This window comes from Tauraco erythrolophus, chromosome W (genome assembly GCF_009769465.1).
Source record: "Tauraco erythrolophus isolate bTauEry1 chromosome W, bTauEry1.pri, whole genome shotgun sequence".
NCBI classification, from domain to species: Eukaryota; Metazoa; Chordata; class Aves; order Musophagiformes; family Musophagidae; genus Tauraco; species Tauraco erythrolophus.
This window is the reverse complement of record NC_141497.1, coordinates 13080210-13213264: the sequence shown is the minus strand read 5'-3', so window position 1 is coordinate 13213264 and position 133055 is coordinate 13080210. Positions and strand designations below refer to the sequence as shown.

At 45.2% G+C, this 133055-nt stretch overlaps 1 protein-coding gene and 1 pseudogene across 1 annotated transcript; one reads left to right on the top strand and one right to left on the bottom strand.

The window, feature by feature from the left end:
* The first annotated feature begins 17067 nt into the window (after positions 1–17067).
* LOC147526221 (netrin receptor DCC-like) lies at positions 17068–73296 on the top strand. Its single transcript, XM_086630101.1, has 4 exons — positions 17068–17095; positions 17471–17683; positions 71415–71557; positions 73207–73296. The coding sequence occupies exons 1-4, from the start codon at positions 17068–17070 to the stop codon at positions 73294–73296; spliced, it is 474 nt and encodes a 157-aa protein (XP_086486227.1).
* On the bottom strand, positions 42296–44916 carry LOC147526222 (uncharacterized; annotated as a pseudogene).
* Positions 73297–133055: the final 59759 nt, after the last annotated feature.

The window sequence follows — 133055 nt, the reverse complement described above, 5'->3', positions numbered from 1 at the left end:
CTCAGGATCCGCCTCAGGCTCCTCCTTGACACGCCTCCTGGTGGTCGTGGGCAGGGGTCTTTGGGATGAAGGCTGTAGGTCTTCCTCGCTGTGTGTTTTCACTTCTTCCCTAAAACTCTAATACTCTTGTTTTGTCTGGGCCTGTAGAGCCAAACCGTTTCCCTGGCCTTGAGTGGACACCTGGCTGTCTCCTACTTGTTATTGCTTGAAGACAAATGTTAGTTCTCGTTAGTCCTTATCTCTCCTCTTTGTCTGTTTTTCTCCCTATGGGTCACGAGTTACAACCTTGCCATCATTTATTTTGTCTCTCTTACCGACCTTCTTTTCGGGTAGTTAGTGTTTCAAAGCAGGGATTAGTATTTGATAACTTCTAGCAATTCACAGAGCTATTTCACAGAGCTATGTATTTCCCAGAGTCTTATGCAGTCTTATGCCTATTCTTATACCTATCCATAGAAATAATAGCTAATATAGTCTTATGTAGTCTTATGCCTACTCCTATACCTATCCCCGTATCAGTCCCCCCTTTTCTATTAAATCAAGTAAATTCTTTTACTTGCCTAAGTGTCCCGATTGATATAACGCTTTGTGCATTGAAGATACCCTTCGAAAAACACACCATATCCATACGTACAGCAGTGTTAGTAACAGCATCAAGGCAGCTGTAGCTATTAACAGTATTATAACAGGATGTATTAGATGATTGAAAAATCCTGATCATCCAAAAAGTGCTTCCCACCATTTATGTTCTCCATCCTTCTCTACTCTCTTTTTACAATTTTCTTTATCTTGTTTGCATCATAATGAACTGTCACCAGAGTTTTCTGTCCGCTCTTTCTAATTTGCCCAGTATTTGCATTAAACCAGGATGCTGTAGCAATTTCTTTAGCAAAGTTAGATTTGTTCCTATAGGTGTGGGTATTAACTCGTAGATCAATGTATAGCCTGATTTTAGAATGTGATGGGACGTGACGGGAGCAGAATAGTGGAAGTCGCATCCCGTGATTCGAGTGAAATTACAGATGCAGAAGTTTGAATGATTTTTAGTGCCTACTTCCGTTTCTTCTACAAATATGGAGCTACATTTTGTTCGTAGACATGCACAGCCTTTCCCTGCATATATTATGATTGTCTTTGAGCCAACATCAGGGCGAATTTCAAAATGACACACCTTTTGATCAGTATCAAGACAGATATCTTGTGCTCATATGGTATTACTTTCACTTAGAAATCCTTGTTGTTCTCACACAATGCAGGATTTTAGGGCTACTGTTTGTCATCTGTCTCTTACCCTTTGGGCCCATGTTCTATGTTCGAAAGGATAAAGCAGGGTTCTGTCATGGTATATCCCTAAAGCTATAATGGGATGGATCACAGTTATTAGAACATTACAAATGGTTAGTACAAAGGCTGTAACTGTGTGCGTGGTGGGGTTACAAGTAAAATTTGCCATATTCCACCAGGATTGAAGCTCTCTTTCTTTACTTGTGGCACCATCCCAGACTACCTTTCAGATTTTAGTGGGAAATATCCCTTCTTCTCCTTCTCTTATAATAGGGGCGATACTATAGTATCTGATTGCATTCATAGTTGGGCCTGAACACAACTCAGGGCTAGTGAGATATTGGCTCGTAGCCCGTCGATCACATCTACAATTATATTGTGGTCTCTTATGTTTGTTTGTTCCCAATCTGGTCAGATTTGTGATGCTAACCACTGGTGAGCTCCTAAAGTCAGTAGCGAGGATTGTAAGGGCCATTGCAGTTTTGACAGATCTGTAGTGACAGCGGCCAGCTTGTTCATTATTACTTCTGAGTCTATGGTATTCAGAACTCCCAACCCTGTTCCTAATAGCCTCGTCAGGTCTCTTGGTTTTTGTCTTTGAGAAATACCTTTCCTCTTTCTTAGCCAAGTAGCCCATCCTTCATAAGAGGTTTGTAAAAAAGGAGAACACAATGGTTGGATTTCTGATACATTAATCTGCATTGATAACTCAACCCTTTTGAGAGACCATTCTGGGTTGAATAACACTTGCTGCTGTCCTGTGTTTCTTATTACATATGGACCAATTTCATAAATTTTGGGTTCTAGCTTAGGTACTGGCGTAGGTCGTGTGGTAGACATATCTCTTTACGATGTGTAACTATCGCAGCGGGCATTGTTGTAACTGGCCCAGCGTTTATTTTAAATTTAAATGAAAGTCCAATAGCACTATTGGCTCAGAGACAAGCCACTTCAGTGGTTTTGCACTAGTGTGAAATTATGCCAACAATCTAATTCTTTCGAAGCACATTATTTGTGGGAGTAATTGAGATAGTAATTTTAGTAATTTGGGATGCCTTTTTATGGGTGGGGCAATTAATAATTTGGCATCCCACTTTGATTTTTTTCTTTCCCTACATTTCCCTGAAGTTGGTGAATTCCCTTTGAATCCTTACTCCATTCTTGTTTTAAATATTCTTGATTTCCATACATAACCACAGTAGATAGATTTAAACCTTCTCGAGCAGAGTATTTCCCCATGGATCCAATATACCTACCAAGGCCACTCAGTATCATTCTGGCTATAAGTGCTTTCCCACCCCTGACTTATAGTTATGACTGTGAGAAAAGTAATTTCCCTGGTTGGACTTGCGTGACCTTCCATGGAGATCTATGGACTTTTTACTCTGGTGTGATGAATCCAGGCATTCTGCTCCTTGATCTTGATTGCTGTGTAGGAGGTGAGGAGTACTTGGAATGGTCCTTCCCACTGTGGTTCCAAAGTTCTTCCTGCAAGAGACTTGACATATACAAAATCTCCAGGTTGTATATTATGTACAGGTCCATCTAGACCTCTACTCCGAGTTCCAAATATATGTTTTTCAATTTCTCTGAGTTGTTTGCTTAATGCCACCAGATAGGAAGTCATAATTTCTTCACCAATTTGTGAAGACACCCCCTTTTGTACTCCATAAGGCCACCCATATAAAATCTCAAATGGGCTCAGCCCTTCTTTTGCTCTAGGTTTGGTTCGTATTCATAAAATTGCCAGAGGCAGAGATTGGGGTCAAGCCAAATTAGTTTCCTGTCCCAATTTAACAATTTGTTGTTTAATCAAATGATTCATTTTCTCTACTTGGCCACTCAATTGTGGCCGATATGGAGTATGTAATTGCCAATCTATTCCTAGATGGTGACTAATTTGTTGCACTACCTTAGAGATGAAGTGTGGTTCCTCTGTCTGAGGATATTACTGCTGGGACTCCAAACCTGGGTATTATTTCTTGGAGTAATGCTTTGGTTATTTCTCGAGCTTTAGCTGTTCTACACGGAAAGGTTTCTGGCCAGCCTGAAAAGGTATCAGTTAGTACAAGCAAATATTGATACCCCCCTTTTCTAGGAAGTTCCGAGAAATCAATTTGCCAATGTTGTCCTGGAGCATTCCCTTTCCCAACTTGGCCTATTTCTGGCTGTGCAATGGTCTTTGGACTAGTCTGGAGGCAGAGATCACATTGCTGAGTTACTTGTCTGACAGCGGTTGTTATGGTTTGAAGTGGGGGGGGAGGTCCGGGTGGCAGAAGCTGCCCATCACACCGGACTCCCGTCCCCCTCGGGGCTTGAGCCAATCGGCGCCTCTGCGAATTGCCCTATTTACGTCGGACAAAGGAACCGGAAAGGTGTGCCTTTGCCCAGGAGCAAGGAGACGGGAGGGGGGCACGGCCCCCACTCCCGGCTCCCGGCCGGGCCGGCGGCCCGGGCCGGGCCCAATGCCCGCCCCGTCGAGGATGGCGGCGGCGGAGCCGCTTGGGGAACTCGGGGAGAGCCCCGCTCCTGGGGCGCCCACCTGGCCGAGTTCACCCAGACAGGACTGAAATCTAAGAGAAGCGGCCACACAGATAAGAGGTCAGTGAAGATGGAACGGAACAACGTGTGCCGCGGCTGAGTCCCCCTTGCGAGCGGCCCCTTGTAACAAGTCCTCGGTGGAGCAAGCAGAGACCCACTCGCAACCAGTGGATGACCCACGTCGGGAAGAGATGCCTGAGCCTGAGACTATTGTGAATCATGGGCACAGGTAGAGACACATTTACGCATTTCACGTTTACGCATTTATGCATTTAAAGTCTGTACGGAGACGCATTTAAGGTCGGTATGACGACCCACGCCAGAGCACATTTAAAGTTTGTTGATGACCCACGCCAGAGCGAGTGGCTACAGCTCCTTAAAAGCCCAGGACTGGTAAAGCCCGCACTGGGGCAAATCCGATAGGGTAAGGATTTGCCCCCCAGCGGGTAGGATTCACGCTTTCGCCGTGAGTAGGGGATCCGCTGGAGCAAGGGACAATGGTGTAAGAACTCCTTTTCCTTTAAGAGAAGCGGCAGTAACAACTTGGAATGAACTGACCTGCACACCCCCATTCCCTGCCCCCCTGCGCCGGTGGGGGGAGGAGGTAGAGCCGGGAAGAAGAGGCAAGGGGAGGGGGGGAGTAGTGTCGTTTTTAAGACCTGGCCGTGTTTTCTTGTTATTCTCTCAAGTAACCGTTTTTGTGTGCTTTTCTCTTTTGTAGGTAGCTGTTAATAAATAGTTTTGCTTTAAGAAAACAGCCTCTTTTGCCCGGGACCGTGGTTGGTGGGTGCTCCTCTGTTCCTGTCTCAATCATCAGCTCTTTTATTACATTTTTCTCTCCTCTCCATTTTACTGGACTAGGAGAGCTTCGTGGGTTTAGTTGCCGGATCAGCCTAACCCACGACAGCGGTATACAGATTTTGAGCCACTATACTTTTGATAAGATATATGTATAATGCTTCCACCCCACAATGGCCTTTCTTGTGTTCTTCTCGGGCTAATGGCCAAACCATATAAGAAGGAACTGTAAGTTTTTGTGTGGTGTCATGGCCCACCCATCCTCATTATATGATCCTTCTAGATCTGTAATGAGTTTACGGTCATCTTTTGTATATTCTGGCTTACCTTCTAAAGATATGCATCCATTGGGGATTAGTGCCCCTTCTACCTGTATCTCTTTTCTAGCAGCCTGTTTTGCCTCTCTATCCACCAGTTCATTCCCTCTTTCCAATTCTGTGCTCACCTTCTGGTGTGCCGATGTGCATAATTGCCACTTTTTCAGGAAGTTGTACTGCATTAAAAGTTTTAAAGTCTCTCTGCATGCTTGATAGCTTTTCCTTCAGCTCTTTCTAGAGATCGAGTCAGGGTTATGATTTCAGCTTTCTGTGCCAAGGTGTCAGTTGGTAATGGTCACATTCCACTCATAACATAACTGCTTCCGTCTGTGAACCAGTGTTCTACCCCCTTCATGGGGGCATCTTTGGAGTCAGCGCGGCTGGAGTGCGTCGCCTCAATTGTTTCGAGAAAGTCAGGATTCACTCGTTCTCCAGTGTTCCCACTGAGAAATCAAGCTGGGTTAACAATGTTAATAGTCATAATTTCAACATCATCCTGTTCGGTCACGATGGCTCGATACCTCAGGAACCTCTGCGGGAGAGCCAATGTCCCCCTTTTGCTTCAAGGACTGTGGACACCGTGTGGGACACGAAAACAGTCATTTTCTGGCCTAAGGTAAACTTCTGTACCTCTTGAATATTCAGGATGACTGCTGCCACTGCCCTCAGGCAACTGGGCCATCCTTTTGCGGCAACATCCAGTTGTTTGGAAAAGTACGCCACAGCTCGTCTGCATGGTCCCAGGTCCCATGCCAGTATCCCTAATGCTATTCTCTGAGAAAAAATGGTTTACTCACATCAGGAAGTCCCAATGCTGGTGCTGACATCAGGGCCTTTTTCAGCTGGTGGAATGCTTCGTATCCCATTGGAGGTATTTTTGGCTGGATGTTACTAAAGAATACAGCGGTTTAACAAGCAAGCCATAGTTGTATATCCAGAGCCGACACCACCCCATCATTCCTAAGAAAGTTCGTAGCTCTTTCACAGTCTGTGGTTGGGGGGTCTGGCATATGGCTTCTTTCCAGGCTTGACCCAGGAAATGCTGACCAGCACTGATTTCATACCCAAGATATGTAACTTGTTGCAATGTTACTTGTGCCTTTCTCTGAGAAACCCGGTACCCCTGGAGCCCAAGAAAATTTAGTAAACTTACAGTCCAGATGACACAGGATTCTCTGGTCTTAGTCGCGGTAAGGAGGTTGTCGACATATTGTAATACTTTTCTTTCTTCTTGTGGTGGTTCCCATGACTCTAGGTCTTTTGCTGGCTGGTTTCTGAAGATCGTAGGGCTGTTCTTAAAACCTTGTGGCAACACTGTCCAGGTGAGCTGGGTCTTTCGACCACTCTTGGGATTTTCCCATTCAAAAGTAAAGATTTTCTGACTGGCTTCATGGAGAGGGAGGCAAAAGAAGGCATCTTTTAAATCTAAAACTGTAAACCAAGTCAAATCAGGAGTCAGAGTGGTTAACAGGGTATATGGATTAGCAACCACAGGGTATTGATCCTCTGTTATTTTGTTTCTATGATTGGACGAATCCCTTCCCTATCTTCCTTTTTACTGGGTATTGTTTAATTCTTACCACTCTGTGTTCGCTTTTCAAATTTATTACCACTGGCTGGGCATTTGTGGCACATCCTGGAACATCAGTTGCCCAAACTCCTGGATACACCCGGTCAATGATTTCCATGTCGATTTTTCCTTCTGTGGGAATATTAACTAAAAGCAAGCTCGTTATTTGTACATACTGATGATCATTTACCTCCAGAGTAATTTCACCCTTCTTGAATTTTATCGTGGCTCCCAATTGTTCTAATAGATCTCTTCCCAAAAGGGCTTTTGGGGAGTTTGGCATATACAAGAATTTATGAATGCCTACTTGCTTACCCAGTTTATATTTTAAAAATTCAAAAAGTAAGCCTTTTCACTCTGGCCAGTTGCTCCTTTTACTACAATGTAATAATTTCCTAAAGGCATTAAGGCTTGATTAAAAACGGAATATGTTGCCACCGTATCTAGTAGAAATTCCATTTCCTTTTGTTCCTCCCCTAGCCTCATAGTGATCTTTTGCAGGATCCTCGGCAGCTTTTATGACTAATTGTTTCTTTGTCTCAGTTAACATTCTAGCAATAATTGCATATCATTCCAATTAGGGTTGTGCTGCTTTATTATGAATCTAAGATTTTGGGTGGTGCTTACTGTATCGTTGCGATATTCCTGAGCAGCTGTCTTCCATTCCCTTAAATCATTATAGGAAAATGGTACCTTAATTCTTATTGTCCCACTATCCGGTCCTACTACTTCCCGGAGGGGTGCCTGCAGAATTGTTGCTGTTGGCTGCTCTGCTGCTGCCGGCCGTTTTTTCTTAGTGCGGGAGGATATCGGGCTGTCTGGAGGAATAGAGGTCTCGTTTGAGTCCTCATTTTGCTCCTGAGACTGAGGGGAAGGCTTGAAAATATCAGTTAGATCTTGTTCTGTGCCCTGGCGGGTTTTACTTATTCTAGTACACCTTTGTCCAATGCTGCAGGCTGAGCAGCAGCTTTTTAATTTATTTTTGTTCTCCCTGTTTTCTTTTTCTAATGCGAGGACTATAGGATCTCGTGGAGGCATTAGTCCGCAATCTCTCTGTCATTCAGGGTTATTTCGGAGAACAAAGAGCATATCTGCGTATTTAACTTTATCCCATTTTTCTTCCCTTCTTAGGAACAACACATTAATTGTAAAAGCGTGTCATAGTTTAGTGTTCCACCCTCACTGGGCCATTTAGCTTCATTTTCTAGCTTATAAAGCAGCCACCATTGGTTACAATATTTGATTAGTTTCTTTGTATTCTCCGTGCCTCCTTGTCCCACTATATCTTTCCAGTGTGTTAATATACAACCCAAAGGGGATTTTTCATAAGGTTTACTTTTTCCTCCCCCCATTTCACTTACTTTCCCTTTACTCCATTCCTCCCTTTTAACTGCACCTTAATATTCTGTCTGATGCTCGTGTGAATAATAATACAATTTTTAGTTTGTCACTCGCTTTGTCCGTCTCCGGCTGTTTCCCTCGTGGGAGAACTGAACCGCGGATTCAGACTCCGCACTCGCTTCATGCGCAATTACACGTCTCACCCACTCACACGTACGCTTTTACGGTATCACACGCTTCACTCGTCTCCGGCCGCTCTCCTCACGGAGAACACGGGACCATGGATCAGAATGCCACACTTGCTCCGCAGCCAGGCTGCGTCTCACTCGCTTAAACACTCACTCAGTGATTAATCACACAATCACACATTTCAGGGCTACCCCAGCAAACTTATACAAACATTAAAAGGCCTTATCACATGCGCTGATGTTAGATGATATAAACTTTGAATGGTATAAACTTTACGAAATACAGGGTACCAGATTTTGCAATAGATAACAGTATATAGAGATTTCAAATCGTCCCCATTGCTCTCTGACACCTCTCACCCTTTTCAGGGTATAGGGCCAGGTGTGGCTGGAACGAAATGTCTTCTCTTGTTACTTACACAAAACGCAGAACGACAGGAACAAGAGAACATATAACAGAGCAGATAACAGACAATTACCAATCCAGCTATTACCCCTCCTGCAGCTGCTAATATTCCATAAGCCATATGACTGTGAGGTTGCGCTACTTACCCACCCCTCTGTGTCAGACTCAGTGTTCGGGCACCCAAGTGAAATGCCAAAACGGCGCCTCGCCCTTCAGGGAAGTAGCGGCAGCCTCTGAGTTTGCTCGATCTGCTCGCAAGATCGCTAGCGGCCTGCCAGTCCCTGGTTCTTGCTGGCCCAGTCTCCGGATCTGGATTCCAGCTCACCAGTCCCTGGTCTCAGTCTCTGGTTCTTGCTGGCACACATTCCAGCTCACCAGTCTCTGTTTTCAGTCTCTGGTTCTTGCTGGCACGGATTCCAGCTCACCAGTCTCTGGTTTCAGTCTCTGGTTCTTGCTGGCACGGATTCCAGCTCACCAGTCTCTGGTTTCAGTCTCTGGTTCTTGCTGGCACAGATTCCAGCTCACCAGTCTCTGATCCTCTAAGGCAGCAAACTCCCCAGGGCCCTCCTTACCGCAGGGCATCCTGCCCTGCCCGGGGACAATGCTGCACGCCGGACGTCTCCGCGCGATTTACCAGCAGCCCCATACGCCGGACGTCTCCGGCCACTCTTACCTGAACATACCGTTTGTCCGCGGCTCAGGAAGTCCTTGTCTGCCTCTGGGTAATCGGCTGAGGAGAGAAGGCTCCTCCGAGGAAAGTTCTCGGGGCGCGCCTAGGGGCGTCCGCTCCGCAGTCGGTTCCACAGTCGAGCAGAGAGTCTCCTGGCTGGCTCGCCAAAACTGAGGTGCGGAAACAGACTCCACAACTTGGAAAGTTGTAAAGTAGGTATGTTTATTGCAGCGCTGGGTGCACGGGGGATCTCTCCACCACAAACGTGCACACCTGCCGTAGCAGTTTTTCTTGTATTTATACAGACATACTCATCACCCCCTCCCCCAAAAGGGCAGTCTCTTCCAGGAGATCATTTCCATAGCCCCCGCCTCAGGATCCGCCTCAGGATCCGCCTCAGGCTCCTCCTTGACACGCCTCCTGGTGGTCGTGGGCAGGGGTCTTTGGGATGAAGGCTGTAGGTCTTCCTCGCTGTGTGTTTTCACTTCTTCCCTAAAACTCTAAAACTCTTGTTTTGGCTGGGCCTGTAGAGCCAAACCGTTTCCCTGGCCTTGAGTGGACACCTGGTTGTCTCCTACTTGTTATTGCTTGAAGACAAATGTTAGTTCTCGTTAGTCCTTATCTCTCCTCTTTGTCTGTTTTTCTCCCTATGGGTCACGAGTTACAACCTTGCCATCATTTATTTTGTCTCTCTTACCGGCCTTCTTTTCGGGTAGTTAGTGTTTCAAAGCAGGGATTAGTATTTGATAACTTCTAGCAATTCACAGAGCTATTTCACAGAGCTATGTATTTCCCAGAGTCTTATGCCTATTCTTATACCTATCCATAGAAATAATAGCTAATATAGTCTTATATAGTCTTATGCCTACTCCTATACCTATCCCCGTATCATTAGGAATTAAAGCTACCTTTCCTAGGGATGCAATGGGGTTGAAATCCCAACTTAAGTGCTTCTATACCAACGCACGCAGTATGGGCAATAAACAAGAGGAACTGGAAGCCCTCGTTAACCGGGGAAGCTATGACATAGTTGCCATCACAGAAACATGGTGGGATGACTCGTATGATTGGAGCACTACCATGGATGGCTACAAGCTCTTCAGGAGGGGTAGGAGAGGTAGGAGAGGTGGCAGGGTTGCCCTTTATGTAAGGGAAGGTCTGGAATGCTTCGAGTTTAATGTTGGGGATGACTTGGTGGAGTGTCTGTGGGTAAAAATCAAAGGGGAGCCTATGAAGGCGGATATTGTAGTGGGAATCTGCTACAGGCCACCCTATCAGGAGAGTGAGGCTGACAAACTACTTTTTAAACAACTGGGGGAAGTCTCGCGCTCACTAGCCCTTGTCCTTGTGGGTGGCTTTAACCTACCGGATGTCTGCTGGATGTATAACACAGCAGTTAGAAAACAGTCTAGGCGATTCCTGGAGTGTGTGGAGGACAACTTCCTATCACAACTGGTCAGTGAACCGACTAGAGAAGGTGCTCCCCTAGACCTGCTGTTTGTGAACAGAGAAGGTCTTGTGGGAGATGTGATGGTTGCAGGACGCCTGGGGCATAGTGACCATGAGATAATAGAATTTTCAATTCTAGGGGAAGTTAGAAAGAGGAGCACTAAAACGGCCAAACTGGACCTTGGGAGAGCTGACTTTGGGCTGTTTAGAAGTCTGGTTGATAGAGTACAGTGGGAGACAGCTCTCAAGGGTAAAGGAGCGCAGGAGGGCTGGTTACTCCTCAAAAAGGAAATTCTGGAGGCACAGGAGCGAGCTGTCCCTGTGTGCTGGAAATCGAGTCGCCGGGGTAGAAAACCAGCTTGGATGACCAAGGAGATTTGGGAACATCTCAAAAGAAAAAGGGATGTCTATAAGTTTTGGAAGAATGGGCAGGTGTCCGGGGAGGATTACAGGGAGGTAGTTAGGGCATGTAGGGAGATAATCAGGGGGGGCAAAAGCCCAATTGGAACTTAGACTAGCCTGCTCCATAAAGGACAACAAAAAGTCCTTCTATAAATACATTAATAACAAAAGGAGGGCTAAAGATTGCCTCCAGCCCCTACTGGACACAGGGGGTACGTTAGTCACTAGGGATGAGGACAAGGCTGAGGTCCTTAATGCCTTCTTTGCCTCAGTCTTTAATAATGTTAGTAGTTTCCAGGTGAGCCGGCCTATGGTGTCTGAGGGCAGGGAGGGAGAGCAGATCGAAGCTCCTGTGATCCAAGAGGAACGGGTCAAGGATCTGCTTCGCCAGCTGGATGCCCACAAGTCTATGGGGCCTGATGGTATCCACCCGAGGGTCCTGAGAGAGCTGGTGGATGTCATTGCCAAACCCCTGTCCATTATCTTTGGGCAGTCTTGGCTCACTGGGGAAGTTCCGCTGGACTGGAGGCTGGCGGATGTTACCCCCATTTACAAAAAAAGGGCAGAAGGAGGATCCGGGGAACTACAGGCCTGCCAGTCTGACCTCGGTGACGGGCAAAGTCATGGAACAGGTTATCTTGAGTGCTATTAATGAGCACATACAGGTTAACCGGGTGATCAGGCCCAGTCAACATGGGTTTATGAAAGGCAGGTCTTGCCAATCAAACCTGATCACCTTCTATGATGGGGTGACCCGCCTGGTTGACAAGGGAACGGCTGTGGATGTAGTTTTCCTTGACCTTAGAAAAGCCTTTGATACAGTCTCTCATAGTGTTCTGGTTGCGAAACTGATAACTGCTGGCCTGGATAGACACACCCTCCTTTGGGTTAAAAACTGGCTGGATGGCCAGGCCCAAAGAGTGGTGGTAAATAGGGCTAAATCATAGAATCATAGAATCATAGAATGGTTAGGGTTGGAAGGGACTTCAAAGATCATCTAGTTCCAACCCCCCTGCCATGGGCAGGGAAATCCTCCACTACACCAGGTTGCCCAAAGCCTCATCCAACCTGGCCTTGAACACCTCCAGGGATGGGGCATCCACAACTTCTCTGGGCAACCTGTTCCAGTACCTCACCACCCTCAATGTAAAGAATTTCTTTCTTATATCTAACCTAAATCTGCCCTCTTTCAGTTTAAATCCATTGCCCCTTGTTCTATGACTACACACCCTTGTAAAATGTCCCTCTCCAGCTTTCCTGTAGGCTCCCTTTAGGTACTGGAAAGCTTCTATAAGATCACCCTGGAGCCTTCTCTTCTCCAGGCTGAACAGCTCCAACTCTCTCAGCCTGTCTTCAGAGGAGAGGTGCTCCAGCCCTCTGATCATCTTCGTGGCCCTCCTCTGGAGTTGTTCCAGTGCTCCACGTCCTTCTTGTGTTGGGGACTCCAGAGCTGAACACAGTATTCCAGGTGGGGTCTCACGAGAGCTGAGTAGAGGGGCAGAATCACTTCCCTCGACCTGCTGGCCACGCTCCTTTTGATACAGCCCAGGATACGGTTGGCTTTCTGGGCTGCCAACGCACATTGCCGGCTCATGTTGAGCTTCTCATCCACCAGCACTCCCAAGTCCTTTTCCTCAGGGCTGCTCTCAATCGATTCTCCGCCCAGCCTGTATATGTGCATGGGATTGCTTCTACCCACGTGCAGGACCTTGCACTTGGCCTTGTTGAACTTCATTAGGTCCCAGTATCGACCCCTGAGGAACACCACTCGTCACTGGCCTCCACGTGAACATTGAACCGTTGACCACAACTCTTTGAGTGTGACCATCCAGCCAATTCCTTATCCACCGAGTGGTCCATCCATCAAAATCATGTCTTTCCAGTTTAGAGACAAGGATGTGGTGTGGGACAGTGTCAAATGCTTTGGATAAGTCCAGGTAGATGATGTCAGTTGCTCTTTCCCTATCCGTCAATGCCATAACCTCATCATAGAAGGCCACCAAATTAGTCAGGCAGGATTTGCCCTTAGTGAAGCCATGTTGGCTGTCACCAATCACCTCCTTGCTTTCTATGTGCCTTAGCATAGTCGCCAGGAGGATCTGCTCCATGATCTTGCCGAGCACAGAGGTGAGACTGACTGGCCTGTAGTTCCCTGGGTCTTCTTTTTTCCCCTTTTTCAAGATGGGGGCTATGTTTCCCTTTTTCCAGTCATTGGGAACTTCACCAGATTGCCATGACTTCTGAAATATGATGGATAGTGGCTTAGCAACTTCATCTGCCAGTTCCCTCAGGACCCGTGGATGCACCTCATCTGGTCCCATGGACTTGTCCGCCTTCAGGTTCTTTAGATGGTCTCGAACCTGATCTTCTCCTACAGTGGGTGGTTCTTCATTCTCCCAGTCCCTGCCTTTGCCTTCCGTGACTTGGGCCATGCCGCTAGAGCTCTTGCCAGTGAAGACTGAGGCAAAGAAGTCATTGAGAACCTCAGCCTTCTCCATATCCTGGGTGGCCAGGTCCCCCGTTTCCTTCCGGAGAGCGCCTACATTTTCCCTAGATCTCTTTTTATCACTGACATATCTATAGAAGCCTTTCTTGTTGCCCTTGATGTCCCTGGCCAGATTTAACTCTATCAGGGCTTTAACTTTCCTAACCTGATCTCTGGTTACTCGGACAATTGCTCTGTATTCTTCCCAGGCTACCTGTCCTTGCTTCCACCCCCTATAGGCTTTCTTTTTGTGTTCGAGTTGGTCCAGGAGATCCTTATTCATCCATGCGGGCCTCCTGGTGTTCCTACCTGACTTTCTCTTTGTTGGGATGCACCACTCCTGAGCTTAGAGGAGGTGATCCTTAAATATTAACCAGCTTTCTTGTGCCTCTCTTCCCTCCAGGGCCTCATCCCATTGTACTCTAGCGAGGAGATCCTTGAAGAGGCCAAAGTCTGCTTTCCTGAAATCCAGGGTAGTGAGCCTGCTATGCACCCTCCTTGCTTCTCTAAGTATCTTAAATTCTACCATTTCATGATCGCTGAAGCCAAGGCTGTCCTTGAGCGTCACGTTCCCCACCAGTCCTTCATTGTTAGTGAAAACAAGGTCCAGCAAAGCACCTCTCCTCGTTGGTTCCTCTACCACTTGGAGAAGGAAGTTATCATCCATGCATTCCAGGAACCTCCTGGATTGCCTGCGCCCTGCTGTGTTGTCCTTCCAACAGATATCAGGGTGGTTCAAGTCCCCCATGAGGACCAGGGCTCGTGAACGTGAGGCAGCTCCTATCTGTCTGTAGAGGGCCTCATCCACCCAGTCCTCCTGGTCAGGTGGTCTGTAGCAGACCCCTACTACTACGTCCCCTGTCCCTGCTCTGCCTTTAATCCTAACCCATAAGCTCTCAGTCGGGACCTCATCCGTCCCCAGGTGCAGCTCCATGCACTCTAGCTGGTCCTTGACATAGAGGGCAACCCCTCCTCCTCTTCTCCCCTGTCTATCCTTCCTAAAGAGCCTATACCCTTCTATTCTGACACTCCAGTCATAGGATTCATCCCACCACGTCTCCATGATGCCAATAAGATCATATCCCAACAGGCGCGCACACACTTCTAACTCCTCTTGCTTATTCCCCATGCTGCGCGCATTGGCATAAAGGCATTTAACTTGGGCCCCAGGTGAATCTGACTTCCTGGCTGGAGCGGCTGGAATTCCCTTCTTCTGTTCCACAGGTACTTCCAGCATATCTTTATCATTCTTGATATTCCCCCCCTTCCCACTTCAAATCTAGTTTAAAGCCCTGTCAATGAGCCCTGCTAGCTTTTGCGCTAAGACCCTGGTTCCCCTCTGAGAAAGGCAAGTCCCATCCGGTGCCATCAGACCTGGTTCAGGGAAAGCCTCCCCATGATTAAAGAAACCAAATTTCCGTCGGTGGCACCAGTCTCTGAGCCATCTGTTAATCAAGTCTGTTTTTCTGTTCCTTTCTATATTCTTTCCTGCCACTAAAGGGATTGAAGAAAACACTACCTGGGCTCCTGACCCTTCGACCAATCGCCCCAATGCCCTAAAGTCCCTTTTGATGGCCTTTGGACTTCTCTCTGTTACCTCATCAGTACCGACCTGCATTACCAGTAATGGATAATAATCAGAGGGCTGTACCAGACCAGGGAGTTTCCTAGTGATGTCCCTGATGCAGGCCCCAGGGAGGCAGCAGACTTCCCTGTGGGTTGGGTCCGGCTGGAGGCCGGACACCAGTGGGGTTCCCCAGGGCTCAGTGCTGAGTCCGGTTCTGTTTAACATCTTTATCAATGACCTGGATGAGGGGATTGAATGTACCCTCAGTAAGTTTGCGGACGACACCAAGCTGGGAGGCTATGTCTATCTGCTCGAGGGTAGGGAGGCCCTTCAGAGGGATTTGAACAGACTGGATCGTTGGGCTGAGGCCAATGGCATGAGCTTTAATAAGGCCAAGTGCAGAGTCCTTCACTTGGGGTGTAAAAACCCCAAGCATCGCTATAGGCTCGGGGAGGAGTGGTTGGAGAGCTGCCTGGCGGAGAAGGACCTGGGGGTGTTGGTTGACTACCGGCTTGATATGAGCCAGCAGTGTGCCCAGGTGGCCAAAAAGGCCAATGGGATACTGGCGTGTATCAAGAATAGCGTGACCAGCAGGAATAGGGAAGTGATCCTGCCCCAGTACTCGGCACTGGTGAGGCCGCACCTGGAATATTGTGTCTAGTTTTGGGCCTCTCGCTTTAAGAGAGATATTGAGTTCCTGGAGCGGGTCCAAAGAAGGGCGACTAAACTGGTCAAGGGGCTGGAAAATAAAACTTATGAGGAGCGGCTGAGGGAATTGGGGCTGTTTAGCCTAGAGAAGAGGAGGCTGAGGGGAGACCTGATTACGGCCTACAAATACTTGAGAAGGGATGGTGGGGAAGTGGGGGAAGGGCTCTTTACATTAGTTGTGGGTGATAGGACAAGAGGAAATGGGTATAAGCTTAGTCAGGGGAGATTCAGGTTGGATGTTAGAAAGAATTTCTTCTCTGAAAGGGTTGTCAGCCACTGGAATAGGCTGCCCAGGGAGGTGGTTGAGTCCCCATCCCTGGATGTGTTTAAGAATAAAGGGTGGATGAACTGCTTAGGGACATGGTTTAATGGGGGATTAGGGACGGTTGGACTGGATGATCTCTAAGGTCTTTTCCAACCTAGAAATTCTATGATTCTATGATTCTATGATTAGCTGTCGGGCTGTGAGCCATCGTGGCTGGCATAGATGCTGTGGAGACACTGGACAACACCAACACGCTCAAATTAATTATTTTCTTACACTTCTTAAAGTCTGCACAGTGCTGTACAGTGTTGCCTCCTGGTATAAGCAGCAGCAGGTGAGTTTCTTCTCATGACCGACAGTCGGTATTAGGGAAAGAGCAGTGCTGTAAATCTGGGCAACGCCATCAGGACATGCGAGCGTGCATCCCACCTCCTATTGTCTTCTGTCCTTCCTCCTACACAACATCTCCTTCCTTGGCCACACTCCAGAGAAGACAACTCTCATTTTAGGCTACACAATTAGAAGGTTTTGCATTTAATAGGTTTCGAGAGAACTCAACTCATAACTCATAAATCACTTTTTTCTACCTTCACGGTACTGGTGATGTTTAGACAACACTGTGGACCATCCACCTCCTGAAAATTCCTGTACAGCCATAATCATATTGTCATTTGTAGTTTGGGTAGGACATGGGTTTCTAGAGGGCTGTAGAAATAAAGGACTTTCCTCTTTGTCTCAACCTTTGTTTCCGTTAATACTTCAGCTGTTCGCTTCTCTTTTCTGGCGTGGAGAGTCCATGATTGGTGGATGGACTGTTGATGTTGAAACCTTTTTTTAAGAAACACCGCAGAATGTAGGGAGTCCGTCTTTTAGATCAGAAGGTTGACATGGAATATTTAAATCTCCAAAGAAATTACTTTGAATAGAGGCTAATAAAACAGCAACCTCCTGCTTTGCCACACTCAGTGTTACAGCTGCCTCAAGGAAAAACAATATCGGTGATTGGTTCTATGGAAATTAATTAAGTCCTTTCTTTGTCCCCAGCTTTTCTCCTCTATGACTGGAACGGTGCCGTCATGCTGAACATAATGAGTTTCCGTAGCCGTAGCTTGTTTCGATCTCCACCTGATGGATTTATGTGTTTATTGATTTTTAATATTTAACAGCACATAGAGGGCAAAGGCAAAAAAAAAAGGAGATAAAAATATCAGACTTGGTTTTTAGGGTTTTTTTAAAGGAAGATGTTTCAAGCTTCGAATGGCACACAGCCACTCTGAGGAACATCTGGGTTTTAATTTATCTGCCAATAACGTTTGATGGAACTGTTTACTCATTGCCTGCACCTTCTTGGAGGGTGGAGGATAATGCTGTCCCTTCTGTTGAAAATGACCATAAAAGTAGGAAATGGGATATAAAAAGCACATCAATAACAGTCCTTTGCCTTTTTCTTCTTTTTTTTTTTGGCCTCTTCTCTCGCAGCTGTTAACGAAGGACCAGCACCGCAGCAGCCACCTTTGCTACCACAGACGCAACCTGAGCACTCCAACAACGAGGATGCCCCGAGCAGAATCATCCCCACCGCCTGCGTCCGCCCTACGCACCCTCTCCGTAGCTTTGCCAACCCCTTGCTACCTCCGCCCATGAGTTCAATAGAAACGAAAGTCCCTTACACAACACTTCTGTCTCAAACAGGTAAGAGTGATGGGATGGAGGGGTTGGAAGAGTCTCCAGTACCACTCATCCGAACCACTGACTTTCAATTCAGGGAAAAATAGAGAGCGCAAGACTGTCCCGTACCTTGAAGAAATGTCTGTAAGTGCTGGCAGGATGGAAAGCAGATATATACAGTTTGACGAGTTTCAGCTCTGGGGTCCCTAATAGAAGAAGGACATGGAGCTGTTGGAGCAGGTCCAGAGGAGAACCACGAAGTTGATGAGAGGGCTGAGGCATCTCTCCTCTGAGGACAGGCTGAGAAAGTTGGGATTGTTGAGCCTGGAGAAGAGAAGGCTCCAGGGAGACCTTCTAGCAGCCTTCCAGTACCTAAAAGGGGCTACAAGAAAGCTGGAGAGGGACTTTGGACAAGAGCGTGTAATGATAGGACAGGGGGTAATGGCTTTAAGCTGAAAGAGGGGAGATTTAGATTAGATCTAAAGAACTTCTTGACTCTGAGGGTGTTCAGACAGTGGACCAGGTTGCCCAGAGAAGTTGTGGATGCCCCATCCCTGGAGATGTTCCAGGCCAGGTTGGATGAGGCTTTGAGCAACCTGGTCTAGTGGAGGTTGTCCCTGCCCATGGCAGGGCATGGTTGGAACTAGATGATCTTGAAAGTCCCTTCCAACCCAAACCATTCCATGATTCTATGATAATAATCCAGTATTTCATTCTGACAATCTGGAATAAAAAATTCAGGACAAGGCAAGAACTTAAAATCAAGAGTTACCAAGTTAGTGATAAAAATGGATTAAATGAGCTGCCAAATGAATCACTTGGTCTTGTTTCCAGTCTCCTGTTAATGCTACAGCAACTTGAACCGGTGCTAAATGCTTGACTCTTGTTTCAAGGCTTGTGTTTTCTATAATGAAAGGACTATTTATGTGTGCTGGAAAAAAAAAAAAACTTGACTGCAATCCACTCCAGTGTGCAGACTCCTTAAAAATTAAATATCAGGTGTGCAAGGAACAGAAAGAGAATTATTATCTATTTTAAAAATAAATGAAAATAAGACTTTAGAATAGCGCTACTGTTGAATGAAGCTGTGGGCTGGTTTCAGGGTTACTTTAAATGACTGTAGTGAAAGTCTCGTTCATGTGTGGGGGACTTGGAAGAGCAAGAGGGAACGGTGCATCTCCAGCTTGTTTCTGGGTTTGTTTCCAGAGTAGCACCGTTTCTAGAGAGCCGTTTTGAAAATTCCTCCTTGGATCAGATGAGAATGTTTGGGTGATATATCTGGTATCTGCTTCGTTCGTAAAGTAGACCCAGTGCTAGAATTGTTTTTCACAATGAACCGGTATACCTTGAATAATGCTATTTGCCTCCATAACCCTACTAGAGCTATTAAAGAGGGGAAAAACATTAAAACATCTCATTTGAACTCCTTACCCTACTCCTTTAGGTTGGATAATCTCCAGTTTGGCTCAGACAACCTTTGAGATTTCAGCTTTACTCTTTTCCTAGTCTGATACTGTTTTCCCAGCGGAGCTTTCGCGCCATACAGAATATGTTAGGTCGATGGTTGCAACAAGCAGGTGACCAAAACATCTCCGTATTTTTACTGGAAGCACCTGCTATCCATCAGCAAGTAATCCACTTTCTGACAGCAGACAGAATTAGATAAATCTTTATTCGTTGGAGAACTGCTTTTTGCCAAATAGCTCTGCGGAATGAGTTGTTAGATATAACAGAGGCCATTTGTTTTTCTGTACTCCTGCATTTTACTTTATGAGCATCCAATTCTACTTGTCTTACTCTAGTGAGTAAGCCTGGTTACCTCGAATGGCCGATTCGTTCACTAAGTCAATCAGAGTTTAAATTTTAACCATTAAAAATTGGGGGATGAGGTAATGAGAGAGGAAGTCGGGACGTGTTACTTGTCTTCATAAAGAATCCTGTCATCCCGAAAAATCAAATTGCCTTTTTTTGAGTGAGTAAGCTGACGTAAGCGGACGCGGTGTTTCCTTCAAACAACGTGTAGAAATTTCTTATGGGGCAAAACTAAGAACTGAGAGTTTCTGGCAATAATCTGCCAGAAAGCAATGGAAATAAATCGAGAAAATGCTAAAGCAATGAAAAAAAATCTGATTTTCTGGACTCTGTCACGTAGACAACAAGACGTTGCGGGGTTATATATGGCATTCAAACTCTTGTATCCACTGTTTTACTGCAAGCACAAGTTTTACTTTTTAGAATTGTGTATAACTTCATTTCTGACCTGCCTCTGGCTATTTTGGGATGTTGTGGGCAATTTATTTCTCTCTACGTGGGATTTCTCTTGCTTTCCTTGATGTACTTGTCCTCAGAGTCATTAGCCAGACTGATGTTGTCTCCTTTACCGATTTCTTGCAGAAGGATTTCCTTTGTTAACTTCTAGTTGTGCCTCAGGGCATCGGGGCATGCAGAACTGATCCTGGTCTTGCATGTGATCCCTCAAAACTAGAATCATAGAATCATAGAAAGGTTTGGGTTGGAAGGGACCTCAAAGATCATCCAGTTCCAACACCCCCCCCGCCCACCCCACCCCACCCCACCCCACCCCCCCCCCCCCCCCCCCACCCCCCCACCCCCCCGTCATGGGCAGGTGTGGCATCCAATTATTATTACCCAGCTGGCTTGAATTGAAACTGAATGTAATTAACTAATTAACCAAGATTGAGACCCTGCCTACAAAAGGCAGGCCATTTCCTCCTGGTTGTGGAAGATGCAATGGCATTCTTGGAGCTGTAGCCTGGGCTTGTGAGCAACATCTGGTGACCCTGGTGTGATATGTCTGAGAGACTCTGAGGACTGTGACTCCCTTGCTGGAGCCAGAGTAGCTGGAGCCAGGGCTGCAGTGAGAGTCCTTTGGTAAAGAAGGTAAAGCTGCAAGCCCTGATGTGATATTCACGGGAGGGAAGCATGCTGGAGTTGGAATGAATGGACTGGGTCTCTGCTCACTGTAAAGCCTTTACCTTGCCTATAAAAGGTGGACCATTTCCTCCTGGCTGTGGAAGATGCAATGGCATGCTTGGAGCCGCAGCCCAGGCTGGTGAGCAACAGGCAGGGACACCCTCCACTACACCAGGTTGCTCAACTAGATTGCTCGTTCAGTACCAGCTCTGGAATCCCACTCTTTTGGAATCTAAGTCTCCCTTCTTTTCACTTAAAATGGGAGCGGAGAGAGAAAGCGTTGCAAAAGAGATGTTGAGAAAGAGTGCTTTGTTCCACCAGCAATTCAGAGTATTTGGTACTACCCATGGAGGAGGCTTTGAGCAACCTGGTGTAGAGGAGGGTGTCCCTGTCCATGGCAGGAGGGTTGGAACTAGATGATCTGTGAGGTCCCTTCCAACCCAAACCATTCTATGATTCTATAATCTCATCCATACTTAGATACCCATGAAATGACAGTTTTGAAGACATCCATGACTTTACAAAGCTTGTGATGTATTTCTCTATTTGAACAAACCTCTTAGAGGACTGACACATCCTTGCACAGTCACTCCTCCCTAGTCATAGGATCATAGAATGGTTGGGGTTGGAAGGGACCTTCAAGATCACAGAATGTTAGGGATGGGGAGGGACCTCAAAGGATCATCTAGTCCAATCCCCCTGCCTGAGCAGGACCACCTAGATTAGATCACACAAGAATGTGTCCAGGTGGGTTTTGAACATCTCCAGAGAAGGAGACTCCACAACCTCTCTGGGAAGCCTGTTCCAGTGTTCGCTTACCCTTACTATGAAGAAGTTCTTCATGTTTAAGTGGAACCTCCTATGTTCCAGCTTATATCCATTTCCCCTTGTCCTATCATTGGATGCCAGTGAGAAGAGCCTGGCTCCATCCTCATGACAGTCACCCTTTACATATTTATAAAGGTTAATGAGGTTCCTCCCTCAGTCTCCTCTTCTCCAAGCTAAAGAGACCCAGCTCCCTCAGCCTTTCCTCATAAGGGAGATGCTCCACTCCCTTCATCATCTTTGTGGCCCTGCGCTGGACTCTCTCAAGCAGTTCCTTGTCCTTCTTGAACTGAGGGGCCCAGAACTGGACACAATATTCCAGATGCGGCCTCACCAGGGCAGAGTAGAGGGGGAGGAGAACCTCTCTTGACCTACTAACCACACTCCTTCTAATACACCCCAGGATGCCATTGGCCTTCTTAGCCACAAGGGCACATTGCTGGCTCATGGTCATCCTGCTGTCCACCAGGACCCCCAGGTCCCTTTCCCCTGTGCTGTTCCCCAACAGTTCAGTCCCCAACTTGTACTGGTACATGGGGTTGTTCTTACCCAAATGCAAGACTCTACACTTGTCCTTGTTGTATTTCATTAAATTTCTCCCTGCTCAACTCTCCAGTCTGTCCAGGTCTCTCTGAATGGCAGCACAGCCTTCAGGTGTGTCAGCCACTCCTCCCAGTTTAGTGTCATCAGCAAACTTGCTGACCATGCACTCTATTCCCTCATCCAAGTCATTGATGAATATGTTGAACAATACTGGTCCCTGTGTTGCAGAGCCCTTCTGTGGACGGCCCAGAGTCATGACCATACACCAATATGGTTAGAAAATCATGCTCCGTTTATTACAAAACAACACACAGGTTATATAGCGGAATGTGGCGTGACACGACTATATTCCACAATTAGCTTGCTTAGCGTAAACACACTCTCGTGGGCTATAGTGATAGGGCAGCGCTAGCAGACCACAGGTAATAAGCTCATCCCTTTAGTCTCCTCATTGCGGTCATCGGAGAGGCATCCAGGAGGTGTGCATCTTGGCAGGCTATCAGTCTACATTTCCTTTTAAGGCCATTGAGATAACTTGGAGGACAAAAGTAATCTAGTTGGTAACCTTGTGCTCTGGGGCCCAAACAGGGATTGTCCATACCCGAGAGAATATTATGGCCAGTCTCGGAAAGGAACTCCTCCACATTTCCCCCTTTTTGTTTTTGGACAATCCATAGCCCTGGCACTGCTTTAAGGAGGACCCGAGAGGCACACTTCAGGAAACACCCTGCTAAGAGAATCATAAACAGCAATGCAACTAAGATCGTTATGCCTTGTATGATTAATCCTTTTATCCAACCTGGTATGTTCCAACTACCGAACCAGTTTGAGAACCGGTTGTCTTGTGTCGTGATATGATGCATGTTACTTTGGAAATTTGCAAGTTGCTTATGAATGCTTTGAGAGTGATCAGATAGGTCCATACAGCACATGCCTCCAAAGTCAGTACAACCATGGCCTTGAGCTAACAATAAAAAATCAATAGCAGCGCAATTTTGCAATACAGCATGCTGGATATCATCTACATCAAGCAATAGAGAAGTGAGAATATTAGAGATAAGATTAAATTGTTTCAATGCCCAACAAGCAAGCTTAGCCAACTGACCATTAGCATTGCCGTCAGAGGCTCCTAGAAGGAAGACAGATAGTGCTGCTATTTCAGCTGGATTCAGCAGCTGCACGTTGTCATTACAAGTGCCGTCAAATTCTTTTAGGCTCCTCTTACCCCGACTTGTTCGGGTTGTTCGTTCAGCTAGAAAATCATGAATGCTAGGGGCAAAGAGAGTTAGGCGACCCAAATAGCCAGGACCACCGATAGCTCCTTGTGGAATTCCGGTCCAGGCACGATCTTCACAGATCAGAAAAATTCCGGGGGCAGGAGCGTATCATGTGTAAATACTTTCCCAATGAGTGCTCCAGTTTTTACATCTCCCCACATCGATGTGCCGGACACATTGAAACGCGGTTTGTCTTGGAAGAAAAAGCTGCGTCCTAATTTAGCCTGATAGGCTTGTTTCAGCGTTTGGAACCAAACCACTCCGGAGCCATTTACAAATGGCATAGGAGGGCGAATGGTTTTACATATGGCGTCGTGACTCATCGACTGGTTCCATAAACCAGAAACATTTTTCCATGTTCCTGGTAAGAGGCTACCTACGAGATCAAGTTCTTGCAGTCCTGTGGGGAATGGTCACATTGAGTGCTCTAATCAAGGTGGCTTGGACTTCCGATCCTACATCAAAAGGCCAATCCCACCCACTGCAGATCTGTCTCATGCCACTGGGTTGTTGGTATGAGAGGGCAGAGGTATCGACAAATCTTTGAAACTCTGTTATGTTAGTGCTATTATTTGGCCAAAGTATTGGCACAACAATAAGGCACGAGCGAAATGGGTCAGAGGCACTTTGCATAGATAAACAGAATTGTGAGACGTTGGTTTTGTTAGTCCAAGTGACCCAACTTATTCAGTGTATTTAACGTCTGTGCCACTTCAACTCCCGGTGCAAATATTGAAGCTGCAATGATTTTAGCTGGTTTCCCAAAGTCTGCTCTGGAATTGCACTAGCTATCATAAGCATGCGTGCTTTGCCTATTCCTGGTGTGTCTATGACTTAGGATCATGGTGGTATGAGGTAAATACATTCCTAAAGTCCCTATAGTACCTAGATCTCCCCTTATATGCGAAGGAATACCCTAAGCTCTACTATAGCCCTACAGAAGCAGTTAACTAGCGTTTTGTTTTGGTACAGCCTTGCAGAAGCAGTTACTAGCATATTGTTTCCCTTTCTGGGAGTCTTACCATCTCGACTATGCCCAAGATTCCGCTGAGCAGGAGGGTGTCAATCAACAGGGTCATCATGGAGAAGGGAGGCAGGCACAGCACCTTCAGGGCGTCCCCTGTTTATCCACAAAGTGTGCTCTGCAGCCTCCTTCAGCTCCACTCTGAGCCATCCCTTTTGCACCCTCAACAGAGTCTATGACAAAGGTACTTACACAGCGTTGCTACACGCGTGGCCAGTGCGTGCAACAAGGCTGCCCAGTATGTGCTCTGCCGGCTAACAGCAGTTTTTGTGAATTGCAACATGTTGTTCAGTAACAATCCTCCTAACTTCCTTTTTCAAAGTTACGTGCTCACAACTAAGTCCAGTTAGTAATTCTTTGTCATTAATTTGGTACCAGTTAATTCTTTTCCTTCCAGTAGCTACGGGTGGTATCCATACACCTTCCGATCGGAGAAAACACACAAAGCATATATACAAGCAACTTTCACACACATAATATACCTAACAATGAGAAACATAAGAACAGTTGATATATTAACATGAAATCTCCTATTACGAGTCTGTCCATTTGAAACATTCTCCTCATTTGGTGTTTCTGTGATCTCTGCTTGCTCTGCTAATTCTTGGATCTCCCTTTCTCTATTTGTAGTTTCAAAAGTCCTGGTTGGCTTTACGTTTCTTGCTGGTAACCAGTATGGACCTGTGGGAAAGAGAACACGAGCATACCCTCTTCCCCATGCAAGCAGAGGCACAGGGCCATCCCATGAGTTGAGTCCAGTTTCTTATAACATGCTGTTGATTTTTCTGCAAAAATGGCACTGGGTTTAAAATTGTGATCCACAGCCGTAGTATGTTGCCTAGAAGCAGACAAATTAAGAAGATTTAAAACATATGTGGCTTTGTCCAAGGATTCTTGCGGGGAAATATGCGGAAGACTCCCCCTTTTTTTTTTATCAAGCATTTGTTTTAACATTAAATGAGTTCGTTCAATAACAGCTTGTCCCGTAGGCAAATGAGGGATACCGGTAGTGTGAGTCACTCCCCAATCCTGTAAAAAGGCACCATACTGGATCACTGTCTGTCCCGATTTTCTTTGGTACTCGCATGGTTTTCTTCAGTGTGAGCAGTAGCAACAACAAAGGCAGAAAACATATCAACAGTTACATGGACATATTTAGATCAAAGAAACGATTGAATATAAGTAATATCAGTCTGCTATAATTCATTGACACATAAACCTTTTGGATTTACTCCTGCTGGAGTATTTGAAGGCACAATACGCTGACGGTCAGGGCAGGCGTTTACAATCTGCTGAGCTTGATCTGCTGTCTGACCTGATGGGAAGTATCATCAACCACCAATTGACAAACTGTAGGACTAATCATCATTCCTTGAGGCAGTACAATCCAATGATATTGTTGCGTGGGTTGTTCATTGTTAAGCACTGGAACTGAAAAGGCAAATCTAGGACAATCGTTAGGGTGTAAATAAATAAAAAAGTAAAAAAGTAAAAAAAAAAAAACCCAGTCTTTTAAATCAATCACCATCAAATGCTAACATTCTGGAATCATAGTAGCATTTGATACACCCGGTTGTAATGCACCCACTGGTGAAATGATTGCATTAATAGCTCTTAAAACTTTTAACGTAAATCTCCATTTTCCTGATTTCTTTGGGTTAACAAATATTGGAGTAATCCATAGGGCAGTGGAGGGAATTATATGTCCTAATTTGAGCTGTTCATCGCCTAATTTTTGAGCCCTCATTCTGACACCCTTTATTAAATCTGCAATTGTTTTTGCCCGATTTCTCATAGGATCAAGAGCTCGCCTGTGCAAAAAGTATTCATTTGATTCATGTCAATATGGGACAATGGATGTGCAAATAGGTTGCGAGGAGTAGGGTGTGCTATTCAAGATAAGTGATTGTCTTAGCTTAAGATCTCTGTGAAATGCAAAAAACGTAAACCTGCGAAATGCCTCATGATGCTGCTAACCACCAGAGTGATACACAGAATGCTCTGTCACTACAGAGCAGAGAACTCTGGTGACAGTTCATCATGATGCAAAACGAAATAAAACGAAATTGTAAAAAGGTAGAAAAGGATGGAGAGCATAGATGCTGGGAAGCACTCTTTAGGTGGTCACCTTCCGCTTCAGGATTTTTCAGCCATTTAAAACATCCTGTTATAACACTGCCAATAGCTACAGCTGCCCCAATATTGTCACCAACACTGCTGTATACATGGGCTTGGCACGTGCTTAAGAGGATATCTTCAATTACTAACTGGAATAGCAAGACATCTGCAGCAGGTGGATTTTCTGTTTGTCTCTGAACTGCTGTTTGCAGCCGATCAAGGAAATGTTCATAAGGTTCCTGTGCTCCCTGCCGAGTGGAAGCAAAGGAAACCTCCCCTGTCCCAAAAATCAGGGACACGTCTTAATGCTCTCATAACCAATTCAGTCAGTTGTTGGAAAACCACTTGCTGTAACCCTGCCTGTGCCTGATTTTGACATGTGTGACATTTTATTCATCCCAAAATGTTTAGCTCTCGATTTAAGAAATTTAACACCTATAACACTTTATCTATTGTTTCATTGGGACATTTCCCTGTCATGCCCCCTTTTTGTTTTAAAAGCATATTCTTCAAAGTGCCATTTGAGTATCCTATGATCGGTTGCCCAGCAAGATTGTAAGGAATACCAGTAACATGCTCAATACCTTATGATGACAAAAATACGTATGTTTGATAAGAAGTGTATGCCAAAGTTCCTGCGAGCGTAAACCACGAGGATTAACACCATTCACTGGTGGCATAATCATATTTTAACAGCTAGTACACAATTGTACGATTGAGCGGGCTTGTTGTCGTGTTAAACCAAATTGTCACCTAATAGCGTCAGTGTTCTGATGGTAGCAGTCATGCAAGATTTTGCCTGCATTAACGAGTTTGGTACCAGAGCTGCACTCGTGAGAGGCTCAGCTCATCTGTTCCCTTCTGCTATAGGCCTTGGAAGCGTGGTGTGCGCTCGCAGATGTACCATGGAATATGCATGTTTACGGTTTTGCAACACTGATATTAACTGTTCAAATTGCTGGAACACAGGAGGATTAGTTATTTGCCGCGATGTCGATCGAGACGATCTAAGTTAAGATGTGCTGTCTCTTGGTAAAACCCGGGCCACGGGCAGCGGCGATGCGGCCGCTCTCCAGGCTCGGCCTGCGGGGGGTGGTGGTGGCGCGGGGGTAGCGGCGGCGGGGGGTCAACCCTGCCTCGCCTCAGCCGGGCGGGGACAACGACCCATCCGCCCGGTGCCGGCCGCCCCGCTTGTTGTTGCTGTTGCTGTTGTTGTTGTCGTTGTCGCGGCTTCGGCCGCTCGTGCTCCGTAACCGCTGCCGACCCCTCCCGCCGAGGACCATCAGCTGCAAAAGAACCGACACGCCAGAGGAGGGCAAAGCAGGGTTAAGTTTTGGGTGACAGGAGGCTCTTCCTTGGCCGGACAACAGCGATGACGAAGCCGTACAGTCACCACCCCCCCGAGTTCCCTTGGGCTGGCACTTCCGCTTTGTGCCCAGTTGGCGCTGGAGGGGCGGTGGGCACTTCCTCTGTTGTCCTTGAGCAGGCTGGGGGCCCCGTAGGCTCTTTAGACTCAGTTTTTTGTTCTGACACAGTTTCTCCCAGCCCCTCGGCTTGTTTCCACACCTCAGTGATAGTAGAACAGGTGGGAGCTCGCATGCCTTTTGTTGGGCGTAAATGTCCGACCCCAAAGAACTGCGCAATACGGGAGGGCGGCGGCTCGTGCAGCTCGCCAGAGGTGTTATCCGGCTGCAGGGCTTCTATGGCCGCAGCAGCAACTTTTCACTCAGCTTTCATGTCCCGCAAGGTGTTAATTACGACACGCCACATCCGTCCCACTTCTTTTGCTGTTTTTTCCTCTTTTCCTCCCGCTAAGGTGGTCTCCCAGAGATGTTCTCCCACTTCACGCCATTCGTCAACATTAAAGAGTAGCGGAGAGGTTTTACAATGTCCATTTGTTTTCACCCACTTAATGAGGCTTTCTATCTCCTTAGGGTTAACCGTTTCTCCTCTCTTAGAGAGTATACTGGTTAACAACTTGATTGCCGCATCCGTTTCGATCACGGTCTTACCTTGCAGGGGTTCGCTCGGCCGCTGCAAAACTACCAGGCTCCGGCGATTCTCTTCGTCCCGTGCCCTTCCCTGCTGCACGTCCACAGGCTCCCAATACCGTATTCATGATGCTATGGAGACTTCCGCATTTAAGCGAGTTTGTCCGCATTTAAGCGAGTTTGTCTGCATTTAAGCGAGGTTTTCCGCATTTAAGCGAGGTTTTCCGCATTTAAGCGAGGTTTTTCCGCATTTAAGCGAGGTTTTCCACATTTAAGCGAGTTTATCCGCATTTAAGCGAGTTCAGGGTCCCTGCTCATGCGCCACTTGTTGCAGAACCCTTCTGTGGACGGCCCAGAGTCATGACCATACACCAATATGGTTAGAAAATCATGCTCCGTTTATTACAAAACAACACACAGGTTATATAGCGGAATGTGGCGTGACACGACTACATTCTACAATTGGCTTGCTTAGCGTAAACACACTCTCGTGGGCTATAGTGATAGGGCAGCGCTAGCAGACCACAGGTAATAAGCTCATCCCTTTAGTCTCCTCATTGCGGTCATCGGAGAGGCATCCAGGAGGCGTGCATCTTGGCAGGCTATCAGTCTACATTTCCTTTTAAGGCCATTGAGATAACTTGGAGGACAAAAGTAATCTAGTTGGTAACCTTGTGCTCTGGGGCCCAAACAGGGATTGTCCATACCCGAGAGAATATTATGGCCAGTCTTGGAAAGGAACTCCTCCACATCCCTGTACCGACCCTTGAGGGACTCCACTGGATACAGGCCTCCAACTGGACTCTGTCCCATTGACCACTACTCTCTGGCTTCTATCCTTCAGCCAGTTCACAATGCACCTCACTACCCGATCATCCAGACCACACTTCCTCAGTTTAGCTGTGAGGATGCCGTGGGAGACTGTGTCAAATGCTTTACTGAAGTCAAGATAGACCACATCCACTGCTCTACCATCATCCACCCACTCGGTGATGTCCTCATAAAAGACTATCAGGTTTATCAAGCACGACTTCCCCTTAGTGAAGCCATGTTGACTGCCCCTAATGACCCTCTTATCCTTGATATGTCCAGAGACAGCACCAAGGAGAAGTTGTTCCATTATCTTTCCAGGGATGGAGGTGAGGCTGACCGGTCTATAGTTACCTGGGTCTTCCTTCTTGCCCTTTTTGAAGACCGGAGTGACATTTGCTTTCCTCCAGTCCTCAGGCACCTCTCCCATTCCCCATGAATTAGCCAAGATGATGGCAAGTGGCCTGGCAATGACATCCACCAGCTCCCTCAGCACCCGTGGGTGCATCCCATCAGGACCCATGGATTTATGGATGGCCAGGTTGCTTAACTGGTCCCTAACCAAGTCCTCATCAACCAGGGTAGACTCCTCCTCTATCCTGACTTCCTCAGGGTTCCGGGGCTCATCAGGATAGCCTCCAGCAGTATAGACTGAGGCAAAGAAGGCATTCAGTAACTCTGCCTTCTTCTTATCCTCTGTCACCAGGGCACCCTCCTCATTCACCAGTGGGCCTACATTGCCTCTAGTGTTAGTTTTATCTGCAATGTATTTGAAGAAGCCCTTTCTGTTGTCCTTGACCTTTCTTGCAAGGTTTAATTCCAAGGAGGTCTTAGCTTTCCTAGTTGCCTCCCCACATCCTCTGACAGCAGACCTATATTCCTGCCAAGTAGCCTGCCCCTCCTTCCATGATCTGTACACTCTCTTTTTCCACTTGAGTTTGCCCAACAGTTCCCCATTTAACCATGCAGGTCTCTTGGTACCCTTTCTTGACTTCCTACCTGTTGGGATGCACCGGTCTTGAGCTCGGAAGAAGAGGTCCTTGAAGGCTAGCCAACTATCTTGGGCCCTTTTACCTTCCAGTACTCTGTCCCATAGGATTTCTCCTAGCAATTGTTTGAAAAGATCGCAGTTGGCCCTCCTCAAGTCCAGGGTTCTAGTTCTGCTAGGTATTCTCTTCCTATCACATGAGATCCTGAACTCCACCATTTCATGGTCACTACAACCAAGACTACCCTTGACCTTCAGCACTTCAACCAGACCCTCCTTATTAGTGAGAATAAGATCCAGCAGCGCTCCTCTCCTAGTAGGCTCATCCACCATTTGCATCAGGAAGTTATCATCAATGCACTGAAGGAACCTCCTGGACTGTGGGTGGCTGGCTGAGTAGGCCTTCCAGCAGATATCAGGATAGTTGAAGTCCCCCATGACAACCAGGGCCTGCATTTGCGAGACCGCTGTCAGCTGCCTGTAGAAGGCCTCATCAACCTCCTCATCCTGATCCGGTGGTCTGTAATAGACACCAATAACAGTATCACACATGCCAGATTGTCCTGTAATTCGCACCCACAAGCTCTCAACTTGCTCCTGATCCACCCCTGGACAGAGCTCAATGCACCCTAGTTGCTCCCTCACGTAAAGAGCAACTCCACCACCTCGCCTTGCTGGCCTGTCTTTCCTGAAGAGGACATAGCCATCCATGACCACATTCCAGTCATTCGAGCTGTCCCACCAAGTCTCAGTAATTGCTACCAGATCATAACCCTCTGATCGAACACAGATTTCTAACTCCTCCTGTTTTTTCCCCATGCTGTGTGCATTGGTGTACAGACATTTCAGAGAGCCAGCTGAGCACACCGATTCCACCCTAGGGGGGTGGGAGGCCTTATTCCCTGCGCCTAGTTTACTGAGCCTAGTTATATCCCCCTCCCCCTTCAAATCTAGTTTAAAGCCCTCTCAATGAGCCCTGCCAGCTCATGAGCAAGAATCCTTTTCCCCTTTTGAGACAGCTAAAATCCATCAGACTTGGTGCTGTGAAAGCCTCCCCATGATCAAAGAAACCAAATTTCTGTCAGTGGCACCAGCCTCTGAGCCATCTGTTAATCAGGTGTGTTTTCCTGTTCCTTTCTGTATTCTTTCCTGCCACTAAAGGGATTGAGGAAAACACTACCTGCACTCCTGATCCTTCAACCAATCGCCCCAATGCCCTGAAGTCCCTTTTGATGGCTTTTGGACCTCTCTCTGTTACCTCATCAGTTCCAACCTGCATGACCAGTACCTGATAATAATCAGAGGGCTATACCAGACCAGGGAGTTTCCTAGTGACATCCCTGATCCGGGCCCCAGGGAGGCAGCAGACTTCCCTGTGGGTTGGGTCCAGTTGACATATTGGCCCCTCTGTTCCCTTCAGAAGGGAATCACCTATGACAATTACCCTCCTTTTTTTTTTTTTTTTTTAACAGAGGCAGTCAGAATGCGTGGGGCAGACTGTCTCACTTTAGATCACCTAGTTCCAACCCCCCTGCCATGGGCAGGGACACCTGCCACTACACCAGGTTGCTCAAAGCCTCATCCAACCTGGCCTTGAATACCTCCAGGGATGGGGCATCCATAGCTTCTCTGGGCAAACTGTGCCAGTGCTTCACCACCCTCACAGTCAAGAAGTTCTTCTTTAGATCTAACCTAAATCTCCCCTCTTTCAGTTTAAAGCCATTGTCCCTTGTCCTGTCACTACATATCCTTGTCAAAATTCCCTCTCCAGCTTTCTTGTAGCCCCTTTAGGTACTGGAAGGCTGCTGGAAGGTCTCCCCGGAGCCTTCTCTTCTCCAGGCTGAACAACCTCAACTCTCTCTGACTTCACCAAGCTCTCTGCAAACCAACTGAGACAATTCCTTTCTGGACCACATCTGCTAATTATACCCAACTTAGGGTCATCTCAGGTTCAAAAGGCTCTTAGCAAATTCCCACATTGGAATAACTGTTACTTCCCTCACCCTGATAGATAGAATGGATTAAGTTTTCATTACATTTTTCTTAAAGACATTTTGGACATGTCCTGTGTAATGAAATAATGGGGCAATAAGTAATGGACTCATCATCACTTGAACCAATTAAACTACTCTTTGCTTTGCTGTCCTGTTTTTTCAATGCATGCCAAGGAGATGTCTTATCCCTTTGGACAGTACCTAACTAATGGAACAATCCTGCAGAATTCAGAAGGGGAGTAAGCAACAGAGGTTGATCCAGAGATTTCCAGCAGGGACTTTAAAAAAGCAGGAACCTGAAGTTCTGTGGACATTGCCCTTGAAATCCCTTCACTGCTGGTTTGCAGACTCTCCTCCCTCCAGCCCTATGAATTTTATATCTCTTTTTAAAGAGTAGCCTGTATGGAAATGCCAGGCGGTGTTGTCCTCTGGTCCTCAACCAGCCCCACCGCCTGCTCCACAGCCAACCCTGTGCTGAAGCTCCAGATGGATTATATATATATTTGGATTATAGACCTGGAGCTGGTGTCTAACACTGGTCCTCATGCTTTATTAAAATTAATTTTTGGATCTTACCTGGAGAATAGATGAGCACAGAGCTTCTTCTTGGCTTTGATTGACCTGATGCTATAAGGAGGTGTCTCCTCTAATATTTTTATCTATTCAGTATATCTCCGTAGTGGCATTATAATTAGCTGTTCAAATCTATGGTATGCTTCATGAAAAAAAAGACATGCAGAGATCATTATTCAATTGGGGGGGGGGGGGGATTTTGCCATTAGTGTATGAATAAATATTTCAAAGATTCTGCTCCTGGTTTTGGGTCATTACATCAGCCTCATCCAGAGCTAAAACTGCCATTTTTCTTCTTCCCCCCCCCCTTTTTTTTTTTGGCTTGAGCCCAGGAAACCTGAATTCTTCACATTAAGCCCTTCCTGTTGATATTTTATAGGAGATCTCACCTTTTCATCACTGCTTTGTGATTGAGCACTTGAGGTTCCTAATACATATTCCAAAGGCGTGAGGATCGTTCCGAGATATTTCCAACAATCCCCACTGTGGCTGCACTTGCTCCTCTTTGCAAATCGTACACATCGGCATAGAAGTGATTTGACTTAGTCCCCTTTCAGGTTAAATAGAAAATGTTTGATGGAGTGTTGAGCTTATTGCATTATAGATCTGTCATAAATTCCACAAATGGACAGGAAAGGTATTATTTTATTTTTTTTTTTACTCTCACAAATGAAAGACCTTGATGATCAGCTGGACTTTAAATGAACCTGAATTAGGAGGTCATTTTTCTTCTGCAGAGGCAAGTGGGAGGTGATAAAACATACTGTCTGTGAAGTGGTGGGGTTTATATTGTGTCTCAGTTCTAAAACTTCAGAATTTTCAGGCTCCTGTATCTTCTGTGAGATTGTAAAAGAACTGCATTTTTTTCTATTGCTACTCCACCAAAAGAAGCGTAGTTGGGAATCCAAGTTGTCGGCTTCTCGGTCTTCCTGGAATCATGGAACCACAGAATGATTTGGGTTGGAAAGGACCTTAAAGATCACCTAGTTCCATCCCCCCTGCCATGAGCAGAGACACCTTCCACTAGATCAGGTTGCTCAAAGCCTCATCCAACCTGGCCTTGAACACTTCCAGGGATGGGGCATCCACAACTTCTCTGGGCAACCTGGTCCAGTGACTCACCAGCCTCATTGTAAAAAATTTCTTCCTTAGATCTAATTGAAATCTCCCCTCTTTCAGTTTAAAGCCGTTGCCCATTGTCCTATCTCTACATGCCCTTGTAAAAAGCCCCTCTCCAGCTTTCTTGTAGCCCCTTTAGGTACTGGAAGGCCGGTAGAAGTTCTCCCTGGAGCCTTCTCTTCTCCAGGCTCAACAGCCCCAACTCTCTCAGCCTGACTCCATAGCAGAGGTGCTCCAGCCCTCGGATCATTTTTGTGGCCCTCCTCCGGACCTGCTCCAACAGCTCCATGTCCTTCTTGTGTTGGGGATCCCAGAGTTGAAGGCAGTACTGCAGGTGGGGACTCAGAAGAGCAGAGTAGAGGGGCAGAATCCCCTCCCTTGACCTGCTGCCCACGCTGCTTTGGATGCAACCCAGGACACGGTTGGCTTTCTGGGCTGCCAGCACACATTGCCGGCTCATGGTGAGCTTCTCCTCACCTAACACCCCCAAGTCCTTCTCCTCAGGGCTGCTCTCAATCCATTTTCCAACCAGCCTGTACTTGTGCTTGGGATTGCCCCGACCCTCATGCAGGACCTTGCACTTGGCCTTGTTGAAATTCATAAGGTTCTCACAGGCCCACCTCTGTTGCAGAGCCCTTCTGTGGACGGCCCAGAGTCATGACCATACACCAATATGGTTAGAAAATCATGCTCCGTTTATTACAAACAACACACAGGTTATATAGCGGAATGTGGCGTGACACGACTACATTCTACAATTGGCTTGCTTAGCATAAACACACTCTCGTGGGCTATAGTGATAGGGCAGCGCTAGCAGACCACAGGTAATAAGCTCATCCCTTTAGTCTCCTCATTGCGGTCATCGGAGAGGCATCCAGGAGGCGTGCATCTTGGCAGGCTATCAGTCTACATTTCCTTTTAAGGCCATTGAGATAACTTGGAGGACAAAAGTAATCTAGTTGGTAACCTTGTGCTCTGGGGCCCAAACAGGGATTGTCCATACCCGAGAGAATATTATGGCCAGTCTCGGAAAGGAACTCCTCCACACACCTCTCCAGCCTGTCAAGGTCCCTCTGGACGGCATCCCTTCCCTCCAGTGTGTCCACAACACCACACAGCTTGGTTTAAAAAGCAGCAACTGATTTGGGTGTTGGAACTAGATGATCTTGAAGGTCCCTTCCAACCCAAACCATTCTATGATATTGTGTAGACATCGGTACAAATCCTTCCCATATACAGGCTGACCCACACACTGGTTTCATTCCTGAATGGGATAAAAAAAAATTATTAGAAAATAAAGTGGATTTTGTACTGCTTTTTTTTTTACTATACCTATTGTAAGAAAAGAACTCAAAAAAAACAAGGTAAGAGTGAAGGTTTGCAAAGCCAGAGTCAAAACCATGAGCTGTGGGTCAAATAATCATCATCATCATCATCATCCTATGGGGACCATTGGTATAAATCACTGTCACACAAGTGTCTTGGATACTGGATCTCTGATGGAGCGTTTAGAGGTGGAAATTCCAAGGATTAAAACTTGTGAGCTGGAAATCAGGTAAATTTTGGAGCCACAGACTTTGAACTCTCTGGTTCTCCATTTAGGTATTTAATTGCTGTCCATTTAATCCCCTCACATGCAAAGTGGGGAGTTAATTCGTGAGGGCATTTATTCTGACCCATCAATTAGCTCTAATTAATTAGCTATACAACCAAAATCTGGGGGGTTGGGTTTGGTTTTTTTTTTTAAGTTTATCGTTCCCAATAAAAAAATCCCAGTGCCAATATAAACTGCAAATAGAAACCTCGTGCTTCTAATTTGAATTCCATCATTGAATTTAAAGGCAGCTAAAAACTCCTTCATTAACAGGATATAAAAATCTTTCTGGCGTAACGGGGTGGGTTTTTTTCTTATTTTAATGATGAGCGTAAATGAGATTATGGACTTGTGTTTGTCACAGACTACAGTAGGCGAAGTCTATAAATTCCCTGAAAATACAGGAATGATTCATTCTTGAACCTTTTCTTTCTGAAATCCGAGCTTGTCGTGCTAGTAACTCCCAGATTCAAAGGAAAATTATTCTTTAATTTCATAAGCCTAATACCTGCCCCCCTGTTCAATTTTGAAATTTATTTTTCTGCCGTATTTTTTTTTTTATGAAAACAAGCTTTCTCTGTTCAACTGGGAGATGTATTGACACAGAAATGTCATGAAAGGCTCAGTCTTGTCTATTAAAGTCTTTTAAAGGTTTATTAAAGTCTATTTAAAGTCTATACCCAGTCCAGTAAAGTTTAATTAGCATGCAGGTAGCTTGAGACACCGGAGTTGTCTCATTAAAATCAACAGGACTACTACAAGGTATAAAGTGATGTCTAGATTTAAGTTCTTGTCTGGAAAAACTGAACTGGTTCCCCTTTGATAGAAAGGACCTATTTCAATCCAAGGCAGCAGTCAAACCCTTCGAAAAATATTTATCTGGCTAATTCTAACCGTAAATCCATAGGAAGATTTAATGATGGGCCATTCTGCCTTTCTGTGTTTCGTAAGCAGAGAAATTTTCCGGATTTCTCCCTATTAATTTGAGACCACATGTGTTATCTCCGAGCAGTTGCAGCCAACGAGTCGCTTTTTATTCCGTGTAATATTCCCAGCAAATAGATTAAAAACACGAAGAGGAGCTGAGAAGACAGAGACCAAATCTCTCTCGTTTTTCCATGTATTTGAGTGGTCTGTGGTGGTGTTGTCTGGAAGCGTCCTTCCCAAACTCACTGTTTCTACACCTGTTTTGAAGCCATAGCACGTAAAAATGTGTGAAGTTCATCAGTGCTATTTCAAAAGCCTTCCCGGTAGGGCAATCCCAGGACCCGCTCAGTTCCATATTCTGGCGAGTGATTAAATGACCTCTTTCTCTTTTGTGTTTTATTTCTCTTTTTATTTTATTTCTCCTGCTAGCCAAGATTTTGGAATGAAACCCTTTCTAGAACAATCTCCCTTGTGGAATTAGCCAAGCCTCTGATTATCACCTCAAAAATCATTTTAGGAACTGAATTTCTCAAAGAAAAACACTTTTTCTGACCTGGTATGTAAAGCAGCTGAGCTGTCTAATATTTTTCATATAGTTACAAGTTCTGTTCCCCTGACTTAAACAGGGGCATCCTGCCACGGAGCTACAAGTAAGCTCCCATCTACGTGTTTGTCGTGGGTTAGGCTGATCCGGCAACCAAACCCCACGCAGCTCTCCTAGTCCAGTAAAATGGAGAGGAGAGAAAAATGTAATAAAAGAGCTGAGGATCGAGACAGGAACAGAGGAGCACCCACCAACCACGGTCCCGGGCAAAAGAGGCTTTTTCTTAATGCAAAACTATTTATTAACAGCTACCTACAAAAGAGAAAAGCACACAAAAACGGTTACTTAAGAGAATAACAAGAAAAACAAGGCCAGGTCTTAACAACACCACTCCCCCCCCCTTTGCTTCTTCCTCCCGGCTCTACCTCCTCCCCTCAGCGGCGCAGGGGGGCAGGGAATGGGGGAGTGCAGGTCAGTTCATTCCAAGTTGTTACTGCCGCTTCTCTTAAAGGAAAAGGAGTCCTTACACCATTGTCCCTTGCTCCAGTGGATCCCCTACTCACGGCGAAAGCGTGAATCCTACCCGCTGGGTGCGGGCTTTACCAGTCCTGGGCTTTTAAGGAGCTGTAGCCACTCGCTCTGGCGTGGGTCATCAACAAACTTTAAATGCGCTCCGGCGTGGGTCATCATACCGACCTTAAATACGTCTCCATAGAGACTTTAAATGCATAAGTGCGTAAAATGCATAAAATGCGTAAAATGCGTCTCGACCTGTGCCCATGATTCACAATAGTCTCAGGCTCAGGCATCCCCTTTAACAAAGCACCTCCCCATCGGCGGGGGTTCATCTCACGGACTCTAGATGCGTACCGTACTCAGGCTCTGGCATCTCTCTTCTCGACGTGGGTCATCCACGGGCTGCGAGTGGGAATCTGCTTGCTCCACCGAGGACTTGTTACAAGGGGCCGCTCGCAAGGGGGACTCAGCCGCGGCACACGTTGTTCCGTTCCATCTTCACTGACCTCTTATCTGTGTGGCCGTTTCTCTTAGATTTCAGTCCTGTCTGGGTGAACTCGGCCCGGTGGGCGCCCCGGCAGCGGGGCTCTCCCCGAGTTCCCCAAGCGGCTCCGCCGCCGCCATCCTCGACGGAGTGGGCCCGGCCCGGCCCGGCCGGGAGCCGGGAGCGGGGGCCGTGCCCCCCTCCCGTCTCCTTGCTCCTGGGCAAAGGCACACCTTTCCGGTTCCTTTGTCCGACGTAAATAGGGCAAATCGCAGAGGCGCCGATTGGCTCAAGCCCCGAGGGGGACGGGAGTCCGGTGTGATGGGCAGCTTCTGCCACCCGGACCTCCCCCCCCACTTCAAACCATAACAGTGTTATTCCCATCTTTTACTTTTCAACTTTTAAGTCATTTAAACTGATGTTGGTTTTAACGGCAGGAAGTGGCGTTTTGTTGGGGTGTGGATTTTTGAAGAGACTGCACGAAGAAAACCCTGTGTGAATAAAGACGGGAGCTGGGAAGTTAGGCCTCAGGGGCGGAATGCCCTTGAAGTTAAGGATAAGAAAACTATGCTGTATGATAAGGGAGTAGTGTTTGCTTAGAGCAGAGCTTCGCTAGGCGGGTGTTTTTTGAAATAGCCTGTTAAACACGACAAGCATATGTATCATCCAATAATGCTGTAGAAAAGGTGTGGTCTCAAGATGACTGACAAAAGTTGTCTATATAAGCAATAAGAACTGCGCAATAAACGAGATTCCTGCAGCTAACTCATATTGAGTCGTCTCTGGGGTCTTCAAATCCCGCTTCCGCAGCGTTTGATCTGTTTGTGATTTTCTGTTGTACTTTTGTGAGACAATTACCTCTTTCTGGTGCAAAATAAGCAAAGCTTTGATTATTTAATAGGGAAAACATCTCGCTTTGCATTGCTAGAAAGTCCTCCATCCCCACCCTTGAAGTTCAGGCTGCCAACCTCCTCCAGAAGCATCTAGGATAGACAAAATTCTTCAATAATTTTCATTTTCCACATCGATTGCTTGGACAATTATGACATATCTCTGCAGGAGCATCCTTGCAGATTCCTCCGTGCTTGGAGCTCTTCATTACTAGAAGCAACTCTAGTTAACGGCGCAGATCGGTTTTGTCTTTGGTCCTGTTGGTTAGAAAAAGTGGTGGAAAAGGTGTGAGATGCAGGGCCAGAAAAGATGATCCTCGTTTATTTACAAGTCTGACATTACCTTCCATTTATTTTGACTTTCATAGTCTCATTCTACAGGGTTCATCTTGGTGCTCTTCATCCTCCAAGGAAGATAAAATTCCATGCAAGTCCTCAGGCTTGTTCAGAGCTTTCCAGATAGGATCTTCCCAATGCTTCGTAAAACAGCATTGCTATTTGCTTTGCTTCTGCCAAAAATTGCTTCCCTCGTACATCCGAAGATTACAGTTGACTTCTCTGGGGCCCGTACCCACTTGTAGGCTTGAAATCAGAAGCATGCAGGCTTCTCTCTTCCCTCATTTCCTTCTCTTAGACCCAGCAGAATTCATGGAAAAACTTCCTGTTCAGCTCCGGGGTCCCCAACACAAGAAGGACATGGAGCTGTTGGAGCAGGTTCAGAGGAGGGCCATGAAGATGATGAGAGGGTTGGAGCACCTCTCCTCTGAAGCCAGGCTGAGAGAGTTGGGGTTGTTGAGCCTGGAGAAGAGAAGGCTCCAGGGAGAACTTCTAGTGGCATTCCAGTACTTCAAGGGTGCCTACAAGAAAGCTGGAGAGGGACTTTTGACAAGGGCATGTAGTGACAGGACAAGGGGCAATGGCTTTGAGCTGAAAGAGGGGAGATTTAGATTAGATTAGATTAGATCTAAGGAAGAACTCCTTCACTCTGAGGGTGGTGAGGCACTGGACCAGGTTGCCCAGAGAAGTTGTGGCTGCCCCATCCCTGGAAGTGTTCAAGGACAGATTGGATGGGGCTTTGAGCAACCTGGTGTAGTGGCAGGTGTCCCTGCCCATGGCAGGGGGGGTTGGAACTGGATGATCTTGACGGTCCCTTCCAACCCAATCCATTCTCTGATTCTATGATTTGATTGCTATCAAGAGGATGGATGTTATATTGGTTTTACTTGGTGTCCATCATGAGAACGTATGGCCTGATATTCACGAACGCGTATAGATTTCAAAAACTGCTTCTTTTTGGCTTGACTCAGGATCGCACCGCAGTGCAGCACTCCTGAAATATCCGAGATGATACTGCAGTGCGTTCAGTATGAGCCTTGGAGAGGTGGCGGTAGCTGGGATTTGCACCTGGTCGCCATCTATTATTGAACTAACGAGCCACCAAAGCATTTAATAACCTAGCTGAGGAAATGAAACTTTCCAACGGTGAATCCATGCTGGGACTCCTCAGAGTCACACCTGATTGGGATTGTCATCTTCCACCTCTCGCAGCCTCAGATCCAAGGTTTCCTCATTTTTAACTCGTGAGGTTCCCGCTGAGTTGGAGACCATTCGAAATCAAAGCGATTCTAATTTAATTAGCTACTCATTTGCATAAATGAGTTTACTTAGCATGTCAATTTTCTGCATCTAGAATTCTCTTTGAGAGTGTGTCGTGGTTTTAGGCTGATCCAGCAACTAAAACTCACACAGTCTCTCCTTCTCCAGTAAAGTAGAGAGGAGAGAAAAAAAAAAAACAAAGGGACTGAGGATTGAGACAAGAACAGAGGGAGCACCCACCAACCATGGTCCTGGGCAAAACAGGCAGAGCTTTTCTCAAAGCAAAACAGTTTATTAATGATTACTTAGAAGGACAAAGGGAAACAAAAACTGATTACTTGAGAGGACAGAAAGAAACAAAACCAGATCTTAAAACCGACACCTTCCCTCCCCCTTTTCCTTTTCCTCCCGGCTCTACCTCCTCCCCCCAGCAGCACAGGGGGCAGGGACTGGGGAAGTGCAGGTCAGTTCATTCCGTGCTGTTACTGCTGCTTCTTTCTTAAAGGAGAAGGAGTCCTTACACCCTTTTCCCCTGCTCCAATGGATCCCCTACCCACGAGGAAAAATCCACAAACTTCTCCAGCGTGAGTCCAGCCCACTGGAAACAATCCTTCCCTACAGATTGCTCCGGTGTGGGCTTTACCACAGTCTCGGGTACTTAGGGAGCTGTAGCCACTCGCTCCGGCGTGGGTCGTCACGCAGACTCCAGATGCCTCTCTGCCTTGTCGTGCACCCCAACACGACCATCCTCAGGCTCAGGCATCTTCTCCCCACGGGCTGCGAGTGGGTCTCTGCTCCACCGAGGCCATCCTGGTTGCAGGGGGGCCGCCTGCTATCTCACCATCAGCTGCAGGGGAAACTCGGCTCCGGCACACCTCCTCCCGCTCCATCCTCACTGACCTGCTGTCGATGCGGCTGTTTCTCTCAGATCTCAGTCCTCTCCAGGTGAACTCAGCCCAGTGGGCATCCCGGGAGTGGGGTGCCCCCGAGTTCCCCAGCTGGCTCCGCCGACGCCATTCTCCGTGGGCGGCGCCGGCCCGACGCAGGCAACTGCCCGGCCGGGAGCCAGGGAGCAGGGGCAGTGCCCTCCTCCCTTCTCTGCTCGATCCTGGGTGAAGCACCTTTTCCGGTTCCTTTGTCCTGACTTAAATAGGGCAATTCGCAGAGGCGCCCTATTGGCTCAATCCTGAGGGGGATGGCAGTCTGATCTGGTGGCCAGAACTAAGCCTAACCCAGTTCCAAAACCGGGGAGGTCGCAGGGAGCAAAACCCCTCTCCTGCCACCAGAACCACCCCCCCTCCACATCAAATCATGACAGAGTGTTGCTCAGTCTTTTTAATGTCGTATTGGTGGGAAGAGGGCTCAACTGTTGTATTAATTATGTACTAGAGGTATTACCTTGGGCAACGGTCACTGCTGTGAACCATTTGCTGAATAACTTGGAATACGCAACTGTGCGTACGGAAAATTTTCTCGGCTTCGTGTTTAGTTACGAGCACGACAATTTGCCTATTGCTTTTGTGAGCTAAAGGGCAAAAAGATGCACAAAGTGATCTTACTAATCATCATTATGGCGTCTCATTACCAATATCCGGGGGGGGAACATCTGTCTCTGTGCAGAAAAGTGGGTGTTTAAGTCCAATTACTACAATTAATGAGTTACGTACGAGAAACATGATTTTTACTACAGGATTTAGAGGATTGCAATCACAGCGTACTCTGTGTTTCACATGAGCTCTTCCCGTCACATCAAGTATTTACTTCTCCACAAGCCCAGGAAAATCAAACAAGGCGCAACGCCAAGTCACTCGTATAATAAAAGCCTATTTGGGTCTGTTATCTTACCAATAAACCGCATGGATGCGATTTTCTGCAGCAGCTGTATCTTATCATTTATTCTTCACGTCACGACGATATCCCAGGACGTGATCCAGATTCGCTGTAAGAGGAATCGGAGAAATCTCTCTTTCGCAGGGCACTTGGAGCGCTACTAGAATAGAAATATAGAATAGAATAGAATAGAATAGAATAGAATAGAATAGAATAGAATAGAATAGAAAAGAAAACCAATAGTGCTGGTTGATGAGAAGCTCACCATGAGCCGGCAATGTGCGCTGGCAGCCCACAGGGGACTCTGTCCCTCTGCTCTGCTCTCCTGAGACTCCCCTTGCAGTGCTGCCTTCAGCTCTGGGGCCCCCAACACAAGAAGGAGATGGGGCAGAATCACCTCCCTCGACCTGCTGGCCACACTTCTTTTGATGCAGCCCAGAATACGGTTGGCTTTCTGGACTGCCAGTGCACATTGCCGGCTCATGTTGAGCTTCTCATCCACCAGCACTCCCAAGTCCTTTTCCTCAGGGCTGCTCTCAATCCATTCTCCGCCCAGCCTGTACTTGTGCTTGGGATTGCCCCGACCCACATGCAGGACCTTGCACTTGGCCTTGTTGAACTTCATGAGGTTCTCACAGGCCCACCTCTCCAGCCTGTCAAGGTCCCTCTGGATGGCATCCCTTTCCTACAGCGTGTCCACAACACACAACTTGGTGTCATCTGCAAACTTGCTGAGGGTGCACTCGATCCCACTGTCCATGTCTCCAACAAAGATGTTAAACAGCACTGACATCTGAGGAACACCACTCATCACAGGCCTCCACGTGGACATTGAACCATTGACCACAACTCTTTGAGTGCGACCATCCAGCCAATTCCTTATCCACTGAGTGGTCCATCCATCAAAACCATGTCTTTCCAGTTTAGAGACAAGGATGTCGTGTGGGACAGTATCAAATGCTTTGGATAGGTCCAGGTAGATGATGTCAGTTGCTCTTCCCCTATCCGTCAATGCCGTAACCTCATCATAGAAGGCCACCAAATTAGTCAGGCAGGATTTGCCCTTAGTGAAGCCATGTTGGCTGTCACCAATCACCTCCTTATTTTCTATGTGCCTTAGCATAGTCGCCAGGAGGATCTGCTCCATGATCTTGCCAGGCACAGAGGTGAGACTGACTGGCCTTCAGTTCCCTGGGTCTTCTTTTTTCCCCTTTTTAAAGATGGGGGCTATGTTTCCCCTTTTCCAGTCACTGGGAACTTCCCCAGATTGCCACGACTTCTGAAATATGATGGATAGTGGCTTAGCAACTTCATCTGCCAGTTCCCTCAGGACCCATGGATGCACCTCGTCTGGTCCCATGGACTTGGCCACATTCAGGTGTGACGGCTGAATGCACGGACTCCGTAGATGTGATAGCAGAGACACCTTTATTATTATTATACAGGCAGCTTTTATAGATTATTACTCTAGTCGTGATGTGTCCACGCGCCCCTCACCCAGCTGTGATTGGTTACAAACAATAGTGCACGCACCTATTTTAACTTTACTATTGGCTATGCCTAAAAAGGAGCTGTTTTCCACCTGCTAAACTAAACATCATTTTCTCACACACTGTATATCATCTTCCCATACTCCCCATGTCAGCTTCTCACACTCCTGCGCTAGCTTCTCACACTCCCTGCACCAGCTGTTCACACTCCCTTTTCTCTTTTACCCTTTTTATCGGTGTTTTCCAGCTTCCTCAATAACACAGGCTTAAATCATCAAGGCCGGGCCCCAACCGTAACTGTGTGTATGATTCCACAATTCCCCTTTTTGTTTTTCTATGACCATTGCTTGATGAACCGTCCTTTGTACCATCCGTTGGAAGCATGACAATAGGCAGGGGATGATTATTACTATGCATAAAAGAACTACTAGCAATATAATGCCTGCTTTTGCTAAAGATTTTAACCAACCTGAAATTCCCCAATTCTTGAACAAGCTACCCAACCAATCCTGATGAACCTGAAATTCATTCACCCGATCTTTCAATTTCTGTATTGTCTCATGAATTGATTCTGAGTGATCAGACAAGTTCATACAACACATTCCTTCTAGTATTTCTCAACCATGCCCCTGCATTAGCAATAAGAAATCTATGGCGGCTCTATTTTGCAGAGTAGCGTGTCTGATAGAACTCACATCAGTTAAGAGCATTGATAAAGCAGAAGCTGTAGCATTAGTTTGTTTCGCAAGCCAACAACCTAATTTATTCAATGTAGTTAACGCCTGTGCCACTCCAACTCCTGGTGCAAGTATTGAAGCTGCAATGATTTTTGCTGGATTCCAAAATTCAGCTCCCGAATTGCACTAGCTACTGAAAGCATGTATACTTCGCTTATTTCGAGTGTGCCTATGACTTAGGATCATGGTGGTATTAGGCAAATACATTCCTAAAGTTCCCATAGTACATGGACCTCCCCTTATATGCGAAGGAATACCTTGCCAAGCTCTATCCTCACATATCAAGAACAATCCTTGTCGCAGGCGTAATGGTGCATTAGCAGATTTGGAGATAGTGCGACTGGTAATATTGCACCATGCAGCCGCACTCCAATACACATCTGTGGTGGCATTTACACTAACTACTCCTGCTTGATCTGGTCCTGTGTACTTAAAGTACAGGCAATAATCCATTTTTACTGATCCCAGGAGCTCTAGCTCTTGCGGCTCTGATCCAAGTAAGGGTAGGTGTTTAACCCATTTATCCCAGTTATTGTGCCATGAAGAACATAACTTGTCGCTTAAGCCGCCTGGCATGGTGTTAATACATAACAACTTTACCTTATCTGTAGGCAGTCCGATCAGGCAAGTGCGGAAAGGGTTACCTGCAGAGGATATTGACAAACAGATAGTGTCCTGACCTATGGCATTAGCCATTGTTACCCATACGTTCCTTCTCTGTGAAACTGAGACCCATACAGCTCCAGCTGTGGAGCATATTTCTAAGACAATTATTCCCGGCAATAGATAATAAACATTCATTGTTGCCTTCAGCCAAGTTCTCTTCTCACTGTATCTTAGTTCTTTCCCAATTAATCTCAAACTCTGTCCCCCAGATCAAACAAGCAACCCAATCTCCCACTCGTCCTTTCAGTCCCAAACTTTCTGGTCCGTGATGTTCCCAGTCCAATGCTGGTGATGCTATGTTCCAGATGATTATTCCGAATCACAGGGTTGTTGGCATCCACTAGATTCTTCTGCATCTATCCTGACATTGTCCGAGGTGGTCTCATCATTGCGGTTCAAGACTGGTCGCACGCACCTCGCAGGGACCCACTTAACGCCGTTATCTGTGGAAACACAAGCATATCCTCGACCCCAGGTTAATAACTCAAAAGGTCCCTCCCATCTCCATGTTAATAATGATTTTACCCATACTTTTGCTCGTTTACCTTCTTCCCCTTTGTTTGGGAGAGAGTGAAAATGCCTTACAATAGGAGGATCTGCATCACGATCGTGCAAATTTAGGTAATTCAAGGTGTATATAGCTTTGTTAAGCCTGTTTTGCGGGGGCTCATCCTGCATGCCCCCTTTTTGTTTTTCTAGCATGGTTTTGAGAATTGTATGAGCACATTCTACTATTGCCTGGCCTTGGGGCAAATGTGGTATTCCAGTAATATGAGTGATTCCCCAACGATGGAAAAATTGACGCACTGTTTGACTTACATAAGCGGGACCATTATCTGTCTTGATTTCCTGCGGCACCCCCAGTGCTGCAAAAGCACTGACAAAATGTCATGTGACATCACGAGATTTCTCTCCTGTACATGCTGTGGCCCATATTGCATGAGAATAGGTATCAATAGAAATGTGTACATATTTTTGTCGGCCAAATTGTGGGACATGGGTAACATCCGCTTGCCAGAGCTGTAACGCATGTAACCCTCTAGGATTAACTCCTGTATGCCTAATGGTAGCAAATGGTTGACAGTCTGGGCACATCTGTAGGATTTGCCGTGCCTCAGACTGTGACAGATGAAATTGGCGTCGCAAGGCCTTTGCTGATTGGTGGTAAAAGGCATGGGAAGTTGTTGCCTGTTGTATTCTGTCAGGCACCGGGGATGACCAAATTGGCAGAGTGAGCCTGTCAGCTCGTGCATTACCTTCTGCAATAAAACCTGGCAAGTTAGCGTGACTCTGTACATGCATGATATAGAAATCATTAATTCTATGGTTGACTTCCCACAACAGTGCCTTAAAGAGAAAAAACAATTGTTCATTATTAACTTCCTTTAACCAAGCATATTCTATACGTTGAACAACCCCACAGACATATTGAGAGTCAGTGATTAAATTGAACGGTGCATCCCTGTCGTGGTTTTTGGACTGAGGGTCGAGACAAGAACCGAGCGGGAGCACCCACCAACCATGGTCTCGGGCAAAACATGACTCAGGCTTTCTTCATAAAAACAAAACAATTTATTAACAGTTACTTAACAGGAGACAAGGGAACGAAACCGGTTACTTGAGAGGAGAAAAGAGAAAACAAGGCCCAATCTTAAAACAACACCTCCCCACCCCCTATTTTCCTTTCGTTCCTGGCTCTGCCTTCCCCCCAGCGGCGCAGGGAGACAGGGAATGGGGGAGTACAGGTCAGTTCATCCATGTTGTTCATTGCCGCTCCTTTCTTAAAGGAGGAGGAGTCTTTACACCATTTTTCCCTTGCTTCGGTGGATCCCCTACTCACAAAGAAAAAGTCCCCAAACTTTTCCAAAGTAAGTCCTGCCCGCAGGATTGCAATCCTTCCCCATGGATCGCACCAGTTCGGGCTTTACCAGTCTCGGCCTCTTAGGGAGCTGCTGCCACTCGCGTCGGCGTGGGTCGTCCCACGGGCTCCAGATGCCTCCACGACCTCGTCGTGCATTCCATGCCCCATTATCAACAGTACCTGTTCGCGCATCCCCTGCTCCACGACCTCTCCTGGGCTCAGGCATCTCCTTCCCGACGTGGGTTTCTCCACGGGCCATGAGTGGGTCGCTGCTCCGCCGAGTACACCCTGGCTGCAGGGGGTCGCCTGCCATCTCACACCGATTTGCAAGGGAAGCCTCAGCTCCAGTACACCTCCTCCTGCTCCATCTTTGCTGACCCGGTCGTTGTGGTTGTCTTCTCTTAGATATTAATCCTCTCCAGGGGAGCTCGGCCCGGCAGGCACCCCGGGAGCAGGGTGCTTCCCGAGCCCCCCATGCGGCTCCCCCGGCGCCATCTTGAGCACATGGCGCCGGCCCGGGCCCGGGCAGCCGCCCGGCCGGGAGCCGGGAGCGAGGGCAGCGCCCTCCTGCTCTCTCCTCGCTCCTGAGCAAAAAGCCCTTTCCCGCCCCTTTGTCCCAACTTAAATAGGGCAATTCGCAGAGGCGCCAATTTGGCTCAACCTCCCCCGGGGGGGATGGGACTCAGATCTGGTGGCACAGGGAGCAAATCCCCTCCCCTGCCACCAGAACACCCCCCCACACATCAAACTATCACAATCCCATTTTTTGAATACTGCAACCACGGCTGATAACTCTACAATTTGTGGTGAACCTTTAACAATTTGCACCTCCTCATGCCAATCGCCATCATCTTTCCATACTGTAGCGGCCTTCCCCGTTTTTCCAGACCCATCTGTAAATACCGTGATTCCGTCAACCGGTGTAGGACGACACTGAGGTCAAAGCTGTAAAGGAAGGTCTTGTAAGATGCTTAACATTTTGTGTGAAAGGTAATGGATAGACACTTGTCCTGTGAATCCCAAAAAAACATTCTGTAGTGCAACACTATTCGCTAGGCACCACTCTAATTGTTCCTGCGTGAGTGGAATTCTGATACAGGCCGGCTCTCTACCTTGTATTTGCACAATTCGTTTTCTGCTTTTACATACAACCATAGCAATCATTTCCGTTCTTGTTACAATGGTTTTTGTTGGCTGATGTGACAGAAATACCCATTCCAGTAGGATCAGAGGATCACTGTGTTGTTCCTCGTCCCACTGTGCTATTATACCTAAAGGTTGTTTCACGTTATTAATGACCATTAATGTAATCTCTAAATTTTCCTTTTGTCTCTGAGCTTGCAGAGATTGAATTGCCAATTCTACCTGGGTTAGAGCTTTCTGCACTTCTGGTGTTAGCTGTCGGGGTGGATTTAAACTAGGCTCTCCCTTCAGCAAATCAAAAAGAGGAGAGAGTTGAGTATTATCAATGCCTAGCAAGGGACGAACCCAATTTATGGTACCCAGCAACCTTTGAAGGTCATTTAGGGTTTGTATTTTTGTATTCAGGGTGATTCGTTGAGGTTGCACAGTTGACATAGAAATTTTCCACCCCAAATATTTCCAAGGTTGCTCCTTTTGAACCTTTTCTGGAGCAATCTGTAGCCCATACGCAGAAAGCACTGCTCTTGTTTCCTCAGTCACCCTAGCCAATAAATCAGGCAACTGACCAGCCAATAGGATATCATCCATGTAATGATAGATCAACATTTGTGGAAATTTAAGCCTGATTCCTGAGAGGGCTCGTGCCACATACATTTGACAGATAGTGGGACTGTTTTTCATACCCTGTGGCAGTACAACCCAATGATATTGTTACCGAAAATCCGGAATAAGAAACTTATCAACACCAATGGGATGTAGATAAGCAGACACTTCTTTATTGCGGCGCCGGGTGCACAGGGGATATCTCCTCCTAACGTGCGCGCCTTGCACCGAAATCAAACTTCTTATATAGAGCTGACACATGCAAATCCATTAGGAAATCATACATAAACATACAAATTCCCGAAAATCATTAGTATATTCTCCTCCCATTTCTGATTCTGTGCCATCAAAGTTAGAATCATCGAGAAATGAGTCTGGGGTGTAATATGGGTAGGTGGTCTGTGAGTCGGTGGTCACGATCTCCCCCTGCCGGAATTACCTTTTGCTTAAGTTCACGGTTTCTGGCAGGTACCCATAGACCATTACGAAACCGTTACGGTTGGCTTTCTTCATCTTCATTAATCTAGACCTTGATAGCTACATGCATTCTTCTAGTTCTATGTAGGTATCATAAATCAGTTTACAAATCAACTTGTGCTTTGTACTACGTATTCTTACTGGATGATTCTGACCGATCCCTTTGGTCCTGGTACAGGGCTATAGGAGTTTCATAGCAGCAGTTTCATAGCAGCAGTTTCATAGCAGCATGTGTTTACTATACGAGCATACTTTTCATTAAAAGATTTCTTATAATTCTATATTATTAAAATCAACTACTAACTAGTTTACAATTAAAGAAACTATTGATTAAACTTTAATTACCAAAAATTCTAAGTATCAGTAACATTTCCCCCCTTTGAAAGTGTTGAAATTGCTATTTCAATACTTTCACCACTTTTACTTTTATTGTTTGATACTCACTTATCATCATGTTCAAAGCTGAGATTTGTTTCAGCATACCTTGGCAATAAACCGTGGTCTGGTGGAATAGTAGGTAACTCTCTCATGATTCTGCGATTAATTGCAAGTTTACTAGCAAACTGTTTCTTTAAACAATTGTATATTAGCATGATCATGAGGAAGACAATTAGCAACAGAAACAGAGTTTTAATCAAAGATTGGATCCAAGAGCTTAGATTCCAGCCTAGTCCTTTGAAAATTTTCCCTATCCAATCTTCTGACATGTCCTCTCGGATTGATTCTGTTTCTTTCTCAACTTTTTCTAGCAAATCCAAGTCATGCTCCACATCCTGTGTAACGTTTGGGATGTGTATACAACAGTGGTCTGATTTATCTTTGAGATATCCACATACTCCATGTTCTTTGAGTAAAAGCGTGTCTAAAGCCATTCTATTTTGAAGTACCATTCGAGATGTTGCCTGCAACTGAATGTTCAATTCTTTGAATCCTTTCTTTGTAACATTTGCTAACTTTTCTACTTGACTTGTTAAATGATACAGCCATTCTCTGTTTCTATATGAGGCTATAGGATTTAAAAGAGACTCAAGAGCCCAGCTAATTTTTAATCCTGTTGATGGTTCGTTCCAAATATCATCTGTCTTGGGCCTTTTAGTTCGTTTTAAATTTAGACTTTCTAGGGGTCCTTTAAATGGTGATTTTTTCCAAATTGGACACAATGTTGGCATGCCTAAGGTAATTTGTTTAACTTTACCATCTAATGGTAAGTGTGTTGTCCAGGTTCCATCATTTAGTGCCCAGACCAGGTGTCCAGGACTCTGGATTGTACTTTTCTTACAGCTTATAAATGTTCCCCTTTTAATTTGATAATCTGCAGTCACTTGAAGATCGTTTTTTGAGTCCTCGACAGAAACACCCATATCTCACTGCAGCTGCTAAAGGGGGAATTTCTTGTATTGTTTTACTTACTGTACTACAATTGTAAACTTTGTCACATTTCCACCAAGATACTGAACTTTCCTCTTCTAGTGACGTAGTTCCTCTATCTGTTATTGTTGACCAAAATCCAGAAATTGACCCTACCCACGCAAAACACCAAGGGGTTTTTGCCATGTATTGAAATTGGGAGAATATAGTCATGGACCAAATTGATTCCCAAGTAATTTGTTCTTTTTGTGAAGTTTGAACGCTTTCTTTGCATTTCCATTCCATTATCATACGGCTCACATTTTTCTTTATTGGTTCATCATAAGAACACCATCCATAACCATATCCTGAATCTAGTCCTGTTCAACCTCCACTGATGTCTACGAAGTTTGAATTCAGTAATTGTGTACATTCATCCTTACTTCCTGGGGACTTCCATTGTTTTCTAATATATTTCACTTGTTCATACCATTGTGTCACTGGCTGTTGTTCACAATGAGTGGTCTCATTTTTATGTTCCTGAGTTATCAAATTCATAGTTAAGATTCCCCATGGAATGGATTCACCTACTGCTCTTGGTATTGGTAAACAAGCAGTAATTTGTGTAACATTCTGTAAATTGGCAAATCCTTTGATTAATCCTAATATCAAATTTTCCTCAGAGGTTTGTTTGGGAATTTTAATCACTTGTTCTGTTTCTAATTGTCTTTTGTTCCTACTCACCAAATCAGTCCATGGTTTTACCAGTACTATCTTCCAGCATAAGATCCAAAGAACAATTACAAACAGATATGAGAAATTAGACATGTTTCAGAGTCAGTTTCAAAGTCTCTGGGTCATGATTCACAATTTTCCAGGGTGCTGGTGCTTTCTTCACTCGAGTGTAATGTATCCAGGCTGTAGATTCTGCAATCTTGACTGCTGTGAAGGTTGTCAGCAGTATCTGGAAAGGTCCTTTCCAGCGCTCCTGCAGAGGTTCAGAAGTCCACATCTTTACGTAGACATAATCTCCTGGTTGGAAATCATGCACCGGAGTGTCTAAAGATAAAGGTCGATTCCAAATCACAGCACTCCGAATTGCAGCTAAGGTTTTCCCTAGAGAAAGCAAATAGTTATATACATCTTGTTTTCCTTTTACATGCATATTTGGATTTGGTTCCGGGGACTCATAAGGTTTTCCGTACAACAATTCATAAGGACTGCTAGAGGTTCCACTCTTTGGCTGTACTCTGATTCGAAGTAATGCCAAAGGTAATGCTTGAGGCCATTTTAAATTTGTTTCTTGACAAATTTTACTTATTTGTCTTTTTAGAGTCTGATTCATTCTTTCTACCTTTCCACTGGATTGTGGCCTCCAAGATGCATGTAAATCCCAGGCAATGCCTAATACTTTGTTAATGCTTTGGACTACTTCAGCAACAAAGTGTGGACCTCTGTCAGATGAAATTCCAATTGGAACTCCAAATCTTGGAATTATTTCTTGTAGTAACCATTTTACTACTTCTTTTGCTTGTGTGGTGCGACAGGGAAGGGCTTCAGGCCATCCTGTAAAAGTATCAACCCCCACCAGGATGTACCGGTACCCATTCTGTCTAGGTAATTCTGAGAAACCTACTTGCCAATAATCTCCAGGTTCTGTGCCAGATTTTAATTTACCCATTTGGACTTTTTCTTGATTACTGGATTAATTTTCAAACATATTTCACATTTTGCAGTTATCATTTTAGCTAATCCTAGCATTTTAACCGATACTACTTGTTTCTCTAAGGAAGTTACTAAAGCTTCTACTCCCCAGTGACATTCCTGATGCTTTGTTTGAATTATTTCTCTCATCAGAATGGGTGGGACCACTACTTGTCCACTAGGGGTTACCCACCATCCAGCTAAGTTTTTCTTAGCATTTAATAACTGGCTTAATTTATCATCTTCCTCCGAATATTTTGGCTTTTCCCTAGGGAGGGCTACTGTTTTGGAGGGAATTAATGCCATTTGGAATGCTTGGTTCTTTGCTACTTTCTTTGCTGTTCTATCAGCTAAATTATTTCCAACAATTTCTTTTGCGTTTCCAATTTGGTGTGCTTTACAGTGCATGATTGCTACTTGTTCTGGTTTCTGAACTGCATGCAAAAATTGTAAAATTTCATTTTGATGCTTAATGTTTGATCCTTGAGAGGATAATAATCCTCTTTCTTTCCACAGAACTCCATGGACATGCATTACTCCAAAGGCATACTTGGAGTCAGTCCAAATGTTCACTTTCTTCTTTTCACTTAATTCTAGGGCTCGAATTAAAGCAATAAGTTCTGCCTTTTGGGCAGATGTGGTGCTTGCCAATGCTCTGGCTTCTATAACTGTGGTGTCTGTTGTTACCGCATATCCAGCGTATCGGACCCCTTGCTCCATAAAGCTGCTGCCATCTGTATACAATTCCCAGTCTGGTTGCTCCAGTGGTACATCTTTCAAATCTTCACGACTGGAATAAACATACTCGATAGTAGCCAAGCAATCATGTTCCAGTTGTCCTTCTTCCTGTGTGGAGCTTAAAAACACTGCAGGATTTACCAGGTTAGTTGTTTTTAGAATCACATCATCCTGTTTGGTTAGTACCACTTGGTACTTTATCATCTGGCTTGGAGATAACCAATGACCCCCCTTTCGTTCTAGAACAGTTATCCCCATGTGTGGGACATAGACCGTTATTGTCCTTCCCAAAGTCAATTTGCGAGCTTCCTCTATCAGCAGCACTGTTGCTGCCACCGCTCGCAGGCAACTTGGCCATCCTTTACTCACTGTGTCCAGTTGTTTGGGGAAGTATCCGACAGGTCGCTTCCAGCTGCCCATCTTCTGGGTCAACACTCCCAAAGCTAGGTGTTGCCTCTCATGGACAAACAACTGAAAGTCCTTAATTAAGTTTGGAAGTCCTAAAGCAGATGCTGACATCAAAGCACGCTTTAATTCAATAAAAGCTTTTCGTTGATCTGGTCCCCACACAAAAGGAGAAATCTTCTGGGCTTCATACAAAGGTTTAGCAATCAGCCTGTAATTCATAATCCAAAGACGACATCACCCGGCCATTCCCAAAAATGCTCTGAGTTCATGAATATTTTCTGGTTCAGGTATATTGCAAATAGCTTCTTTTCGACCTTTTCCCAACTGTCGCTGCCCCTTAGAAATTTCAAAGCCCAGATATATCACAGTCTGGCAAGCTATTTGGGCCTTTTTCTTAGATACTTTGTACCCATTTAGTCCCAGAAAGTTCAAAAGGTCTATTGTTACCTGGATACAGGTCGACTTTTCCTCTGTAGCAATCAGTATATCATCCACATATTGTAGCAGTAGATGTCCAGGTCTTGGTTTCTCTTGTTTCCATATCTCGAGTTCTCTCGCCAACTGATTCCCGAAGATCGTTGGACTGTTTTTGAATCCTTGGGGCAGCCTTGTCCACATTAACTGCATCTTTCGTCCAGTCTGTGGATTTTCCCACTCAAAAGCAAACAGTTTCCTACTTTCCTTTTCCAAGGGTATACAAAAGAAAGCATCTTTCAAATCAAGCACTGTAAACCACTGATAGGTCTCTTTTAACGAGGTTAGTAATGTATACGGGTTTGCTACTACTGGGTAAATATCTTTGACTATTTGATTTACTGCTCTTAAATCCTGTACCAGCCAGTATTCTCCGGATGGTTTTCTGACTGGCAAGATAGGAGTATTATATTCGGATTCACATTTCTCTAAAATCTTATACTTTAAGAATTTGTCAATTAATTTCTTCAATTCCTGTCTGATTTCTGGTTTAATTGGATATTCTTTCAATTTGACCGTTTTTGCTCCTTCTTTTAATTCTACTTTAACAGGCTCTGCCAGTTTTGATTTGCCAGGGATATCCGTTTCCCATACTGTGGGAATCACGGCCAAATCTACATCCGAAGGAATTTCTTGTCCCTCGGTTGTTTCTTGGATCATCAGAATTTCACTTGTTTTTGATTCTGGTATTTTTAAGAGAATCTCTCCTTCTTCAAAACTGATCTGAGCATTTAATTTAGATAATAAATCTCTTCCCAATAAGGGTACTGGACATTCAGGTACATACAAAAATTCATGAGTGATTACCTTTTTCCCAAATTTTAAATCCAGGGGTTTTAGGAATGGTCTGCTTTCCTCTTTCCCAGTGGCCCCTATAATATTTGCCGGTTTTGTTCCAATTTTTCCCTTACAGGTGTTTAATACCAAAAACGTTGCTCCAGTGTCCACTAAAAATTTAACTTCCTTTTCTCCCAGCTTAATTACAACCAGAGGCTCAGCTGGGTTCCCCTCCGGTCCCCTTCAATCATCTAGCATCATGATTTTAGCTATTTCTTGCTGAGCATTTCCCTTTCTGGGGCAGTCTCTTTTCCAATGTCCCTCTTCCTTGCACAAAGCACACTGATTCATTCCTAGGGGAGTGTTAAAATTCCTGCCACCACCGTTCACAAATCCTCCTCTTCCACCGAATCCTGAACCTCTTCCCCTGCCTCGTCCTCTATTCACTGTTCCTGTCATGACTGCTAGCAGCCTGTTTTCCCGAGATTTTCTTTCCTCCTGTTCTCTATTGTTATACACCTTCCAGGCTGCTTCCATCATTTTATTTAAACTCCTAGAGTCTTCTCCCTCTAATTTCTGAAGTTTCTTCCTATGTCTGGTGCTGATTGTCCCATAAAAATCAAAGCCAATTGTATTTGTGCTGCCTCAGTTTCCACCTTTAAATCAGTATATTTTCTGGCAGCTTCCTTCAGTCTTTCTAGAAACACTGAGGGAGATTCATTTTTGTCCTGCCTTACTTCATATAATTTAGACCAATTCAAAGACTTAGGCATGGCATGTTTAATTCCATACAAAATCCATTTTGATACCGTCTCAATCTCTGTCTGTGCTCCACATTATTTGGATCCCACTGCGGATCCCCAGATGGAAAATTCTGTTCCAAAGTTCCAGTCATATTTTCATTCAGAACTGCCGCTTCAGCCTGTGCTCTACCTGCTTCCAACACCATTTGCTTTTCTGTATCATCCAATAAATTATCTAAGACCACCTGCAAATCACTCCAGTCTGGGTCCTGTGTTCTAATTATAGTATCCACCACTCTTCCTACTCTTTCAGGATCCTCTCTGTAAAGTCCGGCTGCCTGTTTCCAAGCCATCAAATCAATAACTGAAAAAGGCACCTTTACATACACCGGCCCATTGCTGCCAACTCCCTGCCGCAGGGGAGCTATTGTGTGTGTCTGCTGTCGGGTTCTCCGAGAAACAGGAGTATGAATTACAATCTCAGAGGGACCCTCCTCGGCATCCTCAATACCACTGCTTTCTGGTTCTTGCATCTGTTCCTGATATTCTCGACCCCGATTTCTTTCTCTCCTAGGAGGAGATATATCTAATTCTGGTCCCTCATCAACTTCAGAAGTAATCCTCTTTTTCAAACAATCCTTCCTAATTTCACACACTGAACAACACTTTTTCTCCTTTTTATTCCCTGTAGCAACAGCCAATATCAAACCATTTCCATCCGCTAGTTTACACTCTTTCTGCCAGTCTTTTCTTTGTCTCAAATAGAAAAACAAATCTACATAAGGTATTTCATCCCATTTCTCTTTCCTTCTACAAAACATCATTAACTGAAAAATAGTATTATAATTTAAAGTACCATTCACAGGCCATACTTCTTGATCTTCTAACGTATACAACGGCCACCACTGATTACAATATTCAATCATTTTGTTCTTTTGCAAATCATCTCCTATATTTCCCCAATGTGCTAATAAGCATCCTAACGGAGAAGTTTTCGGAATTTTGTCATTTGCAGCCAAATTACTCATACTTTTACTTTTAAACAAATGAGTTAACTTAGATGCCATGATATAACTGTTAATACAATATATAATCACTCAAATCTGTCACTCTGTTTTTCTTCGACTGCACCCCTTACAGGATAGCAGAACCACAAATCCGGACCCCGCACTCACTTCGTGCTTAACTGCACGTCTCTCTCTCACGGTCACACTCACACAGTTCTGTAATTTATTACCTTGAGCACAAGTACGTAACACAATAAACACAAACTCGGCACCTTAGTACTCGGTCAAGATAAACGGTTCCACAATATAGCACACAAGAAAACTTCTAACTTACGTTAGAGGCACAACTTATAGAACACTATAGCCAGCATATAGGTTCCAAGTCTCCGCTATGTCCAACCCTGCAATATCTTTCGCTTATGACTTACGGGCAGACGCCCAGGCTTCCACTCCACGAGGATCCTCTGCCCAACCCTGCGCAGCTTTCACCACGACTGACAGGCAGGCTACAGCGAGGGGACTCGAACCCACTCGCAGTGGGACTCGAACCCACTTTCCAGAGGCGGGACTCGAACCTCCTCTATGCGGTGGGACTCGAACCCACTCATTTGAAACAAAAGAAAGAAGTGTCTTACCCAAAATCCAGGGGACGTCGCGAAGAACCTTATGGATCGGGGATCGATGGGTATCCTCAAGAAATCCTCGGTGCCGGCTGGAACCGATCAGGTCCCCGACTCCTCCGGTCTCCTTCAGCGAGGTCCCATCTGGGTCGCCAAAACTGTTACCGAAAATCCGGAATAAGAAACTTATCAACACCAATGGGATGTAGATAAGCAGACACTTCTTTATTGCGGCGCCGGGTGCACGGGGGATATCTCCTCCTAACGTGCGCGCCTTGCACCGAAATCAAACTTCTTATATAGAGCTGACACATGCAAATCCATTAGGAAATCATACATAAACATACAAATTCCCGAAAATCATTAGCATATTCTCCTCCCATTTCTGATTCTGTGCCATCAAAGTTAGAATCATCGAGAAATGAGTCTGGGGTGCAATATAGGTAGGTGGTCTGTGAGTCGGTGGTCACGATCTCCCCCTGCCGGAATTACCTTTTGCTTAAGTTCACGGTTTCTGGCAGGTACCCATAGACCATTACGAAACCGTTACGGTTGGCTTTCTTCATCTTCATTAATCTAGACCTTGATAGCTACATGCATTCTTCTAGTTCTATGTAGGTATCATAAATCAGTTTACAAATCAACTTGTGCTTTGTACTACGTATTCTTACTGGATGATTCTGACCGATCCCTTTGGTCCTGGTACAGGGCTATAGGAGTTTCATAGCAGCAGTTTCATAGCAGCATGTGTTTACTATACGAGCATACTTTTCATTAAAAGATTTCTTATAATTCTATATTATTAAAATCAACTACTAACTAGTTTACAATTAAAGAAACTATTGATTAAACTTTAATTACCAAAAATTCTAAGTATCAGTAACAATATCGCTTCATGGGTTCGCTCTGATTGATTGATGGGATGGAAAAGGCAAATTTTGGCCCATCCTTCTCTGCAAGAGGGATGGTAAAGAAACAATCTTTTAAATCTAGTACAATAATTGGCCAATTAGCTGGAATCATAGTAGGAGAAGGGAGTCCAGGTTGGAGGGCTCCCATAGCTTCCATTACTGCATTTACCTGCCGCAGGTCATGTAACAGTCTCCATTTTCCATTTTTCTTTTTTATCACAAATACAGGTGTGTTCCATGGACTAGTGGTCAGCACAATATGCCCTTGTTGTAGTTCATTAACCAATTCGTGTAGCGCGCGGAGCTTTTCATGTGTAAGGGGCCACTGATCCACCCAGACAGGTTTATCTGTTAGCCATGTAATAGAAACGGTGGGCCGCACTTCAGTGACTCCTATGAAAAATGCTGAACTCCAATGGTGATCCCTCAAGAGGCCAACACATCTCTTCCCTACAGAATGAGCGGAACCCCCACTACATAAGGGCGTATTGTGGAGACCTTGCCCTCGGGGCCCACCACTTGAATCAAGTTGACACTCTGGTATGATGTTGTAGTGCCTCCAATACCCGAAAGGCCAGAGGCCACCGGTCGTATTGTGCGGAGAAGGGATTTGGAGAAGTACTGAGACGAGTCAATATGAGTTAGCTGCAGGAAGTCTCCTTTATTGCGCGGTTCTTATTGCTTATATAGACAGTTTTTGCCAGTAATCCTGAGACCACACCTTTTCTACACCATTATTGGATGATACATATGCTTGTCATATTTAACAGCTTATTTCAAACAGATACCCGCCTAGCGAAGCTCTGCTCTAAGCAAACACTACTCCCTTATCATACAGCATAGTTTTCTTATCCTTAACTTCAAGGGCATTCTGCCCTTGAGGCCTAACTTTCGAGCTCCAGTCTTTATTTACACAGGGTTTTCTTCGTGCAGTCTCTTCAAAGATCTGCACTCCAACAGTATTGGCCACGATGAAGGCCATTTTGCTGAGGAAATAACTGTGATATCAGCACCAGTATCTATCATTCCTGTCATTGTGACAGCAGTAGGTCTGCCCTCAGCATTATGTATGGTACATGTTAATTTAGCTCGCTGTACTGTCTCAAGTTGTGTCCATAGTACCACAGGACCTGTAGATCCAAAACTCCCAGTCCCCCTTGTTCTTTTTTCTATATTTAGGGGCTGACCCTGGAAGGGTATTAATTGGGCTATTCGGGCTCCTGCGGGTATAACAATGGGTGGAGAAGGAGTCCAAACCATAGCCTGAATTTGTCCTACAAAATCTGCATCTATTATTCCAGGTAACACAAATAAACCTTGTACAGTTGTACTTGATCGTCCCAGTAATAGTGTGCTTAATTAGCCACAGGCCCTTTTTGCGTCCACTGGGATCTTATGTACCGTAGTATCCATTATTGTTGTTTCACTGAGGATGGCCACATCCATTCCTGCGCTGCCGGTGGTTCGTGCTCGGAGGTGACTGCATCCACTTGGTAAATGTGTCGGGGCACTTGTGTCTGCACGCGCCCGCGACTCGCGTTCTTTCCGAAGTTTCCCGGAAGCAATCTCCCTTCTAGACTATACTTCGAGTGACATTGTCTGACATAGTGGTGACCCTTCCTACAGTCAGCACCAACGGTCTTTCTGCACGCCTCGGTAGCACGGACGGTAAGTTCTGCGGCCGGGGGGGTAGATTGAGGTGGAAAAAGCGAGTGTCGAGTGAGCTAAAAGCCAGGCATCGCCCGGCGGGAGCCAGGATCTCCTGTGTCCCGGTTCCGGCAGGGCCTACGTGACTGCTGACGCAGGGGGGCGGACCCGGAACAGACGCGGGAGATTTAAAGGTGGTGAGTCAGCACCAACGGTCTTTCTGCACGCCTCGGTAGCACGGACGGTAAGTTCTGCGGCCGGGGGGGTAGATTGAGGTGGAAAAAGCGAGTGTCGAGTGAGCTAAAAGCCAGGCATTGCCTGGCGGGAGCCAGGATCTCTTGTGTTCTGGTTCCGGCAGTGCCTACGTGACTTCTGACGCAGGGGGGCGGACCCGGAACAGACGCGGGAGATTTAAAGGTGGTGAGTCAGCACCAACGGTCTTTCTGCACGCCTCGGTAGCACGGACGGTAAGTTCTGCGGCCGGGGGGTAGATTGAGGTGGAAAAAGCGAGTGTCGAGTGAGCTAAAAGCCAGGCATCGCCCGGCGGGAGCCAGGATCTCCTGTGTCCCGGTTCCGGCAGGGCCTACGTGACTGCTGACGCAGGGGGGCGGACCCGGAACAGACGCGGGAGATTTAAAGGTGGTGAGTCAGCACCAACGGTCTTTCTGCACGCCTCGGTAGCACGGACGGTAAGTTCTGCGGCCGGGGGGGTAGATTGAGGTGGAAAAAGCGAGTGTCGAGTGAGCTAAAAGCCAGGCATCGCCCGGCGGGAGCCAGGATCTCCTGTGTCCCGGTTCCGGCAGGGCCTACGTGACTGCTGACGCAGGGGGGCGGACCCGGAACAGACGCGGGAGATGTAAAGGTGGTGAGTCAGCACCAACGGTCTTTCTGCACGCCTCGGTAGCACGGACGGTAAGTTCTGCGGCCGGGGGGGTAGATTGAGGTGGAAAAAGCGAGTGTCGAGTGAGCTAAAAGCCAGGCATCGCCCGGCGGGAGCCAGGATCTCCTGTGTCCCGGTTCCGGCAGGGCCTACGTGACTGCTGACGCAGGGGGGCGGACCCGGAACAGACGCGGGAGATTTAAAGGTGGTGAGTCAGCACCAACGGTCTTTCTGCACGCCTCGGTAGCACGGACGGTAAGTTCTGCGGCCGGGGGGGTAGATTGAGGTGGAAAAAGCGAGTGTCGAGTGAGCTAAAAGCCAGGCATCGCCCGGCGGGAGCCAGGATCTCCTGTGTCCCGGTTCCGGCAGTGCCTACGTGACTGCTGACGCAGGGGGGCGGACCCGGAACAGACGCGGGAGATTTAAAGGTGGTGAGTCAGCACCAACGGTCTTTCTGCACGCCTCGGTAGCACGGACGGTAAGTTCTGCGGCCGGGGGGGTAGATTGAGGTGGAAAAAGCGAGTGTCGAGTGAGCTAAAAGCCAGGCATCGCCCGGCGGGAGCCAGGATCTCCTGTGTCCCGGTTCCGGCAGGGCCTACGTGACTGCTGACGCAGGGGGGCGGACCCGGAACAGACGCGGGAGATTTAAACTGCCCTGAGGAGCGCAGCGACCCGGAGCGCTGCGAACAGGAGCGGGCAAACAGGGGCGTGGCGCGGCAGAGTGAGGGGCGCGGCAGTTTGCGCGGCAGTTCGCGCAGGCAGGGCGAGCAGACAGAGCAAGCAGGCAGAGCGTTGAGCCCGGTCGGAAGTCCCTGACTGACATGGTGGTCACTAGGCATAAAGCGAAGGCTGCCTCCAGCCCGGTGCCAGCCAGGACCGACGCAGCCTCCCAGACGGACCCCCGCTGGGTGCACGCTGCCACCCAGGTAAGCTGCAGGTCTTGTTCCCCAAGTGTATTGGCTCAGGTTGCCACCGGGGAACTCACTTGTGGGAGCTGTGCCAGGGTGGAGGAACTCCTCCGCCTGGTGACAGAGCTCAGAGAGGAGGTAAGCAGGCTGAGGGCCATCAGGGAGTGCGAGAGGGAGATTGACCAATGGACCAGTACTTTGTGCTCCCGCCCGCAGACCCAACAGGCTACCACAGCTTCTCAGACTGAGGAGCCCCCAACCTCTCCCCACCTGGCCGGGAAGAGGAATCCAGGTGGGAATGAGCAATGGCAGCAGGTCCCTGCCCGGCGCGGCAAGCCTGCCCCCTCTGCTCCTGCAACTACCTCCCAGGTTCCATTACACAACAGATTTGAAGCTCTGCAAGTGGAACCAACACCCAGGGAGGATGATGATACACACACGCTAGTATCCTTCCCTAGGACCACACGTATCATCAAGACAGCCTCAGTTAAGAAGGAAAGGCGGGTGATTGTTTTAGGAGACTCCCTTTTGAGGGGTGTGGAGGGCCAGATTTGTAGACCTGACCCTTTACACAGGGAGGTCTGCTCCCTTCCTGGGGCAACAATTAGGGATGTAACAAAAAAACTCCCATCTATAGTCAGACCCACTGATTACTACCCTCTTCTTCTTTTCCAAGTTGGTATGGATGACATTAGGAAAAGAAACATCCGGACTATTAAGAAAGATCTCAGGGTTTTGGGAAGAATGTTGAAGGGATCGGGGGCCCAAGTAATATTCTCTTCTATCATACCGACTCTAGGACATGACACAAGGATGGAAAACAAAGATCGAGGATTTAAATAATTGGCTACAAAAGTGGTGTGAGGAAAACAACCTAGGCTTCTTTAACCACGGGCTGACCTTAATGCCAGATCTTCTATCTAGGGACGGGGCGGGTTTGTCTCCACAGGGGAAAAGGCTGCTCGCTACAGAACTAGCTGGGATCATCAACAGGGCTTTAAACTAGATGTGAAGGGGGTGGGGGGTATTATCAGACTTAGAGGATTAACAGCCGAGGACGGCCCTCCATTGTCTGATGAAGGGAGTGTAGGCAGGTGCCTTCGGCCTGCTGCCTCAGTGATACTAGGGGGTGATATGTGTAGTCAAGAGCAACACACAAGTTGCCTAGAGGTTAAAGAGAATCCCAAAAATAACAGCTCAGGTAATAAAACTTCCCCCGCTAGGGGTGCCGTGGGGTCGAAAGCCCAACTTACGTGCTTCTATACAAACGCACGTAGTATGGGCAATAAACAAGAGGAACTGGAAGCTCTTGCTATCCGGGGAAACTACGACATAGTTGCCATCACTGAAACATGGTGGGATGACTCGTATAACTGGAGTGCTACCATGGATGGCTACAAACTCTTCAGGAGGGATAGGAGAGGTAGAAGGGGTGGTGGGGTTGCCCTGTATGTAAGGGAAGATCTAAACTGTTTAGAGTTAAATGTTGGGGATGACCTAGTAGAATGTCTGTGGGTGAAAATCAAAGAGGGGCCTATGAAGGCGGATATTGTAGTGGGTATCTGCTATAGGCCACCCTATCAGGACAGTGAGACTGATGAGCTATTCTTTAAACAACTGGGGGAAGTCTCGCGCTCACTAGCCCTTGTCCTTATGGGTGACTTTAACCTGCCTGATGTCTGTTGGAAGTATAACATGGCAGTCAGGAAACAGTCTAGGCGGTTCCTGCAGAGTGTGGAGGACAACTTCCTCTCACAACTGGTTAGTGAACCGACTAGAGAAGGAGCTCCCCTAGACCTGCTGTTTGTGAACAGAGAAGGTCTTGTGGGAGATGTGAAGGTTGGAGGACGCCTGGGGCTTAGTGACCACGAGATAATAGAATTCTCAATTCTAGGGGAAGTTAGGAGAGGGAACACTAAAACGGCCAAGCTGGACTTTGGGCGAGCTGACTTTGGGCTGTTTAGAAGTCTGGTTAACAAAGTCCAATGGGAGACAGCTCTCAAGGGTAAGGGGGCGCAGGAGGGATGGTTACTATTCAAAAAGGAAATTCTGGAGGCACAGGAGCGAGCTGTCCCTGTGTGCCGGAAGTCGAGCCGCCGGGGTAGAAAACCAGCTTGGATAACAAAGGAGATTTGGGAACATCTCAAAAGAAAAAGGGATGTCTACAAGTCTTGGAAGAATGGGCAGGCATCCAGGAATCAATACAGGGAGGAAGTTAGGGCATGTAGGGAGATAATCAGGGAGGCAAAAGCCCAATTGGAACTTAGACTAGCCAGCTCCGTAAGGGACAACAAAAAGTCTTTCTATAAATATATTAATAACAAAAGGAGGGCTAAAGATCACCTCCAGCCCCTACTGGACTCAGGGGGTACGTTAGTCACTAGGGATGAAGACAAGGCTGAGGTCCTTAATGCCTTCTTTGCCTCAGTCTTTAATAATAAGGTCAGCAGTTCCCAGGTGAGCTGGCCTTCGGTGTCTGAGTGCAGGGAGGGAGAGCAGATCGAAGCTCCTGTGATCCAAGAGGAACGGGTCAAGGATCTGCTCCTTCGGCTGGATGCCCACAAGTCTATGGGGCCTGATGGTATCCACCCGAGAGTCCTGAGAGAGCTGGCGGATGTCATTGCCAAACCCCTGTCCATTATCTTTGGGCAGTCTTGGCTCACTGGGGAAGTTCCGCTGGACTGGAGGCTGGCGGATGTTACCCCCATTTACAAAAAAGGGCGGAAGGAGGATCCGGGGAACTACAGGCCTGTCAGTCTGACCTCGGTGACGGGCAAAGTCATGGAACAGGTTATCTTGAGTGCTATTAATGAGCACATACAGGTTAACCGGGTGATCAGGCCCAGTCAACATGGGTTTATGAAAGGCAGGTCTTGCCAATCAAACCTGATCACCTTCTATGACAGGGCGACCCGCCTGGTTGACGAGGGAAGGGCTGTGGATGTAGTTTTCCTGGACCTCAGTAAAGCCTTTGATACAGTTTCTCATAGTGTTCTGGTGGAGAAACTGGTAACTGCTGGCCTGGATAGGCACACCCTCCTTTGGGTTAAAAACTGGCTGGATGGCCGGGCCCAAAGAGTGGTGGTGAATGGGGCTAAATCCGGCTGGAGGCCGGTCACCAGTGGGGTTCCCCAGGGCTCAGTGCTGGGTCCAGTTCTGTTTAACATCTTTATCAATGACCTGGATGAGGGGATTGAATGTACCCTCAGTAAATTTGCGGACGACACCAAGCTGGGAGGCTGTGTCGATCTGCTTGAGGGTAGGGAGGCCCTTCAGAGGGATTTGAACAGACTGGATCGTTGGGCTGAGGCCAATGGCATGAGCTTTAATAAGGCCAAGTGCAGAGTCCTTCACTTGGGGTATAAAAACCCCAAGCATCGCTATAGGCTCGGGGAGGAGTGGCTGGAGAGCTGCCTGGCGGAAAAGGACCTGGGGGTGTTGGTTGACTACCGGCTTGATATGAGCCAGCAGTGTGCCCAGGTGGCCAAAAAGGCCAATGGGATACTGGCGTGTATCAAGAATAGTGTGACCAGCAGGAGCAGGGAGGTGATCCTGCCCCTGTACTCGGCACTGGTGAGGCCGCACCTGGAATATTGTGTCCAGTTTTGGGCCCCTCGCTTTAAGAGAGATATTGAGCTCCTGGAGCGAGTCCAAAGAAGGGCGACTAAACTGATCAAGGGGCTGGAAAATAAAACTTATGAGGAGCGGCTGAGGGAGTTGGGGCTGTTTAGCCTGGAGAAGAGGAGGCTGAGGGGAGACCTGACTACGGCCTATAAATACTTGAGAAAATATGGTGGGGAGTTAGGGGAAGGGCTCTTTACATTAGTGATGGGAGATAGAACAAGAGGAAATGGGCATAAGCTTAGTCAGGGGAGATTCAGGTTGGATGTTAGGAAGTATTTCTTCTCTGAAAGGGTTGTCAGCCACTGGAATAGGCTGCCCAGGGAAGTGGTTGAGTCCCCATCCCTGGATGTGTTTAAGAATAGGGTGGATGAGCTACTTGAGGATATGGTTTAATGGGGATTAGGGATGGTTGGACTCGATGATCTCTAAGGTCTTTTCCAACCTAGAAATCTATGAATCTATGAATCTATGAATCTCAAGCAAACTCCCAGACCTTGAGGAATTTTAGGACAATCACGCTTAAGGTGACCAGGCTGTCCGCACCTATAACAAATGTGATTTACCCTCATAGCTGCAAAAGCAGCTGCCATTGATTCCATTTTATATTGAACTGTCCCCACCTTCTGACAAGCCTCCATCATTTCAACAATATTAGGATTCCTAAGGGGTAATAATACACGTTTGCAATCTTCATTGGCATTTTCTACTGCTAGTTTCATTAATGATGCGTCTCTTGCTGCCTCATTCTCTACTTGCTTTTCTATGGCTTCCTTTAGTTTATCTATAAAAAGCATATACGGTTCATTAGGTCCTTGTCGGATAGATGTAAAGGAATTTACAACTTTTCTCGTATCAGGTGTTTTCAGCATAGCTTGGTATGCTAGCTGATGAGATTGGGCTAGAATAGCTGGATTAAGATGTGCCTGCAACTGCGGAGTATTTATAGGCGCTTCTCCCATCAACTGAGGAATGCCCGCACCCCTCAGTGGGTCATCTTCCTGTCTTTCAAAGTTCTCCAGCGCCTTTATGTCACAGGCAGAACGCCAGTGAGATTCAAACATCACCTTTTGTGTGGGTGTAAATATGAGCGCTGTGATATGTTTGATGTCAAAAGGAGTAAGTTCATAGTTAAACATTACCGATTGCAGCAACCCTTGGGTGTAAGGAGAGGAAAGACCATAATCCAATACACTTTTTCTTAACTCTTTCACTAGCCCAAACTCTAATGCCTTGTAATCAATATGCCCATCAGGAGTTCTGATGACCGGGCAAGCAAGACGCTGTGCCAGGTCATGGTCTCCCTCCTTTTCCGCCTGCTCCTTGAGTTTTCGCCAGTGACGGCAAGGATCTGGACCGTCCGTCTCGGTCTGCGGTACCGCAGCTTTCACCAAGTCTGCGAGGGAGAGAACTATAGAGGTAGAAGGAGTAAGCGCCGTAGCAGAAGAAAGGGGGAGGGCGGGGGGGGCTGTAGAAGCAGAAACAGGGATGAGGGACGCCGATGGTGGTGGTGGTGGTCCGCCCGCTGTAGCGCCTGCCGTACTAGGTGACACGGGATTTACCACTGCAGCCGGCGATACTGGTGACGCGGGATTAGCAGCAACATTCACAGCTGTGGCAGCATTTACGACTGTAGCTGGTGACGCAGAACTAGCAACCTCATTTACGGCTGTGGCTGGCAGCGCAGCATTAACGGCAACATTTACGGCTTCCGCTGGCAACGCGGGATTGGTGGCAACGTTAGCGGCTGCTGCCGACGCAGGATTAGTGATCGCGGTTGTCGCTGGTGACGTGGAATCGGTAACCGCGGCTGTTGCTGGCGGTGCGGAATTAGTGACAGTATTAGCAGCTGCCGCCGGCGCCACAGGATCAGTGACAGTATTTACAGCCGCCGCTGGCGCCGCGGAACCGGCGACGGCGTTTACGGCCGCCGCTGACGCCGCGGGATCGGTAGCGGCATTTACGGCTGCTACTGTGGCGCGGTCCGCTTTAAGCTGTTGTAGCGAGTCCAAGACCGCACGCCAGGTTGGAAATAAGCCGGTCACTGCCAAGTCCCCGTTTGTCGCGGCATCAAACAGTACTTGTCCCGCCTCCCGCCAAGGGTCAATATTAAAAATTTCTGTTGAATCTTTAAACACTCCCTTTCCCTTAAGCCATGTAAGCAGCAAACACAATTGTGTCTCGTCAACAGCTGCACCCCGTCTCTTAAGAATTTTCATAAGGACTTTAACAATTGATTTTTCTTCGGCCGACATAGATGACCTCATTGTCCCTGGCTGCTCACCTGTATCCTTCAGGTGTCACTGGTCCAGACTCCAGCTCTCGTACCCCGCTGTTAATTTCGGTCCGGACCGTTCGGCTCTCCCCGCCGCCTTCCACCGCCGATTCATTCAGCCAGGCGCCGCCGCTGATCGCTCACACACCGCGACTCCAAAGCCCGTCAGTCGACTTGAATATCAGGTCCCTGTTCGGGCGCCATTTGTGACGGCTGAACGCACGGACTCCGTAGATGTGATAGCAGAGACACCTTTATTATTATTATACAGGCAGCTTTTATAGATGATTACTCTAGCCACGATGTGTCCACGCGCCCCTCACCCAGCTGTGATTGGTTACAAACAATAGTGCACGCACCTATTTTAACTTTACTATTGGCTATGCCTAAAAAGGAGCTATTTTCCACCTGCTAAACTAAACATCATTTTCTCACACACTGTATATCATCTTCCCATACTCCCCATGTCAGCTTCTCACACTCCCTGCACCAGCTGTTCACACTCCCTTTTCTCTTTTACCCTTTTTATCGGTGTTTTCCAGCTTCCTCAATAGCACAGGCTTAAATCATCAAGGCCGGGACCCAACCGTAACTGTGTGTATGATTCCACATTCAGGTTCTTTAGATGGTCTCGAACCTGATCTTCTCCTGCAGTGGGCGGTTCTTCATTCTCACAGTCCCTGCCTTTGCCTTCTGCGACTTGGGTTGTGCAGCTGGAGCTCTTGTCAGTGAAGACTGAGGTAAAGAAGTCATCGAGAACCTCAGCCTTCTCCATATCCCGGATAGCCAGGTCCCCCGTTTCCTTCTGGAGAGGGCCTATGTTTTCCCTAGTTCTCTTTTTATCCCTAACATATCTATAGAAGTTTTTCTTGTTGCCCTTGATGTCCCTGGCCAGATTTAACTCTATCAGGGCTTTAGCTTTCCTAACCTGATCTCTGGTTGTTTGGACAATTTCTCTGTATTCTTCCCAGGCTACCTGTCCTTGCTTACGCCCTCTGTAGGCCTTCTTTTTGTGTTCGAGTTGGTCCAGGAGCTCCTTGTTCATCCATGCAGGCCTCCTGGTGTTCCTGCCTGACTTTCTCTTTGTTGGGATGCACCGCTCCTGAGCTTGGAGGAGGTGATCCTTGAATATCATCCAGCTTTCTTGTGCCCCTCTTCCCTCCAGGGCTTCATCCCATTGTACTCTACTGAGGAGATCCCTGAAGAGAAAAGAAAGCTGGAGAGGGACTTTTGACAAGGGCATGTAGTAATAGGACAAGGGGCAATGGCTTTAAACTGAAAGAGGGGAGATTTCAATGAGATCTAAGGAAGAGCTTCTTGACTCCAATGATGGTCAGACACTGGACCAGGTTTCCCAGAGAAGCTGTAGGTGCCCCATCCCTGGAAGTGTTCAAGGCCAGGTTGGATGAGGCTTTGAGCAACCTGATTTAGTGGCAGATGTCCCTGCCCATGGCAGGGGGATTGGAACTAGATGATCTTGAAGGTCCCTTCCAAACCATACCATCCTATGATTCTACGAAATAATGCCACAGCCACCAATTTTAGGAGCCACAGCTGCAATTTACTTCTTTACTAGGTGTAAAGCATTGGGGAAAAAAATATTGAGAAGCTACAGCTGGTGTACCAGGCAGCTGAGAGTTAATTTATGCATGATGTAAATTCTTCACTTTATTTTTTTAGAGTCGGGCTCTTGCATTTCTCAGTGGTCCTACAGTGTGTAACTGCTGGGTGCATGTTTTGAGTGGCAAAGCATCCATTTTCCTCCTCAAACTGACACAGTAATCCATGCTCAGCACCCACAACCGTCCCATCTCTCACGTTTTTGGGTGCTTGTTGGTGACTCTCTCCCTCCCTGTCTCCATCTTACAGCTCTTTATTTAAGATTCATGGAAAGACAGTTTAGCTTTGCATGGAAACTGGGTGTGTTTCTGATGGGAGTCGTGGATTTTGGAGGGAGCCTAAGCACGTCTTATGGATGGAGACATCTCCTGCGCTCCTGGTCCCTGCGTCTCAGCTCCAGAACCACAGGTGTACTTGTACAAACCTGTCCTGTGCCTTGTCATTGGGACACCCCTTCCTCTACACGTTTTGTGTCTCAAGCCCCTATTTAGTGATCTCAGGTGCCAGAGAGGATCTGCTGTTCCCTAGTGGTGAGGCTGGAGGGATTGGACAGTCCTTGGGTAGGTGATGCCCCCTGCCAAGCAAGTATCAGGAAACTTGCCTTAGAGCATGAGTTGGCATCAAAGTGATTTAATGTCATAGAATCATAGAATGGTTTGGATTGGAAGGAAGCTTCAAAGATCATCTAGTTCCAACCCCCCTGCCATGGACAGGGACACCTGCCACTAGATCAGATTGCTCAAAGCCCCATCCAAACTGGCCTTGAACACTTCCAGGGATGGGGCATCCACAACTTCTCTGGGCATCCTGGTCCAGTGCCTCACCACTCTCAGAGTGAAGAAGTTCTTCCTTAGATCTAATCTACATCTCCCCTCTTTCAGTTTAAAGCCATTGCCCCTTGTCCGATCACTACACGCCCTTGTAAAAAGTCCCTCTCCAGCTTTCTTGTAGCCCCTTTAGGTACTGGAAGGCTGCTAGAAGCCTTCTCTCCCCGAAGCCTTCTCTTCTCCAGGCTGAACAACCCCAACTCTCTCAGCCTGTCTTCAGTGGAGAAGTGCTCCAGCCCTCTTATCATCTTCGTGGCCCTCCTCTGGACCCGCTCCAGCAGCTCCATGTCCTTCTCGTGTTGGGGGCCCCAGAGCTGAAGGCAGCACTGCAGGGGGGTCTCAGGAGAGCAGAGGGACAGAATCTCCTCCCTTGACCTGCTGCCTACGCTGCTTTGGATGCAGCCCAGGACATGGTTGGCTTTCTGGGCTGCCAGTGCCCATTGTCGGCTCATGGTGAGCTTCTCATCAACCAACACCAACATGTCAATAGAGAGAAAGTGGAAAAAATAAATTTTGGAGGACCTAGGTGGCTGAGAAGAAGTGCCAAAGACACTCACTGGAATGAGTTTGGCCTTAGGCAGGTCGTAGGGATGTTTACGCCGTAGCTTCAGATGGAGTGGGATTACACCAGCAGCAAGAAAGCTTGAAATTGCCATCTCCATTTTTGACCTTGAATCTATGATGTGTGAGATCTGTGATGTCAGTTTGACTTTGTATGGCAACTTTAATTTTAAAACTATCCCAACGTACTTAATATCACCATCTTGAGTGCTTCTATTTCAATGGACAACCCTTGGGTCTCCAGCCAAGTCTCGTGTAGAGAGGAGGGACCTTGTGCTGAGTGGACGGAGATTGTCCAGGACAGAGGTTTTATTCTTCTATGCTTTAAATGATATTAAAGAGATGAAGTATTTTTAATTTCCTCTAGGAGAGAGCTGAGACATCTCAGCTGATGCCTCTTTAAAGGGCAGTACTTCAAAAAGCAGTACTGTGGTTTCAGCAGAGCTACTTAAAAAGAGAAGTCTCTTTCTTTCAAAAAAATAAATTATTTTGATTTTTTTTTTCCTGTCCTTCCAAGCTGGGATAAAAAGTCAGAAAGAATTTTTTGGGATTTTTTTTTTGGAGCAAGTTGAAATACAATTTTGATTTTAGCTTATTCCGTGACCCACCTGGAGGGCTACTGTCAGCTTGAGGGAGTTAGGAACAAAAATAGAGGAGAACCATGGGAAAAACCACCATTCTCCCAACCTGACCACTGCTCTCTGCTCCTTGGTCTCCCTTTCTCCATCGAACACAACATCAAACTGACCGTTCCCTGCCAGGCAGGGAACATAGAGCTGAGATTTTCGTTATCTCCTTGGAGTACTCAGTTTGTAGGTAGTTTTCCCAGAAAAATTTGAAGTTTCTTGGGAGAACTTGCTGTTTTGGGAAAGAACACACTTGATCAAAAAGTAACATCAACAGAAAAATGCGAACCTGCTGCAGCTGCGAGTCCTCATTTGGGAGCAGAGCGCATGAAATACAGTTGAAGAGTTTTTAGGACATGTTTATGTTGGCTCCGTTGCTCAGTTTACAACTGAAACCGCAACGGTCAAACTCGACTGCATTTTGCCTATAAGCCTAAAAATTCCCTCCTGCCATTCCTTTTTTCCTATCCACAGGTTCTCAATGCGACTTTTTGTTTCTTCTTCCAGGGCCTAACCTCCCCAAGGCTCAGGTTAAAACAGCGTCCCTTGGCTTGGCGGGCAAAGCCAGGTCACCTCTTCTTCCCATCTCTGTGCCCACGGCCCCAGAGGTCGCAAAAGAAGGCCACAAGCAGACGGAGGACTCCGCCAACGTAAGAACCATCTTTCCAATCCAACCTACTCGCAAGCTTCAGCACCTCACCCTAACCCTCACCCATCGCCGTTGAGTTCTATTCTCTAGTCCTTGATCTACACATTGATTTTGTAGATTTTTTCATCCCTCCTTCCTTAAAGTATTAACACGATGCCTGAGAGCTCTTAAAAAGCTCCTAAAAAAATTCCGGCAGCTAGTAAAACTTTCCTCCTGACTTTAATGGACTTTGGGATGTGTGATACAGGGGAGAAGGGAGCACTTAAATTCTGTGTTAATATCATCCGTGGAACAACTCTTTCCTGAGCGCCCTGAGATATCGGGAGAAGAGGAGGAGAGGGGGTGGGAAGTGCGATAAGGGGAGAAAATAATTTCAGCAGGAAAAAATGAGTGTATAGTAATAGCAGATAATGTGGAGAAAAATAACATTGAAGGAGTAGATAAGTGAAACTAAAAAGATGGTGGGATTGGAATAATCTTTTCGCTCCTATTAAGGCTCTCTTAGAGGAAGGTCTCACGTGATGCAGAAAATAATGGAACGTGAAAAAAAAGGAACAAGGGAAAAAAGGAACATATTCAATACATGTTGTATATCGCCCTCTTTTCATCTACTCGTACAGAATTTTTTTGCTAGGCACTGTAGCAGCCCTGCGTGGTAAAAATGGCTGGCATAAGGAGTAATTTACTATGGGACATTTACTAATGCAAAGTGCGAGTTCAGCTCTCAGCACTGTATTTTTCTCACAGTAGCATGATTTAGCTCTCAGGAGAGACACCGCTCAAGCTCCACAGCATGTGGGCAGTTCCCAGCAATAACGGTGCAGGCAATGAGCTCATCGGGTGGTCAGAATTTGTGGAGAAAGGCTAAAATTTGGGGAATAGGGCTTTTTTAAGCTTGACTCTGCAGGTGCTTTTTTAAGCTGCCGGCTCTGTCCCACCTTAGGAGCGTATCCACATCTTTTAACTGGGTAAAACCCACAGAACTCATGTTTGAGGTCCCTCTCGGTGTCTGAAAGCAGAGGATCCCTCCTCTTGCTCTTGCCTTGGTAATTTTGGAGGTCAATGGTTCCCAAGACTAGGTGCGGCGCTGATAGTTTTAGGTTTTGCTGCTGATTCTCAGTTGACCATACCCCCAAAGGATTGCTTTCTTCCAGCTGCGGTTTGGTGCCTCTGGAAACTGTTCCCAGTCCTCTGCTCCCACTAAAAGCAATGGGAGAAGTTCCCAACCACCAGCAAGGGCTGAGAAGTTCAGCAAATTGCTGAACGAGCTGTCGCAGCCCTAGGAGAGGGCATGTTTAGATGATACCTCTCTTGGGTGCTAAAAAATGGTTCCATTGTCTCCCCCAAGCATGGATGGGTGCAACGTAAGGAGGGAACTGGAGAAACATGGACTCAAGGAAGGGTCATTAACGTTTAATAGCGTGGTCACCTCTGGTTTTCAGCTCACATGTTGAGCCCAAAGAGGCTTTGCTATCCAGTCTGTAAGCCTCAGCCCATCCTTGAATGTTCCAGGTCGCTGAGGACCACTCAGGGAAGGTGTCGTGGTGGGGGAGCCCCAACCACGGGCCATGCTCAGGGCTCTGTGCGGAGGTGGGGGGTTCGATTCCCATCCTGCTGCCGACTTATCTATGTGTGTTTGTTCACTCCCAGGTTTATGAGCAGGATGATCTGAGTGAACAGATGGCCAGTTTGGAGGGGCTAATGAAGCAACTCAACACTATCACAGGCTCGGCCTTCTAACAGCTCTTGATGAAGTGATAATTATCCCTTTATCCCGAAGCATTGCAGAATACCAGGATTTCACGCGTACCCCACCCGCATACACCACCCCATAAAATCATCTTGGTCCGGGTACCACTCCTTCAGTGCAAGGAAGATTCCTGCAAAGTCCTCAAAGGAATGAGGAAAAAGAAGGAGGAAAAAAAAAAAGGAAAGAAGAACGGAAATGTTACAGAACTGTCCATCGGGCGTCTCAAGTGATGAAAACGTGGCAAGACAAACGACGTCGTCACCACGGAGTCGTAGCTGATGCCACCGGATTGCTCGTTTTTTATCTACTAGTCTTTGTAGAGCTCAAGTTGTCATGACTAACTCATGTTTTACTCTGTAGAGGTTTGTAGGTCTTTGTGTAGGTCTAGTCTTACCTCATGCAAGTATGTTTTTAAACATAGACCATGCCGTTAATGAGACAGTGTTGTAGGTCACTTGTTTGTTTTATTTTTTTATTATAATAATGCATAATTACTGACTACAAAAACACCCGTAGCAAATAATCACACTGTCACACCAAAAATTTGGAAGTTTTCCCAACAGCACAAAACGCAAAGACAAATTACTCATTCCCTTTTGTCGTTCCTGTCGCTCATCTCGCACAAGTGGTGGGGATTAGCGACTTGCTGTAAAATTCCGCCATTTTAGCAAGTGTTTGTCAATCCTCCCATAGTTCATGTGTTCTGTATGGCAAACAGAGAACCAGGAATGTGAAAAAAAAAGAAGAAAAAATTAAAACCAGAAGTCTGCCAGCATACACTTGCAAAAAGAGGACATAATATGCGATCTTCTCATTATGTGCTAAAGTTTGCAAAAAAACACATCTGTGGATGGGTGGTCCTTGCGATGACATTGGGAAGCGCCGCTGGAGCCATCGCAAGCCGGAGCAGAGAGAAAACCAGAGCTGAAGTTTCCCTGAATCTTTTATATCCACCCTGCAACTCCTGGGACATCTCCGCTCCAAGGATCCGTCCACTTGGGATGACGATGGGTAGAGGGGGCAAAGGGGTGGCAGGCGCTGGGTGCTTCCCACGGGTAGGACATGAGCTTGGGAGAAAGAGGCCGGTATTTACTGCAGAGGCCAGTAAATAACTGATAAATTAATTAGGACGTCTTTTCCGCAAGCGTAATATTTCCTGATTGACATCGGCCAGTGCTCCACGAGAACGGCAAGTGAAGAGTGGAGAGCAGCAGGACACCATGGACCATCTGTAGGGAGTCCCTCTCCCTCTTCTCCGAGTCCTTTAGCTGCGCGTCACGGCATTTCTTGACAGCGATAACTGGTTGAATGGAGTAAATTTTGTGTGCGTATGTTTTATTGGGAAATTTTCAGTTGCGTTCGGCGTTAATCCCTGTTTATGCAGCTGAATCACCAAAAGGGAACTAATTTGCATATTTATCAGTTAGGAGGCTGCAAAACCCAATAAGGGAGTTTCAGATTAATTATTCCATTCAGTTCTGCCTTTGATTTCAAGCTTGAGTGGGTCATAATTTTAAAAGAGCATGGAAAGGATAGGATCTTTACAACCTAATAGCTCCTTTTATTAGGTGAGTAATTATATGTGAATCTCCAATTAAAATATTTGGAGTAAAATGGCACTGCAACAGAAGTAATAATTCAGATTATTTAATTCAGATTATTTTCTACGGCCTCATGCTGGAAAGGAAATCAGATGTCAAGGAGGAATTCAAAGGCTTCATTAGGAGCTCTAGTGTATTTGTGAAAGTGCTCCTTTAAAAAAAATGCCTTGTTATTGGATTTACTAAGATTTTAATGAAATGTTTCTCAAGAGCAAGGAAACTTTGTTTGCATGGGAGGCTGAGCTTTCCAGTGTGGAAAAATTCGTAACCCACAAACCTCCACTAAAAAATTAAAATGCACAAATCTTTCCCGAGGAAGTTGCTTAATGCAGTTTTTGAGTAGTTCCCTGTCCATCTTGGCAGAGATTGACATAGTTGAAATGGAAATGTGAGGTCAAACCTGTCTCTTGCTTATCATTTATGAAATATCTCTTACCTGAGTAAAGAAACTGGCCCCAGGACTTTAAAAAACAGCACTGCAGCCTTTTTAATCGTGGAATATTTATCCAAAACTGAGGATAAACAATTATAACAATTCAAACAATTTCAAATTGTCTAAAATAAGACAAGCCACAAAGAGTTGAATTTTTGCTTTGGTGTCCATCAGCCTCTTGGGTTTTGTTCAGGCATCTCTCTTCGACTTAAACCACTAAAGCCCCTGGAAGGCTGCAGATTGATCCGGAGCTCCCGTTGAGTGCAGTCTTTCTTCCACCGTTTGATGCATATCTGTTTCCAGGTTCAGCCCATTAAAATCGATAACGGTCGCCAAGATCAAGGCCGAGGTCCGCGCCAAGACAAGTCCTCGTGCGCTCTGGAAGGAACAACTCTTAGAGGCTCAGCCCAAGCAAGACACGGCCACTCCCCATCCCCTTTCTAAATAAATTAATAAGACATTTCTGCTCCAATTTATATTCAGCATTTGTCAGTAAAACTAAATTATTCCATATAAATTCTGAGTTTTGAGGTTGGGTTGGTTTGTTTTTCAAATTTTCCTTCACCTTCCCTGAACTACATGACACTAAATTTGGGTGTCATTGTCCTAAAGAGTCTTGGAGACATTCCCAACCTTCGTTTGAGGCTGATTTTAGTATGATTCCTAACTAATTAGTAAGCGGGCATTTCTTTTAAATTAAATTTCACCTTAGGTGTGAACTACAGAACTTGCAAAACTCAAATGTTTTAACAGAAAACTTCCGCATTATGCTTCGCTGATGCTTGATTTATTTGCAGTGAGCTTGGCTGAGAATTTCTTTGGATTTTTGAAAAATTCCTCAACTGTCAGAATATTTATAGCCCATGACTATCATCTCAGCCACGGACACTCCCAGAAAGATGCAACGAGAAATCTGTCAATGTATTCTGGCTTGCAAAGCTCGATGTTGCTGTGGAAGATCATTACCTGATCGATACAACAGGACTGCCATAAACAGATGGCAAAAAAAAATCCAGCAGCCAAAAAACAAAACAGATATTTTTTCTTTTCTTTAATTTTTCTCCTTTTTTTTTCTGCTTAAAGACCTAAAAATGGAGCAATGTCAGTGGTTCAAAAGACTGAGCTCAACGTCTTTGTGGACTGCTCAGATGTCCGCTTCTGGGGAAAAGGTTCAGTTATGTTGAAAAGTTGTTTCAGTTTTTGGAAGTGGAAGGATGATCTGCTTGTTTTTCTTGCGTACGATCTTGATAATGTCATGATTCCGGGGCTGGGCATTGCTACTGCCAAAATTTTACTGTAGGGTTTGTGGTGCTACTTCTCAGGGAGCGAGGACCATCATATCTCCTAGACTGGTCCAGCTGTTTGTGCACCCTCATGTTTGAGTAATTCCCAACTAAAAGGCAGCCAGAAATTGGAGAAGCATAGAGATAGTAATGTAGTTCCCAGCAGGATCACCTGCTCCAGAGTTGCCCACCACCAGCGTGGTAGGACCGTTGTGTGTCTGGCCCAATTCCCTCCTTGACTTCTTTAAAGCCTAGATGATTTTTCAGAATGTTTCTCCAAGAACTTCTGGGCATGTTTGCGGTGTGCGCTCACTCACTCTGACATCTTCTGCCAAAACACATGGGGTAATCCAAAAAACACCAGGAAAAAATTATGTCAGGGCTTGTTTGCACGTGGAAAGATAGGAGTGAGTTTACCCATCTCTGGGTTCCTTCCACGTCTTGGGAAGCGTCAGGTATTTTCTTCTGTAGTCAGAGCTGATGGTTTAATTCCTGCTGTAACTCACCGAGGGTCCTTTCCCAGGACACCTTCCTAAAAGGCACCTAACGCTGAATCCTTACAAATCCATCCACGCGCTGCCGTGAAGAGGCACGAACCACCTTTAGCCAGAGCAACGGTACAACCAGATGCAAACGGTTGCAGGGTGAGAGGTGGCAACGTTACCGAGTCGCTCGTTAAATCCCGAAGCAGGTGTAGGTACAGGAAGCGCTCCACTGGGAAGAAGACGACAATGAATCCGTCACCCCCTCGACCTCGTTCCTCAAATGGGAGACCTGGAAGCTGGATGGCCTCAAAAACCCATGGCCTCATAGGCGATCAGGGATTTTTTTTCGTGTCCGCTTTGTTTCATTGTCCTGTCTGATGTCGAACTGGGTTCTCGGAGGCTCCATGACCTTTATTTTTTTTTTTCAGTTGGTTGTTTTTGTTTTTTTTAATGTTCTCGGCAAAAGACATTGACCGCATCTTCATTCTGCTCTGGGTTGGCCGGAGAACACGCTGCAGCCCACCGTACAAGCCAGCGTGCTTTGCCGTATACTGTACATGTCTTTCCAAGCACGAGGAAGCAACTTCAGTCAGAGAAGGAACGATGTTTTTTTATTCTTGTAAAATAGACCTGGCGATTCCTCCAGTCGTGAAATCACCACCACGTTTGGGATGGGGCGGTTGGGGAGGGGATGGGGCAGGGAGAGGGTACTTTTTATAAGTAATATTTAATTTATTATTTAGAGTGTTTTCTTTTGACTAATTTATGATACAAAGGATACCTGGCTGGAAACCTAGAGCAGGCTGTTAAAGCTGCAGTGTGCCCATGCACTGGGCTCCAGCCCTGCACTACGCACACCCCACCCGAGCGTGAAGATTTCGGGAGGGTCGGGAAGCGGGATGGTGGCCACCGAGTCACCGGTCACTACGACCATCACACACACCCCCAGGCTCCAGCCTGCGAATTCCACGTCCTGGCACTGGCGAATGCCGTTTAAAGGGCTTTGCGATGTAATTCGAAATTTCTTTAGCATACTAGTGAGGATATTTATCTGATAGAAAATGGGTTCTACTACAGCTTTAACTAGCCTTAGTTTAAAAAAAAAAATAAATAAAAGAAAGAAAGAAAAAAATTAAAATCTCGTTGTTACAAAAGGCCTAAAGGTTGCATTTTGAGCCTAAAACAGTTTCTTTAAATTGTCAGCCTCTAGCATCGTTAACCAAATTAGAATAGTGACTGCAATATTTAAGTGTAAATCTTAAAAGGAAACCTTGCTTACAGTTTAAAAAGAAATGACTGTTTCTACACACAATCTTGTATACTACTACGTGAAGAAAAAGGGGGTTTTGTTTCCAAGAAACAGCAAGAATAGCACATCACCTAGTCATTGACCTGGCTATTATTTTTCTCACAAAGACCTTGGTTGCACATCCACACATAAAATCCATCGGGTAGGAACCAATCCTTCGAAAACCTAGATGTCCATGCAACAAAAGGAAGATCAATGTTCACCCAAATATGCAAGATGAGGAAGAAAACTTTCCTGGTGGCTGCTTGAGCAAGCACCCATTTTTTACAGCATTATCCACCGAATTAATTTTATTTGCAGCATTAGCCTTATTTCTTCATGGAAAAGTTTTCCCCACGACTTGCGGTGCTTTCTCATTTGTCTGTATGTCTTGTCAGGATCAGACTTAATTACCTTTCCTTTCAATGTTTTAAAAACTAACCTGCCCTCCAGTCTTGCATGAAAGTTGTGTTGGCATGGTTACCCAACCCACTACATCACGAGTATTGATTGTATTACTCGGATGGCTTGAAAGCCATAAATTCACTGTCTGTTGAATTAGAGAGTTGGAATTATGGCATAAGGAATAGCTTCTAATTCTAGAAATCCTGTCTAAAAATAAGAATCAGGAATCGGCGAATATAATTTTTTAATGGCTGCTGCAAGAAATGTCGAAATGAGGGGGAGGCAGTGCTGTCAGGCCAGCACACAGACCTCACATTTCAATGCAGATGTTGGAGCAACGTGCAGAGGAAATCACTCAACTGTTTGTGTTTTGGAAAATGAGAGCAAAGAAATTGCCATACAGGATCAGAGCAGAGCCGAAGGAGATGGTGAATCCTCATTTTGATGCTCGTGTCAAAGAGGGTCTGACTGCAACGCAATAACCTGCCCCTGAGGCCTTTTGCTAAAAGTATGGTTGAACGAGGGCTTCTAGAACTCAAAGCTTAGTAAAGGGCACCATCCCTCAAGCTAGAGAAGACCCTATGCAGTGCTTTGGACCAGACTGTCCACGAGCATCTTCCCACAGCCCTACCAGGCTGTGCTCACCTAAAGCCATCACGCTACACCTGACTCTTTCCTCTTGAGGTGCCAATTACAGCTGCTGGCTGCTTCCTCTCTGCTTCTTGCTTTGGTTTTCCAGCCCAGCACCTCATCAAGCAACATCCTGAAGGCTGAAAGGCTAATGTTCTCATTGCACCACCATGTGTCAGCTCACAGGAAGAAGCTACAGTGGAATCAACCCTCTGGTAAGACAGTTCCCATGTACAAGAGCTTTTGCTGCATAATCATTCTTGATTGCTATTTAGTGGTTGGAACAGAGAGCTGGTAATTAGGACTCACGGGTACTATTTTCGGGTCTGTCAGTCACTTCACCTGTGACCTTGGGCAAGCCGCTTATCCTTCCTCTCCCTGGCTATGCCTTATCTTACCTATCCATCCTCTCCCTGGCTATGCCTTATCTTACCTATCCAGAGGACAGCAACAGAACTTCAAAAAAGTTGCTGGGGAAGTTGTGAGACTGACCCATAAAGAGCTGTAGCATGTAAGAATCTGCCATCTGCAGTCACCCCTACATCCCTAATTAACTTCAGCCCCACACTGAAGTAATTAGCCCCACACTGATTTATTCCATGCCCCTTAAGAAAGTGTGAGGGCAGGTTGCTGCATTGCAGGGTCCCTGGTGTGCGGGCAGAAATGTACGCCCACCATGCTGTGCCTGGCAGGGTGGTACTGGGTGGCCTCTAGAAGCCTTGGTCCCTTCCAGTGGATGCTCTAGACAGGCTGTTGCAATGCTTGCTCTCTGTCAAAATACCCAGAGACACAGATGCATTTCTTCACTGCTCACCACCTTGGGCATCTTCAGGACTCTTGACTTCATTTTTCCTTGTAAACACGTCATACAAAGCTGCTACGGACATCTCATCCCTCCTCACATCTTGACCTCACAGAACAGTTGGGAACTCACAGCATCGTTTGGCTCAACACAGGTTCATACCGATAATAACGGAGTCAATCTGACATTCCCCACCCGAAACATAGCTACTGCCCAACCTTGAAGGACCTCTGTCCTGAGCAGCTGAGCCCTTCAGGGTCCCCTGCAGAGGGGTCTGGCTGATTAGCCAGATCTTGTGTTCTTGATGGAATTTGGCACCATACTTTGGAGGACAAAGCTGTTACTGGATGGGGATCCCCAAATCTCCCCCATCTTTTCCATTCCCATAACAGAGCAGAGGCAATCTGGAACAAACATAGAGGCTTCATCTTGCTTCTCAGCTTGGCTCTATAATATTTGCTCAGAAACTTTAAATTTCTGGTGCTGGAATAAAGATGATGTGGTTTAAGCCTTCAAATTGTGATGTTTCAAATGCATTGTTTTAAATATTTATCCCTTTGGCAACTTGGAAATGATTAGCTGAAACAAATGTATTGACCAAGAGGCCAGGGCTCTTATCCCATACCAGAAGCAGCCAGAACACCTGATTCACTTAAACATTTTGATAAGGCAAGAGCTATTGCAGTGAAATTATAATGACTGGATAAAGACTCCAGTATACCACGATAATGAAACAGCAGCATTTTGTTATATTGTCAAATATTTTATTTTTCTTGAAACTTGTGAAACTTTCACTTTACACTATATTTCCCTTCCATTGTGGAGTGTCTCTAGAATGCACTTTCTAAGTGGCGGTCATTATGAGTAAGAATCCCTTGGAATTTTGTGACTTGACAATGCCCTTAAATCCTGTGGGGCTCATTGAAGACCCATTTGTGGAAATAAGCAGGAAAAGGTTTCATGAGCAATTCCATGGCCCAACTTTCGGTCTCACCATCTGCTGCAATATCTGACATTTGGGAGATGAGAGGCTGGTTTTGCAAAGAGGCAGCTGAATGATGGAAAAACCAGCTGCAGGCAAAAGCCAAGGCCGATTTTCAACACACTTTTAAAATGAATTTTCTTTCAAGGAAATAGCAATTACACACCTTCCTCCTCATGGGAGTACCTGATTATCTCCCGTCGCTGATGCCCATGTCATTGCCCTTCTCAAGAGGGAATAAAGGGTAAGAAACTTTATTGAATGGAATATGAAGTACTGGTGAGGTTTTTTTTTAAAATAGTAGGTGCTAGCTGGTGTTGGTATGATGGCAGGCAGGTCAAAGAAGTACACTTTATGCTTGGAGCACAAAGCAATGAAGTTCGCAGTGGTCATTCATTCCTGCTGAACATCATCCCTGAGTTTGCTTCAGCGCAAAAAAAAACCTCATCCCTGAGTTTCGCTTCTGCAGGTCTTCTGCAGAAAGGACCTTTACCCTTATTGCAGAAAGTTTGACTGATCTGGGAAATCAACTAGTCATTCTCAGCCTTCATCCAGGAACTTCGGTAGATATTTTAGTGCCTTGGACTCAGACCGTTATGGAAGTTGAAGATAAAAACAGAGATCTTGCACTTGATTCAGTACACTCCAGATACGTCCTGAAGTACCCAGTGGAGAGCAGGCTGACATATTTTATTTAGTGATGTCTTGCATGGAAGCACTTCTTTATTAATCAGTTTCTGAATGACTGATCGCTTGAACATCCCGTTGCTGAAGTTCAGGAAAGAGGTGAAAAGGTACGTAAGAGACGGTGAAAAAGGTGTGTAAGGGATGAGGTGACATTCCCTTGGCAAATGGAGAGGACAGAAGGTGTTTCAGATTTTTAGATGAGAGCTCGTAATCCAATAGAAAACAAAAGATGGTTCTTGGACTGAGCTGACCAACAGTTTTGTACCTTCACCCAAGATACATGATATCAGAACATGATATTTTCTGAGTGTTTGCCTCGTTAACGAGGTTCACTTTTAATTGGCTCTTTCAATCCAAGTTATCTTCATGCTGATAGATGTTAAACATGGCCAGAAAGAAAGTGACCTTCATGGGTTTCCAAGATGAGAGCCATAATGGATGTATTTTTCTATCCCTGTTCTTTGAGGATATCATCTCTTGTGGGAACAGCAGCTATTCCTATAACTTTTCTGACACTTTCTCAAGTGGGAGGTAATATCTCATGGCTGACAACATGAAGGGCTGCAGGGAGGTCTAAAATAATGAAAATGTTTACTAACAAGAGGAAATCATTCATCATTGCCACGAGAGGTGTTCAAATCTGAATTCCAGATGGAATCCACAATGTGCCAAGTACTAGATATTAGATTCGGTGAGATGAATTTGTATTTAATCTTTTGACAGATTCTGCACAGATTCTGCACAGGAATGGCAGGTGTGGCTCTGGAGCAACCGTAGGGAAGAGCTGTCGTACCAAGGTTAATTCCTTCAGTAGTGGCCATGCTGTCGTTTGAACGAAAGGGAAAGAAAAGTCTATTTTGTTAAATAAGCCACTGCGTTTTCTGGTCAGGAATGACAGAAGCTGCTCGTGACTCTCTGCATCAGCTGGGAAAAGCAGGGTATTAATCACATGTGTGGGGTCAACAATCCTCTGGGCTGGCCAAGGCTTTTTGATGCTTTCTGACCTCAGAAACTCTGTCTGTTTGATAAAACGCCATGGGCACGATCAGGGTTATAGCATTTTGCCATTCACTTAGGAGAAAAAACAAGGAGACAGCCATTACTGGGGTTTTTTTTAGGAACAAATCATGTCAAATAAATCTAATTTCTTTCCATGACAGGGTCGTGGCCTTGGAGATAAGGAAGAAGCAGGAGATGACTACAAAAGCACTTAGAAAGGCTTTTAGCACTGTATCGCCTGCCATTGTTATAAGAAAGGGAGGCAGAACATGTCTGCTCGAGCCCGAGAGGAATTCAGGAAAAAACCTTTGAGAGTGATAATATTTATTTCTGTGCACTTTTATCTAAAATGCTTATGCTTGAGAGAACTCAAAGTGCAGGTGTTGCCTTTCTGGTGCCTGGCCCAGATTTACGTTGGCTGATGCTCATATTGCAGCCATCTGCTATTTCGGCTGAAGAAGGTCATGGTACTGGTACCAAGCACAGTTTTGCCATCCTTGTTGTCTCCGCTTGACATAAAGAAGCTTTTTTATAAGATGGAAAAGTTTAGTGTAAGATGAGCCTCTGAAGCTACAGCTGTAATTCTGGATCTATCATGTCATAGTAGAGGAGACATATCCTCTTCTAGTGTACTCTCAAGACGGTGTAGTAGTAGGTTTAACCTTGAGCAGAGCGCTCCTGTCCTTAGTTGTACTATCTTGCGTAATTAACACTTTAGTAAAACACCCAGCATTATTATTATCCTGCCTTTTTACAGATGGCACAGAGGCACCGCGAAGTTACGACGACTCATTCAAGGTAATGTAAATCCTATTCCAGGCTCTCCGGTTCTGGCTCCTGCTCTTACCATGAAACATCCCTTCATGAAGACTTCCAGTCCTGATTTTAACTTGATATACATATAACTTGAACCCTCCAAGATTTGGTCACAATTTCATAGATTTCATAGATTTCACAGATTTTTCTAGGTTGGAAAAGACCTTAGAGATCATCCAGTCCAACCGTCCCTAATCCCCATTAAACCATATCCCTAAGTAGTTCATCCACCCTATTCTTAAACACATCCAGGGATGGGGACTCAACCACCTCCCTGGGCAGCCTATTCCAGTGGCTGACAACCCTTTCAGAGAAGAAATACTTCCTAACATCCAACCTGAATCTCCCCTGACTGAGCTTATACCCATTTCCTCTTGTTCTATCACCCAACACTAATGTAAAGAGCCCTTCCCCTACCTCCCCACCATTCCTTCTCAAGTATTTGTAGGCTGTAATCAGGTCTCCCCTCAGCCTCCTCTTCTCCAGGCTAAACAGCCCCAACTCCCTCAGCCGCTCCCCATAAGTTTTATTTTCCAGCCCCTTGACCAGTTTAGTCGCCCTTCTTTGGACTCGCTCCAGGAGCTCAATATCTCTCTTAAAGCGAGGGGCCCAAAACTGGACACAATATTCCAGGTGCGGCCTCACCAATATTCCAAGCAGTGACTCCTCTATTAATTAGAGAAATTTGCTTTACAATCGCAAGGATGAAGTTTCTCCTTGCATTTTCCAACTGGTTACTTGCCTGGAAATGACATTATTTTTCCTGTGGCTATAAAATTTGCTTTATTTCCTGGAATAGTGACATAAACAGTTCATGGGGTTTTATGTATCCTTTTATAAAATATTTTGTGCTCTGAACCAACTAATGCATTATATTTTTGTCCCTCTTTTAGGAAAAAAGAAGAGAAAAAGTTAACGGTGTGGAAAGATGATCTTCCTATGTAATGATGATTTTTTTTACCAAAGTTTCAAATATTAAATAGAATTGTTTACTAGTCAAATCCAGGCCTTCAGCAAGGTGAATGTCATTTTCCCAATCCATCTTTAAAAAGTGCTTGGATTTTTTCATATTTGAGTCCAAGATTGCACTTGGATAAGTAGATTTAGATAAATCAGAGTACACTTTCAGTCCTGAAGAATCACAAAAAGCATGCTTGAATTTCCTTTAAACTATTTCACTTAGATTCAAATTCAATTAGAGAACCCCGTAGTAATGCACTTCTCTAGATGGCTTTTGTTACTGCAGCTTTTGATCATCATACATTTTTAACAAGAGAGACGGAAATAGAAAAGAGGTAAAATTGGAAGAAAAAAAAGGAGAAAATGGAGACACTTTGTAGTCTACTTTAAAGTACATTACTCTGGATTGTAGTCTCTTCTTCCAGAACCTTTTAGTTGTGTTAAATGCACAAGGATAAGATACAGCTAAACCACAACATGTTTGCAGCACATCTTAAATTTGGACCAGTATCTTTTTCTTAGGCAAACGATGGCCACACAACCAAGTCTCCCAAGACCTCACTTTATCATGGGTATCTTTCTTGTCAAACTCCTAGAACTCATCTGGGGCTGTGTCAACACTGGCCTATGGTATCCTGTTATTACCCAGCTGGCATGAATTGAAACTAATGAACTAATTAACTAAGGTTGAGACCCTGCCTACAAAAGGTGGGCCATTTCCTCCTGGCTGTGGAAGATGCAATGGCATCCTTGGAGCTGCAGCCCAGGCTGGTGAGCAATACTGGCTGGTTGTGTTGTCTGGTCGGAGAAGATCTGCAGAGCACAATGACTGGTGCTGAGGACATCATACCCTAATGCATTTCCAAGGGGTTTTGGTTCAGCCTCATGCTGGTCCAGTCCCATGCATTGATTGCCACTCATAGTGGGGAACCATGAGCCTTGCTCCAGGAGTTTGGTTCCACCTGGAGAGAGCCCAACTCCTGTGCTTCAGGACTCCTCCTCAGCCTGCCAAAGCATGGCAAGAGGAGCTCTCAAGCTGGCTTGTGAGCCCCACCAACCAGACACCTCTTCTCACCTTATCTAAATCTCTGCACAACAGCTACGTAGGTATGCCAGAGCCAGGCTTTACTGGACAAACAGTGTGTTGCACAACATCCAGACCAGAGTGACTCTGGGACAATGAAAGAATAGTCTGGATTTAGACACAGACTTTGATCTAAATTGCATTGATGTAAATCTAGCCTGGTACCATCAATTTCAAACTACTGCAGACTCTTCCTTGTGGCTCTTATATTCAATCTATATATAGATTTACAGTTCTACAAATTAACCCACCTATAATAGGTATAAACAATTCCCCTTCTTGAAAATGAAGTGTGTACAGCATAAAGAAGTATTCTTTCTTGATGAAATGTTTGTCAGCCATTCTGAGATGTCCTTGGCCAAAAGCTTTTGTAGGCTTCAATATTGATGGTATTCAAAGCTTCAACTAGGCAAATACAATCAGATTGTTAACCTGATAAAAACAATACAAATACAGCAAGTGTACTTCCAAGCTCCAACTCAAAAATGACTGCTTAAAGACAATTATTTCCCACTTGGTTTAAGAAGCAAGCTAGAAAATGCTTTTTGATCTTTTCTAACCCGATTTGCTAGACAAAACACCTTCCTTTTCTTCAACCAGGGTATCCCAAGTGCAGAGCACAGATTGTTTTATTTATGCTTTTGTTCCTGACAAAAACATCTTATTCTGAACAACAACAGAGTTAGGACTTCATAATAAAATGTGAGATAACTTGACATGAATTAAAATAATTCTTCAACAATGTGTCACAGTTAAAGGTAAATCTATATTTATTTCCTCTAGCTAGCTAAATAGGTAATTAATGGGGCTGGAAGCTGAATTGCTCTGTTATCTGTTCAGTTAATTGAGAGAAAGAGAGATATTTTTCTCTCTGGCCATGAGTCAGAGCCAATAGTGACTAAATAACTCCATGAAGGTCTCTTCACTGCAGTGGAAGTTGGATGGGTCAAATCAAAGCTTTAGTTCAATATTATCTACCGGCATGGACTATATTGGCTGAGAATCATTTTAGTTATTTAGATTTCCTATATCTCTTCTTCACCTGTCAATTTTGCCCCAGGTAAATACTTGCTCAACGCACTGTTTCCCTAGTGCTGAGTTTGATGGTGCTGGAACTTGGGAATGCTTCATCATCAACTGGGGTGAATTTACAGACAGTGAGGGGATGTTTTGTGTGTAAAAGGGTTTTTGTAGGCTTGCTAGAGTAAAAGATTGTTTTAAGGGGAAAAAAAAAAGAAAATTCATGCTGATAGTCCCAGGCAAATACATGTTTATCTCGTATCCTACATCAGAGAAAACGTTCAAGAGCAGCTCGTGTTTCTTTCCGAACTGGCTCTGGGAATAACACATCCCAAAGTTGCCCACAGGCAAGCTCAAATGAACTTATTTTTAACTTTTTTTGATTTTATTTTTTGATTTAGTTGTTCAGTAGGCTAATTTGAGATTGTTCTTCCTCCGTTCCCAAACTCTCCACTCCTCTTAAAAATCTGGGCACATAGTCATTATCTAAAGGGCATATATTTCAATGCTTGATTAAAAAAAAAAAAATACCTAGAGGTAATTCTGGTTTGAAACAAGTTCACAGAACTGTTTTCTATCAGTCGCCCATTCAAACAACATGAAAATTAAATGTGCATGAGAATTAGGCATCAGTTCCCTTAAACTGCCATTTTATGACTGTATACTTTAATTGGACAGTGCAGATAAATCCTTTTAAAAAGCTTAAAAGCAACATTTTCATTAGTCTAGAGCAGCTGAATAAACACATTGAGTTTCTACTTCCTTGAATATTTTTAAACCCTGTTCCATTCCAAAACAGAGCTGGCATATTACATGTGTGAATTAGGCAAAGCAGATTCATGTAAACTTTATGTTGACTGATATATAAAATATCAGTATAATTTCTTGTAGAAGGGAACAGATAGAATACGTTTTATTTGTTGAGGAAAAAACATGCAGTTCTTTTTCTGTTGCTGAAGTCCCATGACATTAAAAAGCTTGTATTATATATAAAAGCAGTCTTCTACCTTTTCAGTTGAATCAAGGAATACTATGAATTTTTACCTGCACCACAGGTTGCTGGAGTAGCCAGTATGAAGAGGCATTTGTAGGGCAAAGGAAACAAATTAAATACATGGAGACACACAGCAGTTGAGTCAGGTTTGCAAGAAACTGCTGCAGTTTCTATAACAAAACAGAGCAGGAGACTTTCTGCATTGCTGAAGCCCAACCCAGTTGTCATAGGCAACTAAAGCCTTATAAACTTGTCGATGTTCATCTCATGAGAGGGTTGGGTAGAGGGTTGCCTGTGTCTACTACACCTCTCAAATCCCTCTCACTGCACTGATGTGCTTCTCTTACCACTGATCTAGAGTGGAAGGACTTTCCAAATAATTTTTTACAATGGATAGTTGCAACCACTGGGGAAACTTTTTAAAAGGGATGGTGTCAGAAAAACAGCAAACAGAAGGGGTTATGTCTAATAGGGTGAGTGGGCATAAAGATCCCTCTGGAGTAATGCCATAAATCAAAAGTCAGGTTGTTTCCAGTCAGGGAAAACAACAAAACACAAAAATCAAGTGAAGTGTGAGTTCCCTCGGTGCCAGGACAAGGACTGTTAACTCTTGTGGGACAGCACTCTGCTTTGGGCAGGAGAATAATTGGGCAAGACAATCCAATCTGCAAGTCTCAAAGTCCAAGTGCATCCCTCCACTACTGCTTTCCCCGCCATGCTCTCCATTTGACTTCCTAGAGCCAAACGCAACATCCTGTATCAAGCTGCAACTATTTTGATTTATTTTCCTTCCTGCACCCTCCTTTACTAATTATCCAATGCTAATACAATATTGAGGATTTATTTCTGTGGTTTTTCCACTGTGCGTTTCAACCAGAGCAAAGGAGTTTTAATGAATTCTGTTGTTTATATTCATCCCTCCTGAATATAACTTACTTAATTTTAATTGACTACCACAAAAATGTAGTTATCTGCATTGGTTGTCTGGTGTTCTGCAATGGCAATAGACATTAGATGTTAGAAATGCCTATTTTTCTTCACTGGAAGAGAAGTCTAGATAGCTAGTTCATATCTGGACATACCCTACTCTTGTGGTTCTCTACTCTCCTCCCTTCCAAACCAGTCCAAACCTAAACCATTCCAAAAAGTTTAAAGTCTTGATGGGAAAAGTAAGACCCATTTTCAGCCAGCCTACCCATCTTTTCGGTTTTCTGCTGTGCAGGCAAAATTCAAGGAAATAGACATTTCAAAAATAAACCCTCATCCCAATGCTTAATAAATAACCAGCTGTGTGTATGACAGGGAACTTACATCTTGGTCTACAAAAGAAACTTCTAGATTTGCAACACTGCATTTTTCACCCAGTTTTTAGACAGCTAGACACAGAAAAGAATCAAAAACCTAGAGCTAGGTACTCAGGCTTTCCATATGAATTACAGATCAGCTTAGGAGCTACGTATTAACCAGCCAATTGGATAGAAAAATCACATAAGCTATTCAGAAGGAAATGTCTAAATTGGCAGCTTCTTACGGACATGATCATCTTGCTGAAGGCTGGAGAGAAATTTTCATATGGTTAAAAACTTCATCTTGCACACTTAAAAAGAGATTAGTCAAAGTGTTTTTAAATGGGCCTGACTAGAAAATAGTACTTATGTTTCGGCAGAAATGTCCTGTATTTCTACATGTGATTTTTTCCAAAACTGAAATCAGATTGTCCTAATGTAAACTGTGAAATATCAAGATTCAGAGCACCGCAACCGAAGAACAAAAATTAGATTCCTCTATGAAATCAACACATTCATTTTCACAAGGTCAGTTTAGCAACCAAACAAAAGTCAGATTGAAAAACAGAATGAGAAAGTCTAATAGAACTATTTGGTTTGCATGTTTTCAAAACTAACTTCTATTTTTTCTCCGAATACGTGTATCCATAGGGAACATCTCAATTTAGCAAACATGGTTTTATCCTTTTTCTTGACCAGTCCTACTCACAGGCAATATTGGCAGGCAGATTAGATGACCTAGGAGGATTTTTTTTTTTGATGTTGACAATCCATGAGTGATGACTATGTGAATTTGGCAGTTGGAGGGTTATCCTTCCATGATATCAGTCTGTTCAACCCCTCACTTTCAATCAAATGATCAATAACTCATTAGCCAATACCTATTTAACTTTGGAGCAGCAAGGAATTGATGTCGTCAGTGAGGAAGCATATAGGCACATTCAGTGATGGTTGCAGACCTTCAAATAAAAAACGTAAATACATCAAATTTTTATTTTATGTAACACTTTACCTGCTGTTTTGATGTTGTACCACCTTCCTACCAAAGACTAGAATTTGGTTCAGTGTGTCGTAATGCTTAAATCACCTTTTTGTGACATTTGAAAGTCCCAGAAGCTGATGCCAAGACATCATTCTTACTTGTGACATTTATTTGTTTATTCCATTCCAAACCGATGCGATCTCTTTACCACCTCTTCACATATTTTTCTCAAGCACTTCTCACTGATGAGTAGCACTTAGATTCCTATTCCCTTTTTTTTAACTGCAGCAGTGAACTTGACTGACTTAGAGGATCTGAATTCTGATTTGTTTTTTCCTAATTATGCGACAAACTTTTCCTGTATCATCATTTTCATAGGGAAGACCCATCTATGTAAGTATAACCACCTCTTCAGTTCAGAAGAGCTTGCTATATTTGCAAAGGGTAATTTAAAAAAAACATATAATTTATGAAGCATCTGTTTTTCAATCCTGCTAGTCATCTGATCAAAGCCAGCAGCGTTAGTACTTGCAGATACAACAGCATCAATTTTATTTTGATTCTATTGACTCTCAACCTGCCTTCTTTCCAGGGAATTATTAACTTTCGGTGATATTTTATCATCAGGAGGTGGAACAAATAGCAGCTCAAGTGAAAGGGCTGTATGTGTGTGTATGTTCCTTTTTGAGACAAAAAAAGTCATATTACTCCATCTTCAGTAAATCACACTTTCGGGCAACTGTGTTACTGTAGTTCTTCAGCATATTGAGCGCGACCACCACTGCAGTAACAGAAATTGCTCTGTTTAACAGCGCTTGTCCTGCTGCACAGAATCACCCTGTAGCACCAGTGCCACGAGACGACCGTGGCTTGGCACTGAAAAGCTGGATATACGAGTAGACCTCATCTCTGAAAAACTGAGCCAGCGGTTCCCCAGATAACTCTCATGTGCTGCTCTAGATTGTGCTGGATATTTGAGAACTAAATGGGCCATTCCGGAATGGCTCCCAGAAGGTTTGCTCAAATTGTTGATAGCAGTCACAGCAAACCATCCCCATCCCAGCAGATATCTAGCAATAAAGCTTTGATTCAAAAAAAACCCCCACCTTTGATTCAAAAGATTTGCAGATTGGTTTTTGGGCAACTAAGCCCCAGGGTGCTGGTCCATCCACCTCAACACCTTTCTCAGCTTCTGTTTTTATTAATGAGAAATTCAGAAGCCTATAGCATCAAGGCATAGAACTATCAGAGTTACCTTTTATGCTTCCCTGTTCCAAGCGGAGAGTGGATACGGAGTGACCAGGTAGGAATCAGATGTACTTAGGTGTGGACAATGTTGTAGGAATATTAATTTTCTTCCCTTTAGTCACAACAGCTTGATTGCTCATTTCATGTGAAGTTCAAAGAGATTGGCACGATAAGAGAAATAAATTATTGCATACCATTAAAAAAACCCCATATTTTTAACAAGAAATTAATCATTATATAACTACTGTTGCAGGATCCCTTCTGTGGACGGCCCAGAGTCATGACCGTACACCAATATGGTTAGAAATCATGCTCGTTTATTACAAACAACACACAGGTTATATAGCAGAACATGGCGTGACACGACTACATTCTACAATTGGCTTGCTTAGCGTAAACACACTCTCGTGGGTTATAGTGATAGGGCAGCGCTAGCAGACCACAGGTAATAAGCTCATCCCTTTAGTCTCCTCACTGCGGTCATCGGAGAGGCATCCAGGAGGCGTGCATCTTGGCAGGCTATCAATCTACATTTCCTTTTAAGGCCATTGAGTTAACTTGAAGGACAAAAGTAATCTAGTTGGTAACCTTGCACTCTGGGGCCCAAGCAGGGATTGTCCATACCCGAGAGAATATTATGGCCAGTCTCGGAGAGGAACTCCTCCACACTTCCCCCTTTCTGTTTTTTGAACAATCCATAGTCCTGGCATTGCTTTAAGGAGGACCCGAGAGGCACACTTCAGGACACACCCTGCTAAGAGAATCATAAACAGCAATGCAACTAATATCGTTATGCCTTGTATGATTAATCCTTTTATCCAACCTGGTATGTTCCAACTACCGAACCAGTTTGAGAACCGGTCATCTTGTGTCGTGATATGATGCATGTTACTTTGGAGGTTTGCAAGCTGCTTATGAATGCTTTGAGAGTGGTCAGATAGGTCCATACAGCACATGCCTTCAAAGTCAGTACAACCATGGCCTTGAGCTAACAATAAAAAATCAATAGCAGCGCAATTTTGCAATACAGCATGCTGGATATCATCTACATCATCAATAGAGAAGTGAGAATACTAGAGGTAAGATTAAATTTCTTCAATGCCCAACAAGCAAGCTTAGCCAACTGATTATTAGCATTGCCGTCAGAGGCTCCTGGAAGGAAGACAGATAGTGCTGCTATTTCAGCTGGACTCAGCAGCTGCACGTTGTCATTACAAGTGCTGTCAAACTCTTTCAGGCTCCTCTTACCCCGGCTTGTTCGGGTTGTTCGTTCAGCTAGAAAATCATGAATGCTAGGGGCAAAGAGAGTTAGGCGACCCAAATAGCAAGGACCACCGATAGCTCCTTGTGGAATTCCGGGCCAGGCACGATCTCCACAGATCAGAAAAATTCCGGGGGTAGGAGCGTATCGTGTGTAAATACTTTCCCAATGAGTGCTCCAGTTTTTACATCTCCCCACATCGATGTGCCGGACACATTCAAACGCGGTTTGTCTTGGAAGAAAAAACTGCGTCCTAATTTAGCCTGATAGGCTTGCTTCAGCGTTTGGAACTAAACCACTCCAGAGCCATTTACAAGTTGCATAGGAGGGCGAATGGTTTTACATATGGCGTCGTGACTCATCGACTGGTTCCATAAACCAGAAACATTTTTCCATGTTCCTGGTAACAGGCTACCTAAGAGATCAAGTTCTTGCAGTCCTGCGGGGATGGTCACATTGAGTGCTCTAATCAAGGCGGCTTGGACTTCCGATCCTACATCGAAAGGCCAATCCCACCCACTGCAGATCCGTCTCATGCCACTGGGTTGTTGGTATGAGAGGGCAGAGGTATTGACGAATCTTTGAACTCTGTTATGTTAGTGCTATTATTTGGCCAAAGTATTGGCACACCAATAAGGCACGTGCGAAATGGGTCAGAGGCACTTTGCATAGATAAACAGAATTGTGAGACGTTGGTTTTGTTAGCCCAAGTGACCCAACTTATTCAGTGTAGTTAACGCCTGTGCCACTCCAACTCCTGGTGCAAATATTGAAGCTGCAATGATTTTAGCTGGTTCCCAAAATTCTGCTCTGGAATCGCACTAGCTATCATAAGCATGCGTGCTTCGCCTATTCCGGGTGTGTCTATGACTTAGGATCATGGTGGTATGAGGTAAATACATTCCTAAAGTCCCTATAGTACATAGATCTCCCCTTATATGCGAAGGAATACCCTACTAAGCTCTACTATAGCCCTGCAGAAGCAGTTACTAGCATATTGTTTTGGTACAGCCTTGCAGAAGCAGTTACTAGCATATTGTTCCCCTTTCTGGGAGTCTTACCATTTCGACTATGCCCAAGATTCCGCTGAGCAGGAGGGTAACAATCAGCAGGGTCATCGTGGAGAAGGGAGGCAGGCACAGCACCTTCAGGGCGTCCCCTGTTTATCCACACAGTGTGCTCTGCAGCCTCCTTCCGCTCCACTCTGAGCCATCCCTTTTACACCCTCAACAGAGTCTATGAAAAAGGTACTGACACGGCGTTGCCGCACGCGTGGCCAGTGCGTGCAACAAGGCTGCCAGGTACGTGCTCTGCCGGCTAACAGCGGTTTTTGCGAATCGCAACATGTTGTTCAATAACAATCCTCCTAACTTCCTTTTTCAAAGTTACGTGCTCACAACTAAGTCCAGTTAATAATTCTTTGTCATTAATTTGATACCAGTCAATTCTTCTCCTTCCAGTAGTTATGGGTGGAATCCATACACCTTCCGATCGGAAAAAACACACAAAGCATATATACAAGCAACTTTCACACACATAATATACCTAACAATGAGAAACATAAGAACAGTTGATATATTAACATGAAATCTTCTATTACGAGTCTGTCCATTTGAGCCATTCTCCTCGTTTGGCATTTCTGTGATCTCTGCTTGCTCTGCTAATTCTTGGATCTCCCCTTCTCTATCTGTAGTTTCAAAAGTCCTGGTTGGCTTTACATTTCTTGCTGGTAACCAGTATGGACCTGTGGGAAGAACACAAGCATACCCTCTTCCCCATGTAAGCAGAGGCACAGGGCCATCCCATGAGTTGAGCCCAGTTTCTTATAATATACCGTTGTTTTTTCTACAAAAATGGCACTGGGTTTAAAATGATGATCCACAGCCGTAGTATGTTGCCTAGAAGCAGACAAATTAAGAAAATTTAAAACATATGTAGCTTTGTCCAAGGATTCTTGCAGGGAAGTATACAGAAGACTGCTCCTTTTTGTTTATCAAGCATTTGTTTTAACATTAAATGAGTTCGTTCAATAACAGCTTGTCCTGTAGGCGAATGAGGGATACTGGTAGTGTGAGTCACTCCCTGATCCTGTAAAAAGGTACTATACCGGACCATTGTCTGTCCCGATTTTCTTCGGTACTCCCATGGTTTTCTCCAGTGTGAGCAGTAGCAACAACAAAGGCAGAAAATATATCAACAGTTATATGTACATATTTAGATCGAAGAAACGATTGAATATAAGTAATATCAGTTTGCCATAATTCGTTGACACATAAACCTTTTGGATTTACTCCTGCTGGAGTATTTGAAGGCACAATATGTTGACGGTCAGGGCAGACGTGTACAATCTGCTGAGCTTGATCTGCTGTCTGACCTGATGGGAAGTATCATCAACCACCAATTGACAAACTGTAGGACTAATCATCATTCCTTGAGGCAGTACAATCCAATGATATTGTTGCGTGGGTTGTTCATTGTTAAGCACTGGAACTGAAAAGGCAAATCTAGGACAATCGTTAGGGTGTAAATAAATAAAATTAAAAAATTAAAAACATTAAAAAAAAACCCAATCTTTTAAATCAATCACCATCAAATGCTAACATTCTGGAATCATAGTAGGATTTGATACACCCGGTTGTAATGCACCCATTGGTGAAATGATTGCATTAATAGCTCTTAAATCTTTTAACATAAATCTCCATTTTCCTGATTTCTTTGGGATAACAAATATTGGAGTATTCTATAGGCTAGTGGAGGGAAATTATATGTCCTAATTTGAGCTGTTCATCGACTAATTTTTGAGCCCACATTCTGACACCCTTTATTAAATCTGCAGTTGTTTTTGCCCGATTTCTGATAGGATCAAGAGCTCGCCCATGTAAAAAATATTCATTTGATTCATGTCTATATGGGACAATGGATGTGCAAATAGGTGGCGAGGAGTAGGGTGTGCCTATTCAAGATAAGTGATTGTCTTAGTTTAAGATCTCTGTGAAATGCAAAAACGTAAACCTGCGAAATGCCTCATGATGCTGCGAACCACCAGAGTGATACACAGAATGCTCTGTCACTACAGAGCAGAGAACTCTGGTGACAGTTCATCATGATGCAAAACGAGATAAAAGGAAATTGTAAAAAGTAGAAAAGGATGGAGAGCATAGATGCTGGGAAGCACTCTTTAGATGGTCACCTTCCGCTTCAGGATTTTTCAGCCATTTAAAACATCCTGTTATAACACTGCCAACAGCTACAGCTGCTTTAATATTGTTACTAACACTGCTGTACATATGGGTTTGGCACATGTTTAAGAGGATATCTTCAATGCACAAAATGTTATATCAATCAGGAAACTTATGCAAGTAAAGGAATTTACTTGATCCAATAAAAAGGGGGGACTGATGGAGGGAATATAGGAATAGACATCTGTGAAATGTTGGAAGTTTTGAAATACTAACTACCCAAGGAGGAGGCTGGGGTGGATTCTGAGGCGGGGACCATGGAAATGATTTCCTGGGAGAGACCGACCTTCTGAGGGGGGTTATGAGTATGTCTGTATAAATACAAGAAAAACTGCCACAGCGGGTGTGCGTCTTGGTGGAGCAGAGACTCCCGGCACACCTAGCACTGTTTGCTTGCTTTTATTCGCCTAATAAATTGTAAACTTTAATTGGGGTTCTGTTTGGGACTCACTCATTTATCACACCGGCAGTCTGCATTAGCATCTTCAATTGCTAACTGGAATAGCAAGACATCTGCAGCAGCTGGATTTTCTGTTTGTCTCTGAACTGCTGTTTGCAGCCGATCAAGGAAATGTTCATAAGGTTCCTGTGCTCCCTGCCGAATGGAAGCAAAGGAAACCTCCCCTGTCCCAAAAATCAGGGACACGTCTTAATGCTCTCGTAGCCAATTCAGTCAGTTGTTGGAAAGCCACTTGCTGTAACCCTGCCTGTGCCTGATTTTGACATGTGTGACATTTTATCCATCCCAAAATGTTTAGCTCTCGATTTAAGAAATTTAACACCTATAACACTTTAGCTATTGTTTCATTGGGAGATTTCCCTGTCATTCCCCCTTCTTGTTTTAAAAGCATATTCTCCAAAGTACCATGTGCGTGTTCTATGATCGGTTGCTCAGTAGGATTGTAAGGAATACCAGTAACATGCTCAATACCTTATGATGACAAAAATACATATGTCTGATAAGAGGTGTATGCCAAAGTTCCTGCAAGCGTAAACCACGAGGATTAACACCATTCATTGGTGGCATGATCATATTTTAACAGCTAGTACACAATTGTACGATTGAGCGGGCTTGTTGTCGTGTTAAACCAAATTGTCACCTAATAGCGTCAGCATTCTGATGGTAGAAGTCATGCAAGATTTTGCCTGCATTAACGAGTTTGGTACAAGAGCTGCACTCGTGAGAGGGTCAGCTCGCCTGTTCCCTTCTGCTATAGGCACTGGAAGCGTGGTGTGCGCTTGCAGATGTACAATGGAATATGCATGTTTACGGTTTTGCAACACTGATATTAACTGTTGAAATTGCTGGAACAGAAGAGTATTAGTTATTTCCCGCAATGCCGATCGAGACGATCCAAGTTAAGATGTGCTCTCTCTTGGTAAAACCTGGGCCATGGGCAGCGGCGACGCGGCCACTCTCCAGGCTCGGCCTGCGGGGGGGGAGGGGGGCGGCGCAGGGGCAGCGGCGGCGTCGAGAGGTCAGCCCTGCCTTGCCTCAGCCGGATGCGGGGATGTGGGGGGGCGGGGTGGGGACGACGATCCAGCCGCCCTGTGCCGGCCACCCCGCTTGTTGTTGCTGTTGCTGTTGCTGTTGCTGTTGTTGTTGTCGCCGCTCCGGCCGCTCGCGCTCCATAACCGCTGCCGACCCCTCCCGCCGAGGACCATCAGCTGCAAAAGAACTGGCACGCCAGAGGAGGGCAAAGCAGGGTTAAGTTTTGGGTGGCAGGAGGCTCTTCCTTGGCCCGACGACAGCGATGACGAAGCCGTACAGTCACCACCCCCGAGTTCCCTTGGGCTGGCACTTCCGCTTTGTGCCCAGTTGGCGCTGGAGGGGCGGCGGGCACTTCCTCTGTTGTCCCTGAGCAAGCTGGGGGCCCCGTAGGCTCTTTAGACTCAGTTTTTTGTTCTGACACAGTTTCTCCCAGCCCCTCGGCTTGTTTCCACACCTCAGTGATAGTAGAACAGGTGGGAGCTCGCATGCCTTTTGTTGGGCGTAAATGTCCGACCCCAAAGAACTGCGCAATACGGGAGGGTGGCGGCGGCGGCTCGTGCGGCTCGCCAGAGGTGTTATCCGGCTGCAGGGCTTCTATGGCCGCAGCAGCAACTTTTCGCTCAGCTTTCATCTCCCGCAAGGTGTTAATTACGACACGCCACGTCCGTCCCACTTCTTTTGCTGTTTTTTCCCTCTTTTCCTCCCGCTAAGGTGGCCTCCCAGAGATGTCTCCCCACTTCACGCCATTCGTCAACATTAAAGAGTAGCGGACAGGTTTTACAATGTCCATTTGCTTTCGCCCACTTAATGAGGCTTTCTATCTCCTTAGGGTTAACCGTTTCTCCTCTCTTAGAGAGTATACTGGTTAACGACTTGATTGCCGCATCCGTTTCCATCGCGGTCTTACCTTGCAGAGGTTCGCTCGGCCGTTGCGAAACTACCAGGCTCCGGCGATTCTCTTCGTCCCGTGCCCTTCCCTGCTGCCTCGTCCACAGGCTCCCAATACCGTATTCACGATGCTATGGAGGCTTCCGCATTTAAGCGAGTTTATCCGCATTTAAGCGATTTCTTCCGCATTTAAGCGATTTTTTCAGGGTCCCTGCTCAGGCGCCACTTGTAGCAGGATCCCTTCTGTGGACGGACCCGAGTCATGACCGTACACCAATATGGTTAGAAATCATGCTCGTTTATTACAAACAACACACAGGTTATATAGCAGAACATGGCGTGACACGACTACATTCTACAATTGGCTTGCTTAGCGTAAACACACTCTCGTGGGTTATAGTGATAGGGCAGCGCTAGCAGACCACAGGTAATAAGCTCATCCCTTTAGTCTCCTCATTGCGGTCATCGGAGAGGCATCCAGGAGGCGTGCATCTTGGCAGGCTATCAATCTACATTTCCTTTTAAGGCCATTGAGTTAACTTGAAGGACAAAAGTAATCTAGTTGGTAACCTTGCGCTCTGGGGCCCAAGCAGGGATTGTCCATACCCGAGAGAATATTATGGCCAGTCTCGGAAAGGAACTCCTCCACAAACTACCTACTTCTTCAGAGGTATCTTCTGCCGTGTCTTAGGCCAAGGTAGACATAGAACTAATATGCAGATCAATAAAAGCAATATACTTCGCAAAGATAAATAGCATGACAGTGTTTTGCTACTTAATACCTAGACCAAGTCTTCTTGAGCAAGGACAAAAATGAGGGAATAGATCAGCCATGTGGGGTTAGTAGTTTTATTCACAATGCCATGTCTCAGCCCTGGTTAGTTATTTGCTGTTCGATAGGGCTAACGCTCCTGGATTAAGTATTCTATACCAAGAATATATTCTGTACTCTTAGCTACTACAAGAAACCAGAAATTATCCAAGATTTTTTCCAAATCATGGACTTTTCCAACAGTTTTCTTAGCAGAACCCCATGCTAATGGGAGCGTGACAAGAATCCTAATTGCTGAACAGAGCCCTTATTTCCCAATCTTTCCTCCAACTCCATGACCTCAGTTCAAAATGAAGCTCTTGCTGGGTGGTGGCCAACTCTTACATGCTCTGCAGTGCCCTCTGTACAATATGTTCTACAGCCTTAAGTTCAAAATCTGGGCTCATTTTCATTGTGATGGCAAGGAGTCTCCTCTTCCCGTAGACTTCTGCCTCCTCTGATGTTGATCTTCTGTTCTCCAGTCAGAGGAAGGCTGAGATTAGAAAGAAATGGGATTTTTCTGCTGTTTCCTAAGGTTGGTAGGATTTAGGTCTGTGTAGAGGTTTACTACACCTTTGCATTGCCAAGATCTCCTGCCTTTCATAGCACCACTGCAGGGTGGAAATGCAGAGCTTTGGGTGCTGTAGGGTGATGCTGGATCTCTGAATATATACCGTTTCCAAGTGAAAGAAATTGAGCTTTGCTGTCTAAAATATAGAACCTTCTTTTCCTTTATCTACAAAGTTGTGTTTTCCTCTCAAGTTATCCCAAAACCTGAGGTACTGCTGCAGTCCCTCCAAAAAATAAAAACTAAAGAGCCAAGCCACCATTTTCATTCAAGAGCATTCAAGAAACAAATGTCTGTCTTGATTGCTCTGATCAAAGTTTTGATAGTTACATATTCTTCTTCAGAATTGGTAATTTCTTTATTGGAGGCTTTCCACAAGCTCATCCTTTTTATCCCTATAGAGAACTTCTGGCACATGTACCTCCTTAGCAGAACACCAGCCTAAATCCTCTTCTTTGGGAAAGACACTTGGCACTACCACCTCTTGGATCTATTTTTTTTTTTGTCGTAAGTGTTCCCATTGACACTCAGCAGCAGTAGTGCCCTTGAATCATCTTGAAGCTGTCTGAGTACTTGAGAGATGAGGTTTTCACTTAATTAGATTTTGCTGCCTAAACCATGAACTTTTTCATCATTTTCCCCTACCGTCTTGGCTTCCAGCTTAGCAAAATTTACAGAGATTCTAATTTCCTTTTCCTTTGGGAGGTGATAATGTAGAGAGTGCCTTACTCAGCATTAATCTACAACAGCTTTCCTCCAACCAAGGGTGCAGCCCGAGTTACGCTACTGAAAGCGTATGCTGCTGTAAAAACTCTAGATTAAAGTTTCAATGATCAATTTAATTCTTCTTGTAACTGGCTCTGTTTGACAGTTTGTTTTTACTGCCTTGAAAGTATTTTGTTTCACTAGCAGAAGCAGGGCTACAAGTCATGGATTTGAAGATTCCACCCCTAATTTCTGCACTTTGGTGGACAAAACTAGAAAAATGGGAAAGCCAGAGCTCAAAGAAGATGATGCTCTAACTGTCTTTGCTTCTCTCACCTTCACCTGTTTTCCACTATTTCTCTGCAGATGTGGAAAATCCACAGAGGCACACTTAGTATGAGAAATAAAAGCATCATTCTCACCAACAAACATCAATGATGTTTTCAAAACTAAATGTTGCATTAAATAAATAAGAGGAAAACATGCCTAGCTGGTAGGACATACGTAGCTGTTAAAGATGAATAGAAGCACGTCTGTCACGTTTTGAGGTCAAAAGACCAGTCTATCAGCTCCCAAGTCAGGTGAGACCCTTGGGTCCGATTCCCCCTGCCTTCCCTTGGCAGCCCAGTGAATCGGAGGGTGGTTTGCCCACTTATTAGGGATCGTCACTAGTAGTACTATGGGCCAACTCCTTATAATAATTCAAAAGTTTCCGGAAACATACATATATATTTTATTTGTGACAGAATACAGGTTTGAGGATAGCCGGTAATAGTGACTGACTACAAAAACAACTTTAATTGAAATACTGCAGTGATAATATAAAACAATTACTGATCAGTGATAATACCAAATAGCTAGCAAGATGTTAGTAAGTAATTAAGGAAGTGCACATAACACAGAGTTCTTACCCAATAGGCGTCCCTATGGGGGGGAAAAGAGAGGTTCAGCCTGTCGACTGATCCCAGACGTTCCGATGGGGGGGGGGGGCTTCTCCCTAACATCCCCTTTGTTTGCTGCCATTTTATACTTTTTTCATATCTTTTAGGTGGAGCTCGAGTGACTCTAGTCATATATAACTTTTATTAGGATTGGTGTAAATTTCTCGTGAGAGGTGTTCACAAATTAGGATTGGTGTAAATTGCTCTTGTGAGGGGTGGTCACAGCTCGGAGGCGGATGGAGGTGTGATTTAGTAGCTGAAGGACACAATTCCGCCATCACTGCTGAGGCAGCAGTTGAGATTCAGTTCCCTTGATGGCATTTTTATGGTTATCTTTACCAGGCGCCTCTCATCCCTGATAACAGGGATGAGCCGTGATACCTCCGTACCACTCTACTCCCCATTTCAAGGGTCTTGCGTAGGCCTTGTTCGTTATTTCTTATCCCCGATAACAGGGATGAGCCATGATACCTTTGTATCACTCTACTCCCCATTTCAAGGATATTGAGGCCTTGTTTGTTCCTGGGAGCAGCAGCTGTGCTTCATGTCAGAGCTGCTCTAATATTAGCTGAATTCTGGGGAACAATATTCTCCCATTCCCCTCCAATTTCAGTCATATTCCCACAACGTCATATTGGTTGACACTGGTTTTGAGAGAGAAATATGCAGATACAGGGAAATTACAAACCTGCCTTGAGTTGCTTTAGCATAAATCATTTCTCTTAGCTTGACAGTCCACACCTACTTACTACGTTGGAAACACTTCAGGATTTTAAACCTCATACAGCAGCTTTTAAGCATCTCTTGTGATCACTGCAGTACATAGAAACTATGTTAAGAAATACTAAAAATGCTTTTCTTCATTTCAATGCAGTAAGAATCCCATAAAGGACACCTCTCATTTACCCGCATGAAGTGCAGAAACAGACTCCACAACTTGGAAAGTTGTAAAGTAGGTATGTTTATTGCAGCGCTGGGTGCACGGGGGATCGCTCCACCACAAACGTGCACACCTGCCGTAGCAGTTTTTCTTGTATTTATACAGACATACTCATAACCCCCTCCCCAAAAGGGCAGTCTCTCCCAGGAGATCATTTCCATAGCCTCCACCTCAGGCTCCTCCTTGACACGCCTCCTGGTGGTCGTGGGCAGGGGTCTTTGGGATGAAGGCCGTAGGTCTTCCTCGCTGTGTGTTTTCACTTCTTCCCTAAAATTCCTGTTTTGGCTGGGCTTGCAGAGCCAAACCGTTTCCCAGCCTGGCCTGGCCTTGAGTGGACACCTGGTTGTCTCCTACTTGTTATTGCTTGAAGACAAATGTTAGTTCTCGTTAGTCCTTATCTCTCCTCTTTGTCTGTTCTTTCTCCCTATGGGTCACGAGTTACAACCTTGCCATCATTTATTTTGTCTCTCTTACCGACCTTCTTTTCGGGTAGTTAGTGTTTCAAAGCAGGGATTAGTATTTGATAACTTCTAGCAATTCACAGAGCTATTTCACAGAGCTCTGTATTTCCCAGAGTCTTATGCCTATTCTTATACCTATCCATAGAAATAATAGCTAATATAGTCTTATGTAGTCTTATGCCTACTCCTATACCTATCCCCCTATCAGTCCCCCCTTTTCTATTAAATCAAGTAAATTCTTTTACTTGCCTAAGTTTCCCGATTGATATAACGCTTTGTGCATTGAAGAGACCCTTCGAAACACACACCAAATCCATACGTACAGCAGTGTTAGTAACAGCATCAAGGCAGCTGTAGCTATTAACAGTATTATAACAGGATGTATTAGATGATTGAAAAATCCTGATCATCCAAAAAGTGCTTCCCACCATTTATGTTCTCCATCCTTCTCTACTCTCTTTTTACAATTTTCTTTATCTTGTTTGCATCATAATGAACTGTCCCCAGAGTTTTCTGTCTGCTCTTTCTAATTTGCCCAGTATTTGCATTAAACCAGGATGCTGTAGCAATTTCTTTAGCAAAGTTAGATTTGTTCCTATAGGTGTGGGTATTAACTCGTAGATCAATGTATAGCCTGATTTTAGAATGTGATGGGATGTGACGGGAGCAGAATAGTGGAAGTCACATCCCATGATTCGAGTGAAATTACAGATGCAGAGGTTTGAATGATTTTTAGTGCCTACTTCCGTTTCTTCTACAAATATGGAGCTACATTTTGTTCGTAGACATGCACAACCTTTCCCTGCATATATTATGATTGTCTTTGAGCCAACATCAGGGCGAATTTCAAAATGACACACCTTTTGATCAGTATCAAGACAGATATCTTGTGCTCATAGGGTATTACTTTCACTTAGAAATCCTTGTTGTTCTCGCACAATCCAGGACTTTAGATCTACTGTTTGTCATCTGTCTCTTACCCTTTGGGCCCATGTTCTATGTTCGAAAGGATAAAGCAGGGTTCTGTCATGGTATATCCCTAAAGCTATAATGGGATGGATCACAGTTATTAGAGCATTACAAATGGTTAGTACAAAGGCTGTAACTGTGTGCGTGGTGGGGTTACAAGTAAAATTTACCATATTCCACCAGGATTGAAGATCTCTTTCTTTACTTGTGGCACCATCCCAGACTACCTTTCAGATTTTAGTGGGAAATATCCCTTCTTCTCCTTCTCTTATAATAGGGGCGATACTATAGTATCTGATTGCATCCATAGTTGGGCCTGAACACAACTCAGGGCTAGTGAGATATTGGCTTGTAGCCTGTCAATCACATCTACAATTACATTGTGGTCTCTTATGTTTGTTTGTTCCCAATCTGGTAAGATTCGTGATGCTAACCACTGGTGAGCTCCTAAAGTCAATAACGAGGATTGTAAGCGCCATTGCAGTTTTGACAGATCTGTAGTGACAGCGGCCAGCTTGTTCATTATTACTTCTGAGTCTATGGTATTCAGAACTCCCAACCCTGTTCCTAATAGCCTCGTCAGGTCTCTTGGTTTTTGTCTTTGAGAAATACCTTTCCTCTTTCTTAGACAAGTAGTCCATCCTTCATAAGAGGTTTGTAAGAAAGGAGAACACAACGGTTGGATTTCTGATAGATTAATCTGCATTGATAACTCAACCCTTTTGAGAGACCATTCTGGGTTGAATAACACTTGCTGCTGTCCTGTGTTTCTTATTACATATGGACCAATTTCATAAATTTTGGGTTCCAGCTTAGGTACTGGCATAGGTCGTGTGGTAGACATATCTCTTTACAATGTGTAACTATCGCAGCGGGCATTGTTGTAACTGGCCCAGCGTTTATTTTAAATTTAAATGAAAGTCCAATAGCACTATTGGCTCAGAGACAAGCCACTTCAGTGGTTTTGCACTAGTGTGAAATTATGCCAACAATCTAATTCTTTCGAAGCACATTATTTGTGGGAGTAATTGAGATAGTAATTTTAGTAATTTGGGATGCCTTTTTATGGGTGGGGCAATTAATAATTTGGCATCCTACTTTGATTTATTTTTTTTCCCTACATTTCCCTGAAGTTGGTGAATTCCCTTTGTATCCTTACTCCATTCTTGTTTTAAATATTCTTGATTTCCATACATAACCACAGTAGATAGATTTAAACCTTCTCGAGCAGAGTATTTCCCCATGGATCCAATATACCTACCAAGGCCACTCAGTATCATTCTGGCTATAAGTGCTTTCCCACCCCTGAATTATAATTATGACTGTGAGAAAAGTAATTTCCCTAGTTGGACTTGCGTGACCTTCCATGGAGATCTATGGACTTTTTACTCTGGTGTGATGAATTCAGGCATTCTGCTCCTTGATCTTGATTGCTGTGTAGGAGGTGAGGAGTACTTGGAATGGTCCTTCCCACTGTGGTTCCAAAGTTCTTCCTGCAAGAGACTTGACATATACAAAATCTCCATGTTGTATATTATGTACAGGTCCATCTAGACCTCTACTCCGAGTTCCAAATACATGTTTTTCAATTTTTCTGAGTTGTTTGCTTAACGCCACCAGATAGGAAGTCATAATTCCTTCACCAATTTGTGAAGACACCCCCTTTTGTACTCCATAAGGCCGCCCATATAAAATCTCAAATGGGCTCAGCCCTTCTTTTGCTCTGGGGTTGGTTCGTATTCATAAAATTGCCAGAGGCAGAGATTGGGGCCAAGCCAAATTAGTTTCCTGTCCCAATTTAACAATTTGTTGTTTAATCAAATGATTCATTTTCTCTACTTGGCCACTCAATTGTGGCCGATATGGAGTATGTAATTGCCAATCTATTCCTAGATGGTGACTAATTTGTTGCACTACCTTAGAGATGAAGTGTGGTTCCTCTGTCTGAGGGTATTAGTGCTGGGACTCCAAACCTGGGTATTATTTCTTGGAGTAATGCTTTGGTTATTTCTCGAGCTTTAGCTGTTCTACACGGAAAGGTTTCTGGCCAGCCTGAAAAGGTATCAGTTAGTACAAGCAAATATTGATACCTCCCTTTTCTAGGAAGTTCCGAGAAATCAATTTGCCAATGTTGTCTGCGGGAAAATGAGGACACCTGACACGATCAATGTGATCAAACAAGTGAACCTCCCTTTATTTACATTCAGCGTGTTTTATAACCTTGCAAGCAAATAGCCCGCCTCTTCGTGTGATTGGTTGTACTGAAGGAAGCAGCGTCACTATAGTGTCCATTTTCCGTTCCGCATCCGGGGGTTGTCCACGTCTCTACAGCTCTTCCGCATTCCAGCATACGTCATCAAGAAAGGCTGGATTGTTCACCTGTCCGTTAACCCTTAGATGTCCTCCGACACATCCCCCTTCTTGTTTTTGAACAATCCAGACTTATTTTACAACCCATTCAGTCATTTTCGTGAGCAAGTGTAACAGACAAAAGTTATTAAGAGAAACATTGTGTTAGCTACTAAAACTAATAGAAGGCTTTTCACTCTGGTGGAAATGTCGAAGCCTAAATTCTACTCTGGAATACACTAGCTATTACAAACATGCATGCTTTACCTATTCCGGGTGTACACATAATTCTTCCCTTATATGTGAAAGAAAAAAGGAAAAATACCTTGTCAAACTCTATCATAACCTTACAGAAACACTTACTGACAAATCTTTTTGGTACAGCCTTGCAGAAGCAGTTGCTGACATTTCTTTTCGGTACAGCCTTGCAGAAGCAGTTACTAGCATATTGTTTCCCTTCCTGGGAGCCTTACCATTTCAACTATGCCCAAGATTCCGCTGAGCAGGAGGGTATCAATCAGCAGGGTCATTGCGGAGAAGGGAGGCAGGCGCTGCACCTTCAGGGCGTCCCCTGATTATCCACACAGTGTGCTCTGCAGCCTCCTTCCGCTCCGCTCTGAGCCATCCCTTTTACACCCTCAGCAGAGTCTATGACAAAGGTACAGACACGGCGTTGCTGCACGCGTGGCCAGTGCGTGCAACAAGGCTGCCCAGTATGTGCTCTGACAGCCAACAGCGGTTTTTGTGAATTGCAACATGTTGTTCAATAACAATCCTCCCAGCTTCCTTTTTCAAAGTTACGCGCTCACAACTAAGTCCAGTAATTCTTTGTCATTAATTTGGTACCAGTCAATTCTTTTCCTTCCAGTAGCTACGGGTGGAATCCATACACCTTCCGATCGGAGAAAACACACAAAGCATATATACAAGCAACTTTCACACACATAGAATGCCAAACAATTAAAAACATAAGAACAGTTTATATATCAATATGAAATCTTCTATTACGAATCTTGTGAGCCATTCTCCTCATCTGGCATCTCTGTCATTTCTGCTTGATCTGTAAAATCTTGGATCTCCCTATCTCTATCTGTAGTTTCAGAAGTCCTAGCTGGTCTTACATTTCCTGTCGGTAACAAATGGTTTGCTTCGGGTATATATGGTTTTACCCACTTCGCCGGAACCCACAGTGGTCCGTTTCCAGTAAGTAAACACATATATCCCCTGCCTGTCACTTTTAATTCTACTGGTCCTTCCCATTTCCCTGTTTTTAAATCTTTATAGATTACTAGGCCTTGTGTTTTTTCCTTCCAGAATGAGCTCATTCCTTTACTGTGTACCAGCATAGGCGGCTCATCACTGTTTCCCGCCAGTCGTAAAAAGTTCAGGACATACAGCGCTTTCATTAATCGATCGCCGGGCAGCCAGCCCTGAGTTCCCCCTTTTTGTTTTAACAACATGGTCTTTAAAGTGTGGTGGGAGCGCTCAACAATGGCTTGACCAGTGGGAGAATGCGGTATTCCAGTGCGGTGAGTGATACCCCAGCGATTGCAAAAACGAGCAAAGCGAAGTGAAGCATAAGCAGGTCCGTTATCTGTCTTAATTTCATGCGGAACCCCTAGAACTGCAAAGCAAGCATATAAATGCCGTTCGACATGTCGTGTGGTCTCTCCAGTTTGTGCTGTAGCCCAAACTGCCATAGAATAGGTGTCTATGCAGACATGCACGTATTTCCAGCGTCCAAACTCTGTTATATGAGTAACATCCATCTGCCATAGCTGGAGCGCATGCAATCCTCGCGGATTAATACCTTGACCAAGACCAAAACCTAGTTTCTGACAGGAAGCACAGGACTTTACTATGCCTTGTGCATCCACTAAGGGGATATGAAATTGTCTCTGGAGCACCTTGGCTGACTGGTGGAAAAAGTCATGAGATATACGAGCCTGTTGGAAGGCATCTATAGGTGGTCCCGTCCATGCAGGTGCCACTAATTGATCAGCACGGTTATTGCCAATTGCTAAGCCCTGTTGAGTTAGATGACTACGTATATGCGTGTGTCATGGTTTGATGTGGAGGGGGGGGTGGTTCTGGTGGCAGGAGAGGGATTTTGCTCCCTGCGACCTCCCCGGTTTTGGATCCGGGTTAGGCTTAGTTCTGGCCACCGGATCAGACTACCATCCCCCTCGGGGTTGAGCCAATAGGGCGCCTCTGCGAATTGCCCTATTTAAGTCAGGACAAGGGAACCGGAAAAGGTGCTTCACCCAGGATCGACCAGAGAAGGGAGGAGGGCACTGCCCCCGCTCCCTGGCTCCCGGCCGGGCGGCTGCCTGCGTCGGGCCGGCGCCGCCCACGGAGAATGGCGGCGGCGGAGCCAGCTGGGGAACTCGGGGGCACCCCACTCCCAGGGTGCCCACTGGGCTGAGTTCACCTGGAGAGGACTGAGATCTGAGAGAAACAGCTGCATCGACAGCAGGTCAGTGAGGATGGAGCGGGAGGAGGTGTGCCGGAGCCGAGTTTCCCCTGCGGCTGATGGTGAGATAGCAGGCTGCCCCCCTGCAACCAGGACGGCCTCGGTGGAGCAGCGACCCACTCGCAGCCCGTGGGGAGAAGATGCCTGAGCCCGAGGATGGTCGTGTTGGGGGCACGGCAAGGCAGAAAGGCATCTGGAGTCTGCGTGACAACCCACGCCGGAGCGAGTGGCTACAGCTCCCTAAGTACCCGAGACTGTGGTATAGCCCACACCGGAGCAATCTGTGGGGAAGGATTGTTTCCAGTGGGCTGGACTCACGTTGGAGAAATTTGTGGATTTTTCCTCGTGGGTAGGGGATCCATTGGAGCAGGGGCAAAGGGGTGTAAGGACTCCTTCTCCTTTAAGAAAGAAGCAGCAGTAACAGCACGGAATGAACTGACCTGCACTCCCCCAGTCCCTGCCCCCTGTGCTGCTGGGGGGAGGAGGTAGAGCCGGGAGGAAAAGGAAGGTGGGGGGGGGAAGGTGTCGGTTTTAAGATCTGGTTTTGTTTCTTTCTGTCCTCTCAAGTAATCGGTTTTTATTTCCCTTTGTCCTTCTAAGTAATCATTAATAAACTGTTTTGCTTTGAGAAAAGCGCTGCCTGTTTTGCCCAGGACCATGGTTGGTGGGTGCTCCCTCTGTTCTTGCCTCAACCCTCAGTCCTTTTGTTTTTTTTTTTTTTTCTCTCTCCTCTCTACTTTATTGGAGAAGGAGAGACTGTGTGAGTTTTAGTTGCTGGATCAGCCTAAAACCACGACAGCGTGATAAAATATGGAACAGAGCGCATATTTAGTAAGTGTAACAGCTGACCTAACAACTTGCTTAAAACTGGGTTAGATATTGCCTTTATCATAGCCCGTTCTAATCGACGTACTATACCTACCACATATAATGAATCTGAAACAATATTGATAGGTTGTTGAGTCCAGTTTGAAAATGTCCATACCACTGCTTGCAGTTCGAGAGTCTGTAATGAGTCCTTCGGGCCTCCTACGATAACATGTTCCTCCCAGGCACCTGATAAAGATTGCCACGTACTAACAGCTTTTTTTTGATTTCCGTCCTGCATCAGTGAATATTGTAAGTCCTTCTACAGGAACCTCTGACAATTGTGGAGTTGAAACAAAATCTTGGTCAGTCAAAAACGTTAACATTTTGTGAGCAGGAAACTGATTACATAGTTGACCTGAAAATTCACATAGTGCCGTCTGTAATTCTAAAGAGTGTCGCAAATTCCATTCCAGCCAGACAGATGCGATTGGCAATACTATTATTTCTGGATCTTTCCCTGCTATTTCTAATAGACGCGTCCGTCCCTTCATTATCAGAAGGGCAAACAATTCTATTCTTGTTGTGACAGTTTTGTGCGGTTGCATGGGTAGGAAAACCCATTCCAAAATTGATAAAGGGTCCTTTTTTGATTTGTCCCATTGCATAAAAAGAGCAAATGGATACTTTCTCTTTTGACTAGAATTGACAACTACTAATGTTATTGGTTCATCCTTGACGAACCTTGATCCATATTGAGAAGTTAATTTCGCTGAAATTGTTTGCAAAGCTATTTTTTGGGTTGGTCCAATTTCTCTAGATTCATTTGCATGGCTGCTTGTCCCCAATAACTGAATTAGAGGACTTAGGTCATCATTTGTAATTCCACAAATATTACGTATCCACTGAATTTCACCGACCAGCCTTTGCACATCCGACAATGTTTTAATGTTTGTTTTCAGTTCAATCTTTTGTGGTCTTATCTGAGATTCTGTGATAATCCATCATTTCGGGTTTCGTCCTTTTCAAATCCAAAGCAAAATATACCTCTGGTTGCCCAGTGGAGCCGAATCCTCCTTCTCCTCGTTCAACATCATCAGATAAAGGCACGCAGCTACGGAAAGGCACTAATTGAGCAATTTTACTGCCCTTTGGAATAAAAACAGGTGGAGTTAACGTGTAAACCATGATCTTAATAATCCCTGTGTAGTCTGCATCAATAACTCCTGGTAGAACAAAAATGCCTTGACGTGATGTAGATGAACGACCAACTAGTAAAGCTGATAACCCCTCCCCTAGTGGTCCCTTTACGTTTATGTCTATTACTACTACCTTGTCAGATATGAGTGTTGAATCTACTGCGGTTTCCACATCCACTCCGGCACTTCCTGCGGTGGCGGCACGGAGGGAACAAATTCCTGACTTTGGCTCTGGCTTAAATTCAGACTTGACAATGGTGTCGCCCCCTGATTTACTATCATCGCGCGCGCGGCTGGCGCGCTCGGTTTCCAGTTTCCCTGCACCCAGCACTCGTAGGTATTATGATTATCCATTTTGCAATTTTTGCACCATTTCCTGCTACCCCGTTGCTGCTGTTGTTGTGGCTGTTTACATTGGTTTCTGTAGTGGCCTAATTTCCCACAATTGAAGCATTTCTTTCGCTTGGCTCCTCCCCCTTTTTTCTCTAACAGAGGACGAATAGCACCATATACCGCAGCAGCAACTAGAGATGCAGGACCAGTGGTGCGTTCTATAACTTCTAACATATCTGCCACTTGGGCATCTCTAGGTAATGTGCTTATGATCCTTTTTGCTTTATCATTGGCATTCTCAAAGGCAAACATTTTAAAGACTTGTTCCTTCATTGTGTCGTCCAAATCAGGATGACTTCGAACAGCCTGATGTAAACGATCAATAAAGGAAGGAAAACTTTCCTGGGGGCCTTGTTTAATATTTGCAAAGGAATATACTTTCCCCGGTTCTCTAATTGAAATCATTGCTTGGTAAGCTAATTGCTGTGACAACTGCAATACTTCTACCAGAAAGCCTTGTTGTAATGTCGTGTTTGCAAAAGGACCTTGGCCCATCAGCATTTGCGCTTGAATACCATATAGAGGGTCTCCCTGCTGCCGAGGTCGTGCAGCTTCACGGTCACATAGTTGCTGCCAGGCCCTGGAGAACAAAAGCTGCTGAGAAGGGGACAAAAGAATGTTAGCAACTTGTTGTGAGTCATGTGGTATCAGCACATCTGCTGTGAAAATAAATTGTAACAGTTGTTGAGTATAACCGGATTGAAACCCATATTGTGATATCGCAGAACGCGCCTTTTCTAAAATTTTCCAGTCAAAAGGTTCCCACCTTCTAATTCCCCCATGGTCTGTGATAATGGGAAAGGCACATGGCAAAAAATTTCCTTCGATTAAGGCTTCACGAATAACTCCCTTCCATCTCCTGCTTCTCTCTTGTTCGTCTGGTGGCGCAAAGGGCGGTGGGGCAGTCGGCACAGATAGATGTTGCATAGGCATCGGTGGTGACAAAGGTGTAGCAAAAGGATTAGGTGTATTGTGGACTGTAGTATCTGAAGAATATTGTGGATTATTGTTGTCATCGGCATCTGATGTCTTCAATTGCGACAGCTTGTCCATAACTTGTCGCAAAACTTCTTCAAAAAGTTCTTTTTTCTGTTGTTCTCCCAATGAAATCAGCGGGGGCATGGGTTCCTCCCCTGGGTGAAGCTCTGAACGGAGCCCAGGTCGGGGCTCTGGGCGGGGATCTGGTCGGGGCTGTGGGGGGGGCTCTGGGCAGAGCTCTGGGCGGGGCTCTGGGCAGAGCTGTGGGCGGAGCTGGGGGGGCTCTGGGCGGGGCTCTGTGAGGTCAGGATAGAGGCGGGACTTAGGTCGACAAGACGGTCCACCTATTTCCACACCCCTTTGTAGTTCTTCTGTCTTCTCTTCCGGGACCCTTTGTTGAACAAACGTGCTGTCGCCATTTTGGCTGCCGCCATTGTGGCGCAGTTCCTTTTTTAGGGGTGTGGTCCCTATAGGGTCCCTTTTTTCTCCTGAATCCACGGTTTCTACCTTGGTAGCAGAAGGCAAGGGTGGTGCTAGAGGCACAGAAATTCGCGTAGAAAAGATAAAGGAAGTGTTCGTCATGAGAGTGAAGAGGAGGAGGAAAGCATGGTGTCCGAGGAGGAAGAGGAGGAGGAGGAGGACAACGACGACTCTGACTACCCCAAAGAGATGGAGGATGAAGACGATGCCAGTTATTGTACTGAGAGCAGCTTCAGGAGCCACAGCACCTACAGCAGTAGCAACAGTTCGTTCGGCTTTCATGCTATGTAACGCTTCTTTAATTGACTTCCACGGGGTAGCATATTTATTCGCCTCCTTCGCACCCGCTCCCCCCGAGCTGATATCATCCCATAGCTCTCTGCCTATGGTTTCCCACGTAGAGAGTTCAAAAGCGACTCCTACTGCGGGGATCAAGTCTGTGTTCCAAGCCCACAATAGCTGCCCTTTAAGAGCCAAGGATTCATATTTAAATTTTCTCACAGAGAGCATATGCTGGAGCAGATTTAGGATAGCCTCTTGTTGCTTATCTAACCCCATCTGTCTCCCTGGCCGCTCACCTATCCTCCTAAGCGAGATTCCAGCGTCGATCCAGCGACTAGAACAAGGTGCACCTTTTTCCACTCAGCGACTACGCAGGTCACTGCTCATTCCGCCGGGGCAGCGGATCATTCGACCGGTCTTCCACCCTCTTCCTCGCCAAGTCTCTCAACTTTGTCGTGAGGAATCTGAGGGTCCCTGTTCGGGCGCCAATTGCGGGAAAATGAGGACACCTGACACGATCAATGTGATCAAACAAGTGAACCTCCCTTTATTTACATTCAGCGTGTTTTATAACCTTGCAAGCAAATAGCCCGCCTCTTCGTGTGATTGGTTGTACTGAAGGAAGCAGCGTCACTATAGTGTCCATTTTCCGTTCCGCATCTGGGGGTTGTCCACGTCTCTACAGCTCTTCCGCATTCCAGCATACGTCATCAAGAAAGGCTGGATTGTTCACCTGTCCGTTAACCCTTAGATGTCCTCCAACAGTTGTCCTGGAGCATTCCCTTTCCCAATTTGGCCTATTTCTGGCTGTGCAATGGTCTTTGGACTAGTCTGGAGGCAGAGATCACATTGCTGAGATACTTGTCTGACAACGGTATACAGATTTCGAGCCACTATACTTTTGATAAGATATTTGTACAATGCTTCCACCCCACAATGGCCTTTCTTGTGTTCTTCTCGGGCTAATGGCCAAACCATATAAGAAGGAACTATAAGTTTTTTGTGTGGTGTCATGGCCCACCTGTGGAGAAGGGATTTGGAGAAGTACTGAGACGACTCAATATGAGTTAGCTGCAGGAAGTCTCGTTTATTGCGCAGTTCTTATTGCTTATATAGACAGTATTTGTCAATAATCCTGAGACCACACCTTTTCTACACCATTATTGGATGATACATATGCTTGTCATATTTAACAGCTTATTTCAAACAGACACCCGCCTAGCGAAGCTCTGCTCTAAGCAAACACTACTCCCTTATCATACTGCATAGTTTTCTTATCCTTAACTTCAAGGGCATTCTGCCCCTGAGGCCTAACTTTAGAGCTCCAGTCCTTATTTACACAGGATTTTCTTCGTGCAGTCTCTTCAAGGATCTGCACTCCGACACCCACCCATCCTCATTATATGATCCTTCTAGATCTGTAATGAGTTTACGGTCATCTTTTGTATACTCTGGCTTACCTTCACCCGTCGTAGCAGTTTTTCTTGTATTTATACAGACATACTCATCACCCCCTCCCCCAAAAGGGCAGTCTCTCCCAGGAGATCATTTCCATAGCCCCCGCCTCAGGATCCGCCTCAGGCTCCTCCTTGACACGCCTCCTGGTGGTCGTGGGCAGGGATCTTTGGGATGAAGGCTGTAGGTCTTCCTCGCTGTGTGTTTTCACTTCTTCCCTAAAACTCTAATACTCTTGTTTTGGCTGGGCCTGTAGAGCCAAACCGTTTCCCTGGCCTTGAGTGGACACCTGGTTGTCTCCTACTTGTTATTGCTTGAAGACAAATGTTAGTTCTCATTAGTCCTTATCTCTCCTCTTTGTCTGTTTTTCTCCCTATGGGTCACGAGTTACAACCTTGCCATCATTTATTTTGTCTCTCTTACCGGCCTTCTTTTCGGGTAGTTAGTGTTTCAAAGCAGGGATTAGTATTTGATAACTTCTAGCAATTCACAGAGCTATTTCACAGAGCTATGTATTTCCCAGAGTCTTATGCCATCTTATGCCTATTTTTATACCTATCCATAGAAATAATAGCTAATATAGTCTTATGTAGTCTTATGCCTACTCCTATACCTATCCCCGTATCATTACTTAGCAACAAAGTGGAGTGTTTTTTTTTTTAAATATATCTTTGTGAATAGTTTTTCCCATGAATTCCTCAATAATCAAGTGATTAAGTGACTAACCACCAGCCAAGAGAGGAGCAGATGATAAGTGGCAGACTGGATTTAAACAGGGAAGCTGGACAGATGACACAAGGCTTTAACAACTGGGTCTACTCCAAAGGACTGCCGGCAATAACGTGTTAGCTAAAAATACACGAGCCCTTGCTCTTGTCTTCCATCTGTTGTGGGAGATACTCATTCCTCAGCTCATCACGAAGTAGTTTCGGAGAGTTATGTCTGTGCTGGGGAATCTAAATGACACCTATAAGTAAATTCCATATGGCACTCCCTGAATTGGTTCAGTGAGGAGCTGGGTAATGGGATTGGGGTCCGGAGGGAGAACAGTAGGCTGATGTCTCAGCTGGTGCCAACAAGGATCATCCCAGTACATTACTGGAAGTCTACTGGTGTGTGGCAACAGGCCACCAAGAGGGCATCAGGGTCCTGGACTTTGAAAAGATGGGACAAAGAGCTGTGAAGGTGTGGTCAGTGAGGTTCTCCCTTGCTGCTCCTCCTAGTTCAGCACCCAGAGTATGAGCAATTCGTATTTCCCTTTCAAGTTTGGGTTGAATTCTCGGCATGGCGTTCAAACGCCGCCGTTCCCTTTCGTGACAGCTCGTGAAAGTCAACACTCTCCCGCGACGGCTCTGACCTTTTCAACGTTCGCTGATTTGATTAGCCACCTATTCATGTTCTGCTTTTTTACAACCCTGCTATCCTCTTGGAGAGAAGGAGGAGAGAGGGAGGAGAGCACGGCATGGGCAGCTCATTAAACACACATGGTAAAATCAGGGAGAGCCACACAACTGGATTTGGGATGCCGACGTGGAAGACACGTGCATTATGCGCTTGGTGGCTCTGCGCATCCCTTGGAGCCCTCCAGCCAGCAATTCAGCTGGGGGGTACCCAGTGAGAGCCCAGTTTTCAAGGACTTTGTATTACTGTGAAGCATTTGAGTCAGGACATAGATTTTAATTTCATCTCTGTTTTCAGGAGCAAAGTGGCAAGGGCGAGCCCAACACAAGAAGTGTCATATAAATAATCACAAAGCTTTATTTCTCCTATTTGTGGAGAAACCTTTTGGCTGCTGCAGCATCCTGTGAAAGTTCTTTCCCTATGCAGGCTAACTAAGAAACACCTGTAGCTCGTTACACTGGGAAAGTTGCCTTGAAACAGGTGCTGTAGCATTCAGCCAATCACTCTGGGAGATGGATGGTCAAGTGACCAATAGCCTTGACCCATCTAGCAAACCATGTGACTCCTGACTATTTAAGGCAGGGCATTTACTCCTAAGGGTGAGGTATTTCCTCCTGAGCCTTAGAGGAGTGTGGTCCTTCCTTAGAGTAGAACCTAAAGCCTTTGCATTAGAACATTGGTCTGCTTGGAGCTGCCTGAAGCCTTCCAGCTGTGACAACTGGTGACCCTGATGTGATCCAGCCACAACTAAGATCTGAAGGTACGTGCTTCCATACACGGGGCTCCAAGGGACGGACTGCAAATTAGAATGGTGGGACAAAGCTCCACAAAAGAAAGCATGATGTTTTCCATTCTCAAACCTGCAATGACAATTGCAGGTGCTAAAATAAGTGATAAAGCTCTCTGTGAGCTGTTAGATTGGGCGGCAGAGCATGAATGCCTGACTGACCTCAACACCCCCTTTAGCTCAGAAGTGTGGAAGCAGCTAGGGGATAAGCTAATCTATGAAACAGTATTTGGATGAAAGAACCTGACCGGTCTGCTACGTATTTGGGGAACTGTATATGATGTAATGCTGAAATGGATGGTAGAAAGGAAGGAAAAAGTATTGCCAGATTCTGATGAATCTACAAGTGAAGTTTCTGAAGGGGACGATGAGTTATCTGAAAGGGGACTGACCACAGGTAGTGCACCAGTTGTGCCCCTGCTGTCCTCAGATATGGAGAAAGCTGTGGGGACTGCACAGAAGCTTTACCCCTCCCTGTGAGATTATGTCCAACCCAAGTGTCCTCCTCATGATTTTTTGTGGGAATGCTCCTCCGGACAAGACAAAGCATTGGAGCGTCCCCCACCCTTTGCCCCAACAGCCTCCCCTTCTTCTGCATCTCAACCGGCTACTTCAGCCATTACAGCAGAACGTGTTCTTCGTACTGCTCTGCCATTGGCCCCTCAACCAGACCAGGCACCACAAGGACAGTTCCCGGGCATGGCACCCTGGTTTACCGCAACTTCATGTCCTGCGGCATCACCCATAGCGCCCGGCTATCTGCCACGGGCACAAATGGAGCAACCCCAAACAACGCATTTCATAATACAGCAGGTTATGGCAGGTTTGCAAGGAATGTCGCAACAACTAACGGCATTGATGGAAATGTTGCGGCAGGTTACTGCTGCCAAATCTGTACCGGGACAACCTGGGCTGGCCATGCCAACCGGCCCAGCAACAACCCCAGAAGTGGCGCCAAGCATGCCACTGACAACAGCAGTGGTGCCGACACAAGTTTCCGCAACCCAGACTGCATCTCCGTGGACTGTTCCACAACCGGCCACAGCCTCTGCCTTTACACGACCCGTTGGCCCAGTGTCTGCATCCTGTCAGAAGCCATTGGACACACCCCTGCCTGATAATGTTTCATCACTGCAGGAAGCCGTGGTGACGGTCAGACAACAACAAACATGGCCAGCCCACAACCGTCCCTGGACACTTCCCGAATGCGAGGTGACTGTGCGTCCAAAAAATTCAAAACGGTTCTGGGGAGAAGTCAAGAGGCGGGCTCTGGAAGCTGGCGACTGGGATCTAATAGAAAAAGTTGGGTTGCCTGAAAAGGGGCCTGAGCAGATTGTTCAGGGAAGTAATGAACGAACAGAGGATCTTATCCAAGCCTTCCCAGTACAAAAGGCGCTTCCTAACTCAGGTCAAATTGACAAACACGAAACCATCGCCTGGAAGGTAGTCCAAGACCTGCAAACCAAGGTAGCACAATACAGATTAGACTCTCCTCAGGTCATGCAGATCATCAGGATATTAAATACTGACCTACTCTTCCCATTTGACATTAAACATCTAGGTCAAGTATTATTTCAACCAGTACAATATATGGTCTTTGAGGCCAATTGGAGAAGAATGGCTGAGAGAGCTGCAGCTGGAAATATGCAATTACCCCCAACTGACCCCAGATACGGAGCTCCAGCAGATGCTCTACTGGGAGCCAATGCTTTCACTGACCCCGATTTTTCAAGCTACATGGCACCCCCAAGTTCTTGAGCAAGCCCAAAAGATCGACGTGGGAGCTCTATTAAAGGGCATAGATATGGCTGCCCCAAAAACACGGTATGTGAAGATTTATCAGGGGCAGAAAGAACAGTTTTTATCTTTCGTAGAGAAAGTTGCTGCAGCCCTTGAAAAACAGGTCGAAGATGAAAACCTGAGACAACTACTATGTAAGCAGCTGGCAAAAGACAATGCCAATGAAGAATGTAGAAAAATCATAAATTCCATGCCAGGGGAGCCTACACTAACAGAAATGATCGAAGCATGCTCTAAGCTAGAATCTGAAAGCTATAAGTCTGCTCTGGCCACAATTCTGCGGCCTATTCAACCCAAAAATGCTGACCCGGAACCAAAAAGACAACCTAAGAGGGACAATAGACAAAGACAGACCAGACAAAGAAGAAACAAGGATAACAGGAGACCTGCTCGCTGCATAAGATGCGGTAAGCCAGGCCACTCTGTGAGATATTGTGAATCGTTATACCATGCCAATGGCCGACCCCTGACATGTTGGGGAAACTTCCCCAGGAGCGCAATGGGGATGTGTGCTCAGACAGAAATGTTTCCCCAGGGCATGATACCAACCCAGGCTTACTCAGCCAGCTTTCAGCCAGCACAAAGGGATCAGCCGGGGTGGATGTATGCACCGCAACAACAGTCGTCTTAGAATCCTGTCGGGTCTATAAGGTTCCCTTGGATGCATTTGGGCCTCTAGGACATGGGCTAAGTGCATTATTGGTGGGAAGATCTAGTACCACCATTCAAGGGATCTTTGTTCACCCAGGAGTTATTGACGCTGACTTCACAGGACAAATTTGTGTGATGATTTCCACGCCCACCCCCCCTGTCACAATACCAGAAAAGACTCGGATCGCTCAACTTGTACCCTTCAAATCAAGTGTCCCTAAGGCAAAACGACAGAGTTGTGAAGGTGGTGGCTTTGGTTCCACAGGACTTCCACAAGTTTACTGGACTGCAGATATCTCCAGCCAAAAGCCACAGATGACTTGCACCTTAATATTGCCAGATGCCCAGCCATCCAGGATTCAGCTCCGAGGTTTGATTGACACAGGGGCTGATGTGACAATCGTCTCCTTCTCTGCATGGCCTCCTACGTGGCCTTTAGCCCCCGCGGGGTCAGCCATTGCAGGACTGGGAGGAACCGCACAGAGTTATCGAAGCGAACGACCTGTGGTGGTAAAGAACGCAGAGGGTCAAACAGCTACAATTCGGCCCTATGTCACTACAGCTCCACTCAACCTCTGGGGGTGGGATGTCTTGGCGGCCTGGGGAGTATGTATCGGGACAAATTTTTGATGGGGGCCACTGCACTGAAGGGCGCACAGTATCCTACGTTGCCTTTGCGATGGTTAGCAAACAAACCCATCTGGCAACCCCAGTGGCCCCTACCAAAAGAAAAATTAGTCGCCCTTCATCACCTAGTTAAGGAACAATTACAACAGGGACACCTTGAACCTTCTACCAGTCCCTGGAATACGCCTGTCTTTGTAATTAAGAAGAAATCAGGAAAATGGAGATTACTGCATTGATTTTTCAGAGATCTTGTAGCAATGGAAAGCATGGGGGCATTGCAGCCTGGTATGCCCTCACCCACCATGATTCCAGCAGGGTGGGAAATCTTGATCATTGATTTGAAGGACTGTTTTTTCACAATCCCCTTACATCCTTATGACAAACCAAAATTTGCCTTTACTGTACCTGCGGTTAACAACGCTGAACCTGCAAAGAGATATCAATGGAAGGTCCTACCTCAGGGCATGAAGAACAGCCTGACTATCTGTCAATGGTATGTTGCTCAAGCTTTGTCCGGAATCCGTAAGCAGTTCCCTGAAGCATACTGCTACCATTACATGGATGATATCCTGGTAGCAGCATCCACCCAGGATGAGCTGCTGAAGATACAGCCTCGGCTACTCGCTGCTCTGCATTCTTATGGATTGCAAGTGGCTCCGGAGAAAGTTCAACAGCATCCTCCTTGGAGATATTTAGGAGTCAAAATTTTGGACCAGACTATACAACACCAAGAGGTGCAATTCTCGAGTTCTATTAAGACCTTGAATGACGCTCAGAAACCGTTGGGCGTCATCAATTGGTTACGTCCCTATCTAGGGCTAACCACGGCGCAACTTGCGCCGCTCTTCAATATTTTAAAGGGGGACCCTGAGTTGAATTCACCTTGAAAATTGACTCCTGAAGCACGACGGGCACTAGAGGAGGTTCAACAGGCCATTTCTGCTCGTCAGGTTTACCGAATAGATCCCTCCATTGATATTACTGTTTTTATTACCACTCCAGATTCTCATCCAACAGGTATCATTGGCCAATGGAACAAACAGTGGTCTGACCCCTTGCATATTCTGGAATGGGTCTTTTTGCCACACCAACCAAACAAGACAGCATCTACACTATTTGAATTAATTGCTTGTCTGATAATCAAATGCTGTCAGCACTGTCTACAATTGATGGCAGCAGATCCTGCAATAATTGTTCTGCCAGTACAGCAGGAATACTTTGAGTGGAGCCTTACTAACAGTGCTCCTCTCCAAAGTGCGCTGGAAAATTTCTCAGGACAAATTGCATACCATCTGCCTAGCTGTAAATTGCTGCAATTGGCAAGATCGACAAGCTTTACCTTGCGGCCAAAAAATAGCCAAGTGCCAGTACAAGGACCCACCGTCTTCACTGATGGGTCTGGGAAAACTGGGGAAGCTATTGTTACCTGGAAGGAGGAATCTGAGTGGCAGGTGCTGGAAGGCCATGAGTCAGGCTCAGCCCAGTTGGTTGAACTAAGGGCTGTTGCCATGGCCTTTCAATGGTTCTCGCAGGTACCTTTGAATTTGGTCACAGATTCTGCTTATGTGGCTGATATAACGCAACGCTTAGGTTGTTCACTTCTGAAAGAAGTGAATAATGCGGCTCTGTTCTCTCTGTTAAAAACCTTATGGTGTGCAATTCAAGATCAAGTTCACCCATATTACATCCTGCATATCCATAGTCATACTAATTTGCCAGGCTTTATAACGGAAGGCAACTCCAGGGCTGACATGCTAGCTAACCCCGCATGGGTAGCACCTCAGCCCGATAAAATCGCACAAGCCAAGGCATCGCATAATTTCTTCCATCAAAGTGCACATACCCTGCAGAAACAGTTCCACTTAATGCCCACTGAGGCTCGGGACATTGTCAGCGCTTGCGCTGACTGCCACGGACTTGCGGCACCTCTGCCATCGGGGGTAAACCCCAGGGGTCTAAAGGCCCTGCAGCTTTGGCAGACGGATGTAACGCATGTTCCTGAATTTGGCAGGTTTAAGTATGTGCACGTGTCTATTGACACTTTCTCCTCAGCTATGTGGGCAACTGCTCATACTGGGGAGAAAAGTCGCGATGCCATTGCCCATTGGAAACTCGCTTTTGCGGTCTTGGGCATGCCTTTTTCTATAAAAACCGATAATGGCCCGGCCTATGTCTCACAGAAGACGCGGCAGTTTTTACAACTATGGGGTGTAAATCATACTTTGGGTATTCCGCATTCTCCTACTGGCCAAGCCATTGTTGAACGCGCTCATGGCACCTTGAAGCGTGTTTTAGAAAAACAAAAAGGGGGAATGCATGGAGAAACCTCACAGAGTCGCCTAGAAAAAGCGTTATACACAATTAACCATCTTACGGTGCCATCAAATTCAAATAATCCCATTATTTTGAATCACTTTCTTTCGTTGCAGTCTTCAGGCGAGACGCACCTGCCCCGAGCAAAAGTCTGGATACGGGACCTACTCACTAAGACGTGGGAAGGCCCATATGAGCTTATTGCTTGGGGTCGTGGGTATGCTTGCGTTTCCACAGATACTGGGATACGATGGCTACCCGCAAGATGCGTCCGCCCTGACCTGCAACATCAGAAACAGAACAGGCAACGTCCGAACGATGGCCAGAACGGAGATCATCCATCAAATGACCCTTCTAATGGAAATAATGACATCGGCCATCAACCTGTTCCTTCCACAAGCAGAGACTAAATTTCAAGTCTCCGTCGGAGTCAGAATGTTAGAATTAATAACTAAATGTATGACTGGTTTGCTAGATGTATCTCCCATGGTATTGCTGAAAAATCTCCCTGCTTGATTTAAACTAATCTTAAAACAAAAAGGGGGAATTGTGGAGAAACCTTTTGGCTGCTGCAGCATCCTGTGCAAGTTCTTTCCCTATGCAGGCTAACTAAGAAACACCTGTAGCTCGTTACACTGGGAAAGCTACCTTGAAACAGGTGCTGTAGCATTCAGCCAATCACTCTGGGAGATGGATGGTCAAGTGACCAATAGCCTTGACCCATCTAGCAAACCATGTGACTCCTGACTATTTAAGGCAGGGTGTTTACTCCTAAGGGTGAGGCATTTCCTCCTGAGCCTTGGAGGAGTGTGGTCTTTCCTTAGAGTAGAGCCTAAAGCCTTTGCATTAGAACATTGGTCTGCTTGGAGCTGCCTGAAGCCTTCCAGCTGCGACACCTATTTAGCATTTAAAGGGGTTTGATTTCAGGCTCAGATCTTGGCAACTGCTTAGCAACTGATCTATTCTGCTTTTAAACAGTTCTTACAGCCAAGACTTTTTCCCCTCTCCTGTGGCATGCACAGTAATTGCTGGTTTATTGCAGGGCTCAGCTTCCTTGAAGGTATCCAAATGAAAAATGGAGAGAACTGATGCTTCCACAGATGGATTCAGACCTTAGGTGACCTGGATCACTCCTTGAAAATGCCTGTCCTTACCAAATTTCAGTCTACAGTTGACAGTTGTAGACCTAGTTCTGATACTCACCAATCTGGTGGAAGCTAGGTGAGGTGGAGCTAGACCTCAACAATGCAGAAAGATTGCAAAGGTAGACAGTTTTTCTGGCTGGAATGGGAGTTCTTACCTCCATGGTCAAGATTCATTAAATTCAGGGACAAATCTGGGAGCCTTGGTGTACTTAGTGAAAGTTCCATTAAAACTGCTGCATTTTCTGCAAAGCGTTTTCATTCCAATGAATCAGCGTTTGCTGATTAAATCAGGTCAAGCAACTCGAGTCTATATTCCATCTTCACAAGCCTCTATAAAAGGCTTATTTTCAAAGGTCATACCTCCTACTTGGTAAATCTTCTAGATTAGGGAATAATTGAGAGTCAGAGCAATGTCTACACCGAGCCAAGCTAAAAGCTGACAGCTGAACACATCTTTCAGCTCTCAAATCCTAGTTCATGGATGGATTGCCTGAAGAGATCAGATGGAAAAAAAATTGATGCAAGATGAGACAGAGCAGCCCCTGTAGTTAATCTTTATCCGCTATACACCCATCAAACATTATATTTGCCTACAAAATTTTAGTTAATACCAACAAGAATTTTACCTGTGTGTGTGCACGGAATACAGAGCTCATCACACACTGTAATCTGGAACATGGTGGGGTTGAGGCTCTTGAATTCAGCGTAAAACATTGGCAGCTGCGTTCCTACATAGACAGGAATCTGAAACTATGGCTTTCATTAGGTGGACTTAGCTCCTGCTGTCTCACTCTAATTGGATGGATAAAACCTCAGTTTTTGCAAATATCCTGCTTAGTCTTTCACCAAGCTTTCAGCATTTGTCATCCAACAAGCTCATGTCCTGCCTCGACGCTTTTTGACACCAGCAGATTCCAGTAACAGCTAAAGAAATTCTTATTCTGTAGGTAGCTAAGTGACTGTGAATGCCAACTACGGTATAATAAAGTTGGTGACATTTTTTCGAGGAATGTCATTTTATTAATTATTAAGAATCCCTGCCCATTTTTTTCTCTAGAATCAGGTTAAGTGGTATATTTCTTGACAAAAGTAATTGAATTACTATAATAAAAAGTCCAAAGCAGAACAGGTACTTCATAACTCTCTGATAAATGTGGGGTAGGGCGAGGTGGCAGATTTTTCCCTTTATACTAAGGAGTGAAATGAGAATTCCATGGATCTTTCCTCCACTCACAGTTAGTAGATTGTGTCCCCATCAATCTTGGTTGGGTAATGGGGAAGTGGTGAGAAAATTCTACGGTTACTTCTTGGCTAAAAGCGAATTTCTCCAAATTTTCAGAGGTCTGCAAGACAGGTAGAGAGGTAATGCATACGTACCTGTTAAGCACTCTGAGAGGTTTCCTAGGATAAATGGTGGATTATCCAGCATTAGAAGAAGCTTTAGGAACAGGTCAAATATTAGTCAGGAATGATATAGGTGTAACAAAAAAAATAAAATCATTTTGGCCCATTTAGCCTCTGAATCTCATATTTGAGCAAAGAGCAAACCCAAAACATCATCCATTCTATGTGGCTTCTTGCAGCGGCTGAATGCACAGACTCCGTAGATGTGATACCAGAGACACCTTTATTATTATTTCACAGGCAGCTTTTATAGATCATCACTCTAGCCACGATGTGTCCACGCGCCCCTTACCCAGCTGTGATTGGTTACAAACAATAGCGCACGCACCTATTTTAGCTTTATTATTGGCTATGCCTAAAAAAGCATTACTAAACTAAATATCAGTTTCTTACACACCTTATATCATCTTCCCATGCTCCCTATGTCAGCTTCTCACACTCCCTGCACTAGCTTCTCACACTCCCCATGCCAGCTGCTCATACTCCCTTTTCTTTTCTATCCTCTTTATCGATGTTTCCCAACTTCAGAAAGAGCACAGGCTTAAATCATCAAGGTCAAACCCCAACTGCAACTGTGTGTATGATTCCACAGCTTCTTGTCTAAACTACGGGAATTTTGAGCTGGTTTGGTTCAGTTAGGTTCATTTTAGCTCATTTAGGTATTCACCAGGTTGGGAAACCTGGTGTAGTGGAGGATTTCCCTGCCCATGGCAGGGGGGTTGGAACTAGATGATCTTTGAGGTCCCTTCCAACTCTAACCATTCTATGATTCTATGATCTTTTTATTTCCTCATCAAACTAGACAGATTTTTTTCTTGTCAGCTCAGACAATTCGGAATAGGGTCCAACTAACAGAGTAATCACAGATCTTTGTCACTTTCTGGAACTCATTTTTCACTATCAAAATAAATGAATATTCCAGTCTTTCTGAAATGACACATATTAGAGATAATGCCCTTCATAAAATGTGCCATGTCACTAGCCCACGATCACGGAATGCACAAGAACTTTATTTGCCTTTCCAACACAAACAAGAACTGCTCCTTGGGGGATTTTCTAATAAGATTCTGGGTTGAAAGGAGTTATTAGGCACAAAGATAGAGCAGAGCAATGAATTCCTCTCTATTGCTAAGGAGAGGTCAAATTAAATACTCTTTCTTGAGTAACAGCTACATAAATACATGAGAGGTTAATGCTTAGGGATGGAAGGGTCAGTTAAGGTAATATAATAACAATTAAAAGATCTAAAATTTTCTAAATCAAATTAAGTTTGCATGTGGAGAAATTTCAGTATATGTTTTTTTGGACCTTTTCCTTTGGGAAATCCACGGGACCATGGTCAGCACCTGACTGCCAGGGCAGGATACCCATTGCTCACCTCGCCGGTAGAAAGCTCTTTAAGGCAGAAAGAGTGAAACCAATTTTGAATGAGTAGAACTGTTGTTTTTATATATATATATATATATATTATTTTTAGATCTCTCATTTTTATATAATCACTTCCTCTGTGGTGATTGGTTTGGTTCAGGTCCTACTGCAAACACTTACCGAGGTAATACAGCTAGGTCCTTTGGTGGTGGATTGCATCACCACCACCCAAGAGCGTTGTTCCATCCATGTTGTGTGAAACCAGCCTGATATGAAGACTGGAATTCTCCAACAACTGAAGAATTATTGCTGAGGAAGGCCGAGAGTAAACTTGTCAATGGCTGGAGGTGCTAGTTAAGTTTGCCCAACGCTCCTCTCTGTCAGCTCAGATGTTTCACTCCATTCACCTCATGTAAGGGAACACTCTGACATGCTCGTCTACTTGCTTGGGATAGCTTTTTTCCATATTTTTCCAGCATAACAGTTCGTTGCTAGCTGTATTTAAAGACACATCACATTGTCAGCTCTTGCCTTTCATGTAATGATGCCTCTGCGCTTAGTTTGCATGTTTTGTTGCTCACCTTTGCAATATGCGTTCTCCCTCACTACCACAATTTCCTTTATGGCCTTTGTAGTTGCATGAATTGCTTTCTGTAAGCAGTCTTTTCTTTCTCTGGGCACTGAAAAGACATTCCTTGCCTTGAGGCTACTGCATGTTATCTTCATCTCAAAGAACATTTTGCTATCTATACTAATTTGTTAGTTTATCTGCAGAGGCATTTCATGTATTACTCATTGCCTTCTGCTAAAAACAGATGTTGCACTGAAAGGTGGATTAGTTCCTCCGCAGGCTTCAGGAGAAGTGGATGCCCAAGTACCTACGACAGGGAAGTAAATCAATGCATCCACATCTGATTTTAATATAGCTGATTAATTTTTTTTTAATCTGTAGAAATTTTTGATGAGTTGGTCTGGCTTACATTAGCTTGATTGCAGCACTTCATTATTCTGACAGAGGTCAATACGATCCTTTAGAGCATTTAGGTCCTCAAAGCTAGAGTCATAAAGGGAATTTAGGCTCAGAGTTGCTATGTACTCTCTCTATTCATACAAGAAGCCAACCAGGAGTCTGACAGTCACGGCCATAGACAGCCCATCTACTAAGCCCTCTTCGTTCCCCTCTGCTTCGTGGAGGCTGGACTACATGACTCCCAAAGGTTCTTTCAACCTAAATTATTCCATGATTTTTGGGGTGAGGTGGCGTCAGGTGGCTCAGGAGTTGCAAGACTTCCAACCTGCCTATGAAGATTATATTGGTGTGGCTTCAGTGTTCTTGAACCTGATCTCCACCATATAGAAGAGATTAGAGCACTTCCTCACCTGGAGCAGTTTGTGAGCAGAAAGGATTTGTGTCTGCTGCTGAATGGAAGCAAGCGAGGTGAGGGCTGAGGTCCCTTGCCTGGCCAGTATCTCACACTGCCCATGCCATGGATGGTTTCCAGAGCAGATCTGGTATGCAGCTGGCTGACTCGGAGCCTGGTCAACAGATATGCCCTTCAACCACCTGTGTACATCAAAGAAACAAGGATTAGTTTCAAGATGCCACGATGAGTGATTAAATTTCTCTGCTCTGCTTGTTTGGCTTCCCTCTCCATCCCCTTGTCTCTATGAACTGAAGTTATCTGGGATGACACAACTACCAGTAGAGCATCTGTTGATGGTGGTGGGTGGAACTGTAAGAACAAACAAAAATAAAATTGTGCTGTGTCTTCACGATATATTTTATATTTTCCTTTTCCTTCTAAATGTAACTAAACTAACTGTCATGGCTTACCTGAGAAAGCCTTAAATATCTCTGAGTATATTTATTAGCATTTATTATATTGTTTATACGCTATACACAGGAGAAAGGGCTTTGAGAATCTGCATAGTAAAACACAGACTAGAATCACAGAAAAAAGTGAAGACTTATAGATTCTCCTATAGATCGTCTCTTATGGACTGAAAAGAGACAACACATACAACAGCTGAACTGATCGCAAAACCCAAGAGCAGCCAAGAATGAAAAAGTACTGGCATATTAGGACAGCATGCAAGTAAAAAGCATTTCAGAGATATCCTGAGACTTACATGTTGCAGAGAATAAACCACATGCAGATGGAAGAGCTGGAGTTTCGTCCAAGGGCGTCTCCATTCATGCGATCCATGGGGATGTGTCCTCCCTGGTCACCTCTACAGCGATGGCTTTGCTTAACTACTGTCATACGAGGAGTTGTTGAGCCCATGCACGTGCTTCCAGCCTAGATGTGTGATAACTGTCCAAGTCAGGTTATATCTAAAAGCTGCTGTAGTCACAGGTGAGGAATGAAGATCACACAATTGCTACAGATGGCTGGAGTGGAGGAAAGCATCATGCAATGGCACTCGTCTGAATCTGGTATCTCCCTTAGGCTAAGGTTTAGTTTTGAATTTGTATAAATCCGGAATGAGTCTTCTTGACATTACAGTAATATAGACAGAGAGAATTTGTCCCAGAGAAAATAAAATGAAATAAAAATTAAAAAAAAAAAACGGAACTGAAAAAAAATATTTTCAATAAAAAGTAAGAAATGAAACTAGCAAGCAGCACAAGAAAAGCGGGGGGAACATAAATTAGGTATTGAAAAGATTTTAAACTAGGCTTTTTTTTTTTTCTTGTTGAAAGTTAAACATTTGATTTTGTTCAATTCCAGCAGTAATATTTAAAACCAGCGGTTCTGCATTCTGCTACAGTCCCATGACTGCAGAGGTACTAATGTGCAGTGACTGCACTGCTTAATCTTTATTCAGGAGCCATAAAAGACTCTAATCTCTGGTGTTTTTCTGTGATCCTAGGTTTCTTTGGAATATATACGATACGTCCTATGACAATACAAGCCATGACCTTCTCCGGTGACATATTGAGGAGGACCGAACAAATATAGGTCAAGAAACCAGCAGTAGCCTCACATTGGGGAATTCTTTCCCATTGCTTGGCATGCCAGTCAGGTCTAGAGGCTCCAAATTGACTTGGACAAAGTAAGAAGGAAATCTGAATCTCTACAAAAAAACAAAACAAAACAACTCATCGCTGAGACAGAAACAGAAAAGTTAACGTTTGGTCGATTTAAAAAGCAAAATTTCCCCTTATCACCCAGGATTTGCATCCTCACGCAGGCTGAGGACAGCTGGTATTTGCTAAAATAAACGGAGGCACGAAGGTACCCAGAAGCGCACGGTAAAGCTACGGCAAATCAACTAAGGATTGATCACCTAATTCCATTAATTCACTGCCCATAAAAATTTCTGTCCATATCTCACCAATTTGGCTACGAACTGTGCTGAACACTTCGCTAAAGTCAAAGTACACGTAATAACCTGCTCTTCGCTTACCCACAGAGGCAGGTGGCTCATACAAAGCAGTCAGGTTGGTCAGAAACTCTCTTCCCAAACCCCTTCCCATCCTTTAGATGCTTTGAAAGGCATCCAGGAGAATTTTCTCCTCAGCTTTCCCAGGGACTGAGGAGAAGCTGACAAGACTTGTACCTCCCTGGATCCTCTTCTTGCCCTTCTTGAAGATGGGATTGATTTTTGCCTTTTTTTCCGGACAGGAATGTCTCCCAGCCACCATGAGGTTTCAAAAATGACAGACAGAGGCTTAACAGCCAGATTAGCCAGCTCCTTTGGCACCTTCAAGTGCATCCCTTGGTGATTCTGACCCTCTGCTATCATGCCTTCAGCTCTGGAGCATCCAACACAAAAAGGACACGGAGCTGTCGGAGCGGGGCCAGAGGAGGCCACAAAGATGATGAGAGGGCTGGAGCACCTCTCCTATGAAGACAGGCTGTTGAGGTTATTAAGCCTGGAGAAGAGAAGGCTCCAACAGAGACCTTCTAGCAGCCTTCCAGTACTTCAAGAGGGCCTACAAGAAAGCTGGAGAGGGACTTTTGACAAGGACGTGTAGTGATAGGACAGGGGGCAATGGCTTTAAACTGAAAGAGGGGAGATTTCAATTAGATCTAAGGAAGAAATTTTTTATAGTGAGGGTGGTGAAACACTGGACAAGGTTGCCCTGAGAAGCTGGGGATGCCCCATCCCTGGAGGTATTCGAGGCCAGGTTGGATGAGGCTTTGAGTAACCTGGTGTAGTGGAGGGTGTCCCTGCCCATGGCAGGAGGGTTGAAACTGGATGATCTTTGAGGTCCCTTCCAACCCAAACCATTCTATGATCCCCTCTGGTCCAACGGACTCTTGCGTATATGATTTGCTTCGGTGGTCTCTAACTCAATCTCCCTCTTCTCTACCAAATGCATCGCTTTCCCAGACTCTGTCTCTAAAGGAGCCGGGAGGTTTGAGGGCAGAACTTTTAGGTATAGGCTTATACCTATGACTGATGCCTGCTGTGTATGGTTTAGACTATGAAACACTAATGAAAGTGTTCCTTTTTCCTACATATCCTTAATTTCTGTGCGTAGATTTCACAAACGTAGCCCATTTGCTTCAGCTCTCTTTGTATTTATGTGGCAAAAGCTTCCAGTGGTCTGATTGTCCCAGCAATGCAGTTCTTAAATCTTGATTGCTATGTACATAACTGTGCACGCAATTGGCCGGGCATGAAAAAATTCTGTTGAGTTAGAGCCTGCCCCACTTAAAGTCCTTGATTTTCAGTTTGCATCCACTTCCATCTGCGCATTTTTCTCTAAGAAACAAAATAATGATTGAAAAATAAGAAAAGGCCTAATCTAAATACAGAAATTCAGGAAACAATTAAAGATCCACAGCAAATTCTGTCCCTACAAGACTTCCAGAAATGGTGATTTGGTTAAGAAGCTAAACACAATGCTTGCTGAACTGAGACACGAGAAGTTCTACCTCCCTAAATTTATCTCCGTGGTATCCCAGGCATATTCAAGACAGGTTTTTGACGTGTATACATTACTCGTGTCCATTACCTGATTGCAAAAGGATAGTCTGTCATCTGTGTTTCCTCTCTACTGGTCCTGAGCACAGAAACAATAATAAAAAATATAAGCATGGAACGCACACAGGTAGTTTCTGTTTCATCTTGTATCCTTCACTCAATGGCACTGCAAGATAGTACCTGGTTCATCTGCCTCTGAATGCTGAAAAATGTTCCAATCTTTCTCCCAGGCATACGTTTTTTGATATAAATTAAGAAAAATGTCATTGCATAAAAGATTTTCTGTCACCTCATATAATGATGGTTGAGCTTGTCCCATATTGCTGTGTCCTGCAGTGTCCTTGATGGATTTGGTATTCTACTGTCACGTTCCACAGCAGCACGGGCATCACATCTGGGTGAAGAATCAGACATCATTTCCTAACAGTGATATTGCAGCTTCTGCTACCAGACATGCTCAGCAATGGACAACACTAACATGCTTTGCACCTTAACAGACTCTGTATCCCTTACACTGCCTTCATTTCCTTCAAAAACCCACCTGATATCCTCAAGTGCCCCTGAACTCATCTAATTTAGAACAAATAGGACACACAAAGTGAAGAACCATAAAGTGATCGGTGAATCAGCAGGACACCGCTGTCACCAATAAGGGATTTCAGTATTATTTACAATGTCCTGGTCTAACTGACCTCATTCATATGTATGGTTGTTGACAGCAAGGAAATAATTTTCATACAAGCAGCTGTGAGGGTACAAGCCAGGAACTCCAAGCTGGCTGGAGGAAGCCCTTCCACCTGACTAGGTACTTATCACACTTTCAAAATATAAACCAAACTCTGGCGTTGGTGAGTGAAAAAATAGAGATGTGTAGCTCATCTCCATGAAAACATCTTAGGAAGGCACACTCTACAGTTCCTGGTGGGATTCAGAGAAGGTTCTGGATGGTGTCCATCATGCAAGAACCTAGAAGGAAAGAAGTGCACATTGCCAACCTGACACAGTTAAGAAAAAAGAAGCAAATTTAAGGCAGTCATACTCAATAGTCTTCCTGGTGACATCCTTACCTTTGGATCTTAAGCAGCATTTCAGGAGCAATTTCCAGCAATAGCAAAGCTATGCTTGAGCTTCTTTGCCTGTGTTCCCACCAAAGCCTTCAGAACTGATATAGACAGTAGAGTGGGAGTATGAATTTCTTCAAGTTTCATTAGTCTAGTTTAATTTATAATAGCTATTTGTGGATACAAAAAGGCTAGAAGCAGAAATTTTCCAGCTACTGCAGCGTCCTGTGAAAGTTCTTTTTCCCATGCAGGCTAGCTGAGAAACAGTTTGAGGTTTTTGTAAACTAAGACTTTATCTTGCACCTGTAGCCTTTTATGCAGTCTTGTTTATGGCACACTGGGAAAGTTGTTTTGAAATGGGTGTTGTAGCATTTAGCCAATCACTCTGGGAGGTGGATGGTCAAGCGACCAATTGCCTTGGCCATCCTTGTGAACCATATTATATATATATACGGATTTGTAATTAATAAACGGCTGATGCTGCTGATGCTGCTGATACTGCTGCTGCTGCTGCTCCTCCTGCTGTTGGCGTTGGCTCTTTCTCCTGCACCTGAATTCTGTGTCGTTCTTCTCTCCGTCCCCCAGACGGCAGCGACAGCTATTAATGAAAGACATTATGACCTTTTCTTCAGAAGTCCAGTGTTCTCCTCTCATCAGAATGACAATGAAAAGGAGAAGCTCACAGCACTGTTGTCTCAATGAATCTTCCCTAAGGTTGTTTTTTCAAAGCAGAGACAACTGGGACTGTGATTATTTCAGCAAAGACCTTAACAAAAAGAGGAGAGCACTCTTTTAATGTTATTCAAGGTGACCTTCAGGCAACTTGGTTGAGAAGATTCTAGAGTAAGACGATTTTTCTGCTGAATAGGTTGAAAATACAGGCACTGCCCCAGAATTAAAGTCGAGGACAGGAAAGCAGATAGCATGCATCATGATGAAGCACAATATTCTTATACGCTACAGATAGTCAGAGAGAGAGAGTTAGAAAAGCAATTTTGCCAAGTCCTCATTTTTATAAATCCAAATTAAAACCATGGTCTGAAACTCTGAACAGTTTTGCTCTTTACTTATTTAACGAACTGCGTAGGCTCTCTTGTAAGGTAGGTTTAGAAACAATGTTTTAAGCTGAGACTTTCAAAATATTACAGATATAAATTCTGCTGAAATTCTGGAGGTTTTAGGATCCTAACTTTTAGATTTCTTGAAAAACTTCATCTAAAATGGTATAGCTGGCATGATGTCGAAATCAAACCTACATTAAGTTGTCAGCATCAATCTTGTTCACTTATAAGAGTGCATCTTAATTCCCACATTTCAGTCACAGCAACCAAGGAATGTATCCAGGAGCCTTAGGGGGAAATCTGCATTTGAATAACCCAAAAAAAAAGATATTCTGGTTTTGATCACATGCACCACTTTTCATCATGCAGAAATCCACTGCCAAGCCCCAGTGCCTGGTCAAGACCTGTAAAATATTCTCTGTTCAGAGGTAAAACTGATCAAAATTTTCAAACAAACACCTTGAGACATCACAGTTTGAATTTGATGTCCAAATATTTTATCAAACAGAAGTGCGGA

Bases quoted from the DNA above. Each gene is read 5' to 3' on its own strand.
- LOC147526221 (XM_086630101.1), top strand. From the start codon at position 17,068: ATGCTGAACATAATGAGTTTCCGTAGCC. The intron at 17,684-71,414 runs GTAAGAGTGATG...TTCTTCTTCCAG, and splicing joins AACACTTCTGTCTCAAACAG to GGCCTAACCTCCCCAAGGCT. The intron at 71,558-73,206 runs GTAAGAACCATC...GTTCACTCCCAG, and splicing joins AGACGGAGGACTCCGCCAAC to GTTTATGAGCAGGATGATCT.